Here is a 144179-nt window from a genome sequence, read left to right as displayed (position 1 = left end):
GGAAGATGATCGACGACAGTGAACTCAGGGTATCAGACTGTTGCAGATGTCACAGGGCTGGTGAGTGTTCTGTCACTGTCAGCTTACGGAGACGGTGCTGCACGTATGGAAGAAGTCTTCGGATTCGAAACTCAATTACAGCGCGCTGTTTCTCACTCACAGACACAGTTAAATTATACAGCACCATGTTACACTCAACTAATTGGAGCCCTCTAGTTGCAGAGGGCTACAGATATGTGGAAATGAAGAATAAAGATGTAGAATGTAAATAACCTTTTGTTTTATTTAAAAGTGCTTTAAGAGTTTTAAAATAAAAATATCGGAGGCACTGCTTTCAGTACGCCCTCATAACTGACGAGGGCCGAAGTAGAGAAGGTATAACCTGGCTTTAACAAGAAACGCATTTTTAGAAAGATAAAGTTGTTACAACTAATGTAACTCAAGGTGGTAGGAATTATTTTCCGAAAGTATTCGTGTGAACTGTAGCCTTTAACAGTGTGAAACGTGGACAATAATCACTGCAGACAAGCAGAGAATAGAAATTGGTTTAATATGGTGCTACAGAAGTATGCCGATGATCGTATGAGTACTTGGAATAACTAAGAAGGAGATGGTGTTCGAATCAGAAAGAAAAGAATTTTGTAGCAGAATTACCCATAAGAATGGCTGGGTTGGTAAAATACATGCTGATTCGTCAAGGAATCATCATTTTAGTTTTTAATTAACCTTACGTTTTCAGACCGTCGTTAACATCCGCTGTCAAGCGGAAATATCAGCTTTCTATGGATGAAGGTTGTCAGTACAAACCGAATGGACACTATATTCACAACACGTGAGTGTTCGGTGTGTTCTAAGTGTTAGTATTTCCAAAGCCAATAAAAAAGTTACTGTATGTTACGACTGCCGTAGGCATGAGAGTACTTGGTCCTCGATTTGGCGTGTAGTACGCACATTTGGTCTCTCTGCTGTACGACCCCAATGATCCGTTCGTAGCTTCTGATGTACATCAGTTTCATTTATTCTGACATTTATGAAATTACTTCTTTAAAGATAGCTGCCAACTGGCTTGAAATATTTTGCGAGTTCCTATTTGTAGGTCAGTTCCTTGAGGGGAAACACAGGTCAGAGCACTGTTGCAAAGGCAACGATAAAAGGATGCCAAATTTAAAAGAACGCAAATCCCCATTATTGGTGAAGCTTTACAGAAACTCGAAATTTAGCACGATATTGAATTCAAATGCCTTTAATATCTTCCACAACTTAACTCTGTCTCGCAATCTGTCAGAATACAAAAGAAATTCTGGTCGTATGTAAAGTACACGTGCATCAAGGTGTAGTCACCCTTTCAATGCGTGATATCAACGGTAATGTTACTGGTAACAGTGTCGCTAAAGTAGAGTTACAACATACAGTTTTCCGAAATTCCTACACCAAAGAAGACGAAGTACATATAGTAATGTTCGAATTAAGAAGAGGTGCCAACATGAGTAACTTAGACGTAGATACCTTCGGTGTAGCTAAGGAGCTTATATTACTTAATAAAGACAAGGCCTCCGGCCCAGATTGTGTACTAGTTAGGTTCCTTTCAGAGTATGCTGATACAATAGCTCCATACTTGGCAGGATCGACGAAAGATCCGTACGTAACTGCTGGATAGCTGTCCAGGTCACACCAATAATCAAGAAAGGAAACAGGAGTAATCCGCTGAATTACAGACCAGTATCAATAACGTCGATTCGCAGTAAGATTTTGGAACATACATTGGGTTCTAACATTATGAATTACATCGAGGAACACGATTTCTTGACAAATAGCCAACAAAGATTCAGAAAACTTCGTTGTTGTGACACACAACTAGCACTTTATCCTCAGGAAGTAATGAGCGCTGTCGACGGATGATCTCAAACTGACTTCATATTTTTAGATTTCTAGAAGGCTTTCGACACCGATCCTAACAACTGACTCGTAATAAAATTGTATGCCTAAGAATCATCACCCCATTCGCGCGACTCGATTGGTGACTTCCTGTCTGAAGGGTCACAGTTCTTAGCGACTGGCGGAAAGTCATCGGTGAACCAAAAGTAATACATGTCTTTCGGAAAGGAAATGTTTACAGATGATGCTGTCGTTTACCGTCTTGTAAAGTCATCAGAAGATCAAAACCCATTGAAAAACGATCTGTGTGGTGCTAAAAATTTCAATCGACTCTAAATAATGAAAAGTGTGCAGTCATCCACATGAGTACTGAAAGGAATCCGCTAAATTACGGATACAGTAAAAATCACATAAGGCCGTGATTAAAACAAAGGAGTTTTATTGAGGAAGGATCTTCTCATGAAATTTCTATGAACTTTATTCTGCGAATGCGAAAATATTTTGTTGCCGCACACCTACACAGGGAGAAACGATCATTGTAATAAAATAAGAAAACTCAGAGCTCGCACGGAAAATTGAAGTGTTCGATTTTGTCGCGCACTCTTCCAGAATGGAACGGTAGGGAAACAGCTTGAAGGTGGTATGATGAAGCCTCTGCCAGGCACTTAACTGTGAATTGTAGAGTAAGCGTATAGATGTTGGCATGTATTATTGACGATATGAAGGACAATTTACCTCGTGTATCTAATTATTTACAATGTACCTCGTGTATCTAATTATTTAGTGCGCAATTTATGCAGGAAACGGCTATAAAAATGTGTTTCCGAATATTTTTCGATAAAGGCACTGGTGTAACATAGTTTAATGACGTGGGACTGCCTTTTATAATATCACCATATGTACCTCGTCAGAAGCTGTGAATGGTGGAATTATTATTGAATTTCTCACAGTATTTTACCGAAACGTTCTCTAATTGATTCATGCGTCAGTATACCTCAGTGTGCACATGGTAGTTACCAGTTATCAGAAGACAAGGCACAAGAAATTATGACAAGCAGACGAGTGTGAGGGCGAACATGGCCTGAATTGTGTGACAAACCTTGAAACCCATGGCAGGGCAACGGCGAGCGCGCGACCACAGCGCCCCGCCACCGAACGTGCTTGCCGGCCGCAGATCTGGCCCTGGGCTTGCGCCTGGGTTCACAGTTATCGGGCCACCTGTGCCTCTTCCAAACTTCTGCCATTTTATGAGTTTTAATCGAAACGCTGCTAATGTACTAAGAACCTGACCCATCACGGAAATTGCTGCCTATACGCAGTAACTTCAGAATCTTTATCAGAATCTGTATAACTTGATGAAGAGATCCAGTAACTATATTGTTCTTGTGAAGTGTACACAGATGAACTAACAACACTAAACGCAATATATGTAGTAAAACTATCGCCTTTATTGTGCTCTGTTCACTGACCAAGCTAAATATTTACTCCTTTTTGTTGTGTCGATTCCCTAAGGTCTCGACACAATGAGTGGCTAGGTGCACGCGAAACTAACGCAGACGGGCGTAAATTCTGAAACAGGAGACTGGATGAAAACTATAAAGAAAAGAAGAGAGATTTTAATATACTTAACTTTAATGTAGTCTTGTTCTTGTTGAAATACATCTCTTGCATAGTAGTAAGCAATTAGCAATGATACACATGGCGCCTTGCTAGGTAGTAGCGATGGACTAGCTGAAGGCTATTTAATCTGTCTCTCGGCAAATGAGAGGAATACTTGGTAGGTCTAGTCGCAAGCTATGTCGTCCGTACAACTGGGGCGAGGTGAAGTCCGTGTCTTGTGACCTGCCCTGTGGTGGCGCTACGTTTGCGAATACACAGTGGCGACACGCGGGTCCGACATGTACTACAGGACCGCGGCCGATTTAAGTTACCACCTAGCAAGTGTGGTGTCTAGCGGTGACACCACACTTTTTCCTACCGTTTATCCCTTCCATTTGGTCGGATGTTTTCGAGGTTTATTTTATTTAACTTCCTGGCAGGTTGCTCTTCCTCCACTGTCATCACTTAAACTAAGGCAGGGGAGACTTGTCTGCCATCTGTTTGTGAAGTGGGTAAGCTTAGTTCCGTGTTTTTATAATATTTTATCTGTTTATTTCCTGTATTTTCTGACGAGAAGAACACGGCACGTGTCATAATCTGATTTGTCAGAAACTTCGCTCAGTGAGAGATAAGTCAAAATAAGCGAACACGTGTCTCGGCTTATCAATAGATACTAGTCAGTTTCTGAGAAAACGACCGTCAAAGTTTTTGACGTAATTTACACACGTCTTAGTGCAAGCTGAGCTCAGTCCGCCTACTGGCAAACACGAATGTGTGTGTGTGTGTGTGCGTGAATGTTTGTGTGCGAAAAAGAGAGCGAGAGAGAGAGAGAGAGAGAGAGAGAGAGAGAGAGAGAGAGAGAGAGTGAGAGAGGAGAGAGAGGGAGGGGGGGGGGGAATGATTAGGACTGTCACAATCCTCAATTAGCTTCCACTTGATTATTAGATGGCGTAGAAGTTACTTGTTGACTTCGTTCTCGGATATGTTTCCTATTTTGATATACGTGGGTCTTCGCTAATACATATTACCTTGGCAGGTAGGTCTTTTGAAAAATTATTTGTTAAACTGAAGTAAATAATGATTAACAACGTCCAACAACTTTGGAAGCAATAGGTATCGGTTTGAATTTAACTGAATACCTTGGTAAGGACCACACCAGGTCAGTGGAAAAGGAATTCTGAGGACAAGTAGCTGCAGCTCTTCATCCCACGTTACCCCTTCTCTGCGAGGTTTGAGGCATGGGTTTGGATCAGATGGTAATGTGGAATTTCATGTGAAGGAAACCGCCCAGTATCACATGGTGAACGCCTCACAAATTTGTCGCAATGCTCATCTTGCCCCAACACCGTAATTTCTGTCCGTCTGGGAAGCATCACAGTTTCGTATGGACTCTCTGTGATTTCATCCAGTATAGGCCAAAATAGCGCACCAACAAATTGCCGGTTTTCTTGAATACCCCAGTGTGCAAAATCAGCGTTTAATGAAACACAAAGAAGATACATTCCAGATAAAATTCCAGAATTACCGTCATTACACGGGGTACATGACGACTTCCTATTCAGAAGTATTATCGGTTGGATAACATACGTCGTTCAAATAACAAAAAAGAAAAGACATTCCAGAGGTACTGAGAATCGTGCGTCATTAATAGCCTCAACCAGGGATTTTAATTTACTACAGAATTTTAATCTGAAAAAATAGTAGAGTTTGTAAGAACGTTTCTAGCCTCACAAATAATTTATAATTTACAAGAAGATATTAGTTGTCATAAATATTTTACCTGTCAGCAAAAAATAGGCTTCTATTGAATAGTTCTGGCAATAACTGTAGCCCATATACATTAAACCAACCTGGTAAGTGTCACAGACTACTGATGAAATCTCGTATTAACACAGCACGAAGATCATAGACATGTTATGTAGGTGATCAATAATTACGGATTCGAAGACCAATCTTAAGTATCACCATACTGGCATTAACACTGTGTAGTCGAACATTGACAGGTCTGGAAAGACGATGTTTCTACCAGCCATAGCTGCAGGAGCATAAGAAAGCTAGTCTCACAGTCTTGGGTCTACAGGAAGTAACGGAACAGACGTACTGATTTTCAATCATTCCAGAGTAACTTTGAATTCCACCATTAGTTCGGCTGCCAGTATAGCTGTTGTGTGTAACTGATTTCCACGTTAAAACTGTTAGTATACGGCACAAGGTTTTATAAACCATTCTAGGTCCTAATTGTCTTTTTTAAGCAGAGTATCGAGGTATCACATCTTACCATTACCGAATAATCCATTGAAGCTACAGGCTTCCACACCATGTACACATCCAGCTAAAAGTGTAATACTTATGTATTTGAATTTTGGGAGTCATAACCAGAAAAGGCCTCACGATCGATAACACCCAAATAGCATTACGCGCTCCCAGTAGAGAAGTTCCAGAATGGCATTGAGGACACGGATATGGAAACTCTGATAGGTATTGGTCTGTGTCTGCTCTACAAACAGTGTCTCCTACACGTATCAGAGAGGCAAAATTTATTCTGTATCACAACGAACCAGATGCTCTAGACATGTTTAGTTGTTCTTTACATTCTCAGATTTACTCTCCCTAGAATTTTACGTACTGATTTGCTTATGAGGAATGGACAGTCATCTGCATGTGCAGCGTGGAATACCACCAACATACAGAGAATAAATCTACTGTCAGTACCCCGTTTCGTATTAGATGTAACCCTTTATCAGTACAATGTGGTACGGGTGGACGTGCTTCCACCCAGTTATATTTACATTAGTTTTCTGGGTGGTGGTGTGTTGATCCCACGTCAGTCTATCTTACAGGGGAACCTCCCCATCGCACCCCCCTCAGATTTAGTTATAAGTTGGCACAGTGGATAGGCCTTGAAAAACTGAACACAGATCAATCGAGAAAACAGGAAGAAGTTGTGTGGAACTATGAAAAAATAAGCAAAATATACAAACTGAGTAGTCCAAGCGCAAGACAGGCAACAACAAGGAAAGATCAAGCTCAGGAGTGCCGTGGTCCCGTGGTTGGCGTGAGCAGCTGCGGAACGAGAGGTCCTTGGTTCAAGCCTTCCCTCGGGTGAAAAGTTTAACTTTTCATTTTCAGTTTATGTGACAAACGCTTATGTTTTCATAACTTTTTTGGGGGTGATTATCACATCCACAAGAAAACCTAAATCGGGTAAGGTAGAAGAATCTTTTTACCCATTCGCCAAGTGTACAAGTTAGGTGGGTCGACAACATATTCCTGTCATGTGACGCACATACCGTCACCAGTGTCGTATAGAATATATCAGACGTGTTTTCCTGTGGAGGAATCGGTTGACCTATGACCTTGCGATCAAGCCGGCCGGTGTGGCCGTGCGGTTACAGGCGCTTCAGTCTGGAACCGCGTGACCGCTACGGTCGCAGGTTCGAATCCTGCCTCGGGCATGGATGTGTGTGATGTCCTTAGGTTAGTTAGGTTTAATTAGTTCTAAGTTCTAGGCGACTAATGACCTCAGAAGTTAAGTCGCATAGTGCTCAGGGCCATTTGAACCAACCTTGCGATCAAATGTTTTCGGTTCCCATTGGACAGGCACGTCCTTTCGTCTACTAATCGCACGGTTTTGGGGTGCGGTCGCAAAACACAGACACTAAACTTATTACAGTGAACAGAGACGTCAATGAACGAACGGACAGATCATAACTTTGCGAAAATAAAGAAAGTAAACTTTTCACCCGAGGGAAGACTTGAACCAAGGATTACTCATTCCGCAGCTGCTCACGCTAACCACGAGACCACAGCGCTCCTGAGCTCAGACTATCCTTGATGTTGCCTATCTTGCACATGGACTACTCAGTTTGTATAATTTGCTTATTTTTTCATAGTTCCACACAACATCTTCCTGTTTTCTCGATTGATCTGTGTTTAGTTTTTCAAGTCCTATCCACTGTGCCAACTTATAACTAAATCTGAGGGGGTTGCGATGGGGAGGTTCCCTTGTTAGTAAATTTGTTTGTCTATCACTTTGTCATTATTGTGAAGGTTAACTCTTAGAATGCATGTTCCTATGTTAAATAATTAAAATTACAAGGATACAGTTCTATAACCGATTATTCGGCCCGATTGTAAGGAATACGTGTGACTCTTTACACATCACACACATGTACTCTGACTCCCCCGAATGTTGTGATTAAATCTCACATCGGTCTGTCTTAATATTTGTCACATGTCTCTCGCTCTCTGATGTGTCTTCTTTGTATGCGTATGGTGAGCATAGAGTGACGATTACCGATGACAGAAAACAACATCTGGGTAGAGATGGACGCACTTTCGGTCATATAGGGTCGCTACGTTTTCAACCACGTAATATTCGTCTGCCGGCCGCGGTGGCCGAGTGGTTCTAGGCGCTGCAGTCCGGAACCATTCGACTGCTACGGTCGCAGGTTCGAATCCTGATTAGGGCATGGATGTGTGTGATGTCCTTACATTAGTTAGGTTTATGTAGTTCTACGTTCTAGGGGACTGATGACCTCAGATGTTAAGTCCCAGAGCCATTTCAACCATTTTTGAATATTCGTCTGCTTGACACGCTACCTTCTTTACATATCGATACCACTACCAGTTAGGTCTCTCCTTTGAATGACTAAAATTACTCTTACTAGATTTTCACCGCATATTCTTAATATACCAGCCAAAATCTCCCGGAAGGTGACACTTTGGACGGTTTTAGGAACCACAAATAACAACCATGTCTGCCAGTCTTGATTCAACAGCATGTTCCAGGCCCCCAGCTGTAGCGTGTGTGATTAACGGACAATTATCCCACCCCTTCCGCATTGAGAGAGTGGAAATATACATTTCTATAGCGTACTAATTTATTTACGAAGAATATCCAGCAGAGGTCGGAAAAATAAATCTGGTTTATAAGTAATAACTTTTCAAATATTTTTACAACCTGTGTAATATGACAGGACGTGTTTGCAGGATGGCAGACAGAGCTGTCGTCGACCTTGTTCATTTCAGCAGCAAAGGACAAACCTACCACACAACATAGCGATGAGATACGGAGTGTTGGGTGGCGCGCGATTATGACGTCCCTGATGATTCAGTTACGACAGCAACCGTTGAGTTACCACACAGATCTTCTGTTGTGGTCGATATGAACACCAGCATTCTCGGATTCAAGAAAATATCTAATTTTCTCCTGTAAAAAACATGTTTTATAATTTTAATAAGAGCTATGTTCTTTCCCGTCTATATTCTAGGCGAGAGTGTTTGGGGATTTTCATTCTGCTTCGTATCTCCAGCATAACTCTATTGATGAAACGCTCCACATCTTCTTGGGTGGTCGTTGGCAGTTCTTCTACTTCACATACTTCGCTTCGATTTCTTCCATTTCCAGTTTATTTTTCGTACACACAACACATTAACTGCACTTAATGGGAAATGCAATACGTTTACTCATTTTCTTGTGACTTGCGAGATAATTTTGTGGGTATCAGTCCTAAGTGAGCAACATCGTTATCTGACGGTATTGTGGAGAACAATGTCCTGGACTGAGAGAAATATATTACTCCTGCTTCAACATAGCACTTCTGTGTAATACTTATGTCATCTTTGTTGGAGTCAGTGTTAAGAATCTCCACGTAGTTTACAGATAGATAATTAAAACTTCGTGCAGACAGAGCACAATTTATAAGCTTTTCTCAGTCTTGAGAGACTGGCAAACTTACTTGCACACCAGTCGATATTCGTGTATTCTGATTATCCCATCCAGCCAACAAGATACAGGTTTCTCAAATCGCTTAAGAAAAATGCCGGGAGGGTTCCTTTACGAAAAGAACACACGGTCGACTTCCTTCGCCCAACCCGAGCTTGTGCGCCGTCTCTAATGACTTCGTCGCCTATGGGATGACGAACTCTAAACTTGGTTCTTTCTTTTGACGCAGCTGGATGGGTGGCACGTCGTGGCAGCGGCCCAGCGCCCCATCAGATCGTCTTGTCCCGGCAACGCTCTTGTCGTCGGCTTCCCCGTCGCGGATGAAACATGAAGCCAAAGTCATATCCTGACTTGCCTTATCAGCTTTTTGCATCCCATGCTAAAACGGCGTTGGAAAAGATGCTCCAGGGAAGCGAGTATCAGAGCATAGCCTAAGCAACGCCATAGCCCGAGGATTGCTTCGTTTTTCCGTACGATTTGCTAGTCTTTCCAGCACGCTTTTCGATGAAAAGTCTCGTATCTGTAGAGGTGAGCAAGTGTGCCCTTGCTTCAGCTTACACTGACTGATGCGTCGGAGCAGGATCCAAGTGTCTTTCCGGTGTTTCTTGTGCTTTTCCTAAATCGCTTCAGATAAATGCTGAGATAGTTTCTTCGAAACGGATACGACCCGCATCCTTTCCTATGTTTATGCAATTTGGTTCCGCTTTTAACAGCCTAGTCGTTGATGGGACATTACAAAGCACCGTCTATCTTCTTTTTCAAAAGTACTTCAACTTATAAACAAAATTTGGTATAAATTTCTTGTCTCGTCACCATGTTACCCTTCAACGTCGAATCGCCAGACACATGGATCATTGTTACTATTAACACTGAAACAAATTCATCGCTCTTATGTTTCCTTTTTGATTTTAAGGATCAGTGAAGAAAATTGGTTAACCCTTTGTTGCTTCGTAATGTACATAGTAAATAATGAGTTGTGTATGTCAATGTTCAGTCTTCTTGGATTTGAAAGGTTACGTTATAATTTGAGCGGTCAAAGCATCAGTAGCGTCTGCAAAACCGAACTCTATGCCGCATATTTTACTTACTCGTAAGTGTGAGGAAATATAATGGTATCTCAAACACTTGTGCGCACATATCACCGCCAAATGTCTAATACATCTAACTATAAAGATTGTATAGTTATGCGATGTCAACGCATAGAATACTATCGAATCGAAACACATGTAGCAAGAGCTTGTGAAAAGAGGATTAAAATAATATTGGGGAACTGAAAGACTATTAGTCAACAGGTGTAAAAGAATTTTGTGGCTGAGATATGTAGTACACTCTGGTTACATCGATGCAATGAATGCTTGTTTAATGATGGATTCCATACACCATTATCGAAAATAGGCGAATCATGCGCAATAGTGGATAATTTTACTTCCTTTACGCCATATCATCATCTACAGCGTTGTGAGACGAAGGAATTCCTCTCTGTCTCTGTCTCTGACGTATTGTACCTCATGCACGTGCGTCCCACATCTCTACCTCTTCCTAGACATCAAACTTCATATTCTGAAGAGATCATGACAAGCCTTTTAGGTACAAAGTAGAACCATTTCATTATACCTCCTTATCCTCAATTCTTAGCAATGTATTTCGTAATATCAGTCTCTAGACAGATCATACATTCTGCATCGTTCTTTTACAGCTGCACGTCAGTCTGAAACATACGCTGTGTATGCCACATAACAAAGTCACAGCCACGCTGCTTTAAGCCCGTTAATGAAACAGACATAAGGAACCTTTCTGCCTCCTCCAACATCCAACTCAAGCACGCGATTGTGGAGTTCTAAATCTCCCAGGGTTTTCTACACCGTGGAAGTACCGACAAGAAAAACACAATCATAGGGACAGCACTTTACATGTAAGGTCTGTCTTGCATCGATCTCTAGAATCTAAAGCGAGAAACTTACCATGTTGTGAACTAAACTCCTGGAAATTGAAATAAGAACACCGTGAATTCATTGTCCCAGGAAGGGGAAACTTTATTGACACATTCCTGGGGTCAGATACATCACATGATCACACTGACAGAACCACAGGCACATAGACACAGGCAACAGAGCATGCACAATGTCGCCACTAGTACAGTGTATATCCACCTTTCGCAGCAATGCAGGCTGCTATTCTCCCATGGAGACGATCGTAGAGATGCTGTATGTAGTCCTGTGGAACGGCTTGCCATGCCATTTCCACCTGGCGGCTCAGTTGGACCAGCGTTCGTGCTGGACGTGCAGACCGCGTGAGACGACGCTTCATCCAGTCCCAAACATGCTCAATGGGGGACAGATCCGGAGATCTTGCTGGCCAGGGTAGTTGACTTACACCTTCTAGAGCACGTTGGGTGGCACAGGATACATGCGGACGTGCATTGTCCTGTTGGAACAGCAAGTTCCCTTGCCGGTCTAGGAATGGTAGAACGATGGGTTCGATGACGGTTTGGATGTACCGTGCACTATTCAGTGTCCCCTCGACGATCACCAGTGGTGTACGGCCAGTGTAGGAGATCGCTCCCCACACCATGATGCCGGGTGTTGGCCCTGTGTGCCTCGGTCGTATGCAGTCCTGATTGTGGCGCTCACCTGCACGGCGCCAAACACGGATACGACCATCATTGGCACCAAGGCAGAAGCGACTCTCATCGCTGAAGACGACACGTCTCCATTCGTCCCTCCATTCACGCCTGTCGCGACACCACTGGAGGCGGGCTGCACGATGTTGGGGCGTGAGCGGAAGACGGCCTAACGGTGTGCGGGACCGTAGCCCAGCTTCATGGAGACGGTTGCGAATGGTCCTCGCCGATACTCCAGGAGCAACAGTGTCCCTAATTTGCTGGGAAGTGGCGGTGCGGTCCCCTACGGCACTGCGTAGGATCCTACGGTCTTGGCGTGCATCCGTGCGTCGCTGCGGTCCGGTCCCAGGTCGACGGGCACGTGCACCTTCCGCCGACCACTGGCGACAACATCGATGTACTGTGGAGACCTCACGCCCCACGTGTTGAGCAATTCGGCGGTACGTCCACCAGGCCTTCCGCATGCCCACTATACGCCCTCGCTTAAAGTCCGTCAACTGCACATACGGTTCACGTCCACGCTGTCGCGGCATGCTACCAGTGTTAAAGACTGCGATGGAGCTCCGTATGCCACGGCAAACTTGCTGACACTGACGGCGGCGGTGCACAAATGCTGCGCAGCTAGCGCCATTCGACGGCCAACACCGCGGTTCCTGGTGTGTCCGCTGTGCCGTGCGTGTGATCATTGCTTGTACAGCCCTCTCGCAGTGTCCGGAGCAAGTATGGTGGGTCTGACACACTGGTGTCAATGTGTTCTTTTTTCCATTTCCAGGAGTGTATACGCTTTACTGTTATTGCCGGCCGTGGTGGTCTAGCGGTTCTAGGCGCGCAGTCCGGAACCGCGCGACTGCTACAGTCGCAGGCTCGAATCCTGCCTCGGGCATGGATGTGTGTGATGTTGTTAGGTTAGTTAGGTTTAAGTAGTTCTAAGTTCCAGGGGACTGATGACCACAGATGTTAAGTCCCATAGTGCTCAGAACCATTTGAACCATTTTACCGTTATTATAGCCTCACGGATACCAAAACAAGCTGTACTCATGTGTTCTTACGGATCATATTGAGTCTGAATGACTAAGGTGCTTGAATTTCTCGTTACTTTATATTACGTTATCAAATGATGTAGATGAAGGAACTGAGTAAGAAAAAGTAATACCATTCACGACCAAATATGTAAACCTTCTTCGCATCTCAAGGATCTGGGACAGGGAACAAATATCGAGAACATAAATTCCCTTTTAATGTAATGTTAATTTTTCGAAGCTTCTGGTACTTCTAGAGCAGAGACTTAAAATCTGAAATTTTATGCTGCCGTACAAATGTGAGGCTGTGTATGAAGCTTCCACTGTTTGGTTCGTTCTGAGGCTAGGATGATGACAGTGATAGCCACAGACGTCAAAACCATTGTTGGAGAAAATGAGTGAGAACAAATGAGCTCAGTAAGTTAAAAGAAACCGACTTCTGTGTATAATGTGGAGATTATAGCCGAGATTCGCCTTGGTACGTCAATGGAAGTACTATTTTTTTTCTTTTAACGTGCAACTGTCCCTAGTAAGTTTCCACAGTAAGATTGGGGCAGCCGTTAAAGCCGTTGTAAGCGGCACTGATGAAGGCACTGGAGTATTACCTACTATTATGTTCTCACTGTACAATGTGGAATGAAGAGCTGAGACCTTAACACATTTTTTCATGAATGTGGAAGGACAGAATTGTTCAGCATGTGCAATGCTTAATTTAGCTCGGTGTGGGATGCATGAAGATTATAAGATGATTTACTGCCAATAGCGAACCGTGAAATCAGCTGCCAGTCTTACGTAGCTCTTCTGCGACTATCATTGAAGGTTCACAGATTAATGATGACAAATAACAAAACCCTGTCATGCTGAAGGCTCAGTGTTGGACACCTGCCTGTAATTATTTAAATATACGCCCCAGGTACAGTGGCTTTATGATAAAAAAGGGCAATGTCGTCGTTTGTACACTGTTCACTAGAAGTACGTGTTGAACAGGGACTATGAGTACCCATCGCCATCTGAATTTAACTGCAGACTATTACCGGAATAACTTGTAGTACGTAAAGCCAGTATTATCACACGAAACGTGAATTTTTGACTTTAGTGCCTCGCTGTTTATCTCTCAGCCACACAGCAATCACTTCGGCGATGGAGGGGTCCAGCAGGGGGCACTGGGGCACATTATACTGCTGTGAAACAGTTCTGCAAATGGCCGAGAGTAACACGTCCCCTGCATCGTCGTGCGACAGTAACGCCACGCTCGCGTCTTTGTGAAGCGGCAATTACGTACCATAGTAAAAGAAATGGAACACTGTTCACGTTACGCCAGTGTAGTTACACAAGTAAAGTATTACACTTACAAATTGCAGCACTCGTAGCAACAGAAAACTATTTATTTACTAAGACAGTTTTAAATTCAACTTAATGTTTCTGCGTCTCTAATTATCACTCTCAATGTTGCAGAAATAGATGAAAAAAAATGGCTCTGAGGACTATGGGACTTAACTTCTAAGGTCATCAGTCCCCTAGAACTTAGAACTACTTAAACCTAACTAACCTAAGGACATCACACACATCCATGCCCGAGGCAGGATTCGAACCTGCGACCGTAGTGGTCGCGCGGTTCCAGACTGTAGCGCCTTTAACCGCTTGGCCACCACGGCCGGCAATAGATGAAAATTTACTTTAAAAATAATCACAGAGTGCTGTAAACATTAATTTAATCACGGTGTTGAAACTAACAAGCGTACTGCTAGTCGCATGTTTACAAAATTCGCTAATCGGTCCCACAATCTATTTCGATTCTCACTTCCAACTACTCTTGGAGATACTGTATCCTGCGTAGTTGCCTCAGGTGCAGCAAAGTAGTACGTAATGTTACCAGGCCAAAATATTCGTGGGTTTCAATAGTTCTATCACTAATGCAAACACACCCTCCACAGTCGCGCCAAGGATCACTTTTACAATCGATTTGTACCTTTTACGATCTACCGTTATCCATATGATCTTCTCGTACTTACACTACAACCTGGAGTCTGCAGACGACAAGCCCTCACACCAGCGTTCAGGGACGTGTAGCAGTATTAGGATACAGTGTTCCCTGGCAAAACAATACACGATATGGTAGCTGCGGAATATAGTTGTTGATGTAGGTGTAGACGCAGATGTACTGTCACGCTCGATAGGACCCGAACGACCTGCATTGCTTTCCGCCTGATTTATATGCAGTATAATGTAATTGTCTTGCAGGTCCTCCGCACTCCTTTCGGTACAGTCGCTGGCCTATAAGAAATGGTTACTATAAAAGACCACTAGAGATAACTGCTTTGCCTATCTATCAGTCCAAACGCAAATTAATACCACGGCAATGTAGAAATGAGAAAACATGTTAATAGGGATGACACAGACTTATAACTGCTTTGCCTATCTATCAGTCCAAACGCAAATTAATACCACGGCAATGTAGAAATGAGAAAACATGTTAATAGGGATGACACAGACTTTAAAACTTGTGAACTATTACAATAAAAGACATTTCAAAAAGCAAGTTTCAGCTTCAAATTAAATGACGAAAATTTTGTACTGGAATAAGACCCAGGACTCCAATACATCAACTATTCTCCCTGTTAACTAACCACGAAAGATCGAAAATATGGCTTTAAACAAAAGTAAAAGAGCGAGAGCTTGTTTGAACTTCAAATGACGTGCCATAAAGTTTTGTGTATAGGATTAAAACCCAGAACCTAATCGGATTGTTAACTAAGCACAGTCAGGTTTTAGGTATCTTAATTTTGCACCAGCAACGAGATAATTGAAACTACAATAGCGAGACGAAAAACTTATCGCGGTTCGAAACCAGAATCCATCCTCTTGTTTTCTAGACACGAACAGAGATTAAATATCAAGTTATTTAATTAATAACTAAATGTTTATGTGTCTGAACTGGAAATAATATGACGGAAAGGTCTGTGCTGACTGGGAGTCCAACCCCATAAATACAGTGGTTGTTGGATGCCCACTAAGTCTTTTTCACCAGCAGTAGGCGTAGCATGTTTGAACCTGAAATGATATGACGAGAGGTTGCATGTCTAACTGGGAGTCGAAATCAGCACCAATCATTCCAATGATTACGCACGGAGAGAGATTAAAAATCATAATTATTTTTCGCCTGCAGTTTGGTGTGTGCATGTGCCACAACTTGATATGACAAGATGAAAACTTTTGTGCCCAACCAGGATTCGAACTCAGACACACAGCCTTCGTGAAGACCTTGAGGAGTTTGGAATGTTAGAGAAACTATGGAACGATGGAACGATGGACCAGACAGGTCAAACCCAGCGAAAGTAGAGATCAGAGTACAGCACCAATAATTTCAAAGTCTCAGGTTAAAATAAGGGATAAGCGACTTGTTACCTTACATGGTAATCGGCTCATTAACAAAACAACATTTATCATGTAAAAAAGCTTACCGGTGACATAATTTCAACTTGCCGCTGCTTCCGCCTCCGTCATGGCACAATCTACACTGACTCTCGTATAGGGAAGGACATTACGTTTCATATGAATTTCGACATGCCCTGAGACGCTCTGGACAGCGGTGAGATACCAACCTGACTGTCACCCTTCATACGACCCGCCAACCAGGCATTTTGATATGTCATTTATTGTAATAAATTTAAGTTTGTAAGCGATAAGTGCTGTGTCATATGTAATAACGTGTATTATGATAATTGCATTACAGGGATATTAAGTTGCATCTGGACTGATATTGATACAGAGCTGATAGTTTTGTGGTCTTTGAAGTAACTATTCTGTGTACTTAAACAACTGCACCGAAAAGGGAGCAGATGGTAGTTACGTTATGTGTGTTGCATACAAATCAGGCGGAACACAATGCAGTTCGTATGGACACTTCTGAGCATCATAATATATCTCTATATTGAAACTTCCTGGCAGATTAAAACTGTGTGCCGGACCGAGACTCGAACAGAGCCGAGTGGAGGGTCTGAATCAGAGGCTGAGACGGTTCTGCGACCATGTGGGCTGCAGATTCCTCAACTTGCGCCATAGGGTGGTGGGGTTTCGGGTTCCGCTGGATAGGTCAGGAGTCCACTACACGCAACAAGCGGCTACACGGGTAGCAGGGGTTGTGTGGCGTGGGCTGGGCGGTTTTTTAGGTTAGATGGCCTTGGGCAAGTACAGAAAGGGCAACAGCCTCAACGGGTGCGGGGCAAAGTCAGGACATGCGAGGACCAAGCAGCAATCGGTATTGTAATTGTCAACTGTCGAAGCTGCGTTGGTAAAGTACCGGAACTTCAAGCGCTGATAGAAAGCACCGAAGCTGAAATCGTTATAGGTACAGAAAGCTGGCTGAAGCCAGAGATAAATTCTGCCGAAATTTTTACAAAGGTACAGACGGTGTTTAGAAAGGATAGATAGCATGCAACCGGTGGTGGAGTGTTCGTCGCTGTTAGTAGTAGTTTATCCTGTAGTGAAGTAGAAGTGGATAGTTCCTGTGAATTATTATGGGTGGAGGTTACACTCAACAACCGAGCTAGGTTAATAATTGGCTCCTTTTACCGACCTCCCGACTCAGCAGCATTAGTGGCAGAACAACTGAGAGAAAATTTGGAATACATTTCACATAAATTTTCTCAGCATGTTATAGTCTTAGGTGGAGATTTCAATTTACCAGATATAGACTGGGACACTCAGGAGTTTAGGACGGGTGGTAGGGACAGAGCATCGAGTGACATTATACTGAGTGCACTATCCGACTCGTGGAGATAACATCTTGGACCTGCTGATAACAAACAGACCCGAACTTTTCGACTCTGTATGTGCAGAACAGGGAATCAGTGATCATAAGGCCGTTGCAGCATCCCTGAATATGGAAGTTCATAGGAATACAAAAAAAGGGAGGAAGGTTTATCTGTTTAGAAAGAGTAATAGAAGGTAGATTTCAGACTACCTAATTGATCAAAGCGAAAATTTCTGTTCCGACACTGACAATGTTGAGTGTTTGTGGAAAAAGTTCAAGGCAATTGTAAAATGCGTTTTAGACAGGTACGTGCCGAGTAAAACTGTGAGGGACGGGAAAAACCCACCGTGGTACAACAACAAAGTTAGGAAACTACTGCGAAAGCAAAGAGAGCTTCACTCCAAGTTTAAACGCAGCCAAAACCTCTCAGACAAACAGAAGCTAAACGATGTCAAAGCGTAAGGAGGGCTATGCGTGAAGCGTTCAGTGAATTCGAAAGTAAAATTCTATGTACCGACTTGACAGAAAATCCTAGGAAGTTCTGGTCTTACGTTAAATCAGTAAGTGGCTCGAAACAGCATATCCAGACACTCCGGGATGATGATGGCATTGAAACAGAGGATGACACGCGTAAAGCTGAAATACTAAACACCTTTTTCCAAAGCTGTTTCACAGAGGAAGACCGCACTGCAGTTCCTCCTCTAACTCCTCGCACAAACGAAAAAATGGCTGACATCGAAATAAGTGTCCAAGGAATAGAAAAGCAACTGGAATCACTCAACAGAGGAAAGTCCACTGGACCTGACGGGATACCAATTCGATTCTACACAGAGTACGCGAAAGAACTTGCCCCCCTTCTAACAGCCGTGTACCGCAAGTCTCTAGAGGAACGGAGGGTTCCAAATGATTGGAAAAGAGCACAGGTAGTCCCAGTCTTCAAGAAGGGTCGTCGAGCAGATGCGCAAAACTATAGACCTATATTTCTGACGTCGATCTGTTGTAGAATTTTAGAACATGTTTTTTGCTCGAGTATCATGTCGTTTTTGGAAACCCAGAATCTACTCAGTAGGAATCAACATGGATTCCGGAAACAGCGATCGTGTGAGACCCAACTCGCTTTATTTGTTCATGAGACCCAGAAAATATTAGATACAGGCTCCAAGGTAGATGCTATTTTTCTTGACTTCCGGAAGGCGTTCGATACAGTTCCGCACTGTCACCTGATAAACAAAGTAAGAGCCTACGGAATATCAGACCAGCTGTGTGGCTGGATTGAAGAGTTTTTAGCAAACAGAACACAGCATGTTGTTATCAATGGAGAGACGTCTACAGACGTTAAAGTAACCTCTGGCGTGCCACAGGGGAGTGTTATGGGACCATTGCTTTTCACAATATATATAAATGACCTAGTAGATAGTGTCGGAAGTTCCATGCGGCTTTTCGCGGATGATGCTGTAGTATACAGAGAAGTTGCAGCATTAGAAAATTGTAGCGAAATGCAGGAAGATCTGCAGCGGATAGGCACTTGGTGCAGGGAGTGGCAACTGTCCCTTAACATAGAGAAGTGTAATGTATTGCGAATACATAGAAAGAAGGATCCTTTATTGTATGATTATATGATAGCGGAACAAACACTGGTAGCAGTTACTTCTGTGAAATATCTGGGAGTATGCGTGCGGAACGATTTGAAGTCGAATGATCATATAAAATTAATTGTTGGTAAGGCGGGTACCAGGTTGAGATTCATTGGGAGAGTGCTTAGAAAATGTAGTCCATTAACAAAGGAGGTGGCTTAAAAAACACTCGTTCGACCTATACTTGAGTATTGCTCATCAATGTGGGATCCGTACCAGATCGGGTTGACGGAGGAGATAGAGAAGATCCAAAGAAGAGCGGCGCGTTTCGTCACAGGGTTATTTGGTAAGCTTGATAGCGTTACGGAGATGTTTAATAAACTCAAGTGGGAGACTCTGCAAGAGAGGCGCTCTGCATCGCGGTGTAGATTGCTCGCCAGGTTTCGAGAGGGTGCGTTTCTGGATGAAGTATCGAATATATTGCTTCCCCCTACTTATACCTCCAGAGGAGATCACGAATGTAAAATTAGAGAGATTAGAGCGCGCACGGAGGCTTTCAGACAGTCGTTCTTCCCGCGAACCATACGCGACTGGAACAGGAAAGGGAGGTAATGACAGTGGCACGTAAAGTGCCCTCCACCACACACCGTTGGGTGGCTTGCGGAGTATAAATGTAGATGTAGATGTAGAACTCAGGACCTTTGCCTTTCGCGGGCAAGTGCTCTACCAACTGAGCTACCCAAGCACGACTCACGCCCCGTCCTCACAGATTTACTTCCGCCAGTACTCCTTCCGATGTGAGCAGACAGTACTTTTTATTAAGGACTGATAAATGGCACAAACGTAGGGAGCGTAAGAAGAAAATGAATCAAAACTGAGCACTCACAGAAAGAGCCCTATCATAGTTCAGTTATAAGGTTATAGTTAGCGGTTTACCTGTTTAGAAGTACGAGCATGGAATTGATTAAAAGTAACAAAAAAATGACAGAAATATCCTTGCAAAGGCACTGTCAGATTGTGAGAAAACGAATGCTTATCCTTCAAACAAACTGTAATTGATTACCTATAGTATCATTGCATTGGAACTGATTCCTTATCCAAAGTGCCTTACATCCGTCAGATGTCATCTCTGCAAGCTCTCTGCCCGTGTAGGATAGTATCATCATAACGCCAGAAACAACGCAACGAGAGTCATTTTACGCTATTAGTCATAACTCTGAGGTGGCCCACGAAGACGAGAGAATGAACATTCTGTATTCCACAACTACAAAAATGTATGTGTCGTGAAATATACTTGGCGATATCTATTGCAGTCTTCTTACAAAGAACGAAAAGGACATTATAAATGTGCAATATCTATTAAAAATAGAAATGAAGAAGTGTTACCGGTCTAACTTTCATGCAAAATGAATCTGGAGTACAGAGAGCTCGAACGCATACTGAGAGATTTATAAATGAAATTGCACAGATAGATGAAATGAAGAGTAAGTTGACACGCTTTTGCATGTTTACGATATGTGTATCCCTTGCGAGAGGGCGAGATTAAAATCGGAACAAAAAGACGTTAGCATAAATCGATCTACGCAGGCACAACAAAACGAGTGTAGAGCTGCACGTGATCCAATGCGAGAGCCTTTCAATGAATTTAATGGCAATATCTTTTCACAGAACATAAAAGAAACCCTCTGGAAATTTCGGGTCCTACTTCAAAGCAATCAATGGAGGGAGAAAATCCGCCCCATCAATTGTGACGGATAATGGTGCCGAGATCGAGAGTAAAACTACGGTCGCAGCGAACCCAACTCCGACAGTAGAAATGTGGTCGGCTCCGCGAACACAAAGAAACATTACGCCATTCCAGAACGCAACTATTTCTGGCACCGTAACGCGGACCAGTTAGTGTTGTGCACCTTTGGTAGTAGCTAGCATTACAGCCGCGGCGTGACTATATCGATGCTGAGCAAAACATAAAAATGAAAAGTGCTTCGGATCTACCGTTGTGTTTATTACTCACACTTGGTTTCTACAACTATTCTTCTACGTCCTAAGCTTGGACTGGAAGCCGATTGTTTGAATCACGCTGGTACCTTAGGCTTACACTTCACTATAAATCGTAGACAGATTCTGTAGGCTACGCACATTCCAGTGACAGCACGGTTCGTTCAATAATTATCATTAGGTTAGTAACCGAAGAAAAGATTTGATACTTTTTATTGATAATGCATGTTTTTTTGTAGTTTAACTCTTTTAAGGATAAAATAAACATAATAGCAGGATAAAAATGTTATTAAGTCATTAAGGAACGCTGTCTATCGGAGACGTATCATAAAAGCGAGTCCGTGGTCATGTTTGGCACTTTACGCATAAATGTCCAATCAAGAGAGATATTTATGAATAAAGGGTACATTGTGACTGTATTTTCCAGATTTTTCATGTTGTTAAGTCTGTTTCTGGACTGCAATGAAACTTGCTGATTAATGTATTTTGTGGTTAGGAAGTTCTGTCAAGAGGAGATGCATGGTACACACCAAATATAGCCAAGTGGTCCTTGTTTAATTTTGCGTGAGCGGAATTTTAGGTTTTTTTTTTTCACTTCGTTAGATGCAAGGGGCTGTTGTCAGGAAAGCACTACTAATGAGTGTTCATCTCCAGACCATATTTTGATACATGTATGTTTTACAATAGTGCAATAACAATAGACGTTTTGTTGTTATTTGTGAACCCGACCAACTTTGTTGATCTCTTACAATCAGAAACGTTACTAGTTAACAGAATTCCAGATTGGTTATATAAAAACCATAGACTACACAAAGTACTGTAAATGGCAGCATTATAACCGGAGAATGCAGCGAACACTAGAGTTTCATTTTTTTTTTTTTTTTTTGTCTGATTACAAGTAATTTCATACAGTTGCTGGCTTCGGTGATTAATCCACAGCCTCAGATATGAACTCTATTCCAATATTCGTTTTTTAAGGTTTGAACTCTAAAACAGATTTATTGATGGCGATTAATCACCGCAACAGGTATCTGCACTTATTTTATTTTATTTTTGCTATTCAGTCGGAAAAAGAAAGAAAAGTTCACCGGAGACCTCATCGGATATAGTCATCGAGCAAATAAATCTCTCGATTGGCCTTATTCGTCATTTTTTAAATTGATTAAGTTCATTCAAGACGGTATACATGCATCTTGTACGTAATGGACGGGAGCAAGCATTGTTCTGTTGCTTCACGCGCGGGCAGGTTCGATTTCCCGTAATCCAGGTGGAATTTCACGGTTTTATTCATACACAACGTAATAATTCCGTGCCTCGAAAGCTGATTTACGTCGAATAAAGCCTGAGCTTTGTCAGAGCGATGTGAACCACGTTGCCACGTTTGGTCACGTTCGCCGTTACGTTGATCATCACCGTGTCAGCAACACAGTCCACGCATTATAAAGAAAATACGCATAGGGTAGTGTAGCTCCGAAACGCGTAATCTTGTTTTCTCTTTCAAACTGTGTTAGTATCACAAGAAGTGCACGCTGCGCATACATTGGACCATTAATTGTAGCTGTTAGTACATCTACACTGCTGCAATCACAAGAATGTTTAAGTAGTAAGAATATTGGTGCAAATTTTGTTGTATAGATTTTAATACGTAATCTGGGTTCAGTATGAAGATGAAGGCGAAAATACTGTACGGACTGATAATTAGGCTTTATCTGGTCCTGTAAATCTCAGTGAGCACTACCAGCGGAGTGAATGACACACCGGAGCGAGCTGGTGCGGAGCCGCAATGGAACAATGATTCGGGATCGGAGCTTTATTCTCCTCACGAAGAGACTGGCATGCAAAGTTTTCCTCTATGCTCTAGTCAGGAGGCTGGAGCTTTTGATGCCGTGGCAACACCCAACGTTACCGTGGCAGACGTACGCTCTGGAACCATCACATTAGGTTATTCGTCATCATGTAGTCCGTAAATTGGTCGTGGACTACATATTCCAAGGCTTTGGATTGGACAGCACGCGCAAATGTGTTGGTAGTCAGAGGATGCCTTAGCGGTATCTTTCTTGGGAAATGGTTTGAAAAGTCCCCTTTATTCAAGGCCGCGACCTTTTTCCAAGGCCTCTGAGCGACTTGTTAAATTGACTGTTCTCATGGGTAATAGCTCGATCATTTGCACCACGATTCCATCATGTCCACAAATGCTGATCCCACACGAGTGTTGGGAATTTTGACAGTACTGTCATTAACATACTTCACACAGAATCTTCCATATATACCGCCACTTGTGAACTTTCATCAAGCTTTGCTGTTGTTTTCATTTCAATGCCGGTTGTCGGTAAAGCGAAATACTGCTTCAGCTCTTATACAGGAACGTTTAGATCAGATGCCATATGCGATTCATGAGTCATTGTAGTTCCTCTGTTAGCCACGGTGCAGATATTCTTTTTGTCTTTCTATGCTATGGTAAACAGATCTGTCATATCACTGAGTAAGTCTGTACGTAAATCCAGGCAATTTACTGTTTATGTACCGAGAGGTATCGAGATTGCTTCCAAAGCTTTCTACATGCACGCCTACATCTACAAGACCACTCTGCAATTCACACTGAAGTTAATGATAGAGGGTTCATCAAACCACTTCCACGCTATTTCTCTATTGTTCCACTCCCGAACAGCACGCGCGAAAAGCAGACACACAAATCTTTCCGTGCCAGATCTGATTCCTCTTATTTTATTACGATGATCAATTCTCCCTATTTAGAGTGTCACAAAAAAAAAATATTTTCGTATTGGGAGGAGAAAGTTGGAGTTCGATATTTCTTGACAACATCTCGACGCAACGAAAAATGCCCTTGTTTCAGTGACTGCCACCCAAAGTAGCATAGCATATGCATCACACTTCTTCGCTGTTTCGCGGTAATACGAAACGAGCTGCCCTTCTTTGAACTTTTTCGATATCCCCCGTCTATCCTAACAGCTAAGGATCCCATACCGGAAAGCAGTATTCTGGCAGAGGACGGACAAGCGTAGTTTACGCAGTCTCTATAGTAGAAATGTTGCATCTTCTAAGTTAGCTTTCTATAAAACATGTCTTTGGGTCGTCTTCTTCTCAAAATTATCTATGTGATCGTTCTAGTTTAAGTTGTTTGTAATTGTAATGCCTAGGAATTGAGTTGAACTGGCAGCATTTAGATTTGTGTGATTTATCGTGTACCCGAAATTTAACAGATTCCATTTAATACTCGTATGGATGACATCAAACTTTTCATTATTTAGGGTCGATTGACACTTTTCGCATTATACATACATCTTCTCTAAACCGTTTTGGAATTGGTTTCGATCTTATGATGACTTTATTAGAAGGTTAATGACAGTGTAACCTATTAACAATCTGAAATGGATCCCCGGGTTGTCTCCTAAATCATTTACGAGTATATAGATTAGGAACAGCATGGAGCCTATAATATTTCCTTCGGAAACGCCTCGTCTTGCACTTAGGTAGATAGCCCAGACACATTGGTGCCTTCAAAGACTCCGTAGATACTTTCTCATGGATCGTCATGAAAATTGTCCCATGGTTGTTGTAGACGTCTGATCAGCACAAATTGCTAAGTTTGATGATTTTGTTCCAAGTACGGGGCGACCAGAAAACGACTGGAAAGCTTTAAGAGTTTTGCAGCGTGCACTGATGTGAAAAAGGTCATGGTATAACGAGACGATATTCTAAGATCCGCAGTTTCAAGAGTGTGCCGAGAATACCAAATTACAGGCATTACCTCTCACCATGGACAGAACCGTGGCCAGCGGCCTTCACTTAATGATCGAGAGTAGCGGCGTTTGCGTAGAGTTTTCAGTGCTAACAGACATTCCTGCGTGAAATAACCGCAGAAAGTAACATGGGACATACGACGAAAGTATCCGTTAGGATATTGCGGCGAAATGTGGAGTTATAGGGCTACGGCAGCTGACGACCGACGCGAGTGCCTTTGCTAACAGCACGACATGGCCTGCAGTGCCTCTCCTGTGCTCGTGGCCATATCGATTGGATCCTAGACGATTGGAAAACCGGGACCTGGTCACCTGAGTCCCGATTTCAGTTGGTAGGAGCTGATCGTAGAGTTCGAATATGGCGCAAACCACACGATACCGTGGACCCAACTTGTCAAAAAGGCACTGTGTAAGCTAGTGGTGGCTCCATAATGTTGTAAACTGTGTTTACATGGAACTGACTGGGTCCTCTGGCCCATCTGAACCGATGATTGACTGGAAATGGCTATGTTCAGCTACTTGGAGACCATTTGCAGCCATTCTTGGACCTCATGTTCCCAAACAACGATGTAATTTTTATGGACGACAATGCGCCATGCCACTTGGCCACAGTTATTCGCGATTCGCTTGAAGAACGTTTTGGACTATTCGAGCGAATGATTTGGCCACCCACATCGCCCGATATGGGACTTAATCGAGCAACATTTCCGTAGTTACGGACAGCTACAGAGGCAGCATAGCTCAATGTTTCTGCAGATGACTTGCTACGAATTGTGAAGTCCATGCCACGTCCAGTTGCTGCACTGCACCGAATAAAAGGAGGCCCGACACGATATTGAGAGGTATACCATGACTTTATCCATCGCAGTGTAGGTTGTGCTGACAAGTAATTTTTAAGAAAAAAATCGATACGTTGCGCCGTTTCCGAATTAGCTGATCAGGCTGTTGCGAGGGCAAATTCAAGCAGGCCGCCACACTGTCGCCAAACGTGTTCTTCGTTTGGTTTTCTACAATCGAAAAAGTGAGCGATTCAAAAATTTGACTTGGGACGGTAGTAGGGATCAAACCCCAGCCAAAGGCTGGACATTCTCGTGCGCTATCATCTCCGCCGTGAGAGCAACTGCCACTAATTTTATCTGTTAGGCCACTTGAATTTTCAATGCTAATTAATTCTGATGTGGAGGAATGCATCGAATTTTTTTCTTAACATATATTTCTCAGCACAACCTACCCTTCAACATCCTTACAAGCTTTTCAGACTGTTTCTGAACAGCCTGTATATCTATGCCACTAAGAGAGTTTACCGTGTGATGAACAGGCGCACGCCGAAAGTGTGTCACACTTAAAGTGAAACAAAAGCATACCCCTGAAGGAAGGTCAAAAGGACTGTTACAGGGAAAAATTTATGATAGTGTCATCGGCAATAATTACATCGGCTTCTTCGTATGCCGACTGGAATGGAATTGAAAGTACAGCTCCGAAGTAGAGCATCCCATATGACTTCCGAAGTTTCTAGAGGACACAAATTAAACACTATGGACTTGATCCCAGCAAAAGCAAACTGATTTCGCTCCCCAGAGCGGTACCGACTAAGTCGGAGCATACGTATTAACGTTTTCCGTAGCACATTCCTCGTCTTACTAAGTTATAACCGTCTAAATTTACTGAATTTTTGTGAATATCTGATTTTAGCCTGGTTCTCTGCATATGGGGAATATTTCCGTAAAAATAGCTAGAATAATTATAAAACTAGAAGTGAAATTTTTGTTTCATTCAGCAGCTAAAGCATTTTTGAGGATTACGAAGAATGATCTGCTATTACGAAAGATGGTAGTCTATAACATTCCGTGCGAATGGTGTAAATGTTATACGGCACCAACCACAAACCGGCCGCGGTGGTCTCGCGGTTCTAGGCACGCAGTCCGGAACCGCGCGACTGCTACGGTCGCAGGCTCGAATCCTGCCTCGGGCATGGATGTGTTAGATGTCCTTAGGTTAGTTAGGTTCAACTAGTTCTAAGTTCTGGGGGACTGATAGTGCTCAGACTCATTTGAACCAACCACAAGCATGGTACATGAGTGATACAGTGTCCGATACTCATCGGTCTTCTTATGCCGAATAAACCTGCGGCGGTTGTATTTGATACTGTCACGTAGAAGAAGGTCTAGTTAGATGAATGACGAACACTAACTTCACTTAACGAAGGTTTATTCAACACTTGCACATACAAGAGCGCGGAGCGAACTGTCTCCGGCTAAACACATACGGTATATATAGTTACAGAACATTCCAGTACAATGTTTCTTGACATATGTGGATACTTCTAGAATGTACTCGAACCGAATATAGAAATTAAAATTCCACATTTGAGGAGAGTTTTGAACTCACGACCCTCCAAGCAACAGTCTAGTACCATAACCACAACACCACGTTAACTGTGCTACTGAGTTTTTTCTGCGACAATATTTCCACTGGCGATTTGACGAATTTAGATGATGTGCATATAATGGACACGGGCTAATGTTCCTGAGATTTCGACGTCAACGAAGCTGTGGAATACGTTCGGCAGACAACGTAATTAGCCCATAAAAGGGCTTCTCTTTGCACTCATTTCAGTCAAAAATAACAACTCGAAAACAGAACTCCAGCCGTGCTACACTGGGCTACCGACAGCATCATTAACCAGAATTAATGTCTCATGTTTCAGTACATAGTTCCACGGTACTGTCATTTTCATTGCTGTCTTTAGTGCGAGGATTGACTTTGTGGTGATCTTCATGCTAGTCTATGCTGAGTAAGCCTATTCATCTCTGCATAACTACTGTAACCTGTATACAGTAGAATCTGCTAACTGAGGTCAAGCGTCGGTTATCTTTTACAATTTTGATCCCAACGCTTCTCTCCATTACCAAATTAACTATCATGCGTTGCCTCAGTTACTGTTGTATCATCATGTTCCTTGTTTTAATGAAGTTGCGCAATAGGTTTCTTTCTCCCTGATTCAGTTCGCTACTTCCTCAATACTTATCCAGTATCGCCACCTTATCCTCAACATTCTTCTTGCACATTATAAAAATTTCTTAACTTGTGATTGTTATTAATAATTAACTCTCTTACAATAATTGATATATGATCCAAAACATTGCATATGCGCTGCGTAATAATTTCGATTAATACTATCGACCAAATACAAAGACGGGAAACAGCCACGATTCGTTGCAATTTAGAGACAATATGGATGTGGTATGAAACTGCTAATACGAATATTTACAATTGAATGTGATGCTAACGGATATCCTATCCATGATCGTCGTTGCTACTGTTAGGTCATTTTGTACAATGGCATCTGTCGCTATCATCTTGACTTTAACGGACTGAACGTGAAGCTTGTTCCGTCGTCGTAGGTCAGCCTTATTTGTGTCATCTATTATTGGCTCTACTTATACTTATCTTCCCATGTGTTACACATTTCACGGCTTGTAGACGTAATCGATATTATGATATTTATTCCACGTGGTCTTGACATTTACCTAGAAATTTACCTGTTATAACGTTTACTGATTCAAGACTAAACTCTTTCCGAATATCTCCATCTTCTGTTTAATTCAGTATTTAACGTTCTATTACAGCTCTAAGGAAACTCAATTTATATGAGTGAATCTTAATTATATGGGTATGGGTCGAGATCTCAATGTCGTACAGTAGTGCATAAAATTCAATTTCATTCTTCGCCTTATTTATTACAGTTCTGTTAGACCACCAAACATAAACTGTAATTTTGCAAGCTTTTTTTGTGCTTCATAATTTTCTAGATCAAAAGAATCCTGACCACCCTAAGTAATACGGAACTGACCGCTTGATGTCACGAGACACGGATTCGCTAGTATATGTAGGCGGGGAGTATTGTATTGTCAAGTGCGAATCAGTAACAGCAGAATGGGTCGGCCAGGGGAGCTCAGCGACTTCGAATGTGAACTACTAACTGCGTGTCACCTAAGTAGCAGATCCATAAGGGCTGCTGGCCGACTCGACTGTTGGTGACATGACTGTAAAGTGGAAACACGAAGGATCAACCAGAGCAAAACCGCGACCACGCAGACCTCATGTACTGTGGGCAGACACCGTCAAGCATTTCAGAGGGTGGTTGTAAAAAATCATTAGTGAGTTGCAAACTGCAACGAGCAGTTCAGCTAGTACAGTGACTGTGTGCAATAAATTAAGAAGAATGGACTAAGATGGTCGATTAGCTCCGCATAACCCACACATTTCTGTAGCCAGTGCTTCAGGCAGTGTGAAGAGCGAAGATACTTGATAATGGATGACTGAAAACAAATGATTTCGAGAGATTAATCTGTTGTAGTCTGATTAAAATTACTTAATAGTTGACACTTCACACTTTGGAGCTAATTCCTCCAATCGGAACGCTAACAGTCACGCACAAATAGTTCGCCGTTGCCAAACTGCCACAACAGTTCGTCAGTTCACTTCGAGTTCATTGCCGGGCATTCTTTCTTTTGTGTTTTTATCCAGAACCATAGATCTGGCACTTATATTTCAAATGGTTCAAATGGCTCTGAGCACTATGGGACTCAACATCTGTGGTCGTAAGTCCCCTAGAACTTAGAACTACTTAAACCTAACTAACCTAAGGACATCACACACATCCATGCCCGAGGCAGGATTCGAACCTGCGACCGTAGCGGTCGCGCGGTTCCGGAGTGAGCGCCTAGAACCGCTAGACCACCGCGGCCGGCACTTATATTTCGTACTTCTTCATGCATGATAGCCACATCACAAACAACACACACATATAACGATGCTAATCAAATACACGCGTTTCATAAACAGCACTAAGCAAAAAGTACTGGATAATTCCACATGAAGCGCGGTTCAGTGTCACATTTGGAGTATGTAGAGACCGACTTGCGTTAGATAAGCTTCGTACGATATTACATGAAACCGAGTTTTTGAAAGCTGAAATTTATCATTGAGACTTGATAATCACAAGCAGTTATAAAATAAGATGACTTATTGTTGTACTTTAGCGCAATGGGTAGCATCTTTACTTTCCATGTGGAAGGTTGTAGGTTCAAATTTCGTCTAATGTCGTTTTTATTTCTAAATCTAATCAAAAGACTTTTATTATCATTTTTATTCAATATGTGCCACGTCTTTTCATCTCCGTACTGACATGTTATTTACTCTTCTTTTTCTCCTATCATTATTTTTCATTTTTTTGTTTAGAACCTGCCTGTGTCGTCTATAATCTCCAAACAAATGCCAACGAGAACTGCTCATCGGTTGTTAATATAGCAGCTCGTGTAGTCAGAGAGAGGATAGTATCAGGTAACCAATGATAGTGACAAATTACAGTTTGCTTTTAGTGCTGAAATTGAATTTTTTGTCTTGAGTTAGCTTTAACAGCTGTGAACAAAGCGATCGTGATTTTGGTTCAGCTGCAGATTGTTGACCGGCACTTTCTTAGATATACTGCACGTTTCGAGGTTGTGGTTAGGTTAGGATACGAGTTTAAATCCAGGGCTACTAGACGCGTCATCTGCCGCAGGTTAGTCATTGGTCACTTAAAATGAGTTGTCGACAGACAATCTCGCATTTGCGACGTATCTCGCGGCGGCCGATTCTAACATAGCTCCGTGTTACATATTAACAGCATTTGTGAAGTGAGTTACCGCGTGTTTATGTGTTACCTGTAATAAGCGGTAACCGGCGACCGATGTGGCAACACCGTAGTGGCAGACGTCAACTATCAAGTAATTTTAAACCGAATATAGTTTGGACTTGGCGAACGCCGTGAGGACTGTACCTGCAGTCGTGTGTAGCGTTACCAGTGAATTACGGAGGAGGTGGTGTCATAGTATAGGGGTGTCCAGATCTTCATCTACATGACTACTCTGCAGTTTACAACCAAGTGCCTGGCACAGGGTTCAACGAACCACCTTCAACCTACTTCTCTACCGTTCCACTCTTGGACGGCGTGTGGGAGAAACGAATACTTAAATCTTTCCTTGCAAGCTTTGATTTCTCTTATTTTATTACACTGATCATATCTACCTATGTCGCTGAGAGCCAACAAAATATTTTCACATTCGGGGGAGAAATCGGGTGATTTAAATTTCATGAGAAGTTCCTGCCACAAACAAAACCGCTTTTCTTTTAATTATTGCCACCCCAATTCGAGTATGAAATCCGTGGTATTGTCTGCCATATTTTGCGATAATACGCAATGAACGCACACCGCTCAGCAATAATCTAGAAGAGGACGGACAATCTGACATCCTCTGTCAATAGAGTGTGAGAGTAAAGTATTTGTTGTGTTGCACAAGAACTAAATTTTCGGAATACGTGTGGGCTGTTTGTCAAGAAATCATTTCTTCGAGGTAATTCGCAATGTACTGAGACAGTATTTGTTCCAAAATCCTAGTACAAATCTAAATTAGTGATACGGGCCTGTAATTCAGCAGATTATTCCTATTTCTTTTCTTGAATATTAGTGTGACCTATGAAACTTTCCAGTCTTTATGTACGGATCTTTCGTCGAGCGAACGGTTGTATATAATTTCTAGGGTTGGAGCTATTGTCTCACCATAATCTGAGAGGAATCTAAGTGGTATAGAGTCTCGACCAGAAGCCTTGCGATTATTAAGTGACATAATCTGTTTCGCTACACAGATGATATATATACTTATAAGTTACTCATATTGGCAGCTGTTTTTGATCGGAATTCTGGTATACATTGTAAGAAAAAAAGGCAAAAGAGATTCACCTCGAAGAAATTATCCGAATTGGACGAAAATCGGTTGATATGAAGCACGTGTGCAGACAAACAAATGATTACGAATTCAGAAAAGTTGGAGGATTTACTCAATGACTTAAAAAATTTTCAAATGTGTGTGAATTCCTAAGGGACCAAACTGCTGAGGTTATCGGTCCATAGACTTACACACTACTTAAACTAGCTTATGGTAAGAACAACACACACACCCATGCCTGAGAGAGGACTCGACCTTGCGGCGGGAGGGGCCACGCAATCCGTGACATTGCGCCTCTAACCGCGCGGCCACTCCGCGAGACTCAAGCCCTTCAATCTTACCCTTGTACAAGCAATTATTCAGCTTGGCGTTTGTTGATGGAGTTGTTGGATGCCATTATGAGGGTGGTAAATATCTTGCTGAAATGTAAGCCCAGGATGGCTTTCTATGAAGGCCAACCAAACTTTCTGTGCAATACCGCGACCTACGCTCAGCTGTAAGGGTGCCGTGAATACAACCAAAGGGTCCTGGTAGAAAAGAAATGGCAGACCATCACTCCTGGTTGTCGGACATGGCGGGCGACAGTCAGGTTGGTATCCATACGGGGTGTCTCCAGACACGTATTCGCTCATCATGGGCGCTCAGTTCGAAGCAGGATTTTACACTGAAGATAATTTTCTCGTCAGTGAGATCCCAGACTGAAGACATGTAATAAGATTCCCTGGACTGCGGTACGATACAAGCCTGATTGTCGCCCGCCATACTGCCCGACGACCAGAGATGATGAATGTAATGTGGTGCTATTTCTGTTCATAGCACGATCCCTTTGGTCGTCATCTGCGGCACCATTAAGGCACAGCGGTTCGTCGACGATATTCTCCTTCCCGTTTTGTTGTCCTTCAAGGCAGGCAATCGTGGTATTACATTTCAGCAAGATAATGCTCGCATGCACACGGTGAGAGTATCTACAGCGAGAGTCTTCGTGCTTGCCAAATCCAAACTTGGCCGGCAAGGCCGCTAGATCTCTCATCTGTTGAGAACGTTTGGATCATTATGAGCAGGACCCTCCAACCAGGTCGGTATTTTGACGATCTGACGCTTCAGTTGGACAGAATTTATTGCGGTAACCAGCAGGAGCACGTCCCACATGCATGCATGTCCGAGGGAACTTGGAATCGTAATTTGGAATAACACAGGCAATGCAAAATCGTAGTTGTAAATATGATTGTCGGGCGAGACGTCGGATGTCGTTGTGAATAAGCCACAATACTTCGTCGGCGCAGCTGATCGACATCTTCAGGTGCAGCGAGCACACTGCCCAGGCTGTGTTTTTCTTCCCTTTATTGTTACTTTTTACCCGTGCCCCATATGGGCAGGGTTGGGCTGGTAGTGGCACAGTTCTCCGCTCTTCAGTTAATAGACTATATAGCATATCACAGAGAAAGGTACATACATAAAATACGGTGATAAAAGAACAAGTTTACACATGAGAGGGGGAAACAATTGGAGTCAAAATATACATAAAAAGTGGGTAGTTTGACGAGGCACCTTTACATAAAATCTACATATAACTAAAATTGCCGTCAACGAAGACGTAGCACATATACGCTGATGTCACTCTCGCACAATGAAAAACGGCGTTCACAGTATGGGACGACGACACCGAAAACACAACACACTTATGTAACGAACACAGTGAGCACTAAGTGGTGCTCGCTGTATATGTTAACTGGATTAAAATGAGAATGACCTGCCAGGGGAGGGGAAGTAAGAGAGGAGGGCGAGAGGAAAGAGACAAGCAAGGTCGGTGGAGGAGGGGAGGCAGAAAGGAGCAGAAGGGGTGGAGCTGGTAGCACACCAGGGGACAGGCGGAGAGAGTGGGGAGGGAGCAGCTCAAGCAGGAGCACAAGAACTGGGTAAGGAGAAGTGAGACGAACAGGGGCGTAGGAGGGAGGAAACAGCAGAGGGGAGGGGAAGGAGAAGGAGCACTAGGGAGGAGGTGAGGGGAAGATGATGGTCAGAGTTGGAAGGAAGGATAAATATCAGGGCCAAGCACATCATTTGGCATGGGGAGACGCTGGAAGTTTCTTTGGGAGAGGAGGTGGAAGGTGTGGAGATGGATACATTGGTAGAGGTGTGGCAGCAGGTGGGGAGTGGAGAGGAAAGGAGACGCCAGGGGGTGATGTGGATCGAGTTGGTGGTTGGTGTAGAGGATACAGATGTGTTCAAGGAAAAGGAGGAGATGTCGACGTCTTTGTACTGGGGTAGAAAGTGGAAATTAGCATCTCGACTAATATGGTTAACGCAGACACAGAATGCCCACTCAGCATGGCATGTGATCAATCGCTAGTCATTTTAAAATCACAGTGAGCACAAAGAAGAACTGTTTGATGTACAAAGGATGACGCTGCAGAGGTTACGTCTATATCTGGTTGACAATGGTGAGATTAGGCATACGCCAGTTCAGACACGTATTTCAGCAGGCGGCTCTCGACAGAGGGCTCTGGCGTGGGAGATGGCAGCGCACATTATGATTGACAGCCTCTCTCTCTCTCTCTCTCTCTCTCTCTCTCTCTCTCAGTGTGTGTGTGTGTGTGTGTGTGTGTTCATCGTCCAACACTCGGTACTGATCTGCACATCTGCGCTATTGGTCACCGAAATTTGGGGCGTTCACACCTACATAGTTTCTTCTCTGACTATCATAACTGGGAGGCTCTGGTCACAGACAGAGCAGTGTATTCGCCGCACCTGACAATGTCGGTCAGTTGTGCTACATCCTTGTTGCAGCAGGCCTAGTCAGACGCTATATCCACCCACATTCCTACCAAGACCATATATCCACGCTGTCCCACTCTTCCCCCACAAACTTTACTCCTCCTTTCAGAAACCTGTCACATGTACCTCTTCTTCCAGTGAACTCGTGATGGGGATACACTAACATGCCACTGACAAATACAGAGGCAGAAATTTATTATATACAAACAAAAGGAAAAACATCGGTGATGGCGCCAGACATGCACCACACTCAACACTACACTTCTCACAAACTCTTCCAAGTACTAGAAAGCAAGCAATCTATAGACTTACAACCAATAACTCAATAATCCCATTACTCGCTATCCACTCCTCCACAACAAGTATCTCTTACCTGATAACCTGAGCAAAGGTGACCACGTTGCATCCTACCTCTCAGACATCTTTTCCATCCCTGATGACCCTCATTTTGAATACTCTCCGTTCCCTGCCATTCACAAACATGCTGATACTGCTGTCCACCCTCTGGCTCACAGCTTCCAGGACTTGGGAGACATACCACACACAGAATTAAATACACCAATCACAGCACATGATATAAAACTTGTACTTCACAGAAAACGCAACAATTCCCTGGTCATGACCACATCACCTGTTGACACCTTAAGGAATGCCCCCTCTCCTTTCTCGCCACCCTTGTGACCTTGTATACCATTATCCACTCCACAAGTTGCGATCCTAAGCTCTGAAAAACCTCCAAAGTCCTACTTTACTTCAAATCGCTCAAATGCCCTACTGATCCCTCCTTGTATCACCTCATCTGCCTCACCTCAGTGTTCAGTAAGGTCACCAAGTGCATCCTCTCCCAACATGCACTAACACCTGAATCAACACCACTTCCTTCCAATTAAAGAGTTGGCTCCTGTCGCAGTTTCTCCTCTGATGACCTGCTCCTACACCTCACCCATCTTCTATCCCACCAAGTCAACTCCCATGAATCAGCTATTTTTGTGTCCCTCGACTTAGGGAAACCCTACGACCGCGTATAGCATTTTGGTCTCCTTTTCAGACTCTAGACATATGCCCTTCCTATTAATTATTTCCCCTTTAAGCCATCCTTCGCATCCAATGGACCATCTTTTGTCACTATCACCAATAACAACTCCCATACCTATCATCCCTCTGCAGGAGCACTCCAAAACTCTGTTCTCTCTCCTCTTCATTATCTCCTCTGCACTGCTGATATGCCGAAACCACCCCCACCGGTCCACTTAGTTCAGTACGCAGATGACACTGCTTTCCCCACCCTCTACACTACACTCCAGGAATCCAAACAGTCCCTCCAAACCCACTTCAATCGTCTTACCTCCTGGTCTAACCAATAGCTCCTCAAAATCAACCCCTCCAAAACCCAGGCGACCATTATAGGATGAACCACCTGCCCCTTCCAAATGGCTCTGAGCACTATGGGACTTAACTTCTGAGGTCATCAGTCCCCTAGAACTTAGAACTACTTAAACCTAACCAACCTAAGGACATCACACACATCCATGCCCGAGGCAGGATTCGAACCTGCGACCGTAGCGGTCGCGCGGTTCCAGACTGAAGCGCCTACAACCCCTGCCCCTTCCGCCTCCATGACTTTTATCTTACCATTTACGACCTTCCTATCTAGTTAACTACCACGTTAAGTATCTTGTATTAACTCTGGACTGGCAACTAACGCGGAAACGTCACCTACTGACTATCCAACAGAATACCCACAACAGAGTAAAACTACTGAATCTACTAACAGGTCGAACTCGGGGATTGCAGCTCTCCACTATCCTCTACACCTATAAAATCCTTACCTGGCCCACCCCATACTATGAAAATGTTGCATGGATCTCCACCCCACCAAAATTCTGTAAGTCCCTCCAGATCTACAAACCCAATGAACTCTGTCTCGCTTTCTGCATCCGTTTACCTTCACCTACCTGGATCCTGTACCATCTCATCAAACTCCCACCCCTCCACACCAACACAGAACACTTCCACATATCCTATACTGTTCGCAAACTAGATTCCAATCACTCCATTCTCTCCCCACTGATTACCAACCCTGGTATGTTGCCGTGCCACAAATATATCCCTCCATCTCTACACCTACATACTCTCCATATCCTATACCAACGCAACTTCTACCAAATTGTGCTCCCAGCCAATGTGATCTGCCTGGATATTTATCCCTCCTGGCAACTTTAACTCCTATCCCATTTCACATCAACGCTCCTCTCTCCCATTCCATCCACCCCGTCCCTTTCCTACTACAACCACTGCCCTACCCACATTACACACTACTCCTCACCTCTGTCTTTCCCACCGACTGTATTCCCCCCTATCCAACTCAACTCCTACCTTTCATGGCCCCATTTTTCCTACCTCCTACCTCACACACCCCTATCTTCCTGGCGCCACCCTTCAATCCTATGGAACTCACTCTCTCCTCTGGTAACTGTTCTAATGTGTGTGAAATCTTATGGGACTTAACTGATAAGGTCATCAGTCCCTAAGCTTACACACTACTTAACCTAAATTATCCTAAGGACAAACACACACACACACACCCATGCCCGAGGGAGGGACCGAACCTCCGCCGGGACCAGCCGCACAGTCCATGACTGCACCGCCATAGACCTAGTTCAGGTCGTTCGTATTTTAAGTGAATGTGCAGTGCTTCAGTGTTTTTATCAGAATTTTACTCTCCTGCGATGTGTTTTTAAAATGTACATGTTTTCACTTTTTTTAACAGTTGGTCTTTTATTTTTACTCTAAAATAGCAGACCCCTCAAAATTTATTTGTATATTCCCCTTATAACTTTTATGCGTGTCAGAAGAGCGGAGAATTGTACCGCCGACAGCCCACCACCCGCTCATATGGGTGAGTGACATGAAATTACAATAAAGAGATAAAAATCGGTCAGTTGCGTCGACGAAATATTTTGGAATTCTCGCGACATCCGACGTCTCGCTCGAGAACCAGATTTAGCACTCTCAAAATCAATGATAAGCCGAATAACTGCTTACTAAGGTTTTCAATTTGTAAAGCTCTTTCTCTTGAAAAAAATCATTTTTCTGAAATGAGTATCATTGGTTTATCTGTAAATGAACATCACATCTACCGCTTTCTGTCCCATTCGGTAATTCTTTTGTGGTGCGACGTTTTATTATTGTAGAGTGTATTTACTTCATTCGCTTTGCTGAAGGAAGTTTGGAAAACCGTGTTTAGTAATTCTGATTTAACGGCACTGTCATCAGAAACATTACCATTCCTACTCCGCAGTGAAGATGTTGATGGCGTCTTGGTCTGTAAAGTCTGTTTGGATTTTCTGCTAGTTTTCGAGGCAGAGTTTCGTCTTGGAAACCACTAAAACAATCTCGCATTGAAGTCTGCGCTAAGTTTCGGGTTTCGGTAAAACATCGCCAATCTGGGAGATTTTGGATTCCTTTAAATTTCCTATGCTTTTTCGTTTTTCCGCAACATTGTTATGACTTGATTTTTGAAACATGGGGGATCAGTACCATCTGTTATTAATTTATTTTGTTACATTTCTTTATATTGCCGTCGATACTATTTATTTGACGTCTAACCACATTTGGTCTACGCTTACATATCAGATTAGAGGAGTGTAGACTGTCTCTTAGGAAGGAGCGAAGGGAATTATTATCATCTTTTTTAAACAGAGATATTCTGTGTTTATTGTTGGTGGATTTGATGTTATGGTATTCAGCCTTCGTACAACGACCTTGTCGTCACTAAGCCTTGTATTCATATTGATGCTCAAATTCAAATGGTTGAAATGGTTCTGAGCACTATGAGACTTAACATCTGAGGTCTTCAGTCCCCTAGAACTTAGAACTACTTAAACCCAACTAACCTAAGGACATCACTCAAATCCATGCCCGAGGCAGGATTCGAACTTGCGACCGTAGCGGCCCCGCGGTTCCAGACTGAAGCACCTAGAATCGCTCGGCAACACCGGCCGGCTCTACTTGCTCAGGATTATTAGCTGCTAAGAAGTGAAGTATGTTTTCGCAATCATTTACACTTTGTAACACCATAGCTCTAAGCTCTACTGATTTATTTTGCTTTTGTTTCATTTAATGTTACATCATTGAGCTTCTGTAAAAGTGTTTGCTTGAATAGATAACACAGAATTGTATACTCCTTTCTTTGTACAAACTTTGATGTCATGGTTTGGTTCAATGCAAAGTAGTGTATCTTTCATTTAAACTCTTTGTCCCATTTGGAGGGAACAAAACTTACTGTATATAATTGTAATTTTGTGTGAATAATTTTTTGTAGAAATGTCTATATGTGCAAATGTTCTGTTTTGTTTAAAATGATTGTTTACTGTTATGTAAACTGCTGATCCTCACTTAGGGTTCTTAGTTTGTATGTAAAAGGTGTAGTGGTTCCCCTCGGGAACAGAACTGTGTAGCGCGCGCAAATTGTGGTTGGCCTAGGTGGAAATAATAGTCAGTCGGGGACGAGCTATCAAACTGTGCACTGCCATGTAAGAGATGTATATTGTGCTGGTTCCGAGAGAGGTTTTTTCTGCTACTTTCCAATGCCTCGGATGGATGGATAAATAGCTGGAACTATTCTGGAATTTGTATCTGTCGTCGCCACCAAGAACTGACAGAGTCCAGCAATTCTACCTGCAATTCCACCTACCAACATGCAGTTGCCACCACGTTGCGCAATCACTGTAACGTGATACTATAATGATGTACAGTGAAGGATCAGCTTAATGGATGTGCTAATGTGCTCAAATATAAGGTAATTTATATCTGAATTTATGTACCTACCTTGATTTTTCTCCTCATCATAACACCTCTCAGGTTCCTCTCCGTTTGAACTAAAGTGATTACCGAGTGTCCTTACTGAAAGTACATTAAAACCCAGTTTTCTAATTAATGCCTATTGAACATAGTAAAGAGAAAGTTAAAGTTAATGTGGCAAGAGAGTGAGTTAATGATGCTTGCTGAAAATAATTTTCCTAGTAAAACTGCTTATTAATGTGTTGTTGCCTACTTCAAAATTAAAAGTTCTTTAGATTGAGGCTTATAAAGTTTTGCTTAGTAAATGATCACATTGCTGTCTGTAGTAAATTCTAAAAGGTGAGTTAGTTTCTTGCAATTTTGCCAACATTGTGTTTCACTGTAGTAAAAGTGGAAAACTGCAGTTGTGAAACTTTATATACTCATGTTTGTTAAGTGTATGTCTCTCTTGTGTATAGGTAGTGCATATTAATAACATAACAGGATCCACAGTTTGTCTATTGTATTAATGCTGGGTAACAAGTAATGGGAAGACCACTGATTATAAAAACCATAATTTCTTTATTCAAATGATAATAAGAAGCAACCTGTGAGTGGATTCCAATTAACTTTCATTTTAAATAGTAAAGTATTTAACTGAGAGAGACTTCACATATGTACAATTTATGATCCTGCAGTGAATGTTAATAGTAATGATATAAATACCATTCGGTTTGAACAAGGCCTGAAAGTAATAGTGTGTTTTGGTATCTGTTATAATTTTGCAAATAGTTTGTGCTGCTCCAGTTGTTAGCTTCAATCTTAAAACATATGTATGTGTCAGAGTTCATTGCACTCGCGTGTGACAAAGTATAGGGTGTGTTTATCCATTAAAGTTACTAATAACTATTTTCTTGAACGAGAATGTTAATCATTCTCTTGCCTAGTTAGGCTGGCGACCGTTTTCCTTTATCAGTTAAACAGTGCAGTTAGGCAAAATTTTGTTTGTTACTGTTCAAATATTTACGTAATTCTGACTTTCATTTCCGATAAGCCACCTCCGTTAGGTACAACACGGTCAACATAATAAAATTCCTCTCAGAGGGTAACACTGCTCTGTTGCTTTATACCATAATTCCTTTAACAAGATAGTTTTATTTCACGACCTGCTTCCAACTTTAAGGTTATGGTATAGTAGTAGCGGACAGGAGTGTTATACGTGGCTTTTCCGTGACAGGACTATTTGTTCTGTTGGGGCATAATAAGTAATAAACCAAATTTGGTATTTGATTACGTAAGCTATGTAAATGCTGTTGGAGTGTTATAACTTCGAGTGGGCTCTTGAACTAATTGCTGAAAACAATTTTCGGAAAAAGAGTTCAGTACGATATCGGAGGACCTTTTATTCCAACTACCGTCTTTAAAGACGTATTTTCACCAAAATATCGAGGGTAGATTCAAGTCACCAAGAACTATAGTTTTATGAACGGGGTACCTGTTTGAAATGATTCTCAGGATTTCTGTGAACTTTTCAGCAACTGTATTTTATAAGTCGTGGGGTTAGTAAAAAAGAACCCATTATTTATTTTTTACGATTGTCTAGTATAACCTCTACCCATCGTAACTCACCGGAACTTCAATTTTACTACGGGGTAAACTACTTCACACGATAATAAACATTCCACCACCAATTTTATTAAAAATTTAAATGTCGTGTGACTAGGGCCTCCCTACGGCTGCAAGTCTTTCGATTTGACGTCAATTCGGCCACTTGCGCGTCGATCGGGATTAAATGATGAAGATGATGATGATTAGGACAACACAACGCCCAATCCTTGAGCGAAGATAATCTCCGACCCAGTCGAGAATCGAACCCGGGCCCTGAGTATTGACATTCTGTCGCGCTGGCCACTCAGCTACCGGGGGCGTACACCAGTTTTATTTAATCTACCCTTTCTCAACACGGTTAGGTACTTTGTAAGAATTTCACCTGAACTTACCTCCGGATTTCGCCAGCTTTTCGTACCTACAACGATTTGAGCTTCAGTGCTTTGTATTCATGCTTGGAGCTCCACTTCTTACTCAACGTAACTACGACTATTTACAAGTACAATATAGATATTTGCTAGGTCTACCCTCGTCCTGTGTATGTAGTGTATTCTTTTAGACTAACGCTCTTTCTGTAGTTTTCAGAGGTCCCCTAAACTAAAAAACCACCCAGTCCCCTCCATACAGCCCCCGCTACCTGTGTAGCCCCAGAGCTATTAAGCGGAACCCGGACACCCACCACCATAGACACAGTTCGAGGAATCTGCTGCCTACACTGTCGCAGAACCTCTGAATCTCTGATTCAGATCTACACTCGGCTCTCTATCGACGGTCAACAGTCAGTCTTGCCAGCGATTTTACAGATGGTGAGCTCCGCTTCATCTCACAAGCAAGTGTGGCAGTCCTTATCACTTCCGATACAGGCTAGAAACCAGAGAGAATCGCTTCCGATCGACAGCGACACACATAGTTTTTACCGACATGAGCTACCACCTGCAGTTCGCTGCACTCTGTGGTTTTCATGGTAACCGGAAACATTTGTTCCATATCTGGAATGACGCCTACCTGAATGCATACAAGGTGCACACGATTTCTCCTCACAGCTGCCCCCGCCCCTTGTAACATATAAAATAGTTACAGACATAAATTTTGCCACTGTTTTCTATATTGTTATTTCATTGTGCTTTACACTTAATATTTCTAAAATTTCATCCTGATGACTTAAATGTATATAAAATATTCAGTTACGTAGACATGACACAAGAATGTAAGACCACTGGAGTTACTTAAATTTATATTTCAGTTCATATGTGCAAGTAAATATTACCAGAATGCTCTAAGACTTGTGACAAAATATGGTCTTGTTTCCTTGTATTATATGTTATGTGCACTTATTATTTTCTAGACCTATCTTAGCTCCCTTCAGCGTGTACGAAGTGTGATGGTGTACGTGACATAACGCACGGAAAAAGTAGAGTGTTACCAACTGAGTGCTTTTACTTTTACGTTTACACTTTTGTTCACCCTTTAAATCAAAGGCCTCCACGAAATTGTAAGCTAAGTACTGAAGTAGAGTTTTGTTTTTGTCTTCTACCACTAGACAGTGCCACAGCTTACCCCAAAGTCGTAACACAACACACACATCGTATTAATCTTCATATATCCACATAATGTTGAGGTTTAAGCTTCCGAAATGTGTCCTGAATGTAAATAAATTGTGGCTGGTGACTGTAAAATTGTCGTTTCATTCGATGTCAATAACTCACTTTAAAGCCTAACCAAAAATATTCGTATTTAAGGAAAGTACTGTTGCCAAGCGGAGAAATATATATACTTTAGGTAAATGGTAAATTATGTATTATATAAAACTTCCTGGCAGATTAAAACTGTGTTTAAAGGTTTCAAAAGACATCTGGTTAGTATCCAGATTCAACCCCCATCTTTTTGCATCTCCCGTTAATGCACTTATCACAACATTAATTTTTTCCTGGTCAGACAAATATTCAGGAAAATTTCTTTCGCAATTCTTTACAAAGTCTAGGGGGTGCCATCCGTTATGCCTCTTTGCAGGGTCGAATTTTTCCTCCGCTGCAGAGTGAAAATCTCATTATGTATTATATAGTTTATTAACTTGTATTAAACTATACGAAATCACACCAAGTTCTTATTAAGTGGGTGCATACACAACTTAAACCTAAAAACAACGCACAGCAAATCCTAAAAACCCTTTTCTTTAAGTTATAATTAGTGACAACATAAAAATCAAAGAGTTAAAAATCTTATAGGCATTCGAATTATATTTACATCTAATGGAATAAAATTTTCGGGTAACTTCTCATTTACGCAAGTAATCTCTTCTAAACACATGTTTATGTCGTTGGAATTGTTCATCTCAGAATAAAATACAATATATGCGATGATGATATTTGTTGTCAGAAACACATTTACGTTTGAGAATAATAGAGATATTCACAAATACAAAATTGGAAGGAAGTGTATTCTGTTGTACAATCTAATGAACCTAAATTTCGCACTGGACGATGTGAAACATAGAATTAATTACTCTTTGACAATATATACACAGAAACAAGACGTCTCTCGGACAGCAATACTGATTCAAAATGCAGACTAAAGTTCCCTTAAATAGGCGCGTTGAAATCGTCACTTTTATAGTAAATAGGACACATGGAACGTGTAACGAACTAGCAACCTAACACACGCAATTTAAGACTACATCAGTATGAGGAGTGCATAATAGGAAGAACCACCGTGATTTAGAATCAGTTCTACTGTTATGCTACGAAAGGCATCTTAATCATAAATGGCGTAAAGAGTAATGAGAGAATTAAAATCACTACTCTCCATAACTACCGCAGTGGCACTGGGCCGGCCGCAGTGGCCATGCGGTTCTAGGCGCTACAGTCTGGAACCGCGCGACCGCTACGGTCGCAGGTTCGAATCCTGCCTCGGGCATGGATGTGTGTGATGTTCGTAGGTTAGTTAGGTTTAAGTAGTTCTACGTTCTAGGGGACTGATGACCAAAGAAGTTATGTCCCATAGTGCTCAGAGCCATTTGAACCATTTGAAGTGGCACTGGAACAGCAACAATAATAGAACTTTAGAACAGAGAAAACAGTCTTGTTTTCACAACATAGGTTTATTTAATCTTCACAGGTGGCGCGTTTCGCCTGTTCTAGACATCATGAGACAATCTGGGGACATTACTAACTGGTATTAATATAAATTGCTATTAAAGGCAATAATAAATGAATAAATTAAAATTAACAAAAGGAAGATATACACCGGTTGGACTATGGAGCACAGTGTCAGTTGTGTTTCGGGGATTGGTGAGGGGTATAAATTTCAAGTCACAAAATATTGATCTATAAGTGAGCTTACCGCTAAAAATTCTTGCTAATCGTGACCGAGGCGTCGAAAGTAATGAAGACTCCTGCGGAACTTGGAGGTAACTGCCAGACAGTCACCATCACAGCTTCATTACAACACAGATAAAAAAGAACTGCGAGGCAACAGCCATATAACCAATGTTCATGCTTTATTACATCACCTAGAAGCAACACGAAAAAAGGTAATGACAGTACGTAAAAGAAAGCTGCTAAAGCGTGCGTGGGGTATCTAACTTCGGCAAATAGGCAAAGTCAGTGTGCAGAAAAAACTCACGTGTACAAAATACACCCATACAACGACTAGGCTAATACGGCTTTGGAAAATGAATGAGCACTGAGAAGAATAAAGAAACAGCTAAAAATTTTAGTAAAAATGTGAAACAACGAAGCCATAAGCAATCCAAAACCAGAAAAATAAGTATAACGGCGACCACTTACCCATAAAGAAACCGCTCCATAAACACAGGGCATGTGTGAAGTCACTGTTATTGAGAAAAGGCTCACAACGTAACGAACTTGTGGCTAAGGCTTAAATAAGATAATCAATAAATAATATAGGGGGCAGCCATCTTTTAAGGATACGCATCACTATGTCAAAAATGCTTTATGTTTCGAGCAGACTTGTTAGTTTAATATTCGGAGATCTGAAAAAGATATGCTTAGAAATTTCAAAATCTTCTTAATAGAGGAAGTTGACGCGGTCACTGGCCTTCTGGGAATATAAATTTCCCATAATTGCTTTTGTTTTAACAGTTTCTTTTACAACTGGAGGACGGCCTCGGGATGGGCAGTTGCCTCTCCGGTTTCTTGGTCAATGCGTTTGTTAGTCACGTTGAATCTGAATATTTTAAACTAAAATCCCCCATTAGTGAAACATCGTCCAGAGCAGGAGATATGTGGATGATATTTTGAGTTTTACATTGAGGAGTTTAATCAGTTGCACACTAAGTTAATCTTCACTTATGAAGTAATGGACAAAGATGGAATCTTAAATTATCTTGACCTCACGGCTGAATGACGGTAAAATTTCCTTCGGTATTCCCAGAAAGCCCACTACTAGTGTTTCAACAGTAGACTCCTCCTCCAATCATCCGAGGAGTTATAAACACAGCTATTTTAGGGCTGCTATAACACGAATTTTTGAACTCCCTCTCTCTCACGGCGAATAAAGATTTAGCCAATCTGCTCTTTGAAGCACGTAAAAATGGTTACAGCCCTTCGTTGGTGATTATTTTATGTAATGAACGAAAAAACACTGTATTCTCTATTAATTCTTCGCTTACAGCCGCGGTGTGTGAAAACACACCGATGGCTATCCCATTCCTTGGATCGTTGTGATACAACTCGGCTACTCTATTTCGGCATACTTAAGTTTATGTTGTTTTTTAGAATGGTTCTCCAATGCAATACATGCTCCTCCATAGCGGTCAGGTGCCTACATAATTCGGTGAGAAGAAAGTTCCGCCGAATATGTCGGTCAAACAGGGCGATCTTTCGCTATAACTTTTAACGAGTATCCACTGACAAAGAAAAGGTCAGGCGAAAAAATTTTCTCCCTTTGCCCAGCATCACAAATCTTTTCTGGTCATCGGTCCTCATAGTTAGAAAACCTTAAATTCCTTCAGGTGGAAAACAGAGGCAGGAAACTGAATTCATTGGAAGAGTTTGAAATTTCTAAGCATTTCTCTTTCAAATGTCAGAATCTAATAAACGAACAGGTCTGTTCAAAACATGAAACATTTTTTTGTTATAATGATACGTGTTTGTAAATGATAGTTACCACCTATATCACGTACTGATTAATTTAATCCTTAGCCATCAGTTGGTTAAGGTTTAACGCCATCTTGCGAGCCTTTTCTCACAAAGAGTTTCAAACTTACGTGGCAGTCTAGCTGCCGGCGAGTACTCACAGTATTGTAAACATACCATGGCGCCGTTTCTTCATGGGTTAAGTTATCATCATTACAGTTAGTTTTCCGGTTTGGTGTTGCTTATGGTTTCGTTTTTCATATTTTTACTAAATTTTTTAGCTGTTTCTGTATTCTTATTAGTGTCTATTCATCTGCCAAAGCCGTATTAGCCTAGCCATCATTGCTTGTATTTTACACTCGTGAGTTTTTCCTGCACACTGAATATACCCATTTGCCTAAGTGAGATACACTTTGCAGGCTTTAGTAGCTTTCTTTTTCGTACTTTCATTACCATTTTTGTGTTGGTTCTAGGTGGTGTAATGAAGCATAGAAAGTGTTGCCTCGCAGTTCTTTTGGACCCTTAATCACGTTTGACGCCTCGGTCACGATTAGCAAGAACTTTTGTCGGTAAGCTCAGTTATGGTGCGATATCTTATGAGGTGAAATTTTAACCCCTCACTACTCCCTGAAATACAACTGTGGCCCTGTACTCCATACTACAACTGTTGTATGTCTTCCTTTCGTTATTTTTAAGAAGACTGTATTTCACTCAGTCCTTACGGTGGACACACTGGCGCAAATATGACACATTCAAATCCGAAAATATGCACGACATGATTGTGTACTTGCTATGTTGCTCATGTGTAAAAACATATCCTTTTTCCGGCAGCAATTTTCTTAGGCCTCAATAACAACGAAGCGTCTTAAGCCATGGTTTAAGACATACACTGAGGTTACAGTAGTCACGAGATAACACATATTATCGTGTCGAACTTCTTTTTCCCCGCCGTAGTGCAGCAACTTGACGTGCAGGGATTCGATAAGTCGTTGGAAGTCCCCTGCAGAAATACTGCCTCTGTAGCCGTCCATAATTGCGATAGTGTTGCCAGTGCGGGATTTTGTGCACGAGCTGACCTCTAGATTGCCAAATAAATGTTCAATGCGATTAATGTCGGGCGATGTAGGCGGTCAAACCATTCGCTCAAATTGTCCAGAATCTACTCCAAAACAATCGTGAACCACTGTGGCCCAGAGGCACGGAGCGCCGTCAATCATAAAAATTCCATCGTTGTTTCCGTGCATTAACGCCAGATTTCACGTCACTGTCTTAACGAATAAGTTCGTCGTACGTTCCACACAGATTTTTGTGGTTATTTTATGCAGGGTTGCTTGTCTGTTAGCACTGACAACTGTAGGCCGCTGCTCTCAGTCGTCAAGTGAAGACAGTCGGCCATTTAGTTATCCATGGTGAGAGGTGACGCCTGAAGTTTGATATTCTCCGCACACTCTTGACAATGCCGATTCCGGAATATCGAATTCCCTAACGATTTACGAAGCAGACTGTAACATACGTCTAGCTCCAACTACCGTTCCGCGTTCAAAGTCTGTCGATTCCCGTTGTGCGGCCATAATCACATCGGAAACCGTTTCACACGATTCAACTGAGTACAAATGACTGCTGGGCCAGTGCACTGCCTTTTTATACCTCGTGTACGCGATACTACTGCCATCTGTATATGTGCATATCGCTATGCCACGACTTTCGTCATCATAGTGTACATTCTACTTGTCATTAGGAAGGGTCGGAAAATTACAAACGTATGACAGACGTAAGATTGTTCTACAAATATGCATGCATCTTTATGCAGTTTGTTGTCGAGTGTGATGTCGTGTGTAAGAACCAACGTGATCTTTACAAGCATGTCCGTTGACGAAGTCTAGACATTTGTTGACACAGAAGCCCGACTATTTTGTCCTCTGTCGCTACTTAAATTACGTTTCTTGTGTGGATAAGATTAAATATCATTCGTCTTTGTAAATAAACGACTATAATTTTTTTTCGTATAATACATCATCCCTAACTATTTTGTCCCATATTCTTCTCGTGTACCCATTAACCCTTGTGTAAACACTAGCTGGAAGCAATTAAGTGTATGTCACAATTAGTACTTCACTGCACTTCATCTTGCTGCTAGGTTGTAGCCTGGCCACAACTGTAGTGACCTGCGTACGATGTCGAATTTCACTTAATTTTCCATCGTGCTCATTTCCGACATATATGTAGGTAAAAGTAATAAAGAATGTACGTTGTTGCGATTGTAACAATAGACCTCTCCGTAATGCACAACACTCTTTTAGCGTCAGCCACTGGAGTTCGTCAAAGATCTTTCTAGGGCTTCCTATTGGAACATTTCAAGAACCGAATTGCTATTCTTTGCATGTACTTTATAAATGTCTATCAATTTGACTTGAAATGTACCAGACTAGCATGCGCTCTTTCCAAAATTAGGTCATTCGGAATGATATTTCTAGGTTTCACGGCATTACTGTCCCCAGAGATTGATCACCAAACTGGAATTAGCCTTTCTGCACATTTATGCACAGTAGGATTAACGGGAGCAATACAGGGAATTCAACAAACAACTGAACTATTCGTCACGTGTTTTTCTCGTCAGTGGCAATGGTATCATCAATGTACTTAAAAATGCAAAACGTCCACCGTGAGAAGATACTAGAAAGGAATTTTGCATCACTTTAACGATTGTTCTCAAAATTAAGGGCGTGACCGCGCAGGAATCATCCTTTTCATAATACTAATGTCCGAAAGTTCATCACCAGCACCGTCTGAGAATGGAAAAAGTAACGAGGAAAATGACATCACTACGTCGCTATATCACAAACCACAAGTTAACTTATGAATGCAAATACAGTTGCAGATTTAGACCATTCCAAAATATAATTATATATGTGATGGTTGATAAACGTCAGTGTATCAGAACTTACCACGTTGGTTAAAGTTACAAAAACAGATGGCTGCAGCTCTCGTGAGTTAAGCTTGTCGTGCAGATAAATACGGGAGAGGTGAAATACGGGCCTGAGGCAGGAATTTGTATCCGCCTCTTGCCAAATCGTGCACTGTGCGTACGCGACGCGACTCGGCAGAAGTGAGGGAGACTGCCTCAGGCATCACCGCTAATTAGTGTATTCATCGACACAAGTGGCATCTAATTCAGGGAGTTTCCGCTTCGAGTTAAAGCGGAGGACTGCAGTGACAGGCGTGGAAGCCGCAGATAGGTCAAGGTCCCTGCAGTTTGGTGCGACATGCAGGCTGTCATTAAATGGACCGCTCGTGTAGACGTTCTTTGCCGAAGGGCTCATCTTCTCTGCTGGACATATATTTCGTGTAGCATACAGCCAACACATTTTGGAAACTACACAGCTGATAGCTGCCACAGATGCGCTAAAGCTAGGGACTCAACAAAGGTATCATTTCGAATATCAAACTAGGAAATGTGTTTTTCTATCGTCTACTCGTACTTAGGTGTCGTACGTGCACTTGAATTTTAGTACATTTTTATTAATGTCGAGAAATATCGGCTCAGTGCTGTCGTTGAAGCTAATCTAAACATCACTGGCAATTTGAATGCAGAGACTGACAGTTGGCGTTCTTTTATTGGGATACGTGCTGGCTGGGCGACCTGCTTCTCCCAGCCTACATCTACATCTACATACATACTCCGCTAGCCACCAGGCGATGTGAGGCAGACGTCTCAATCTGCGCGAAAGTCATATTTCCCGCCCTCTGTTCCATTCTCGGATCGCGCGAGGAAAAAAACGATTGTCTGAATGCCTCAATACGAGCTCCAATTTCCCTTATCTTTGAATGGTGATCGTTGCGTGATTTGAAATTGGTGGTAATAATATATGCTCTAAATTCTCGGCGAAGACTGGATTTCGGAATTTTGTGAGCAGCCCCTTCCGTTTAGCGTGTCTCTTATCTGCAAGTGTGTCCCACTTCAACCTTTCTATGAGATTTGTAACGCTCTCGCGATGGCTAAATGTACCAGTCACGAATCTTGCCGCTGTTCTTTGGACCTTCTCAATCTCTTGAATCAGACCCAATTGGTAAGGGTCCCATACAGACGAACAATACTCCAATACCGGACGAACTACCATATTGTAAGCAATTTCCTTTGTTGAAGGACTGCATCGCTTCAGGATTCTACCAATAAACCACAATCTAGAGTTCGCCTTGCCCGTTACTTACGTAATCTGATCGTTCCATTTGAGATCATTTCGAATAGTCACACCCAGATACTTGACGGATGTTACCGCTTCCAAATACTGCGCATTTATTTTGTACTCGTACATTAATGGGGATTTTCGTGTTGTTATATACAGTAGGTTACAGTTACTAATATTGAGAGATAACTGCCAGTCATTACACCACGCATTCATTTTCTGCAAATCCTCATTGATTCGTTCACAACTTTCGTGTGATACTACTTTCCTGTAGACTACAGCATCATCGTCAAACAGTCTCAGGCCGCTGTCAATACCATCAACCAGATCGTTTATCTAAATCGTAAAAACTAGTGGACCTATTACGCTGCCGTGGGGCACACCTGAAGTTACGCTTGTTTCTGTTGAAGTCACCCTATTCAGGACGACAGAGTGCTCTCTGTCTCTTAGAAAACTTTCTATCCAACTGCATACGTCATCGGATAGACCGTAAGCCCGCACTTTTCGGAGCAAGCGACAATGCGGAACTGAGTGGAAAGCCTTTCGAAAGTCGAGAGACATGGCATCAACCTGGTAACCGGTATCAAGAGCCTGTTGTATATCATGCACAAAGAGGGCCAGTTGTGTCTCGCATGACCGTTGTTTCCTAAAACAGTGCTGATTTTTTGCAGATGAGCTTCTCAGAGTCTAGGAAGGTCATTATGTCTGAACACAAAATATGTTCCGTGATTCTACAATGAATCGATGTCAGTGAAATTAGCCGGTAATTATGTGCATCCGATTTTCTACCCTTTTTATAGATTGCTACGACCTGGGTTTTCTTCCAGTCCCGTGGAAGTTTCCGCTGTTCCAGTGATCTCTGATACATGATGGATAAGAATGGTGCTATATTTGTAGCATAGTCAACATATAATCTTACGGGGATACCGTCTGGGCTAGATGCCTTGCTGGTATCTAAGGATCTTAACAGTTTTAGAATCCCAGATACACTATATCAGCCATCCTTGCGTTTTTTCGGTAATTGAAAGGGGGAATGGTGTTGCAATCTTTTACCGTAAACGAGTTTTTGAAAGCTAGGTTTAGAATTTCGGCCTTCTGTTTATCATCATCCGTTACATTACCCGTACTATCAGCAAGAAACGGTATTGATTTATTTGTTGTGTTCATGGATTTTAAGTCCGACCAAAATTTTTTGGGCTGCTTTTAGAATCTGCAGAGCAAATTATTGCTTTCAAAGTCGTTAAAAGAATCTCTCATTGACCTTTTGACAGCTGCTTTCATTTCGCATAATTTCTGTCAGCGGGGCTGTTACTACGTTTAAAACGACTATGCAAAATTCTCTGCTTTCTCAGCAACTTGCTAATATGTTTGTTGTACCAAGGTGGATTCTTTCCCTCCCCTATATTTTTGCTAGGGAGATAATTCTCTAGTAGGCGGTGGACAATACCATTAGATTCCGACCAAAGATGCTCAATATCTTTGAGTCCCGCGGTGAATGCTTGGTTGCTGACTATGAAGATATTCATTAATGATTCTTTTATTTGCTTTCCAAAACAAGAAAACTGTACGCTGTTTCTTTGGTCGCTAATACCTTCTTCTAGATTAGCTCCCTCAAAAAGATCAGGTCTGTTTGTCGCCAAGATATCTAATATGTTCCCATCTCGAGTTGGTTTTCTAACCAATTGCTCAAGGTTGTATGTTGAGAGCGCTCCTAGAATAACCTCACACGAGTCTTTGCTTCTGCTCCATGTGATAAATGTGTAATTTTCCCAGTCAATGGATGTCAATAGATATTTATTTCCTATGTACTCAAGACTTTCCCTGAAACGTTCTGCGACGTTTGTTGCGGATGCTGGTGGTCTATAAAAACATACTAATACAATGGTCAATCGTTGTCTGACTGACAGCTATATCCATACTATTTCACAGTCCGGCCCAGTATCGATCTCAACTGCGTTTAAACAGCTTTTAACTGCAATGAACACAGCACCTCCCATAGCATCAGTCCTATCCTTCCTAAACACTGTGCAATCCGAGTTCAAAATTTCATTGCTATTTATGTCTGGTTTCAACCAGCTGTAGGTACCTAATACAATATTGGCATTGCTACTATTTCGATAATTTACTAACATGAGCTTTAGCATATTTAGATCCTTTGGAATGACCTGTTTAGGTGAACTAACAATTTTTACATTTGGCACACCTACATCAGTGTCATGAACTGGTAATTTTTCAGGCCAACGGTTTGTTTGCCATGGAGAGGAACCTAATCTAAAAACCCCCATATGCACGCCACAAGTACTGTGCTACCCATGTAGCAGCTTCCTGTGTGTAGTGCACCTTTGATCTATCGAGGGCGTCCTACAACCTTCCACCCCATAGCGTAGGTCGAGGAATCTACATCCATTTTCGTCAGAGAGTCGACGTAGCTTCTGGTTCAGATTCTCCACTCGATTCCAAACGAGAGGACCCCGGTCCACCCTGGGCACGATGCTGCAGATCGTCAGCTTTGCTTCCACTCCTCGAGAGATGAGGTCGGCTTCGCCAATTTAGCCAGCCGTCGAAAGGACCCAAGGATTTCCTCGGAACCCCGAAGACAGGCAACGCTGGTGCCGTCATGTGCAACAATCTGCAGCTGGCTGCACCCCGCCCGCTCGATAGCCACCGGAAGAGTCTCTTCCACATCCCGGACAATGCCTCCCGGCAAGCACACCGAGTGAACGGTGGACTTCTTACCCACCCTAGCCGCTATGTTCCTGAGGGGCTCCATGACCGTCTAACATTGGAGCTTAACAACTCTGTATGATTCCTCTGACTGCCCCCAGTTTTTGAATGTTTTTGCAGTGAAGGCCAAAATCAAAACTGCTAACACACACTGATAGCAAATTTGTGCCTCAAATATACCGGCTGCTTGGTTTTGGGAATTTAGACTCTAATTTTAACTTCTTTTGCTGCCTATCCAGATGTTGTCTTATGCCTCTATTAATACACGAACCCATAAACTGCTGATATGACTTCATAGTGATTTTGTACTATTTTCTTTTCGATTTCATCATTGTACATTATTTTAGGATCATTGTAACTAATTTTTGAGTTCCTTTCCACACTTTCGTCATCAATTTCATTCATTCGTCGTGTAAGTTTGTCACCACTAGAGGTTAACAGTACAGAGTGAATGTGGTTTAAGTATATATTATCATGTATTCCCTCGTAGTTTACCCAAGATCTGCAAACGTTCTCTAAGGACTGAGGAAAACGTTTTGCTGATATGGAATCTCTCTGCCTGACTCTGGATTTATAGCTATATCGATGAAGCCTAATAGAAACTGTAAAATTGACATATATGTTTTTGTTGTGGCCTTTTGCGCAGTAAGTGCGAATTCGTAAAGGGGTTCATGGCACATGAAACATGGTCTTTTAGAAACTTTTATATTTTTCATATATCAAATTCCAAATTTCACAGATAACTTTCACAGAGTAATGTAGCATGCAAACTGCAGGTAATTTTGCAAGTTACAAGCTATGTTTAACATAATTTTCAGTTGCATTAGGGAGGGGCTGACTGAAAAACTGCAGCCATGCAAAGGCGCACGCATTCACAGGTTGACCGTACCTGCTGCCAACAACAAACCGGACACATCTGTTGTGTGGACAGATACAACGGGCAATCCACAGGAACTTCAGTAAGACGAGACAGAAGTGGAAGAGCCTTCCATTACGAAAAATAAGTAACAGAAAGATGTAGATAGAAACTACTGAAAGAAACAACTTAATCCTCATTCACTCATTGGTATAGACGTAGTTTGCAGACAAGTTATCACGATCGTAGTGCTTATAGAAATACTGGTAATGTTGATTGCACATGTCGATTTTATGTTGTGGAAACTATGACGTTATCATAGTTCTGAGAGTTTCTTGCTATTATAGCTCATAAATTAATCGAGTGGCACAAGTACTTCTCATATATTCTGATTTATGCTTTCCAAAGTTAAATTTGTCTGAATTCAATTTCTTGAATGTTGCGCTAAAGCAAAGTACTATTAACCAACATAAACAAATTATTATTAGTATAACAACAAAATAATCGATAAATTTATGGTAATCAAACAATTTATTTTTATTATTATTGTTATATTAACACCATAGTGCACTGTGGCAACAAATTATTATTATTATTATTATTATTATTATGGCAATAAAATATTTCTTATATTCACGTTAGTTAAATTATTTATTATCACTGTTATTATTTTTTAATATTGGTTTAGCCTACCAAGAACCATACGAAATAACTTTCGTATTGTTTGTTTTCTCCTTTCTCTCTTTCCCGTGATTTTTCATTCTTTGCCTTTGTTTTTCTCTTTTTTCTTCTGTCCATATTGCACCTGTCTTTATCTTTGTTTTTACCCGGAAGCCTTTGAAATCTTTTACTTTTGCTCTGAACCTTTCTCTTTCTCCTATTTCCTCCACCATTATTTTCATTTCCCTCAGGTCTGCTTTAACTTCTTTTATTCACGTAATTGATTTTTGGGATTTCTGTCCAAAGAAGTTAAAAATTCTTTTTTATCCTGTTTTCAACAAGTCATTTTAGGTGTCCATAGTATGCAACCCTTCTCTTCCTCACTGTGTCTGTTATTCGTTGTATTTCTTAATCAACTTCTTTATTACTTCGTAATTTCCATTTTCCATTCTCATATTTTAGTCCCAAGATTTTCCTGATTGTTTTCTTTCTTTCTTTTCTGTTTCACCTGATTGATCTGCTGTATTTAATGAAAGGAATTCTGATACATAAAGGCACTCTAGTGTAATGACATTATTGTACTACTGAAGTTTTGCGTTTATGGAACTAGATTTATTGTTATACAGGTTTTTTGTTTGTTGAAAAGCCGCCTCCATTTTCTTGCCCTTACTAGATTAGCTTCTTTGTCCAAGGCATTTGGTTGTATTATCACACCTAGGTATTTAAATTTTGTGGCCTTTTTTATTCTGCCATAATCAGTTTCCATATATTTCGGTTCCCAGTTCATATCTGTCATATACTCTGTGTTTCTCAAAAGGTATTATTATTATTATATTAAAACAATAGCTTCCGTGGGACATTAAAAATGAGAGTGACAGCAAGTTACATCTGGCGAGACGGGAAGACAGAGGCAGTTACGAACAGTGACACCCTTCCTCCCCCCACCCAGAAATGAAAACTGGACCTATGCATGAGTCCAAAGTCTTATTCTGTGGTTTTGGCAGCTATACTGACAAAAAAATTCTTCCAATTTCTTTGCGTAGCTCTTTTAACAGCACTATATTCCACAGACATTAGCTAACAGTTTCTTCAATTTATAGGATAAACACGCTGCCATAATGAAAAGTATGGTTCATAAGAACATATGCTAAATTTTCCGTCCTGCTGTGTAGGGCAAAAAAAATGGTTCAAATGGCTCTGAGCACTATGGGACTTAACTGCTGAGGTCATCAGTCCCCTAGAACTTAGAACTACTTAAACCTAACTAACCTAACGACACCACACACAACCATGCCGGGGGACAGGATTCGAACCGGCGACCGTGGCGTGTGTAGGACAGACAGGGCGGTCAGTCTGGACTAGGCCCAGAGAACACCACAAAAGCTAAAGATTAAATAAGCCAGATTCACACATTTTTTAACATTGCTTATAGCAGAAGCAAAATATGAAATAGAAGTAGAATAGCTGCGCATACTCGTACAAGTAAAGGAACCAAAACTGACTGTACTGGAAATGTTATAAATTAAAAAAAAAACAGATGTGTGTACTGCGCATTTACTACTGAACGAACAGACTGAATAACAGTTCTGGACCCTTGGGGTCACCATTCATAAATAGGTAATGAAACAAATACCCATTTACGTAAGTGACATAGTGATTGCTTTGTACATATCCCTATCTCAGTATATGTTAAGTAAGAGTAACTGTTACGGTAATGAATGTTATGAGAGTGTACAATACAGATGTAGCCGTTTCATAATTAAAATAGTGAACAGAGATAACTTTTACAGTTGTTTAGGAGCACTGATTGAATGAGTAGACATATGTTCTTCTCTGCTTTGGTGCCACGTTTGCAGTGAGTTGTGTACTGGAAAATAGGCCTACAATCCGCAATTTAGGTCTTACGAATGTAAAATTTTGTAAAACAAAGGAAAAAAGTATGTCGTTTAGTTTATACAATTACACTAATCTGGTAACAAGAAACCTACGTGTATCTAGACTATCGTCGGTAACAGTAACTACTACACAGGTCTCATAGTCAATATAATATTATTAATTAATTATTGTTTATTAGACTTTAAAATCAATGGTGTAGTTGTCAGATAGTTATTATCTATTACTGAAAACCTCGATGAAAAATAAATTACAACCATACCGTGTAGGCCCACACATTTTCACCTAGCAGAAATAACTTTGTTCGGCTGGGTTACCAAATTGAAATTGACTAACAGACAAGGTCTTCGCAACCGTTCCTTTCAAAACCTGTGTTACATTCGTCTAGAGAGAACACTACGCTTATTGGTTCGGAAAACGGGAGGGAACTGTCGAGTTAAAATCAGTGACGTGTTTGGACAGCTGAATGTTTAAGACGACCCTGTGCTTGGAAGGCAGGATGAAAGCACGGTCCTGGTGTAAGTTCTCATGTATCACTTTACTAGCGCATCTATAAAATCCATAGTTGCTGGAGGTCAGTGAATTAATAAAATGCGACTTCTAGGCATGCTCTCAGTAATTTTTTCAGACAGAGTGATTAGCAGCTGTTGTCGGCCTCGCAGGCGGCGCGAGTCGATATGTCGGCCAAGCAGAGAGGGCCGACCGCCATGCATTATTAGTTCGGCAGCTTGTCGTCTTGCTGTCTCGCCGCTGCGCCACCCGACCTCCAATTTACTTTTCAGATCCCGTGCAGCAACGAGCGAAACCTTTAAACAGATCGAAAAAACCAACATACGCGCTCATCTCCTATCGAGATGAAAATAAACACTGCAGGGAAAGGCAGATGTGGTGCTAAGATATGTCACTTCCACTTCGTGATATGTGCTCGCCAAATGGGGCCTGAGCTTCCTGATCGCCAAAATTATCACTACCATCTACCATTTCGAAAGTCTCTGCAGAGTCTCGGGAAAGAAGCGCTTGAAGCGTTATTGAAGGAAGTCTGTAAGTCGGATGAAACGTTAAACATTTTTGTACGAGCAGACAATGAGCTGGCATTAGTTCTGACATTCTCTCTTCTTCCTCTCATCGTCATCATCTCAATATTAGCGACACTACAGTTTGCTGGCACTTATCACACTCATATAAACGAAAGAGCTACTCCAAAGACACGACAGGAAATGTGCCCAATGGTTGAAAGTAAGGCAATGAAAGTCTTATGCAGATAAATTATGGTCTTTAAATTTATCACACTAGTGCTGTAGATTCAACCAAGTTATTTCAGAATGTAGAAAGAAGTCTTCTAACTTCATTGCTACTAATGGAACATATCATCCTTAAAGTCTAAACACTAGGAGCAACACTATGAGGTTAGAATCAGAAACGGAGAACAGTCTCTTCATAAACCGTCATCTTGGTAAAAGGCCATTGGTACGTTTCCGTAGAAGTGCTTAGACCATGCACCAGGGGCACAAACACGAACTATCTGTAAAGGGAACTACAAGATTACGCTTGTTATTGATGTTTTGGCTTAAGAGGTCGTAAAGTTGCTGTCAAAAGATGGAACGACTTCACTCAGAAAGGAAAAGTCCCAGCCACATATACAACTGTCTGGAGAGATATTTTCTCCTGTCTTCAGCTCCACCTCCTTAGATGGGTGCATGTAATTTTTCCCGGTGTGTATTACTTGTGAAAAGCTCTCAACTTTTCTGGCGAAGGTGACGAGTGTGACACGCATGGAAATGCATCTCTACCCTGCCGTCAAGCTTACATACTGCGCAGTGTGCAGTTTATGACGTGGAACGTGTAATTTCTACAATAGTTACAAACATTTTCTAAAAAGGCGTATTCGCCTTGTTTGTGGGTTTTACATATCGGAGTACTTCGTAGTTACCTTGAAATTCATCGGTGATTTAGGCAGACCGGGATCTGTGTACAAACTGCCATTTCTATTTCAGTAAGGCCAAACAGAGACGTTTTGGAAAGTTCAGCAACATTATTTCGCTAAGTACATAAATTACTTCCCTGTGTCTTGAGTTATTATTCTCTACAATGATTAATAGGAAGACTTCAGCAGTCTCAAATGCCCTGCGAGATGATCACATTCAATTTGTGAGTGGAGCTGTGAATATCTTGAACATTAAACGTAATTCTGACATTAAAGCACTGCTTTCGATATGGAATTTACGTAGCTGTGAAAGGCGGCAATCAGTCCACCTCTCATGTAATTTTGTGGTTTTGCAGTTTCATTGTTTGAACCCGTCGGTAAAGCATCTCTTCTCCCCACTTTTTTTACGTGCCAGGGAGAAATATCACGCTGGCAACCGAAATTTAGTGTGTTTTATTCTCATTTTTACGACATATAGTATTCAGCACACCATGTACCTGTAACCGCCTATCCTAAATATGGATGATCATTGAACTGAATGAATGTGGTACTAATTACAAACTCATGCTGCTAGGTAACTCAGGTGGAAATTCTTGGTTTAACTTTGGAGTTGAAACCTGGGACACGCAGTTGAATGTAATCTTCGAAGTCACCTGGTGGCACTCGTCAATCGCGACACCTATCTACCAATGCGTTTTAAACGTGCGGCGGCGTGATTGGTCCTTCCGGACCCATGAGCTAAAGACACTATGTTCGAATTTAGGACGTTGAACTCTGTGCAAAATTTTGAGGTGAAGGAACCAGACGTTGTCTCCCCTGCTTTCTGACTGGAATAGACGTCTGCTACCACTGGCAGATTCGTCTTTGTGACTGGTCAGTTTGCCCTTTACAAGTTTGTTAGAGCTCTGTACGCAGAGGCGTGTCAGGTTAGACTTTATGCAAAGTTAGTCGCCAATACGTGGTCAAATAAGTATGAAGTGTTGCTTTTGTGTACACATCAGTGGAGATTAACGATGGGAATTAGTGGTGTCTTGAGTTATTATTCTCTACAATGATTGAATTAATTCGTTAGGGGAAGTGCCGGATTCTCGCGTATGATGTTTGCACAGCAATTTTACTTAGATACAGATGCAACAGAACTTAATCAGCCACGATTCACTTCCTGCATCTTGTGCCCAGATAACTTTCATGATTCTTTTCGGTACCAATCACAAGTCAACTTTTACTGAAAAGTGGTGAATTTTGCTTCGAATGTTCTGTGAGTTTTAATCTTTTGTGTGTGAGTAACTGTGTGTCCATGTTGCGTTTCTTAGTCAACACAGTCCTAGATGAATAATGATAGCTATTACGTTATTACAGTCTGCTTGTAAGAAAACATAGTGTTAGTATTTTATACGTGTTCTATATAAATGCAGTTCAGGAGTACGCTCCACGTTTGTGAATAAATTTTCTTCGTGCAGATATTTAGTTCGTTACGATTCATCACAATGCACTTATCAGCACTTGTGATCACTAACCTCACGTTCCCTGTTACCGTCAGATATTGAGTAAACTGTAAACCCTGTTCAGTCGACCCGATGTTCAGAGGATAGATTTACGATGCGGGTTTTTTTCTTGGGACGGAAACTAGGGCTAATACTCAATTAATATCTACGGAAATCAGACGATTTGCACTTAGGGGCAGGCAGAAAATGTTAAGCACTGCCTCTCTTTAATATGAGACATTGACGCTATGACTAGTCCGTGCTACAGGACGAAGGTTCGACCTACCAAAGTTTTAACAGCCGATTTTTTAGATAGGCAATAAATACTGGGTGGCTTTTAATTGGAAGCCCTTACATATTACATTTAACCTTTTCGTCCTTTGGGAGCAGTCACTATAGAATTTACTTCCCAGCAACCGCAGTCTAAGAAAACGCGCAAGACAGAAGCGGAAATTTCCACTCGTTTACGCTTGTTTCATCTACTCCGCTGTTCCACTGTGTCTTCTACACGAAGGCGTCGCTAATATTCTTTAGCGAGCCGTACGGTGTCTTTTGTTTTCTGTTTCTGCTGTGGTGGCCGGTCGCCCAAAACGTACTGCGGGACCACGACGTCAGCATTTAAGCGAGTCGTCTTACCGGGCGTAAGCAAAATAACTCACGCGTTTTTAGCGACGAATTTGTCCGGCCCGATGTGTGGCGGCGCTCGACCGGAAGAGCGGAGGCCGCGCCGCGCGCTGTTAAATGAAGCGCCCAAGATTTAGAGGCGGCGCCGGCGGCCGCACCCTCACCACCCACACATACCACTGTACCCATCATCGTTTGAGTCTCCCCAATTTCTCTTTTTCTTGTTTTTTTTCCTGCAGTTCATCGGACTGTCGACCGTTCGGAATTAAAAGAAAAAAATATTTAACGTGCGTGTAATTACAATTCTTATACGGAATTTCCTTTACAGAATGAAGCTACCGCTGTTAGGTGAGATTTATCGATATTTAGAGCAATTTTCATGGTTTACGAAAGCAGCTGAGGAAACAATCCTACTTATTTTAGAATAAATCTAAATGGGCAGACCGGCTACAGCCTCTAGTCACTTACCGCAGGAATAAAGTTCATTTTGTCATACGAGGGACGTTCCTGTGAATCTCGCTACTACTGCAAGTGTCCTCTACGCTGAAAAGCGGTAGGAAATCAGATATGTTCTGTCGTTCCAGTGCCATCCCCCCCCCCCCCACCCCCCACTCCCCGTTCTACATAGATCGCACGATAAACAGCCGCACATGAACATACACGCAACATATTTCAGATAATATTCAGCTCGTAATATTCCACAATACCTTGTATTGAGCGTAACTTCCCCACTTTTCTAACAAATTACATTTACACAGACGTGGTGCGGTTTGTCTGCTTCCTAATTTATTTGTGCGTTTGATTTAGCGCCAAAGTTCAACAGCATAATCTGAAGATTCCATAACATCTTAACCTAGGCTTGATTTTTAAGAAGCAGGAGTTTTTATCCTTACAGGATGGATGGTAACATGATACACGTGTTTAGTCAGATTCTCAAAAAATGGTTCAAATGGCTCTCAGCACTATGGGACTTAACATCTGAGGTCATCAGTCCCCTAGAACTCAGAATTACTTAAACCTAACTAACCTAAGGACATCACACACATCCATGCCCGAGGCAGGATTCGAACCTGCGATCGTAGTGGTCGCGCGGTTCCAGACTGTATCGCCTAGAAGCGCTCGGCCACTCTGGCCGGCTTAGTCACATTCTTTCACCGTATAATAATATAAGAGTGCAGATTAGTAGTACGGGTTGCAGATGCGTGACCGAAAAATATTGACGTAAGAATGCAGATTAATTACACTGGTTGTAGATATGTGACCTAAAATTTTCCCTTACAGTTTCGAATAAATTAGACGCCATAGACTTGTTCACAAAAACTCACCACCGAGATAAATTGAAATATATCATTGCAGTCACTGAACATGTGTTCTTTGCATTTACATACTTAATCCAAAATCGAGTCTTTCCCAGAGTTGATGTCAAGCTACGGACACATGTAGGATTTCGACACTAACGGCTGTCAAATGATTCACAAGGCGAGGAAACTCTTCGCTTTCATCTGTAGCATGCCGACACCCATGCATCACATCTTCCCCAGTTAAATAAAAATTTAACAACTAGTCCACTTTCTGTCCATTAAACAGAACGCGATAACAATACAAAAATTCGTAGATACATCTTGAAAATCTATATTTCAAACTACGAAGCATTACAGCAACATAGCAAATTTAGTTTGCGCCGAAAAAAATAGATCGTTTTCTTTGAAAAACGCTATGCACCGAAAGCAGCGGCTATGATAGCACAGAACAAGTGTAAATTGTATGTTTTGTTTTTATTATATTATCTTGAGGTTTGGCGGAATTCCAAGTCTCTCAGACAAAACCCGAATTCTAATAATCGATCGTATATCAATGTTGAGAATATTGAAATATTACTTCTTAACTCTTGAAGCGCACGAGGGAGTATCTCAGAAAAGAGCTTTCTCTAAGAAAGCAGTCATCATTACACAATACTGGTTGCTCAGATGTGACTGATATCCGAAAAATAATATACAAAATCTTAAGACAATACATTGAACGTTTTTCGGAAAGATATTGTGTTGATGTATAAGTTCGTAGGGGTTATCTATAACTTTTTAATAAACATAGCAGATTTGAGTCATCAATACTATTGTTATCCTTCACTATTTACAACAGCCTGATAACTCTGTGGTCGGTTTTCGATTCAGCGACTGTAGAAGTAACGCAGTTTTGAGGCGAAACACTTGTCGAGCCATGTTCGGAGCGCATTCTCATCCGGAAAGGAAGTTCCTTGAAGGTTGTTCCATGGAGAGCGGGAAAGGTAAAAATCTGACAGCGCAAGATGAGGTGAACAAGGTGGGTGCGGAATGACATCCCAAACCAACTCCTCTGTAGGTTTTTTTATCAGTGAAGCAGTATCGGGAGTTACCGTGGACTAGCACCACTTCACAGAGTCTTCCTGGTCGTTGTTCTTGGACTGCGTCTGCAAGACGTCTCAGCTGTTGACAATGAATGTCACCAGTGGTGCTTACACCTCGAGGAAGCAATTCGTAGTACACCATACTGTCGCTGTTATAACAGATGCTTAACATTATTTTTTTGTGCAAGCGCACAGTTCTTTGTATGTGGAGTTGATGCTTTGTTTGCGCTCAGCCATTCTTTTCTTTCCCTTATATTAGCATAAAGACACCATTTCTCGTCACCAGTAACGATAGCGGCTAGAAATGATCGGTTTTGTTTACGGGTCAATTGATGACGAGCGAGCACAGATGGACATGAGCATGCGCTACCAATACACCCGACTTTTCAACCATCCCCATTGCAAGCAAATGTCACACGATGGTGGAATGATCACAGTTCATCATATATGCGTTTAAACGATATTCATTAAGTCCTGATGGTTTTCCTGAGGATGGAAAGTCACTAATGTCAAAACGATCCTCCTTAAAACGAGAACAGTCTAAGGTGCTGCAGTCATGGACTGTGCGGCTGGTCCCGGCGGAGGTTCGAGTCCTCCCTCGGGCATGGGTGTGTGTGTTTGTCCTTAGGATAATTTAGATTAAGTAGTGTGTAAGCTTAGGGACTGATGACCCTAGAAGTTAAGTCCCATAAGGTTTCACACACATTTAAACATTTTTTTTAAAACGAGAAAACCATTCTCTTGTCGTGCTCTGTCCAGTGGCATTATCCTCATTCACGGCGCCGATGTTTCTGGTAGCCTCGGCTGCTGTCATCCCTCTACTGAACTCAAACAGAAGAATATGTCAGAAATATTCCTGTTTATCCATTTGGCACTCCATTTTCTACCAGCCACGGTTCCACTCACTAGCTCGAAATGACAAAATGAGAATACGTAAACTCAAATATCAACAGTGAACTACAAATAAAAACTGACAATCGATGAACAGTTGCACGGCAGCCGGAGTATCAAAATGCAAAACGAAAACGATACCAACTTATGCATCAGTCTAACAGGTTACACTCAACAGGGTGTGTAATGTGTAAAAAAACAAGCAGAAACAACAGTCCTATAGAAGTCCGAAATGAATCCAATTATGAATTAATATGGAGTGAAAACTGTCAGTGATGGACTTAAACTGATGGCAGGATATGTCTGTTGGCCTCCAGATTCAGATACAGAGGTTGTGTAGTCATTCAAAACTTGATTTGAATAGAAGGGAAATACACCATCATGTATTAGCACTAACTGAGTACCCTGCAATGCTAGAGTATGGATTTATTCCAACTGTATTACCTTATTTCCTCATTATCCCTCCCTCCCTCTGTCCATCCCTTCCTCCTCTCTCTGTTCATCTTCTTTTCCCCCTTCTCTCCGTCCACTTTCTCCACCTCCTCCCCAATTCTCTGCCCACCTCGTTCTGCCCTCTCCATCTGCTACTCCCCCCTCTCTGACCATCTACTCTCCCGGTACTACCTGTACATCTGCTCCCTCCACTGTGGCCATCTGCTCCTTCCTCTTTGCCCATCTCCTTCCCTCTCTAAATCCATTTCCTTTACCCGCTCTCTCTCCTCCTCACAACCCTCTATCTTCTCCTTCTCCCTCCTCTCTCAGTCCATCTCTTCCTTCCCCCTCTCTGTCCATATTCTCCTCTTCCCTCTCTTTGTCCATTCAAACCACATTCTCTCTCTGTTCGTATCCTCCTCATCCATATCTGTGTTCATGTCCTCCTTCCCCCTGTCTGTCCGTCCATCTTTTCCTGTCCTGCTCTCTATACACGTCATCGGTCCCTCCGCAATAGGAGGTTTCTGGCTCTTACTACCACAGTATTTCTTTCCAGGTAGTAAGTAAAATGTGTGACAAGTTTGGCTGAAATCGATCCAGGGGTTTAGGAGAAATTTTTTATCCACCGCTTTGCCCACATACGCACATGTCATATTCATTTCACCTATATTTAACATATTTCACTCATATTTGTACACATATTTCGCCTGTATTCGTAGCGAATTTCGCCGTACAGCGTTATTTTCACGCAGGTCAATGATTATGACGTCATATCTCTTCAACTATGTGTCGTACTATGATACAATTTTATAGGTACCTTCAGTGGTATATGTAAATACTGTCTGCAAAGTTTGTTGCGAACACAGTTAGTAGTAAAGAAGTAATAAACTAATACGTCACGCCTCATGCTGCAGTTTCACTGCACGAACAACGAAAACGTAAGTATGAAGCGGTAAGTGAGACGTGGTTACATTAAGTGACTCATATCTCCATATCCAGTTTTAACGTTGAGTGTGGTGGTAGAGGATGGGTATGGAGGAACAGCCCATTTAATTTAACAGGGATACTATACAAAATTTAACGTCTAGGGCTAACTCATGCAGTATTTCAATACGAAGGATCCTACATTCTCTCACATACTGGAATCGTTGACTTAATTTATGGGGTACAGGGTGCCACGTAATGATATGACTAAAGACCATTTGCTTACTATCATCAATTCCAGTATTAATCCAGGTTTAATAATGGTGGACTTTAATGCACATCATACCGCTTGGGATCCAGCCGAAAACATGTATTTGGGAGATTAATCGCAGAGATCACTTACGAAGCAAGCTCAATAATACTTAACGACTGATGACCTCAGATGTTAAGTCTCATAGTGCTTAGAGCCACTTGAACCAAACTGGTACACCTGCCTAATATTGTGTAGGGCCCCCGCGAGCACACAGAAATGGCGCAACACGCCATGGTATGTTTGAAGTAGTGCTGGAGGGAACAGACACCATGAATGCTCCAGGGCTGCCATAAATCAGTAACAGTACGAGGGGGTGGCGTAAGGCATCCCGGATATGCTCAATAATGTTCATGTCTGTGGAGTCTGGTGGGCAGCGGAAGTGTTTAAACTCAGAAGAGTGTTTCTGTAGCCATTCTGGACATGTGGGGTGTCGCATTGTACTGCTGGAACTGCCGAAGTCCGTCGGAATGCACGGTGTTCATGAATGTATGCAGGTGATGAGACAGGATGCTTACATACGTGTCACCTGTCAGAGTCGTATCTAGACGTATCAGGGGTCCCATATGACTCCAGCTGCACACGCCCCACAGCAGTAAAGAGCCTCCACCACTTCATCGCTACCTCGGAAATGATGTGTCCCATCGCTCGTGCGCTGACTATAACACAACGTTCAAACTCACTTAAATCTTGATAACGTGCCATTGTAGCAGCTGTAATCGATCTAACAACTGCGTCAGACACTTATTGTCTTATATAGGCGTTGCCGACCGCAGCGCCTTATTCTGCCTGTTCACATATCTCTGTATTTGAATACGCATACCTATACCACTTTCTTTGGCGCTTCATTGTATATTATATGAAAGTCGACTGTCAGGATAGAAGGATAAAAAACCTGGAAAACAAGAAATAATTGGTGTAACAGCTACTAGCCGTTAGTACGTGTGCAACTTAAGCTAACTTCTATTAGTATTATATACCTGACGTGTTCGAATATGGCTGAAATAATGTGTATCCGTATCGTTTTGAGATGCATTCATTGGAAGAGTTAGTTTACTAAATCATTCGGATGTTCCAAACTTTGAGATTTCCCCATTAAAAAGCACTCAGTCGGATTCAAATTTGGGTAATCATCGGCCTATGAAATGGCTCTGTAGCTTCCACACCAGCTACCACAATATATATGGTATGAAATGACTGAAGGGGAAGAAGAATTAGTGGTTAACGTCTCGTCGATAATGAGGTCATCACAGACGGAGCAGACGCTCGGATTGGGGAATAACAGTAACGATACCATGAGTGTCCTTTTGATAGAAACAATACCGACATTTTCCATTAGCCACTACATTGAAGCTAAGGAAAATACAGATCTGGATCTAACTACCTCGTCGTCAGTAGAAAGTTAAACCACAATCTTCCTTCCTTATTCCGGTTTCAGAAACTTATGGTCATGTCAGTTGTTGGGAGTTTCATATATTAATCTATAAAATACTGGGCGGAAATACAAATTGTAAAGAATGAATGGATGCAAAAGTGTGAAGTTGGTATTACAGGGGGAAGACTAGTTCTAAACGTTAAAGACAAATGGTAGTATACGATAACTAACAGTCTGTGCGTAACAGCAGGCCAGAAAATAAACATAGATTCAGAAGGTTAACTTTATTAAGAGATGTCGATTTTTCATTATCCTTTTAACTTATTTTAAAGAAGTATTTTGTCTTACGCTGAGACAAAGCGGTTGCTCTGGAGGAATGCAGTGAGCACTGCCAACCATTACAGTCAACTTCATCCTGAAACTTTACCTAAAATCGATCATTATAAAGACTTATGAACATGTTAAGGAATAGCTTTACTGAGAAGCGATAACCATCAGCCGCTTCTTCTTCTTCTTCTCTTTCTTCTTAATTTCCGCCCAATAATAGGAATTAAGATTGTTGTGATTGCAAGTGTCACTTGATCGCTGTTTCAGTCCGCGTACGCGTACATCTCTTTCCCCACTACGTAGATATTGTGCCATTATTTTAGCCAGTATTCTTCCATCGCATGCATAAGTTGTGCTGAGATATGGTTTACCACTGTTATCGGGTTTCATTCTTCTCTTATGCAGTCTTTTAATAGTCCTTGGGAATTAACTATGCTGTATCACTTACGTTCTTCTCACTTTCGCAAAAGTTTCACGCCGCAAAACCATACAGCAATGTTAGAGCTGTCATAGTTTTATAAAAATTGCTGTACGTTCCTTTCGATATTTCTCCTTCAATGTTTTGCGTTTCAATGTCTTTACACTTGTTCAGGGGATGGTTTGAAATCTGTGTGCTTTTCCATCAGTGTTCCCTAATTCTTACAGTTTACAACATATTCCAAATATTTTAAGTGTGAGATAGTTGTAAGTCGCTTATCCTGTATGGTAAATTTTTTTTGTTCTGAATGTTAGTCTCTAAAAGACACTGTTTAGCAATTTTTCGGTGATTTAAATCGAAACAAGACACATTCTTATAACGTAGGATAGACCTGCGCTGTTGCTCCGCGAGCGCCAAAAATATTGGTTGCATCGAGACCAGGATCTGCGACATTCCTTCCGCTTTAAAGCGACACCCCGTGACAGCTGGATGACGCGACGCTATTTCCGCGCCCGTTTGCCACATCTCAAGCCAGCACCCCAGACAGCCCTCAGAGATGCATCGACACTCTCCACGTAACACGCTCCCTTAGCTCGGCTTGAAAAACGCGTTACCTTGGTAACGTAGAGAGCGCCTGTCAGTTTCTTTGTAGATACGCCCCCTTCCTGCTGAACTTACGTTGTGCCTTCCACGTGCAGTGTCTATCCATTTTCTTATGTTAGGGATAAAATTACAGAATTTGATTATAAATCTCACGAAAATGAAACAAGACTTCTGGCATATTCTTATGAAATCGAAGATATTTTATTTCTTAATGGAAAGAGATCCAGGATAAAATCAACATAGGAGATACAGAAAGGAATACATTTTATAGAGCAGCAGAGACAAACAAAAGATATAAGAACAGGGAAACTATGGACATCTTAAGGAGACGTGAAATTAAGATTATTATATATTTTCTGAACTTAGTGCAGACAAGAAATCTGTTTGTATCGGTTAACTTGCATTTCGATGGATGGCGTCACGAGGAGGCACCCGAGGCCCAAATCGGCTCGCTGGATTAACGACCATTGCCTGGCTGTGACCTTTCGCCTGTTTTCCGCATTTTCGTAAACTTGTGTCAGTCTGGCTCCGCTTTGAAGCACATGCCACCATGAATTCAAAGACGAATACACAATCAATAAACTGGGTAGCTGACGTTCGTAGATGAGAAAGTTTTTTGGCGCAGAATGAAAATATAAATAGCTTACAAATCGTAGTCAGGTTATTTCCCATTGCTAGCTGACCCTATTACGATCTGTACGAAGACAAGTAGTGCAGTTGTTTCCCTTTGAGCCAAAATAAAGGGGAGTGGTACTTGAAATTACATCTTGATATCTGTAGTGAGTACTCGATTACCAAACGTCCCCCGAGTTTTGCGGTTGTAAGAAACCGTTTAGCTTTACAAGAAGTTTAAATAAAAAACTAATGGTTTTAGAGTTAATATGTGTGATGAAATACTAGAAATTGGTAATTCTGAGAAAAGAGTTTGTCTAGAAATCTGATAGTAAAAGGACTACACTCTAAAGCCCTGAAACGAAACAGAAGAATATTGTCATAGGCCACGCAAAAAGGAAAGGAAACAAGAAAAGTGTTTCACTACATATCACTTCTATGTTTATCATGAACATCATTTTGTGTGTTACATCACAACACTAAGCACTTGTACCTGGCTGTATCTTTCGGTGCTACATTTTACAAACACGATGGGTGTTCGAATCACAATTCCGCAAAATCTACTTATATTTAGCTTAAAGGAACCGCCAGTGACGTCGAGAATGCGCAGTTGGAAAATACAGGCTCCTTTCGTACTATTTCATTTGTCGCAAATAAATATACAAAATAATTAATTTGTGTACATTTAGCCGGCCGAAGTGGCCGTGCGGTTAAAGGCGCTGCAGTCTGGAACCGCGAGACCGCTACGGTCGCAGGTTCGAATCCTGCCTCGGGCATGGATGTTTGTGATGTCCTTAGGTTAGATAGGTTTAACTAGTTCTAAGTTCTAGGGGACTAATGACCTCAGCAGTTGAGTCCCATAGTGTTCAGAGCCATTTGCACATTTTGTACATTTAGGACAATTCAGCAAATGTAAGTTTCGTATTATACAGTGCCACTTCTGAAGTTAAAGTCTTTAAGCAACGCGCTAGTATTAACTCATAGATTATGTCTTAGATTCATCTTAAAACATGATGGTATCTGAAACTGAGTTTGTATATTTGAAAATATTGCCATTTTGCTTTGCATACAGTCATATAAATGGAAAGTAACCGATAAAGTAATGCTGTAAAATATCAAATACCGCACCATAATGGCTCGCTGAGTTGAGGTTGATTTGGAAATCATAGAGTAAATGATATTAAAGAGAGACTGCTGTTCGAATTAATGCACATTTTGATGCTTCAAGATGGTGACGGCGTATTGACGTGGTTTTGGCCTAACATCTATTCAATATGCTGGAAGCAATAAAAAGACTCAAAGTGCTTCACTCACATGTAAAGTAGAATGGTAACAGTTCAATGTGACTATAAAATTACATTAGTCTCATGAGTTCAACAACTTCGATGGAATTTACAATCCATATTGTAAGTAGGCTGTTTAGGTTTTTTTATTGATAACGCCACCTCAGTATGAAAATCACCGGCTGTGCCGTGTGCAGTCTGTGGCTGCTTTGCATTGTTGTAATACTCAACCATTGTAGTGTTAGGCAGCTGGCTGTGAACAGCGCGTAGCGCTGGGCAGTTGGAGGTGAGCCGCCAGCAGTGGTGGATGTGGGGAGAGAGATGGCGGAGTTTTGTAATTTGTCATGATATCAAGGTAAATACATTGTTTGTTCTCTATTAATATCTTTCATTTGCTAACTATCCCTATCAGTAGTTAGTGCCTTCCATAGTTTGAATCTTTTATTTAGCTGGCAGTAGTGGCGCTTGCTGTATTGCAGTAGTGGGAGTAACCAAGATTTTTGTGAGGTAAGTGATTTCTGAAAAGTACAGGTTAATGTTAGTCAGGGCCATTCTCTTGTAGAGAATTTTGAAAGTCAGATTGCGTTGCGCTATAAATATTGTATATCAGTCTAAGGACAGTCGTGTAAAATTGTTCAAAGGGGACGTTTCATAATATATGGGAATCAGTTACGTAAAGCAGTTGATAAGGGTGAGTTGATTTCTCCTGTCTCAGCTACCAATAAAAGAATTCGTCGGTGCTCTGAAAGTTAAGAACAGAATATGTTTTGTGAAGCAGTACTACAACTGTATAACGATACCAGTATGGACATTATGACATACCAGATGTCCACATCATTTCACACACTACATACATGCAATAGTTAATTGTCTATATTGTCCTTGTAGTATTACTTACGTTAAAAGTATAATGTCATTAGGCACAGTCAAAAGTACATAAACAACAAATACGGATTGTCCAACATGTAAGAAGCGAGCAATATGTTTCCGTTTGAGGCGTTGCTGCAGCGTGTATGCAACCCAGCGCGACACCGACGCGAATTTGTAAGTACCGATACGTAGGCAAGGGGTACGGAGGCCTTCGAACGGAAACTTTTGATCGTCCTTGATATTAGATTCTCCATTCTACATGTCATGGTATAAAGTTCGTAATTACTGGTGCCATTTGACACTCACGGAAACTCTTTAATGATCAACGAAAGTCAGCAGCCATTTATCTACCAAATATTGTAATAGATTGTTACCCGTACACCAGTACCAACCAACAATGAATTGTCAACTCAAAGACCTACGTCTGTATGTCTGTGTCATAGCAAAGACTAAAAACAATATCTAGGCCGACTTTAGCGTTTTTCTTAGCACAGGAAAGTACCTCAGGTAGTGTCCTTAGTACTAATAAAAATTATGTTTTAGTATATAATTATTAGATGGATTATTATAATTACAATTAATAGATGTAGCAAGCAATAGTCATGAGGATTTGATCGGGTGCCAAGTGTTGTGTATGTTGGAAATTTGTGATAAGATCTTATGGGACGAAACTACTGAGGTCATCGTTACCCCGCGCAGCCTGTGTATATTGGATGATACACCAGTGAGTATAATGTTCTGTCATATCTCAATAAATGCAAACATTGTAACATAGATGCGAGATTGTTTTTAGGTTTTGCTATAACATAGCCACATAGACGTTGAATGTCCTCTGAGTTGACAGCGGTATCGTTTCTGCGATCTTCAAACGGTTCAAATGGCTCTGAGCACTATGGGACTTAACATCTGTGGTCATCAGTCCCCTAGAACTTATAACTACTTAAACCTAACTAACCTAAGGACATCACACACACCCGTGCCCGAGGCAGGATTCGAACCTGCGACCGTAGCAGTCGCGCGGTTCCGGACTGCAGCGCCAGAACCGCTAGACCACCGCGGCCGGCTCTGCGATCTTCGGTAGGGGTTGCAGGTGATATTCGATAGTCAGTAAACAGAGTTATCTGAGTGTTAAGTGCCAACAGCAGTTACGAACGTTATATGATGACACTAATAATGGAGAGTCTTAAGTGTTTAAGAACGCATGTTTGCTGCTTGCCTAATGGTATAATACTTTTAAATTCAGTATAGACGGATAACCATTACACTTTTAAATTCAATATAGACGAATATCCATTACATGTATCTTAGTAGGTGAAATAATGATTTGTTCCACTTCTCTATAGAAACAAATAACGGGGGCATGTTTGTACAGAACATGTGTTTTTAAATTAAATAAATCATGCACCAGGGTAACTAATACGTCTTAATAATCCATTCTAATAATGTTCATATCACGCAAAAATGTGAGGAATTGCTCTCAAAAATGGTTCAAATGGCTCTGAGCACTATGGGACATAACTTCGGAGGTCATCAGTCCCCTAGAACTTAGAACTACTTAAACCTAACTAACCTAAAGACAACACACACATCCATGCCCTAGGCAGGATTCGAACCTGCGACCATAGCGGTCGCGCGGTTCCAGATTGTAGCGCCTAGAACCGCTCGGCCACTCCGGCCGGCAATTGTACTCAGAATATCAAGATTTTCACGGTTACACAAGAACTGGCTATCCGATAAAGATATTCAACATTTAAAGAAAAGGAAACTACAAATTGATATGGCATTAGGTTAACATTAAAATTCACTTCCATTCCCTAAATCAGGGAAAATCTGGAATTTTATAGAAAAATTGGAAATCGACCCACGTTTGCCGAGCAGATGTGCATTATATCAGACTCGTGAAACTTTCCGAAACCAAATTAGACGAAGCATGCTAGCAAAATATAGAAAAAAACATTACGAAGCTCAATTTAAACTTCCACCGTCCCTGCCACTGACGGGCCAGTCACACCCGACCGCCAATGGCGTCACTAGTATGTGGTATGTGGGGGCATGTAGTCAATACGCCACTGTCCCGCCCTTTGTTGAAGTAACAGACCTGAAGCCGCAGCTCTCCGGTTAAGTTGCTCCTCAGCTGGGGTTACGTGGCTGAGTGGACCACGTTCCAGTCCTCCCACGAAGGACAGTGCCGGGAACCGAACCCAAGCAGCCATCTATACAGACCTCTCGGCTACAATGGCAGAGCTCATTTTAAACTACTCCCTGAACACCATCACGACTTTCACATGAAGCAAGTAGAATGAAATCAATTAATGGCTCTCGTTTTCATGTAGTGTACCCTACGTTTCTAAAATTATTTGTTTCTCGAAAAAATATCAACTGCATTTTTCAGTAGTATTTTAATAGCTCTAGTGTTAATTATCTTGCTCATAAACGCTAAACTACACTAAAAAGACGTGAAGAGAATCAGTTTTCAGCTTTAAAAGACAGAAATTGGTAATTTTAAAATGAAATATGAAAACGAAAACGATATGGAGCTACAGATATTGTGCCTAACTTTAAACTTATAATCAGATACGGACCTGGACATGTTTTTATAATATAAAAAATAAAAACTTGGTGTTTCTATTCACCATCCAAAGACGGGTGAATAGAAATAGCAGTATCGATCTTATTATTTTTTCTATTTATTTCTCTTTGTGGCCACTATGGACATGTCAAAACCTCTTCTTGATCTGCGAGAATGTGAAACAAAATTAATCTGGCTCAAAAAAGTTTTATTCAATACAAAAACTAAATATATTGTATGCATTTTGTTTTTTTATTCCGCTCTCCGAAGAAAAATTGTTATATTTCACCTTACTATATTGTAACATTACAGTGGTGAACTAGGTTTGGCTCTGAGCACTATGGGACTCAACTGCTGTGGTCATCAGTCCCCTAGAACTTAGAACTACTTAAACCTAACTAACCTAAGGACATCACACACATCCATGCCCGAGGCAGGATTCGAACCTGCGACCGTAGCAGTCGCACGGTTCCGGACTGCGCGCCTAGAACCGCGAAACCACCGCGGCCGGCGTGAACTAGGTTTGTTTAATACAGTAAGTCACTGACATAATTTTAAAAATTACGTCTCTGAATCTACAGATCGTAACCCCAGAAGTAAAGAATGACTTTCGAACAACATCTCCTTGACTAAAAGTAAATCCTCATCTGTTAAAATAAACGTTTTTAATCCGACTTGTATTTCTTTCCAAAAAAAAAAAATGTACCCTTTGCTTTCTAAACAACAACTTTTTCAATCATACAGTCTAAATAACTGTTTACTTTTCCTTATACCTTTATCACAACATAATATCCTGAGTTAACAGGGCTACGTGGTTATTCATTTCTGTCAAAAGCTTGGTTTTCTTATGAAGACACACTCACCATTAGTTTGTCCATTGATCCAACAAATGTCTAAAAGACAACCCTATATTTCCAGTTAGCAGAAACACAAGTTAGATTTAAGTGTAGTTAAAAAAATGATCTTTTGATTAATGAAACAGATTTGCAAATTTGCATACCATGGACTTAAATTAAAACAACACAGTTTAGATTGGTTATATTGGTACTTAAAGTTCAAAGTAGTCAAAATGAACACCATATCCGATGTTTGTCATAGAGTGAACAGATGATGAACTGGCAGTGTCGCCGACTTGGAAATACATTAATTTCCCTGTTTGATTCGTTCACTATCAACCTAGACAAACAAATCGTGAATGATACACCCAGAGCTTTTTTGGAAGTTTCGTTTCTGTCCACCTCATTGCTTTTATCACCACATTTTACCGTTACTATGATTTTGAAATCTAAAACTAAACTCTGCCCAGTCAAACTGAAAATTACCGGAAAGAATTTGAAAGTGCTATCGAGGATATACATATAACCAAGGGAGGAAATTTTTTTTTTTACAAATTTTGGTATAAAAAGTATAGACATGTATAACTATGAGGTAACGGGATGGGTTGTGGCGCCCTGGAAATATTCCATGTTCGAGGAAGCAGTGGCCGCACGGTCCTCTTGGCCATCCGGGGCCCGGCAGCGAACACGTGGTGCCGAACGTTAGCCGGACGAGAGGGGTAGCGCCAGCGCGTGGCCCACCGCGTGGCTGAGAATTGCGCCGTGTCGAGGACGGTGCTTTGTGTCGATGAAGGAGATGTCTTTGCCAAGAGCGCGAAAGATGGCGGACTTCGTGAAACCTTAATGGCAGACATTTCACAGTTCGTATAGAAATTAGTAGTAGCCAGATGAATGATGATAGATCAAAAAGAAACATGCACATTACTACTATTTGCACGACGATTCTGATGGTGTAATCAGATTTCAATATCTTTATTAGTTTAAAGTTTAGTATCTGATTGTAAATTAGACAAGTAACACGCAGCAACCAATTTCCAAAATGTAAACGCTTCATCCGATTTCGTCGGTCGACGTGTCTTTAGAAAGCTGTAAGTGTAAACCTAAATTGGTATAAATTACAAAATGGTTCAAATGGCTCTGAGCACTATGGGACTCAACTGCTGAGGTCATTAGTCCCCTAGAACTTAGAACCAGTTAAACCGAACTAACCTAAGGACATCACAAACATCCATGCCCGAGGCAGGATTCGAACCTGCGACCGTAGCGGTCTTGCGGTTCCAGACTGTAGCGCCTTTAACCGCACGGCCACTTCGGCCGGCTATAAGTTACAGGCATGTAACTTGCATAGTAGATGAATTATAGGAGGTCAAAGTGGCCGAATACTATCGATCACCTCAGTCCGTAAGTACTCCACAGTTACATAAAAAAACGGTAACAGCACGCTTATAAATATACTTAATCATCTATGTCTTTGTTTATATCCGATATATACTATTCATGAAGAAATTGGTTAAATATTTACTCTGTTTTACAAAGCATAGAGACATTAGGCTACTGGTCTACCTTTTGTTCTATTCCTTTGATATATGTTTATTTAATTTGTTTATGTATCTAATAATGTGTGTTAGAGCGTGTTTATGGTTCAGCCATAGGAATATTTATTTAATTTCAAGGTATTTAAATGTAACTCCAGTATTTCGCATGTTTCATTATGTTTGTGAGCCGGCGTTGGCTTGATGACAGGGCAGGAGCGCTCTAGCCAATCACAGCGATCGTCTCCGGGGGAGGACACGAGGTAGTTCGGGAGAGTGCGATGCGAGGGACAGTCGCACAGGACACGGGAAGTGGAAGTAGCCACTGCCACTGGACCCCTAACAATCGTTGCAATCTACCGACCCCCACAACACCAGATAGATGAGGAAGACATAGCTACTCTAGGGCAAATTGAAGGCAAACTCATAATAGGGGGCGACTTCAATGCCAAACATCCTGATTGGAATTCTAGAGTAACCCCCAGAGCAGGCGCCAGATTGCAACAACTAGCGCGCAACCACCATTTCGAAACATGGGGTCCAGTCGAGCCCACACATTTTCCAAAAAATGGAGGCAGGCCCGACGTGTTAGACATAGCTCTCACTAGGAGGATTACGGGGTTTGTGACCGCGAGGACGATCAACAGAATGTCCTCCGACCACAACCCAGTGATCCTAGAAGTCGACGTGGGAGAATGGGTAGCACTCCCACGGTACCAGACGTCTTACAAACGTACAAACTGGGAGCGATACCGAGAAACTGTCGCCTCTGATATCGCTCGCGCTCCGCCACCTACTGCCGAAACAGTAGAACAAGCGCTACAAGACCTAACAGGTACCATTCTGCAGGCAGCAGAAGAGGCCACCCCCCCACAAAGGGATGGCCCGCCGCCGCAAATACAGCTCCCGGAACACTTGCTAGCTCAAATTCGACATAAGAACAGAGTGGCAAAAGAGTGGAAGATAACCAGAAACCAGGCCACAAGGAGGCTGCTCAATCGTCTACAGAGAGAATTGAAGGTAGCGCTCAATGAGCACAGAAACCAGCAATGGCAAAACCGCCTCACAACCCTCAAAGTAGACGATCACACACTTTGGCAAGCAACCAAACAATTCACAAAAAGACGCGCTAGAATGCCGCCACTGCACGGCGAGCGGGGTATGGCCTACAGCCATGCTGAAAAGGCCAACGCCCTCGCCGACACTTTCGAGAAGCAGTTTCAAGCGGCTGAACCCCAGGATGATGAGCATGAAAGAGTGGTCCGTCGTCAACTGGCTGTCTTCCTCAATGCTGAGGAGGACCCAGAAGACGAACCCACAATTTTTGCCCCTGAAGACGTGGCAAAAGTAATTAGGTCCCTCCCCTCCAAAAGGGCGCCAGGACATGACAAAGTCACCAACCAGTTGGTCAAAAACCTCCCACCCACGGCGATCGAACACCTCGCGAACGTCTTCAACGAGATTACTCGTACCCGCGAGTTCCCAGCTTGCTGGAAACACGCGGAATTGGTCGCAATACACAAACCAGGGAAAGACCCTCTATTCCCGCAGCACTACAGGCCGATTAGCCTCTTGCCAACTCTCAGCAAGATCTATGAGCGCCTCATGCTAAGACCCATACAAGAACATATTACCAGAGAGCAAATTCTGCCGGATTTCCAATTCGGATTCCGGCAGAACCACTCTGCCCCACAACAGATCATGAGAGTGGTTGAAGCGGCCACAGAGGGCTTCAACCACAGAGGCTACTGCGGGATAGTGCTACTAGACGTAGCCAAAGCCTTTGATTCAGTCTGGCATAGAGGGCTACTCTACAAGTTGTACACACAAGGGTTTCCCGGGAGTATAGTTCAGCTGATCAAGAGCTACCTCACCAATAGGACTTTCTCCGTCAAAGTAGAAACTGCCACCTCCACCAGAAGGCGTATTCGTGCTGGGGTGCCACAGGGATCGGTCCTGGGGCCCGTATTGTACAGTTTGTACACTGCGGACACTCCAACGGCCCCCCTGGTGCACACTGCACAGTACGCTGACGATACAGCCTTCTACACGAGAAACGCGAACAAGGACCTGGTCATTCGTAGGCTACAAAGGGCTTTAGATGACACAGAAACTTGGGCCCGTCGCTGGCGAATCACCATCAATTCTGGAAAGACGCAGGCAATGCTGATTACCCGTAGGCTCGGAAGGCGCGAACCTCCTCAACGCCCCCCCCCCCCCCCCACCTTCACCTAAACGGAACCCAACTCCCCTGGCGGAGAACCGCCAAGTATCTTGGCGTAACCTTGGACTCTCGTCTTACGTGGAAACCCCACATAGACGAGGTCCATAGGAAGGTCTGCGCCAGAATGTCCATCCTGTACCCAATCCTCAACTCATCCAGCTCCCTATCCTGCTCAGTAGGAGTGAACGTATACCAGGCCCTGATCCGGCCAGTCATGGAATACGCGTGTCCTGTCTGGGGATACGCGGCGAAGCAGCACCTGGACACTCTCCAGAGGCTGCAGAACCGCGCCCTCAGGAGGGCACTGCGTTTACCCCTTGGATTCCCTATTGACGATTTGCATGCCGCTGCGGAAATCCCACTCCTGAGAGAGCGTTTCCAAGACCTGGCAAGGGCCTTCTATGAAGGTACTTCCAGGTCGGGAAACGCCCTCATCCATTCCCTAGGTCGGTATGACATGTCCCGCGATAAACACAATCGCCCCATGACGATCTTTGACGACTAAGTCGAAGAGAAAAATCCCAATACCCATTCCCAAATCCTGCTCCTACCCCAAATACTACAAATATCTCGCCAAACCTCAGGCAAGTACCAGACACACACAGAACAAACATCACAATCTCACAGACATCCAAAAAGTACAGAAATAATCACACACACAAGCACACAGGGGAGTAAAAGCCGCAAGGCTACAAACTCCCCCTCACACTTCCCCAAAGAGGGGAAAGTAATAGATGTGAGCAGCACGGGAAGGCTGGGCGCGACGGACGCACAGTCGCGGAGAGACTTGTAGAGTGTGGAGCGGTTTGCGCGTGTTCGCGACAGATAGAAATACTTCGGAGTGCCGACTTGTGCACTTGTGAGATTTCCGTGGCTCCTACAGTGGAGGCGTAGTGTGCGTTTAGAAGTGAATATCTCGCGAGTTATGTTGTCGTTCATAATTAATTACGTGCAGTAGGAATCAATTGTTTCCCTGTTATTCAACTCATATTTTATTTAATTGCTGGACCATCGACACCAATAAGTGTTTGGCAGTAATATACCGCATTCTCAAAAGTACTTCTACTATTGTACTCATCATTTGAAGTCGTTAAGATAGAACCTGCAGATTTTATTTAATTGCAATCTTTCATTGATAAATGTCTGTATTACGTTCAAATTTCGTAATTGCCAAGTGATAGGAACCTTCGAACGTTCGATTCATGTGTCTATTCATATTGTATACTGTAGACTCAGCAGTATTTGGCTTATGATGCGGCAACTACGTATCCCAGCCCCTAGACAACGAAACCAGCCGTAACTTTTAATATTTCAACTGGGAGTCGGAGGGTACGTAGTTGAAGGCCAGCCTCACCATCATTTTTTATTTGAATGCCCGCAAACCTAGCTTTGAGACAATACCCGCCACGCAGTGTGAGGAGAGCGTCTCATGTTCATTTTCAGTGAAATGATCACAGGCTGACTGACTGTATATCTGCTGAACAATGTGTTCTCGAATCGGCAGCAGTGAAGCGTCATTCAGCTGTATAGGTGTCGAAGACTCCATTCAGCTACTTTTTTAAAGTGCTCAGCAAACGTGCGCGAGTGGCACCGTGAGTGTTGCTGAACTCGGGTGCTTTGCCGTTTCATTCGCGCACATGACAATGTAGCACACCGCCCCCCTTCCTCCCCCGTGATCACGATAGAGGAGAGCGGGAAACTGGAGGGCTCAAAAAGCATGAGCATCTTTTCTTGCTTCGGATCACGTTCTAATTTCTTCGAATGATTTTGAACAGTCCGTAGTGGTTTCACCCTATATACCAAAGAGAAAAAGCAAAATCTGCAGTAGCGCTATACTCCGGATCACGTTCTATGGGGTTGCAGCCCTACCGTTCCAAAGAGAAGAGTTGAATTCTCAGGGAGCTGGGGTTGCCAGCCGTCTCAAAGGATATTGAGAACGTCGTCCATTTGTACACTGCACTACAAACTGTCATTTTTGACAACAAAATATATGAAAATGAAGGCACAAAGGGAAGGGGAGGTTTCATTTACTCCTTTTGTGCCACCTCCTGAGGTCTCAAACTGTCGTTTTTGACCGCAAAATATATGAAAATGAAGGCGCAAAGGAACGGGGACGTTTCATTTAGTCCTTTTGTGTCACCTCCTGAGGCCTTTTCCTGTCGATTTAGAAGGGCGATGAGTTGAAAAACATTAGAAAACCGCGTGATTTCAAGTTCAGACAAAGAAGTTTGAGGGATCTCAGCTTCTGAGCCTAGATTGAGCAATCAAACCGCTAATGATCACAGGAGATGTTTCTCCTCTGAAAAACTGAAGACAAAATGAAACTGCAAATGCAGAGCAAAGGACCAAGCGGTGGAACACGTCGCATAGGACTGTCCGTAATATGCGTATGAAAATCGTTTGAAGGACCAGCAAGAACTGACTCCATGTGCAGTGATTTGGCTATCAAGCTTAAATATGAATCTTTAATTATTATATGGCTCAGCTGTATTTCATTGTTAATCTAGTTGTTAATACAGAATTTCCTTACGATGATTTTAGTATTTTAGTTAGAAAGATCACAAGAAAAGGATCGGGAGTGGCCATTCTAATGATAATGCGGAAATTTGGCTGTAGGTATGAAAGAGTCAAAGAAAGTGTTAAACGGGATAACAGAACGAGGATTAAACCACAATTACTCCCGAATATTAAGCAGTTGCTTATCTAATACGTCACATCGTCACTCCTAAAGGAAAACAATAATTTAGCTCAAATTTATGTCACATATATGTTAAATGATTTATCAAAAAATGTTTTCCGCTCAGGATAAACATAAAAAACAACCTGGAATACAGAAGATAAACATCCAGCTTTAGTGGTTATCGTGTGACCTGTCCAGTAAATCTGAACAAATAGTAATACAACTTTCATCTGACGTAGAGGGAACGTGGGTCAGAAATTGTAATTGCCGCTGTAAGCATCTCAGATATGTACACCGGAATAATGAATTATGTACGTAGCATTTTATTTTTATCGGCAGCAGCGTCATTACCGATAAAAACTAAAAGGATGATACTACTACCATTATGAAACACAAGGATTTATTTACACGTATTATGGACACTGTCTTTGTTTTTGTGGCCATTTGCGTGTTGTATCTTATGGTATGTTGTATCTTCTTTTTGTTCAGTTCATGGATCAGTATGAACTGTAAAAGAAAACCAAACCTCCGTCTTATAATATTTAAAGCAGGGTTTCTCAGGAAGACGCAGATGTAAATCTTGTAAGAGGTCAACGCAACCATCTGATGACGGGTTCACGCCCGAAACTAGTAACAGTATAATAAAATCACTCCAAGAAAACTATTGGCTGATTGCAGTATTTTCTACAGTGTAATTTACGAAAAGAGCAGCTACTTCTCCAACCAAAATGCATAAAATAACTATGGTGTCGAAGTTAATTCATCAGCAGACTTGTAGCACTAGATCAAAATAAGTGATATTTGGTAGTAAGAATCTCAGATGTACCAGTAGTAAGACGTGTGATATTTTTACCACCACATGTTTCTGGACTGCGTTATCCCATATCAAGGGCTATGAAAGAAGGAAAGAGATCAATACATCGCAAATTCTGCACATACTGACAACCATATAAAAGTATTTGTATCATCCTGAAGTGTAATATACCTCAAAATTTCTGTGCCACGAGGCACCGTCCAAAGTAAAAAATCAGCAGTAAACATGCATTGTTAAACACAAAACTCTTCCTAGAACATATCATGTTGGCGTGTTATGCCCAGTTATAAAGGCAGCCGCTTTCACATACCAAAGATTGTACATTCCTGCAACGCGTATGTCGCAGCCCACAACGGTACTACTGTCTATCATAAAATCTATCAACATTTTTGATAGGTCTTAGTAAAATCTAAATCCAATACTACATCTGTGTTGCAATGTGTGCATTCATATATAATGACTAAAAAAACCTAACGCTACTAATTCGAATAAGTTGGTGGCTGCTTCCCAAGGAAGACACAGCTAATGTGGGCCCAGAAATGCCAAATGCCCCTTGGAAACTTCTGGCTTATCACTTAGCTTGCTGACGCATTCCTTTCTTAAAGCTCAATAAATCTCCACGTCATGCTAATTTGACAACAACCAGCATTGATCCTCAGAGTGCAATACCCTCATGCTGTCTCCGATGTTATCCAACGAATGCTGTTCAAACTTGTGCCATTACTTTACTATTGTGCTCTTTAAACTTGACATTAAAGTTTCGTCCCGTTTGCCACATTTCTCACACCTGACACTTTATTTAATAAATTCCCGGTCTCCTCATCCAGTTCTCCCCCGTGCCAGTCTTATACTTCAGCCTCCGCTCCAGTTTGTTGTCTGTCCTGCATGCAGTTTTCACCCTTTTGTTGTTAAATTACCTCGCCAAATTACATGGGATAATTCACCAGTATGGCATGACTCTATATTTCCTCGAATTTTTCTCGTTTCGTTGGTTTATATGCCCTTCTTCTGCGCCCATCCTATCTATTAAACCCGTGACAAAACCATTTTCTACCGCTGTTTGCCTAAGTGTATTAATTTCTTCCTCCTTTTTCTCAGGGCTTAACAGGATGGAATTAGCCTGGTGCACAGTATTTCTGTAGACCGGTAATTTAGGTTTACTGTAGTTGCATGATATCGTAACAACAATAACTGCACTTGTAAACGTAGTTTCCTAAATACTGCTACCTCAGGTTTGTATTATTATTCTCAATCCTCTAAACAAGATGATTCAGAACTCCCTGTTGCTCATGTTCTACTGTAAATACTGCATCCTTATGCATCTTGTAAAAGTCACTCGCCTTCTGCTTACGTTTATCGCACGCGGAAACTTCCTGTGGCCAAAAGGGATGAGAGAAACATGTTCCCGAAAGAGAAAGAGAGAGAGAGAGAGAGAGAGAGAGAGAGAGAGAGAGAGACGTAAATGTAAATGCAAATAATGATGGCGATGTGACTAGTGAACTAATCCTTAGCACTCCTGTGCATAGGATCGGGCTTTTACCTATGTTGCTGTGATACATAGTAGTCACCGGAGAATCTATAACGCGCAGCTTCCATTTTATTCGTTTACCGGTGTGACTTAACGTGTTACGTTCCTCCTCCCGTCCGGCTCATTGTTTCTGTATAACACCACAGGACACAGCTTCATCTGTTCTTAACGGCACGCTTCGTTGATGGCCTGCTACCATTGCGCTTTGCGTAATTGTGTACTGGACGTCTTGATGCTTGTTAATGCGACTGAACACCATCTATAGGTGAGAAAAAATGTTTCATAAGCTGGAACTCCTCCCCACTAAATATTAAAATCGAACCCATCCCTTCTCCGACTGGTATTTTCCGTAAGTACTTTTCCCTCACTTCTGATATGGCTTAACTATAAGCCTCCGAACACAACAACGGTCGTATCTCAGGAAGTACAAACATTAAGAGGAAGCACTTAAAGGATAGTAACGGCCGTATTGTGCGTGGATAGAACGAAAAAGCGAGAGCTCTAGACGCCCCACAGACCAGGAAAAGTAGCGACCCTAAAGTTAGAATGTGAGGTGAGCGTCTGACGAATTGGTCGAGAGCGTTTCCCTGAAGACTGGCCACTGGCCGAACGGGAATAATTGATGACTTTATCATCGATCAGTGGCGGCATTTAGGTCAGTGAGTAGAGGCGCTGCCAGGGCCGCCGCCTGCACCCTTTCTTCTGTCCCAGCCGGGTACATGCCTCCAGATTTCTCATCCGTTTAAGTAATTCCGGCCCACCACAAAAAGTCGCCTTTCATGTAAGAGCAGACAAATTGCCGATCCTACAGTCTAAACCCATGAACTACTTTTCACGGATACTAAAGACTTTTCATGGTCGTTATCAGTGTCCCTTGATTCTGTTGTTAGACTTAGATTAATTATTACATATTTTGCCAACCAAGTCTTTTAATTAGATTTTCGTAAAGAGTTTATTTAAGGCTACAAGTAGGTCTAGATGTCATTAAATCGTTAAGTACAAAAATCGTAACTACTTCGAGAAAACTCATATGTGGTTCGCAGTGATAGGATTGTAATTCCACTGAAGAAACTGTTTTAATCGTGTTTCGGCCATATAACTTAATTTCCAACAGAAACAAAATATTTTGAATAATATTTCATGGTGTTAACGTCGGACTATCCCACCGATTTTTCAGAATGAACGACGCCTGCTATTTTTACTGGATTCATAATATTGATCTCTCATACGAGAGATATACCATTTCCTTAAGCTCTGTTTAAATACGTGAACAACTAAAGTCAAAGCAAAATCGAAAATCTTATGTAGGCAGACAAAGGTAGACAGCTGTCTCACTTTGAATGCTAACATTATTTTGACAGTTACAGCCGCTACTACAAACGTACATACCTAGACATAGGGAAGCAATTTTCAAAAACGAATGACACTATTGTAAATAGCTCTTTGTTGAAGCAGTCATCATAGGACTTCTGCTAGATTATCATTATTATTGTGATTCTTCAATTTCTCCAGGCGTATTTCATGAAGAAATAAATCTCGGGTCAACAGCCTGGTGTGAGTGTACAAAGGACACAATATTTCGACAATCGACCTTGTTGCCATCATCTGGTATGCTGATGTACTGACGATGGCAACAAGGTCGATTGCCGAAATATTGTTTCCCATGTACACTCACACCAGGCTGTTCACCCGAGATTTATTTCGTCATCATCATTATTATTAATATTTTATTACTTAAGAGTGCCGTTAACGGCAAAAGTATATAAGCTTTTAAAGGAAAATTTTTACCTTCCTCTTTAGATACAATAACATTAGACACAGATAAAATGTATACTGAACATTCAGATCACGTGCTCCATAACTTGATTACGTCAAACTTCATAAAATACATCTTGGTCTGGCAAGGAAATGAGGACATCTAGAGAACACAATTAATGATTATGCCATAGAGGTAACGTCGTCCACCGCCGCCGGCATGTCTGGAAACCGAGCACAGATCTTGTACAAAGGCTTATTAGTGTACGGATAAGCCCACTGTATAGAGCTTCTTGGAGATGTAGATTTGATACGGTGGAAGAAACTTCGACCCTTGTCCGCTTCATAGTTGAGTTTAATTCGTCTCTGAGGGATCTATCACGTCAGTTTCACTGCATAAACTGAAAACTTCAAGAGCTGATACACATTGTTTTCTCAAGATAAACAATAGCATCTAATGTAGGTAGAAAACTGTGAGGACCATAGATTACGATTGCCGTGAGAATCTTAGTACGGTATTATGACGAGTTTCTAGCACCACAATATTAACAGCGCTCTGAAACCAGACGTACCCTCCATGATCTGGAGGTGCCATGCATTCCCGTGATAACAAGAGTTTAGTTGGATAAATGTGAAATACGCTATGAGAACGGTTCTTATGAAATGCTGCTCGAGATGAACACAATTAGTGATCAGCGGCCTGAATTTCTCTTTTACCATCCGGCGGGGTTTTTTAACCGGGGAGAAAAGAGCGGTTGTTAACTGCGGAGTCAGTATCGCAGACAGAAAGAGGGATATGGCTCCGGAACTAGTTGTGTGATGGCGGGGCGGCGGGCTGAAATATTTTGCAACGCTGCTGGAAGTTAGAGACTGCCGTCTGGGCATTTCAAGCAGCGTTTCCTTTTATTCGTCGGCAGCGACAACATAGCATGCTTGTTTCCGCCTTAACTTCAATAATTCACGCGAAACAGGTTAATTCGTTATGTAGTCGGAAACTTGCACGGTGGACGCGCCCGCCACCCGTTGGCTCTCACCTCTTCGAGTGCTTTCCAGGGCACGTTTCTTTCAGGGGATACTGTAACACAATTGATATGAATTCTCAGCGACTCTAGCGGCGGCAAAACTACAGTTGAAATACTAGGTCGCAGACTGATGAACATGGATGTCAGCGGTATCAAGAAATAATCAATTATTCTTTAGAGTGGATTCCTTTATTCCTACATATAATTTCGTATTTAGGAAATTACTGCTTGTTATTGGGACTGAAATAGTTCACCCTTCACTGAAACGGTGATGAGTTGCATTTCTCATAAACTGTTAATATTTGCAGTCATTTCGTCTCAGTTGCAAATTCGCTGCTATTTATGTTGTCACCGGGAAAGAAGATACACGTCCTTCGCAACTTCTTTCATTTTCAGTTCTAGCCAGATAATTGTAAATTAATTGTCTTAGGCAGATCAAGTGATCTTTATGTCTCGTATATTTTGTCTACGTCCATTAGCTCTTCTGTGATAGCTACTGCACTCAAACGTCTTCGTATGAAAGTTTAGACTGAACTGCTTTTCAAAACACTGCTGCTTCACCACTTGTCGTTGCTTCTAACCCTAGCAGCAAAGTCAAGTGTAAGCAAAATCGTTTCGAAATTCAGTTTAGTGAAAATTACAGCACAAATTATTTTAAGTACATGCATAATCCAGCCATACGTAAAACACTATAGACATGAAAAAAATTAAGGCACCTAAGACAATTAAATGGAACAAGATTGGTTGACAAAAATAAATTATGTTTAAAAAATGAATAATAGTTTTTCTTGCCTATACGATTAACAACACTTACCATAAAATTCTTCCAGTTCACATTATGAGATTTGTGATTCAGCCTTGATGGAGAGACTTGTTATTCCCAAAACGTAAACTATCAAGTTGTACGCTTCACTTCTCACATTATTTTATTCAGTGCCCTTGCGAAGCGACATTACGTGGCAGAAATAGACACTTAGCCCTCAGATAACCCAAACTAATGCGCCAAATCAAATAATATTCCGAATTTGTTACTGTAGCAGCTGATTTGTAAAACAAATAATACTACATGGAATAATAAATTTCAATGGCCAGAACACATGAAAACAAAAAAACAATACCTTCATTGCAGCTGATTGCTGTCGTCAGCTATTGTTAGTCCATGTTTGTGCTTCATTCTGTTCAGACCCTTGCTTTGGTTATTTCCTTTATGTGTTACTAAGAACAGACAATATTAAAATGTTTCTAAAAGTTGACGTCAGAATATCCATAGAATGAAGCACACTATCAGAAGGGCCAATTAATCTCGTTTTTATACAACCAACCGGTTGATATGAATGTTTCACGTCAGGTTGGTTATCAGTGGAGCACGTAATCCTTGTCTAAGATCTCTGGCTCTATACAAAAACATGAACTAAAACACACAACACGTATTACATACGAGGTTCTTCTGTCAAATAATTGAGCACCCACGTTGGATGTTCTTTAAAAAAACAAATTCTTCGAGTGCATATCCATTAGCGCATTTATCTTAATGGAGCATGCAAACTCTTCAAGTTATCTGTGTCAACTTGTACTTCCATCGTGCTGCTAACCCTAGAAACAATAAAAATGAAAAAAAATTAGAGATAATCCATTCTAAGTTTAGTATAAATCGAAGTTCTTGACCTTTGGCCGTTATAACTACGATCTGCGCATTAGAAAAGCTGAGCAAAATAAACTCTTCGACCTTTTCGACGGTTTCCATTCATGTTACAGAGAGTAAGGCGAGGTTATGAACGATTCTTTTCACAATCACTGCATGTTAGGTTTTCCACGTCGTAAGACATCGCTATTCACTGTACATTAAAAATAAGTAAATGAACAATAAAAGAGTTTATCTTTTGAAAGTCTTTCAAGAATTGCTATTCACAGATTATTTTTGATAAAAGTAAACATACTTTTTCTATTGGTAAGAAGCATGAATGTACTAACGACCACTAGATCATTAGAGACGGTTAGCATCCTGAAACTCTGATCCTTAAGAAGCCTGTCATTACAGCGAAGTGTTGCGTCACCGAATCTAACACAATGCCCAACTACAATGTGTGTTTTATCCAGTTGCTGATGCTCGTCTGGACCAGATCCACATCTGTCAGATCGTAATGAAACTATAACTATTAACCGAAAATGGTGCTGAACATGCATTTTAATAATGCTTACAGGTCAGGAATAACAAACGTACGACGCACACTGTAATAAAGATGGCTTTCATTTCGCGTGGTCTGGCGCCGAATTTTAGACCGATAGTTCACGCGTTACACCGCGAATTCTGATTATGAAAAGTTCATTCATTGCTGAAACATAAATATACTCTTTTCATAAGATTTCGCGTGGGGAACTGGAGCACTGTGCAAGTCGGCGAAATGACTCTCTCGCGACCGCAACGGTGACGTGCCAGTCGTTAACTGGAACGCAGGGAGAAACTTTTTTCTTCGTCGGCCATACGGGCGTGAGCTCAACAGGCTTACCATCTGAAATGACGCACGCGTCTTCAGCTATAGCTGTGTCGAAAGTCAGCTGAAAAACATGAACTTCCGCTTACACACTCTACCTCAGAGCATACACCTGCATGACACACATTTAAAATTTTGATCTCAGATAGCTGCAAATCTTTCTTTTGTCCCGATGATTAGAATAGTGATAATTCAACCACAGCCGGAAGAAACTGCTATTTTTATCAGCTTCGTCATAAGTTCTAGCGATCGCTATTCAAGCAGGGCTTCTCGCGTTACAATGACTTCATCATCATATAAAACTAAATATATAAGCAACATCAGTTGCTCACCAGTTCAACGTGACGTCAAACGTGGCTGAAATTCCGCAACCTGAAGTAATTTGGTCAAATTCACTAGATGGCCTCCAGAAACGAATAAACGAAAATAAAACACCTGTGAGAAGCAGTCATTCTTTTTACGCTCAATTTGTATTTATTTAGGGCATCAGAGATTACGATGTTAAGGGGCTAATGTTGATTATATTCTACATCTACATCCACATCTACATCTACATAGACACTCCACAAGCCACCGTACGGTGCATGGCGGAGGGTACCCTGTACCACTACTAGTCAGTTCCTTTCCTGTTCCACTCGGAATAGAGTGAGGGAAAAAGACTGTCTAGGTGCCTCCGTAGGAGTCCTAATTTCTTGTATGTAACCTTCGTGGTACTCACGAGAAATGTTCGTTAGCGACAGTGTAATCATTCGGCATTCAGCTTCAAATGCCGGTTCTCTAAATTTTCTCAATAGTGTTCCTCTAAAAGAACGTCGTCTTCCCTCCAGAGAATCCCATTTGAGTTTCTGAAGCATCTCTGTGAGACTTATGTGTTGTTAGAACCTACCGGTAACAGATCTAGCAGCCCGTCTCTGAGTCTGTGAACTGCGTCGATTGTCTCCATCAGACTGGCCTGGTACTGATGCCAAACACTGCAGTAGTAGTCAAGAACAGGTCGCACCAGCAGCCTGTATGCGGTCGACTTTACAGATGAACCACACTTCACTAAAATTCTCCCAATAAACGGAAGTCGACCGTTCGCCTTCCCTACCATAGTCTTCACATGCTCGTTCCAGTTCATATCTCTTTGCAACGCTACGCCCAGATATTTAAACGATGTAGCTGTGTCAAGCAATGCAATACGAAAGCTGTATCCGAAGATTACACGTCTGATCTTCCACTCATTCGCATTGAGTTACATTCTTCCACATTTACAGCTACCTGCCATTCATCAGAACAACTGGAAGTTTTGTCTAAGTTATCTTGTATCTTCCTACAGCCACTCAACTTTGACGCTCTACCGTGTACTACAGTGTCATCAGCGAACAACCGCAGGTTGCTGCCAACCCCGTTCGCTAAATCATTTATGTATACAGGAAAGAAGAGTGGCCCTATCACGCCTCCCTGGGGCACTCCTGATGATATCCTTGTCTCTGATGGTGGAACAGTGGGTCATATGACGCATGTACAAGCGAATGTAAGGTACTGATCTGTGTGGTGTACTGAGTAATGACAAAGGGGTGTGAGAATATAGAAGGATTTCCGAAAACTGTACATGGTTTATACGTGACGATACGTTGGATTTTGTTAATTCTAAAACGGTGAATAAAGATATCAGTACAGGAAGCCATTCGTAAGGTATTCTGAAGGGTTGCCTACGTCAACTCAGAATGACTAGTTCAGAATGCCACAGCCAGTCTCACCCAGCCACTGCTCCTCTGACATTTGACTGATTCTGTTACTCAACACCTATACGACATCTTGTGGAACATGTGCCATATCGTCTTCGCTGTAAATATCTTGGTTCCTACGTCAGCTTGGTCATTTGCCCTAAATCTCACATAACCTGACATTCAAAACAATGAAACATTTATATTTTGCACTGTTTCCTTCACTGAGTTCATATTTCTTGTATTGCTTGTAATTCTCTAAGGTAATCAGATCAGACGAGATATTTATTATTATGGTGCGTTTCATTGTTTTCAGAGACTTTAAGATAACAATGTAGTTCTACACAAAATACATTGTACTCGTCAGGGAGCTAGGTCGAGAAAACGTGGCGGAGGAAAACAATTCAACATCCAAATAAATCCCCTTACTCTTGACCGACAATCGTAGAAGACAAGTAGACGACAGAAATTAAAGTCCTTTACACGTATCCAAAAACGCATTGTTGTATGCAGCCAGTTATCGAAAATTTGTTCCATCGATGGTCGAAGGTCACTATTGAGTGCAGGTGTGTTTTGCTTGCTGCACTATGAAGAATTGCCACCTGATGCGAAGTGGCCCGTTGTCAGAGGCCGCAAACAGGACTGGTCCTAAGAGACCCTGATTACCTCTGGAGCACAGCCGCGCATATTCTACACACAATGGTCTATGAGATCCATAACCCATGCACTCGTAGTCAAGCCGTGATACAATGGAGGCAATATGAAACTGGAGCAGATAGGCTCGGTCCGACTTCCATGACATATACTGTAAACAATCTGTTTTAAAATCCTCACTGGTTTTAGGAATAACGCATTCATACCCCAAAGAGAGAGCAACCAGGTAAACGTAAAACCACATTTTTCAGAAACAACACAAATTCCTGAAAATTTAGAGGAATGTCTCTGATCCTCATTTCAGAATGATTAAAAACAGAATGTGATTCGTTGGAAAGCCCACGTCAATATTTATGAGCTGAGAAATGAAAACCATTATCATTGCCCATTCCTCCAGCCTTCTGATAGCTGCAGGTGAGGCTACAGGAGCAACAAAAGATGCAGAAGTCATAAACGGAAAGAAGGAAAAAGACTAAATAAAATTGTCCAGGGGTATATAACGACAACGACAATAATTATCTTTAAATCAAACGAAATCACAATAGTACTTTCCATATATCTAAAAGAATCTGCTTCGTTAACGCCTAGCCATAACTAATTACTTAAAAATATAAACTATGAGACAGAGGCTGTTTATGTATAACAGCAACAGTTGTATCTATCAGGCACGCAAGCTCAGCTGGTGCAGTTGTGGAAGCGGACCTCATATTGGGATTCGTCGAACAGACTCGGAATTCTCGACATGCTCCACTAAGTGTGTTGTGGCAGTTTACAAATCATAGAGGTGGGATGCCCATCACCATCGGTTCTTTGGAATGGTACGCGCTCACGTCAGAAAACTGAGTTCTGCATCTGCGGTATTCATACACCAAACTCTATTTTGTTGGCCACTGTTAACTGCTGAGGCCACTGTGACGGGGTGTGTTGTGATACTGCAGCGCAGGTGTTGCTGAATCTGTTGTAGTTACTCCTGCCACCTTCATGACATTCGACATGTCAGTTTTCACTGCCATTTCTTCAAGAATTACACCAGTACACTGCTCACGCCTTAATAGCATTACATCTATATGTGGGTATAATAGTAGCATTTTTTTCTTTAGATCCATGGGCATATGTAGTAGATGAGTGACTTCGATTACATGGCACTGGGAAATTCTCAAGAGGAGCTTAAACGAGTAATTCCCGCAGCCGGCCACTCAGCCGTAACTCAGCCGCATTTACGTCTCCGCAACACATTTTACTACCCACTAAACAAAATTTGAAGCTGACCCAGGAGTTACGTTACGCTCTCGCCTAATATCTCATACTGGCCAACGGGGCCGTGCCCGGAAGAGTGTCGCTAGACGCTGAACGCCCTTAGACTACTTCATATTGAAGACTACAGTGTAGTTCCCACAGCCTTTAAGACACTTTGAAGCGAACTCAGAACTGTCTAAGTATCACATAAGGTGGCAAGAAACTATGACACATTTCTGGGTTACGGCACAGTATATTTCTGTTATCACACAACACGTTCTCTTTCGCTGTTACTGAGAAAGTCGAAGCAACAACGTTTCTGCGTCGTGGCTAAATGAGGTGCCATACACGTATCTCAACGATTTTACTACACCGTATACAGTATGGTGTGACACCATGAACACTAGATACTAATTTGTTCTGTGGAAAGGACCTATATTTGTACATCTCATAATGTGGCCTCCTGTCTGCAGGCTATGTGTACACTACGAACGCCGTAAGAAGTTCTTTACTCGTTCACTTCCCGCTAGTTTCAGTTTACCACATGAAAGTAGTTCATTCCCTGAAATGCACCACCAGTGATATACATTCTAAATCTTAGTGAACTGAACATTAAACTATGTAAATTACTGCTGTTAACTGAGCAGACCCACTGAGAAACGTGCAACTCGTTTCTGGGAACCCTCAATTCATTCCGCCATTTTGAACTATTAAACAACTCACACAGCCGAGGTGCAGCTTAATAACAATCTTCGAATGACTCGTAGTATGTCGCTTTAATCCCCCACTACCTGACCCCAGCCTCTGTCCTACCTCTTGCATCGCTCCGAACTCCCGGTTCAAAGAATCTCACGGAAATCACGCATAGAGTGATACAGTGCTGATACTGGAGCCATAAGATATTCAGCTGTCTAGTTCGCTTATGCTCATTATATTAAATCTCCAAACAACTTTTAATCAGTACCTATCATCTTTTAAATTTCGAACACGCGTAAGTAATTTGACGGCTTTTATTGGCAATACTGTGTACAACGCAAGTTTCGGCAAAGTTTCAGTAAAGCGGTGGACATATCTTTGCATGTTATCACAGTTGTGTCCAAGGTACAAACTACCAAATGTAAAGTGGGATTAACTACAGCTTACGAGGGCTATTCGGAAAGTAAGGAACGATAGGTCTCGAAATGGAAACCATATGAAAATCAAAACTGTTTGATTTGCAACGGTTAGCTACACCTTCCAGCTACTACTTTACACAGTCGCCGCTCAGACTTGGACATCTGTCGTAGTGTTGTACCAACTTTTCAATTCCTTCGTTACAGAGGATAGCCACCAGTGCTTTTCGACAATTTTCTACTCTGGACAGCAACTCGTTGTCTGTCTCAAAATATTGTCTTCATAGCCAGCGGTTCATCTGAGCAGAAATGAACCTCAGGGGTAGTCAATTACGGGCTGTATTGTAGGTCATCAAACACTTCCCATCGAAAACGCTGCAGGAGCATCTTCATTCCCTTGCAGAGTGCGGCCGAGAATGGTCGTGTAGAACGAACCGCATGACAGTTATGTTATGTGGATTGCATAGCTTCGGGCGAAACTTTCACCAGGCCCTCATACTTGGCGGGAGACGCTAATTTCTAGCCAACTTCACGTTCTCACGGTGAGCTCAGAAATGAAAAGAGAGACATGACGCGAACGATGGGCGTACTAGACACAGTGCCAACGCATCTCTGCAAAGCTTCATCAGATTTTCACTGTATTTTCCATTTCGCGACCGATCGTTTCCTACTTTCCGAATAACCCTCGTAGATGATTTATTCTGAAAACAAAGTGAAACATAACTCAGCGTAATCATTCGTGTCCAGGTCCGCAGTCAAAGTTCATCTTCCATAAACAATATCACAGTAACAGCATCACGACTGAGAGGAGAGCTGTTCCGCTCTCCAGGAGGCCCACCAGACGACTCCCCTTCCGTGCCACGACGACGCGACTTAATCACGTGGAGCTGCATCCTGATTGGTCTGCCGACTCCAGCGGTGTTACTGTTGTATCTCTTGTGGCGCCCCCAATGTGAGCACTTTGAAGTATGCCGCGCTGCTGCCACCGGAGCGTTGGCACACGGTGCTCGAGAAGCAGATGGCCGCGCCTCACTTGCGGCGACCGCGCTGTATGAACGCACGGCACAACAAGCACAGAAATGTCAGTTATAATTTAGATGTAGGTATTGACCCAGTGTCGGTAGCGAATGAATCTCCATTCGTCATGTCGGCTTTCTGCAACAGTGCATTAATAGCTGAAAGTAACTATTTTCTGATGAAAAATTAATTCAATGTGTACGAGAAAAATATTACACTTACTCGGTCTGACCGAAATAACCATTTTGCGTAAGTGTTATTGAATACTGTAGTGTATATGTGTGGGGATTTAAACTGATTCGACAAGTAGCAGTGTTTTGACAGTATTTATCGTCACCAGTCTACCACCACACCTGAAGATGACAACTAAGTTTGTTGTCAGACTTTTATGTTTCCACATCAAAATGATTCAGCTGTTGGATCAGCTCTCTTCACACATGGTTCTGAAGATTCCTGTGTAGTCGATGTTTTTGAACTGTTTAAATCATATTAGTATCAATAAGAACGGAAATCGTGCTTTCAGTGTGCCTTTTTACCGGTTTCAAATGAGTCCTTGGTTCAGCTGCTCCACGGAAGATCTTCGGTTCTTCTCTGGCAACATTATTATCTACCTACGCGGCTGCGGCAGTCTTACGTGAGAGCCTCTGGCAATACATTGCGACATTCAGCTGCACATCAACATAACAATTTGACAAATTACGATTTATATTTACTTGCATAAGTTTTGACAATTACTCAGTCTTGCCTCGTACATAATTTTTTCCAAGCGTTTATCCCGTGTTGCGCAGGCATGCTTTATACAGTACGAGGTAGACTTGCAGCCAGTTTAAGACAAATGCCTGTCTTGTAACAGATCTCATGTTTTTTTCCTTCAAAAACGGCGAGTTTTATTTCTGCATTTATCAGAAAAACTTTCATGTTGTATACGTACGTAACAAAATCGGGTTTCTTTCAACAGATTGAATCTCTATCAAAATAAACTGTTTCAGGCATCCAAACACAAGACATACTCATAACGTAACACTGAACAGAGCTTCTCTACAGACATACCACAGAGCGCCCTGCTGGCAGTAGAGAGAGATCGCTACAGCTTGTCACGAAGGTAACACATTACTAATAAACTGACTATAAGTGAGTTGAAGGCCACATCATACGCACTGACATATTTATCCTACAAAATGAGAGTGTCTGGAGTCTATAAAGACTTTTAACATCACTGTCTTCCATCAACAGTAACATTCAACAACGTAGTAAGCGCAGTGTACTTGTACACGCCCTTATAAGACTCATCTATTCTACTCATTGTTTTACTAACCCTTCGAGCTCCCTCTTCGAGCAGTCGTACACTGTGTTAAAACGGTTCTCCACTCATACGCCAGTTTAAGTTCTGTCGACTCATTAAAAACTAAGTCAATATTTCTGCACTTGCCTCGTGATATAGGGGTCCACAAACATGAAGAGTTCGCTACGGATCAAAAGGAGATTTAGGGATGCGTGACTCCCGTGTGCCATCAACCATACATACTCCGGTGATAAACAGAATGGCTCTTGTTTATTGTAATCGATAGCGTAACAGTAATGAATACAGGATGTAACAAAAATGTACGGCACAAGTTGCAGGACACATTCCTCACAGGTAAACGAGAAAATCATGTTATATGAACATCGTTCTGGAAACGGGAAACGCTTTGTTTCCATGCTACAACTCATTTTCTCCAAGTCATTAATCGTAGGAACACACAACGACAAGAACGCACCAGCATACCATGTGCAACTCTTTCTCCGTGGACGTTGATACATGCACCAACCCGCCGTCGTAGTGAATCTCGGATGCACTGATGTATCCCTGGATTATTGCGTATGGTTTGGCAGCCTCCCATAATACGGCCACGGAGATTCTAAACATCTAGCACTGGAGTCCCATACACAAGAGCTTTCTAATGCCCCACAAATAAAAGTCCAGTGGGGTTAGGTCCGGAGAGTGTGGAAGCCAAGCAACTGGTCCATCTCTACCTATTCTTCTGTCACAGAATCTGTTATCTAGAAGCCGACGGCCATTAACAGTAAATGACGATGTGCTCCACCGAGCATGTACATGTTTCGTTGCACAGCTAAAGCCATATCTGCTAACTGGTCAGGTAGAATATTCTCCGCTAAATTATGATAACTTTCACCGTTGACCCTAGGTGAAAGAAAGTGAGGGTCTATCAGACAGTCACCAACGATGCCGGCGCAAACACTGACAAAAAATCTTTGCGGCTGACTTGCTTCAGCAGTTGCACGAGTATTGACGTCTGCGCTTACATTCAGATTGCGAAAATTTGCAATCTGGGATCTCGTTGAAACGAAGCCTCATCTGTGAACAACACAGTTGCACTAAAATTAGGGTTGACACTTGGTTAAATAAACCATTCGCAGAAGAGTATCCGTGCAGGTGACACTAGGGTCGTTGTCAATTGCATGACGAACTGCTACCTCTCGCTGCGGTGCCCTCGTCCTTCTAGGCCTCGGACTGTCGCGAGTATCAGGCTTAAGAGCCCCATGTTCCCTTGGACGACGCTCAATGGCTTCAAACGTCTTCTTGTCGGGGCGCCTTCCTCCTACAGATATCTTGCGGTACACACTCTGAGCGAGAGCGCCATTGCCGTTACCTAATCCATACATCAAATGGGCATGTGTCATCTCTACATTTGTGTACCCTGTCATTGCAGTAGCCAAATCTGTGATTAACTCTAAGTAGTAAGCTGTGTGCTTGCAGCGTTCGTAGTGATCGCTGGAACGATTGATGTTACCTGTAAACAATCAATGACGTACGTCGCATGGTAATAGGGCCAAGTGGAACAAAACACTGCCGGTGTACAGCGTAACCAGACATCACCAAGAGTGCATGTTCCCCAGGAGTCGAACGTTTTCTACTTGTTTGTTTCCCATGATTAATGAGCTGGAGAAAATGAGTTGTAACATGGAGACAATGCGTTTCCAGACCCAGGCTCATATAACATAATTTCTTCGTCTACATGTGAGGTATTTGTCCCGCAATTTGTGATGCACATTTTTGATACACCCTGTATTACATAAGAAGCAACATATAGATATTCCTTTCGTACTTTTTACAAGGTGGTTAACAGTAACCATTCATTACATGCCTCTTGGTCATTAAACCACAAGATGAACTACAAAATGTTCAGGTATATTCTTAGCAATTTTTTACGGGCAATAAATGATTCGTAGAGAAAGAGAATTGAGTATGAGTTGTGTTTCTACCGTTTTGGTTAAAAATTCACTTACATATTGAATTGAAGTGGGCCAAGGTAATGAGAAGATTTGAAGGGATGTAAATTACAATTTGTTTCGATTCGCGCATTATTGTAGCATGTTATCAATAAGCTACGAAAACTAAAGTTTCCGTTACATAATAGCGATACTTACAAGGGAAACTCCCCATCGCAACCCCCTCAGATTTAGTGGTAAGACTGCCCATCAGAAACAGAACACAGATCAAACATGAAGACAACTGAACTGTGAAAAAAGAAGCAAAATAGAAACAGTGAATAGTCCAAGTTCAATACATGCAACATCAAGCGAACTAGAAGTGCCAAAGCGTCTTCGTTATATGATCATGTTGTTGGACTGCAGAACAGGAGATTAATGTTCAAATTTACTTCGTACCACAATTTTTTTCCCTGCAAAAGTATGGACTGTCCTTCAGATCACTAACGTGTCCGTTCACCGTATTCAAATTTGTATCTGTGTCGTGGTGTAACGTCCGTTGGTAACATTGAGGTGTACGGAAGGACCTATAACCAAAGCTAATTTCAAGATCTTATGTGTTTTCACCGGTACTCGACACTGGGATCCCGTGATTACAAGGCGATGAGCCTCCAGACGTGCGTACCTTCTAATTATTCTACACAAATACCACATGTTATGACTTTTGTGTTCTGTTTTTTGGAAGTTTTGACTCTTGAATTCCTTCGTTGTAACATAGTTCACATCCGTTTATTTGTTGTTTTCATTTATGTGAAAGGTGTACGCGGCATCTCGCCTTCTCTAACTATTTGTCACATTTACTTGGGACGATAATATATTATTACCACGCGACTCATATTCTACCACCAATGTATGATTCGACGGTTGCCAAGACTACAGAAAGATAACAGACAAGTCAATGACCGGACAAACAGTTCATAATTTTATCAAGAAAATGAACGACAAGTGAGATCGTAACACGGATCACGTACTCTGCAGTCCAACGCTGTGATCACATAACAGCAACCACGTGGCTCTACCACTTCGCTCCATGTTGCACATCTTGACCTTGGACAGTTCAGTGTTCCTATTTTGCTTCTTTTTTCACAGTTCAGCACACTTTCTTCCTGTTTTCATGCTTGATCTGTGTTCAGATTTTGACGGGCTATCTACTGGGCCATCTTACGATTAAATCTAAGGAGGGTGCGATGGGGAGTTTCCCTTTCTAGGAAATAAATCAAACTTTAGGGTAAAACACATTTAATAGAAAACAGATAATGTGGTGCTAAACTTGTCCATCAATGACGGATCAATTTGTTTTTATAACAGCGTGGAAAATGGATGAAGGATTACATTAGCTTGGTGCATAAGTTTCTTAGCGTTTTTCCATAAGTTTAACAAACATAACAGATACACTTAACAGAGACTTTGTTCACCAGTATTATACTCTTCTTCACTATTTACAACAATCTTCCAATTCTGGGGCAACGATTCGATTCTGCAATTGTAAGAATCATCGAGTTTTGTGGCGAAGAACTCTTCGAACCATGTTCGGAGCGCATTGCCATCTGGAAAGGAAGTTCCTTGAAGGTTGTTCGATAGAGAATGTAAAAGGTGAAAATCTGAGGGTGCATGATCAGGTGAATAAGGTGGGTGCGGAATTACTTCCCAATCAGTTTCGTGCATAGTGTTTTTGTCAGTGTAGCAGAACGCAGGCGGGCGTTATCGCGGAGGAGCATCACTTGACGCAGTCTTCCTGGTCGTTCTTCTCGTATTGCGCCCGCAAGACGTCTCAGTTATTGACAATAAATTTCAGCAGTGATGGGTACACCTCGGGGAAGCAAATCGTAGTATACCACACCGTCGCTATTCCACCAGATGTATAACATTATCTTTTGAGGATGCGCACAGGTCTATGTACGGGGAGTGTTCAGCCAATCTTTTCTTCTCCTTATGTTAGCATAAAGACTTCATTTCTGTCATCAGTAACTATACAGGATAGAACAGTCGGTGTTGTTCAGAAGTCAATTCGTGACTATCAAGCAGATATGCACGTATGACCACCCTCAGATTTTTCGTGATTTTGGCTTCGGGCAAGCGATACCGATACACTAGACTTCTGAAACTTCGCCATTGCTTCCAAATATTGCACAATGATGAAATAATCACAGTTCTCCACATTTGCCGGTTATCGAGTATAATGATGAGGGACACTGAGGATTAATGCGTTTAAATAATAATCAGTAGGCCCTGAAGGTGTTCCTGGAAGTGGAGAGTCGTTAATGTCAAAACGATCTTCCTTGAAACAAGAAAAGCATTTTCTTGTTGTGCTCTGTCCAGTGGCAAATGCTTTTGGCAGCCTCCGCTGCAGCCACTCCTCTATTGAAATCAAACACAAGAATAGTCGAAAATTTTCCGATTTTTCCACATGGCACTCCATTTTCTAGTGTCCACAGCTTCTTTCCCTATCTCCAAATGACATAATGGCAATATGTAAACTTAAATAGCAACAATGATGAAAATCGATAAATGAACCCATAGCAACCGGAACACCAGCATGTAAAATGAAAACGTTACAAATTTATGCCCTCAATCACAGCTTGAACATAAGCGAAAAGGCACTTTGATACATATAGGGCCTGGTAAACCTGCTTCATTTCATTACTCTTCACACTATTAGTACTGCTACAGTCAGCCTACGTGAAAACTTCAACTTATGTAACATACAAAATAACAGAAATAGCTTTGTAACTAGTTTACGTGTGGTTCCACAACTTCGGTTCATTGCAATTTCATATACTTTTCTGTCTCTTAAAATTGCAACACCCGGTAACGAAATACGATTGAATATGCGTATATAGTGTAGCAGGAATAACACGAAATTAAATAAGGAAGGTGAGGGTGGGGTCGGGTTGTTTGGGGGAAGAGACCAAACAGAGACGTCATCGGTCTCATCGGATTAGGGAAGGGCGAGGATGAAAGTCGGCCGTGCCCTATAAAATGAACCATCCCGGCATTTGCCTGGGGTAATTTAGGGAAATTACGGAAAACCTAAATCAGGATGGCCGGACGCGGGACTGAACCGTCGTCCTCCCGATTGCGAGTCCAGTGTGCTAACCACTGCGCCACCTCGCTCGGTGAAGGAAGGTGACTTCGGGCTACACAGAATACGAAATTTAGTCATTGCACCTCAAAATCGTTGGGCATTGGGTATAAATGAACTTGGATGCGAGGTGCTGGTACGTCACTCGGTGCTGTTTCAACACTGTGCCACGGTTCTTCAGTATTAGTGGCTGGCTATAGGTGGCGCGGCAGTCTCTTAGCAACCCATGAAGAGATATTGTGGATGTGCAAGAGATCTGGAGATGGTGCTAGCCAGGGCAACAGCCAAGCACCCCATGAATGGAGGTAGGTCAGGAGACTGCGCGAAACACGAGATATTGCATTATCTTGTTTGATAGGCACTTTCGGAGACCTCGTAGCCATCGGCCTTAACGTGTCAGAAACGTAACCGAGCTTGCAACGTTCGTTCTTTTCGGAACACACATACATGGATACGTCCATTATGCTACTATCCGCAGAAACGGGACTCATCTCAAATGACGACATGGTACCAATCCTGTATCCAGGATTGTCGCTGGGCACACCGCTGTCGGCACGTCTCACTCTCATATCACATCGAGGAAACCAGAACGATTCTCGGTGTGCTAACAGTGGTGCTCCAGACGTCATCGCAAGCTTGTATAGATACATTTCTCACTGCAAAAAAGCGAATTTCCTAACTCTGAGGATGATGATGTTTGGTTTGGGGGCGCTCAACTGCGCGGTCATCAGAGCCCGTACAAAGTCCCAAGCTTTACACAGTCCAATTTGTACACAATCCAATCCAGCCACTGTCACAGATGATGATGATGAAATGATAAGAACAACACAAACACCCAGGCCCCGGACAGAGAACATCCCCAACCCGGCCGGTAATCGAAACCGGGACCCCGTGATCCAGAGACAGCAACCTAGCCACTAGACCACGAGCTGCGGACTTGCAGGGTGTTGAGTATCGGACTCCTCAATTCATCGGTTTCATATTCGCATAACAGTGGTGGGATTCTGATCAGCACGTGCAGCAATGTCGAATAACATTAAACCACGGTCTCGATAGGTCATTATCCTGCTGCTGTCGAAATACAATACCTACAGGTAGAAGTTTCGTTCTCATACACGAGGCATAACATGATCTTCTCAGAAATAACCAACATTCAAATGCGATTTCTGAGCGATACGTTCGCTGCGTAGCCTTTCTTTATATAGAGAATTGTATTTGCAGTTGCTCCTAACAAGTTTCAGCTATTGCGATGAAATGCCGATTATTTGCATACCCAAGCGTGTGGTACACTTCATGCTAATTTAACGTTTGTAATATTCTGTCTTCGTAGTGTTGCAATTTTGATGTCCATCAGTGTGGTTATGTAATAAACCTGTTCGTTTCCATATACTGATAAACTATATTCAGCTACAATCCAGCTCCAAATGCCAGATCGGAAACGACTAATAGAATGGTGTAAGTCGGCCACTATGGAATTTACGTGTTTGATTTTATTATGAGAGTATAAACTATAAATGACTTTAAGTGATGTTCACTTATAAGGTTTTTTACGAGAAATACTTGCTGAAAACCTGGCGTGGTCCAAGCATGTATTTATTCCAATATTCTATTAGTTCATCTCCTCCTCACCTTCCTTCTGTCCACCTCCTCCATCCGCTTTGCTACACTACTTCTTCCGCCTCAAATTTAATCTCCTCCTTCCCCTCTCTTGGGCCATGTCCTCCTCCCCCTCTCATCGTCCAGCTCCTCATCCATTCTCACCTTATTCATCTCAGTTTTCCTCTGTCCATCTCATCGTATCCCCTCTTCCAGTCCATCTCCTCTTCTTCCTTTTCACTATCCATTTCCTCCTACCTTTCTCTCTGTTCATTTTGTTCTCCCGCTGACTCGGCCTATCTCTTCCTCTCCCTGTCTCCGTCCGTCTCCTGTTCTTTCCATTCTCTGACAACCTCATCCTCTTCCCTCTGTCTGTCCATTTCCTCCTCCTCTCTTCTCTCTCCACGTTATCATGTTCACCCCAGTAAGACGCTAATGGTTCTTAACCCCACGGTACTTACTTCCAGATCGTTACTAATATGTTTACCAAATTTGGTTGAAGTCGTTCCTGGGTTTAGGATCAGCTTTTCAGCCGTGGCTTTGCCCGTGTGCACACATGTAAATTGTATTCTACATATATGTAACATATTTCACACGTATTTCCAGAGATATTTCCCCTGCATCTCTAGCGAAGTTCGCCCTGAAGTATCATTTTCACGCATCTCTATGACATATCTCCTGAACTATGAATCGTACAATGATATACTTTTGGTATGTGTGAAGTTCGTTATAAGTTACTAAGTGTTCTCACTATCAAACACTGAATACTTGGTTGGTTAGTCTGGGGGAGGAGCCAAACAGCGAGGTCATCGGTCCCGTCGGATTAGGGAAGGATGAGGAAGGATATCGGCTGTGCCCTTTCAAAGGAACCATCCCGGCATTTGTCTGAAGAGATTTAGGGAAATCAAGGAAAATCTGAATCATGATGACCGAACGGGAGTTTGGACCGTCGTCCTCCCGAATGCGAGTCCAGTGTGCTAACCACTGTGCCACCTCACTCGGTAAATACTGAATTACCAAATTATGGGTATTCGTGCGTCGTGGACTACAACGATTTTTCACCCCCTATGCTACCCCTTTGGTAGGGAGGTGGCTATTACCCCACAGCGATCCTTTCCAGACAGTGAGCGATATACGTACCAAGTTGGTTGAAACCGGTTCAGTAGTTTAGGAGGAGATGTGGAACATACATACATATGTACACACAGTCATTTTTTAATATTTATTGATAAATCAGAGATTTTTGTTTCCTTACGTTATTGGTAACGACTTTTCACCAGTCTTCACCTCCGTTTTTCACGTGGAGCAGTCTCCATGCAATGCTATTGTTATAAGTAAGCAGGTAATTATAGTAACTGCACGAACATGAGCACTGGTGCAAGAGGGAGAAGAATGAGCAGGCGGTGTAAGCCTCACAGGAAGTGTTGACTTCTACGTCAGGTTAAAGAATTCTTACTAACGCTCCGACTTGCTCAGTCGGTCAAGGATGGGGAAACGGCCGTGGCCTATAAAAGGACGCATTCCGACCTTCGAGTAAAGTGATATGGGGAAACCATGAAGAACCTCAAAATGTGTGTCTGGATAAATCTGGAGACTACTTGCCCGGGATACGAGGCTGGTGGCTCTGAAGAGTGTCAGGCTGGGCCAGTGTCAGAGCGGCTGGCCTGCCCGCCATTCCCGCGGGACTCCAGCGGCCTGTAATGGAGCGGCTCCAGCTTAAGCTTTTAGCGTTAGGGGGAAGGTAATGCAGAAAGCTACCATCCGGCCTGCCTGTAAATTACGTTATCGTCGTGTTCGTGGAGCATAGCCAAGGTCGCAAGTCGCTTCGCTTCTTTATCGACTTGAGTTAAACCCAGATTAAATATATAATCAAGTAACAGGTTTATTGAAATGACGGAAGCGGACATCATGGCTGCAGCTCTAGATCCCGGTAAACGATGCGCTACTTGCAATATTACATGACTGTAACTCGAAACTCTGTTTCTATGAATTTCGAAGAGTCAAGTTGCTTGCAGTCAGTAACTGAGTTCGTTCATAGAAAGGCCCTGTCAAGGTTTGTCATATGGTGCAATTAATTTTATGCTCTCCTGATGTAGTGTCAAGTACTAGATATAATGAAAAAATGATTACCAACTCTCAGGAAAAGCAGTTGTAAAATTTGTCAACGGTGAGCGGAAGTCCGAAATGTACTTGTTCGCTGTCGTCCAGTGACGGATGGAAATCTCTATCCAGCTGCGATGGTGGCAGTTCGAGCAAAATTTTCAGCCATTATTCGAACAGAATCTCCAGTAATTGTCTACAAAGTTCGATTCTTTGTGGTTTGAAAATTACAGAACGCGAAATGTCTCCAGAGCTGAACACCACACAGAAGCCGGAAATCTACTTACATCTATGTTCTCCCGAAGAGTTTGATGCACATAAATTAGCATGCACTAAAAGCTCCTAAAATCATATAAGGATGTAAGAGATGATCAACGCTTTTCAAAGTGGCTCTGTTCAATGAATTCGTGAGAAGACCACTAAGGGGAGCTTACTGGTACAGTGTTATCCATAACAGTATTCATTACTTAAAAGGCTCGATCGGTTCATTAGTTACTCGAACTACCCATCTAATCTCTGTGGCACCATATTTGAAAAGATTCTATTCGCATGTTGTCTGTATTGCCTATCCTCCACGTTTCCATCTATGTAAAGCTACACTACAGACCAAATCTTTAAGAGAAATCGTTTGTTGATATGGCCCTTACCCCAAGGAGATATATAAGTACTCATTTTAGAAATCTGAATCTTCTTTTCCTTGCTGAAATGTAATACTTTGACGATGCACGTATGAAACATAAATAAATATTATGTTACAGCAAGTAAAAGGTGTTTGGATTTTTAAAACGAACACACTCAGTAACGATTTCCTCACTCTTGAATTTATATTAGATTTTAAAGTATTTCTCTGTTTAGAAACTCATTTTTCCTTATTTCCGGCATGCATTTTGTATCGTTTCTAGAGCGACCGTCATCAGTTAGTTGCCTGGCTACCCAAATGGTACAAATCTACTACTATTTTTCATGACTCAGTACCGTTACCGTCATCTGACTGAATTTGATTACACTCCACCACCATTGTTTTATTTTTGTTGATTTTCGTCTTATAACCTGTTTTCAAGGCACATTAAATCCCATTTCTCTGATCTTCCAAGTCCATCTACGTCTCATGTCGACACCGGCAAACCTCAAAGTTAGTCTCCATGAACTTTATTTCTCTTTCCAAATTTCTCTTTCGTTTCCTTTGCTGTTTGCTCAGTGTGTAGATAAATAATTTTTACCATAAGGTACAAAACCGTCTCAGCTGCTGCCTTCCTTTCACGTCCTTCGAATTTTAGAACTGCAGCCTAGTTTGTGTATAAATTGTAGATAATTTATCGTTCCATATATCTCAGCCCTGATCCCTATGGAATTTCAGTTAAATTTCTCTAAATATGAAACTGCTGTAAATGTACGTTCGCTTTTTTCAGTCTGTCTTCCACGATAAGTCACAGGATAATCATTATTTCGTGTGATCTCTGTTACACATTATTAAGGACAGTGCTCCACTGAATTCTTTCGAAATGTGACCTGCAAATCCTACTTGATAAGAAGTTCTAAAGGTGGGTCACCACTCTAGATTTTGTTTCAATGGCAACTTACATGTGTTTCTCTTGTAGATGCAACCTGCTTACGCGGGTCCTTTAAATAAATCCCAGTCTTCAGTTTGTCTTCTCTACTACTGATTTCACGTCTTCCTCACATTTCATATCGCTGCTTACAATTGCGTTCAACTATTTAAGCGATGTGACGAGCTCGAAAGCCTTTACACTTATCTTGTAATTCAGTATTATCTCAAGTTAGGAGAGCATTAAATGTTTGTGAAGCTTTCAACGTAATGCAGCAAAGACACCAGTTGTCCAACTTTTGCAGTGTTGGAACCCGCAGACGCAAGGAATCATGTCAGACAAACAATAGTTTTAGTACGTTTCAATGTACTATTAAGCTCAAAAATTGCGTTCAGCCTGATTTGTATGCCGTCCACATAACGTAACTTTCTTGCAAGACACTGCAAATGTGAGGAAACACATTATTAGAGATCAGAGAGCTCTCAACGCTTGTAAAATCAAATTTATTACAATAAGTGACTTTTCTGAAATGTTATCACTCTCATTAGTATCTTAAACTACTAACGCCCGTAACTCTACCACACAAATCATACTGTAATCCTTACATGAAAGTTAATTCTTTTTTGAATAAAGTATTTTGCAAGAGTATCTGTACGACACTTCGAAGTATTTTTTCTCTTTAAAAGGTTTTCCAGCCAGCTGTTAACCGTCGTTCACTTGGCAAGTGGTTTCACATTACCGGGTTGATGAACTAACCACTTAGAGAAACCGCGATTAACAGCGTCAAGCGGTCTATGCAAACCTCACTATTGCCAACTCTCTGCAGTCCTGATGACAGATGGATCTCTGTGAAGTTCGTAAGTCTTCCATAACCCTTCTTACCTAACATAAAATGACATTAAAAATCTAAATTATTTCTGAGCAAGTAGTTTTTTATATCTTTCAACTTTAAATAACATGACGAAGAGTTTTGGTCTAGATACAGAAGCAAACCAAACACCTATAGTGAGCGCTAAGTAAGCAAAGCTTTCGTGCCTGACCGAGACTTGACACACCACTGTTCGTCACTGCTGATTAGGCATAAAAAGACGTGAAATGCCCAACTTTTAGCCAGCATCACCTAGGAAATCTGAAGTCGTATTCTGCAATATTGTCCCACTTAACTAACCATGAAAAATGTTAAAAATATTTTCATTAAAAAAAAGCAAAAAAACACAAAAAAACAAAAAAAACTTTAGATGACGGGACGCAAATAACCGAACTGGATTGGTAACTAAGCACAAGCAAAGCTCAGATATCGAATGTTTTCAGCATTAGTAGGAAGTCTCAACATGAAATGATGAGAGGAATGAATAATTTTTGCATTCCCATGATTCGAACACGGCGTCTCTCGACGTTGTTTACTAGTGCAGGAATGTACATGAAGTATAGGTTTCTTTCGCCAGTAGCCAGATGTGCGCATGATTGAACTAGCATTACAATGACAGAGTGCTCTGTAGTGACAGGAAATCGAACCCCGTGAATACCGTCGTTGACTACGCACTATGATACGTTAATTGTAGAATTTTCACCAGTAGCTAGGGGTGGCATATTTGAACTTGACATGATGTGACGAAAAGTCCTCTGTCTGACTGGAAGTTGAAAACTGTCTCCTGAACTGTGAATCGAATCCAGACTTGAAGCATAAAACCCTTGCATCAGTTCATCAAATCACCGAACGCTGCTAGTGATTGGATAATGTATTTGCCGTACTCGAGATGTGCTACACTGGATGAGAATTATGCAATATCACACGATTCTTACTTTCAGATCTACTGGCTACTGAATGTAGCGAGAAATCTTATGATGGAAAAATTTTCTTAAGATTTCCATAAAGATTTTCGATGTGCCGGTTATCGGTCTGTCAGGGAAGAGGTAAAAATTTGGTCTACAGCATGACTGGAACGTAGACTGACACAGCGTTGTCCTTAGAACACGACGACATTTCCACAGACCCAGCGATCAGTCTTATCGTTCGGTGCTCCATTATTGTCCTAGTGCCCTAGAGAACTGAAACACTAAGAAGAAGAGCTTCTCGGCTTTTGGCAAGATCAATGTGTAGATAACGTTCTTTTTTTAAGGATACAGCTCAATAGGAAATAATCAATGTATGTACCATATTTTATTACATACTATTATAAACAGTCATATCGCCAACTATTTTACATTTCATATCAACACCCCTACCACGCACAAAAACACAAACATTACCATCATGACCAAGTTTACAAGACCTACGAGTTCTTACACACAATGGTTTATCAATAAAAAATTTTGTCGATGTTTCTCCAACGCCACGAACTTGAGACAGAGTGATCATAAACGTACGATAATAAAGAACATCACAGAGAGGTATCTGCTTCAATGACGTTGCAAGAGTTTTCATTGTAGAATCGATACGTATTAGAGCAACAGTCAAATGGCTCTGAGCACTATGGGGCTTAACATCTATGGTCATCAGTCCCCTAGAACTTAGAACTACTTAAACCTAACTAACCTAAGGACAGCACACAACACCCAGTCATCACGAGGCAGAGAAAATCCCTGACCCCGCCCGGAATCGAACCCGGAAACCCGGGCGTCGGAAGCGAGAACGCTACCGCACGACCACGAGCTGCGGACTAGATCAACAGTCAACCAACATTGACCAACATCATAGTCAGTAACATAAAATGTAAAATCAAAGTGACCTCCTCGGAACACAGTTTGACCTTTAAGAACAACAAACAGAAACCAATAATTTCCAATTAAAAAGACGACAGTAGTTGAAGTTTCTGCACGGAATTACCTCACCTTTTGGACTAAAAGCATACATTTTGTAGTTAAACATCACACCACAAGTAATAATCTATCAAAATATTTAACAGAAATGCCAAGAAAATACCAAGTGAATTTAGCAGGATGATTTCTTGACGCTCCGACAAGTAACTCGACGATTACAGGATTGAAAGATATATCCTATATTTGCCAAGTCTCAATCACACTCGCAGCAAGTGACATGCGTTTCCACATCGAATTTGTTACTGTAGTGGGCTAAGAAATCAGGGGTGAAGGATGTACTTCAAAGATGTAGCGGAAACAGTAGCCAAATTGACATATGTTCATCGGCCAACGGAAACACAATAGTTTAATACCAGGGGAAATTAGCTTGTCATAGCTGTCATTATTTTACTTTTGCTTCAGTATTTAGGTTATCAGATATTCATATGAGAATTTTCGAGGAGTAATTGTTAAGGTATAATGCTACGTTAAGTGTAAATAAGAAAATAACTCTGCATTCATTCTGGTGAAGTTCTTAAATTCAAAGAAATTTTTAAAAAGTGCCCTGGGGTGACGTTGACACATGACGACACACAGCAACATCTGGCGGTACGAATACGACGGTATACATCGGCAGACGGTGGTAGAATAAGTGGAGGCACTTCATATGGTGTTGATTTTTTATGTCAGTCTTCCATGATTCATTAACAGTGGACGTTGTCAACCAGATTATAACTGAAACGTAGTCTCTGTCTTATAAAGAACTGTTTAACAGTATATGAAAATTATAAACACGTTTGTACCATTCACACAACAGAAAATCATCACATATTAGTTAATCACAACACTACGCCCAATGCAGACGACTTTCTGATGCGAAGGAACTAAATCGTCCCCAGAAAGGTGAAGCGTGGGCCAACTGCTGTGGTTAAACAGCATGTAGGCCATAACCATATATCTCATACGCTCTACCTCTATTTTCGATTGCTCTTAACATATGATCCCACAAACAGTAACATAACATTAAGTCTTGTAGCCTTTCTGTACTCGAAATAAGCTTGACCTTCCATATGGATCTTAAATACCTGCCTTACGAAGCTGGTATACCTCCGAAAATAATAAGCATACCCTGTGTCCTTCTGGCCGCTAGGACCCTTTTCTGTACTCGACGAGGAGTAACCACTACTCTTCGACTCCACATGTTAAAAACGGCCTCTGAATTTGTCTATTATCTATGGAGTTTCGCCAAACGACGCCTTAGGTACAGTTTTATTGCCATCTGGTATCGCCCATGCTCCTTGTCCCTAAAAGCACTAGTCTACAAAGATGAAGTAACTCTCTCACCATAACTATTCGAATAGCTCTTTCGACATCTTGGGAAATACTCATATCAACCCGGGGACAAGTAACAAGTAGCAGCATCTGATCATTAATGGTTGTGTAGGAATGGAGGCATCCAGACGCCAGTTGCTCAACTCCTAACTTGTTAAATTCAGTAAAGCTCTCATAGCCCGTCCCATTGTTAAGAGAAATCACTTTTCAACTATGAATAATGAAATAGTCAGGAAGAATTCCTCCAACTCGTTCCTGTAGACTAGAAGACGAAATCTTACAATGTTAGTTGGCATTCCCAAAGCAGTCAACCACGACTACACACGCATAAATGGGAATCATGTTTGCATGGGTTCTTATGAACTGTCTTCAGTTTTATGTGTAACATGAGTAACTGTCAACCGATAACTCTGGGATCTGGACCCAAAGCTATAACTATTCCGTATTTCAATCTTTTCACACTTAGTTGCAGATGCATCAGAATCCCTGTGCCAAGACACATTGGATATTTTACATCATAACATCTGGAGGCAAATTAATGTGCTCAAGAGCCATTCTAAATGCGTTTTAAGCCCATACAATAATCTGCAGGCTTTTCTAATGGTTTTCTAATGGTTTCAACACGTCAAACACTTCCATTCAGACCAAGCAATTTTGTTTATCTATCACTGAAAAGCTTTCTTCGCAATAGCTCTTCATCAGAGCCTAAACAGAGATATATGTGCTGATAACATAACATTTATTTGCATCGAGGATCATAATTTATGAGAAATCCACAATGGGGACGGAGCAGGTGGGCGGGTGCATTGGGGTGCATGGCAGTGTTGTAGCCTGTTACTCTTGTTGACCGCCTCTACAATCAGGTGAAGGTCCGTTGGAGAAAATCGTAAATCGTCTACAAAAAAGTGTATACATACAGAATATTCCCGTGATTAACAAGCATAAGTATCAGCTGCAACCTACAATTTAGAAAGAATACCTGCGACTGCTGTGTGAGTACTGCACTTGTGGTTTCTTCTCGCTTTACTTCGTCACTTTGTAACTACGTAACTACAATTCACTTCTTGTTGAAAATTTCTTTGCCTTATGCATTTCAGGTGTTTCCCATCATCAGAACATCATATAAAAGGAATTAACAGATAGCATCACGTCACATGACTTCAATCTTCATGCTGGTGTCAATTAAGATTTAAATCACGGGACACAATGCTATGTTTTACGAGTAAAACTGTCTAGACTGATTAATGCATTTCCTGATTTATTACGTCGTTTTGGCTACTGCCATCACCAGATGAAAAATTGTGTACCCATATTAAGTTCTTTTTCTTTGCTTGGATGATGAGCTATGATAAAACGCACAAACAAATAAACTTTTAACAACAAGTAGGCTGTCATTACCAGCTAACAAATTAACCAGTGAAAAAAGACACGCTCAGTATTTACCACCTTAAACTGAAACCATTTGTTTGTGAGAAACAAGAGTGTTAATGCCTTTTATACACTGCTGAGCACGTCTGAGCTATAAACTGGGTGACAATGCCCACTATAGATGAACTGCGGAGTTAGACATCATGAATAATATAGATAGTCTCCATTTACTCCAGCACTGTCTGCTGTCGCATGGGTAGCCCAGATTTTGCTGTCGGTCGATGTGTGTAAATGCCACAATACAGAATTTTTTTTTATTTCATTTAATGTAAGGATCTGCTGTCATTGGGCCGTCATCAAAATGAATCTGAAGTTAGTTTATTATTTACATTTAACGTAGTTGCCTCTTCTAACAATTACTCCTCGATAATTGTCATATAAATAGTCTGATAACGTACACACTGAAACAACAGTAAAATACTGACATATGTCAAGAAAAGACGTCCCACTAATTTTTCCTATTCTTAACTTACGGAGTTTCGGTTAGCTTATACACGTTTACATATAGCTGTCGTATTTCAGGCATACACCAATCTGGCGGCTGTTTCAGATATGTCCTTGAAGAGCAAGCTTTACTCCTCGTATGTGAACCCGCTATAGCCAGCCGGTGTGGCCGTGCGGTTCTATGCGCTTCAGTCTGGAACCGCTTGACCGCTACGGTCGGAGGTTCGAATCCTGCCTCGGGCATGGATGTGTGTGATGTCCTTAGGTTAGTTAGGTTTAAGTAGTTCTAAGTTCTAGGGGACTGATGACCACAGATGTTACGTCCCATAGTGCTCCGAGCCATTTGAACCATTTGAACCCGTTTTAGAAACATATTGTCTGTGGAAATTTATATTTTGTTTTGTTTTTACTTTTTATGTTGATGGTACATGAAATTCAGAACTTAAATATCGATTTCCCAAAGCACTTCGGAGTAACTCTCAAAAATTCTCAAGAAATTCGACTTCGAAGTTTCCTGAGCATCTTTAACATCCCAAAGCTAGGTCATCTGTCAGAGGTGTGGTGTGACTCTGTAATAGAATGCTCGTCTGCGAAGTGGCTGACCTCGGTTCGATTCCAGGGCATAACATAATTTTAAAGCAAAATGCGTGTTCCATGAGCATTTCCATAAAGGGTAAAGTATATAAGAATGAAAAAACACGAATTTTTAATTTTTTTATAAATCAATCTTTATTAACTATCTTATATCAAAAACTGATAATTAAGAATTCATATTTTCAATGAAAACTGGATTTTTGTGTGCAACATTATTTAGAAATAAGAAGACAAGACATGCATTTTTCATAAAAATGATAGATATATGTGGGTTTGTATGCATTTGATGAATTTTATGTTTAAATGATGTAGATGTTCGAACTGACCGGAGCGAGGGTCGAATCATCGATTAGCAGTGACATGTGTTACTGATTTTTTTCGCCTTTATGTATTTTACGCTTCACGGAAATGCTCATAAAACATAAACCTTATTTTAAAACCTTATGTTGGGTGGGATCCGAACCGAGGGGCCCTAGGTGGCAGGAGAGCATTTTACCACATTGCTATAGTGCGTGGTGGAAATTTTCAACCATACTTTGGGGTATTAACGACGCTCGGAAAACTTTTGGGGTTTGTTTCGTACTGCTTTGGGAGATGGATATTTGAGTTTTGACCTACGCGTACTGTAAATATAAAAAATTACAAAACTCCGATTGCCTTGTGGTCTCCTTGTTAGACACCACTAGGAGATTGAGGGAGAAGTGAACACTGTAGTTGGTTGCTGGGTCGCTGAAAGTATCGCCGCGCTCTAAGGCCAAGAGTGTCTCATTGTAGTTTCTAATCCTGTTTGAGACCACGTTTTTACCTCTGTCATGACAGACTTACAACGGGCTACATCGAAAATCAGTTTGTTGGTAACGACAGTGTACAATGTTTGAAATTGTTGACGGAGACACACCCTCACCTCTGCTTGCACTGCTTCATCACTATCAAAGTGAAGCCCTCGAAGGTGTTCCTTAATTTCTGGAAACAGATGAAAATGGTATGAGGCCAAGACGGGACTGTATCGAGGATGACGGACTACAGTGAACACAAGGCGTCGAATTGTTGCAAATGTCGCAGGGCTCGTGTGGTTTCGGTTGTCTGCTCCGAGCACAGTGACACATATTGAGGTTGCATCACCGTTTCCTTCATTACGGGCAGGAACGACCAACCGTCGCACATTAGTGATGTCGGTACGTTCATCATCACACACAGGATTCGTTCTTCTGTGGATTTCAATTGCAGGTACGTTTTCTGCGCTTAGAAATTCGATTGCAGCACGTTGTTTCTCACACAACGACAACTTTACACACCGCCATGTTACACACCACAATTCGGAGCCCTCTAGCGGCAGAGTGTAGCAACTTGCGTCAGCGAAGCAGGCAATACACATGAGACTTAATGCCGCAATCGGTGTTGAGAACAGAGTAAAAAATCCTGAAGCATTACTTCTCAGTACGCTCTCGCACATTCACATGTGCCAGCGCATCCACCATATTTAGGTATGAACGCCACAAAATAGCGATTATATATCACCAGCATCCAATTGCGTCAATGTAAAGTTATTTTCATCCTCAGCATCTGGGAAACCCACGAATAAAGAATAATTCGGCAACGTGGCTAACTGAATACACCCTAAGATACTTACAAGGGATGCCACGACGTTGGAATCACGGATTTACTTCAAACATTGTACACCTTCAGTAGGGCATTAAAACAACATAATGTGCAAGTAGTAAGGTGCATTACACTGGCAATTTCGAGAAAATCGCAAGAGTAGTTTTAGGCGTCTATTACGTAACTGATGTATCTGTGCGTGGACGCAGAACGTTAGAGTTCATGGTGATCAAGAGGTTGCCGTTCTAGCTTCGTAAGAGGAACCTGTATGAAGCGATGGGTCGACTCCCGTTCAAATCTTTATTTTTGTACTACAAGTGTAAATTTTGTGATACTCAAAAAATTTCCAGCAACGCTACTCGTTCTTGCTGCATTGGCAACGTCTCACCACTACGCTGGTTAACTGCCAAATGGGGCCCTCTGTGTATGCAGCTCGAAGCGTCAAGGTGCAAAGTAGTTCCGGGTACCTTACCGGATTGTATGTGTAAGGGATTTCGCAAATCACGACATGAATACATTTTCAGGATTATTTACTTGTCGATGGTTATGAATATGTTTGTTCTAATAATTAAATTTTGGAAGGTAGGAGACGAGGTACTGGCAGAAGTAAAGCTGTGAGTACCGGGCGTGAGTCGTGCTTCGGTAGCTCAGTTGGTAGAGCACTTGCCCGCGAAAGGCAAAGGTCCCGAGTTCGAGTCTCGATCGGGCACACAGTTTTAATCTGCCAGGAAGTTTCATATCAGCGCACACTCCGCTGCAGAGTGAAAATCTCATTCTGGAAAGGAAGTATTATTTTCCAAGAACAAAACTTTTGAGTTCCCACAAGAACTTTATGTTCCGTACTTCTCTTGGAAGATACTTTAGTCCAGAGCATGTCTACCCTTATTACAAGGGAGGAGAAAAAGTCTTGCATATATTTATTTTTACGCATTTATGCAGTATCACTATCGCACGCGCTAACGATATCTGAGATTTATTTTTCTGAATGAGTGCAAACTTGTTTCACTTTGAGGAGATTCCAGATTGCAATGAGCATATATTTTATCTGCGTTGCCACGAGAGGACGAACACTCTTATTTCTTTATCACATGTACAAAACCAGTATATGGTTTGCTCAAGGTCTTGAAGGGCAAATATCAGATCTGGTTTACTTTTTCTTTTTGCAGTAGAGAGTAACATTTTATTTAGAAAGATTAAAGATTACTGTTTAGGACTCATGCCACAGTTTCAGAATCCCGACAATTAAAAGAAGAGTGCAGTAAGCACAGTGTATCACACAAAGAAGCTCGCAAGCGAAGGTATTAATTGGAGAGAGCAAGGAAAAAAGAAAAGAAAAAAGTAAAAAGACCAAAAAAGTGGTTGAACCGTCTGACTCGAAATCAGATTACCCTGGGAAAACACAAACATATAAACTGGATGTCTCCCCGAAGGGTGAGGGACATTTTTCTGGTGTTTCAGTATATATCTGCAAATTTCGTTTCTGCAACGTGTCGTTGCTCATAACGTCTTTCATGAGACGCCCAGCGTTGAGGAAAAGCGTTCGTTTCTTTACCGTTACAAACAAAATGATCTTTAAAGCAGAATCTTACGTGCCCCTTTGACACATCCGCCCAAAATTAGTCTAGTGGGATATTAGTCTTATCGGTATGTGTTAACAGAAACAGCAAAACACGAAGAATAACCAACCAGTAGTACAGCAGCGACAGTACTGCCCTGGCCCGCGCTGATTGCTACCGTCGTGCACCAGCACTGCTCAAACGCTACCGGAGTTCGTATTTTACCGTTCCTGTTAAAACATGTGGATAAAATGAGTACAGCTCCGTCTGTTTGATGTTCGTGTACCTTCACACTGGCTAATTGATAGAGTAGCGCAGTCAGATTTTCGTTATAGATACAACCTCTACCTACAGGTTGGTATTTTCGTGAATGGATTAAACGCAAAATATGTTTGAGTTAGATTAGATTATGTTATACAAAAAGAGAAACAGGTAATCTCAGTACCAAGACAGTAGTCGAATATGTGTTTGACATTCTGCAATATATTTTTATTTATTTCGATAATGCATAATCTTCACATTATGTGGAGAACACTCTTCATTACATGCTGTGTCACTGTGAATAATCGATAAGAACTTTTTCCGTCCGAAGAGCGTCTCTAATCTAACATAAAATATAAATCTGTAGGAAGATATATTAGGTAACCTTATTTAAACCACTTACGAAATAGCTCTGCTCCTTCGCAGCATGCTGAAGATATGTTTTTGTTATATTTTGAACCGTAGTAGGTTCTTAGATCCCTGGTATATGAGGAAGTAGTTGTTAATTCATTAGTAGTTAGAATTCGAATATCAGGAATCGGTAAATACTTTGGAGTGTGAGGCTTTATTTACTTTCCAATTTAATTCGAGAAAACCGCTTTCCAAACACGAAATAGCCTAAATGATGCTGTACGGAATTGCACGATTAGTAGGAGGATGGCGCAGTAACTACGTGACGTTTCTTATAAACGTTACTACTAGTTAAATAAGGAAGACTTCATCGCAGGTGCTGACAGCTGCACGGTATAATGGTCCTACTTCAGAAAACAGAATAGCGCGGTGAAGAAACAAAGAAACTGCTTGTCGCGAGCAGCAAATTGCCAGTGATATAGGGAGGCTACTAGGATCGGAGAGATGTCTGGGGCTGAACGGCACGTAGTTACCTAGGACGGGCGACCGTCAAGAGCGAAACCAGCGCGTGCGCGAGTAATTGGGGCCGGGCTGTGATTAGGTTACGGCTTCGCGTGTTCCCAGAGTCTTGACGGCCGGCGCGCCATCAATTTGCGGCCGAGCCCATGTGCGCGCGGCCCGGACACGCCGCAGCCACACACGTTTGCTTGCCAGCGGCCTCTGGCGGACTTCCCTTCGTCGCAGCGCACCTACCCGTCCGTCCCTTCCCTTCCCTTCCCTTCCCTAACACGGCCACTTCCGAAAGCCGCTGCCGGCAAGTAAACCCCCCCGCCCCTGCGTAGCGCTACGCAAAACGCTTTAAGCGGCAACTCCGTTAACCAAATCGTCGGAATTGAGATAGGAATACAAACGTCTTCTTTTAGGGAAATGATAAACAAGTCTTAGTTAATTTCATTGCTTCGACGGGTGATCGATTGTGCGCAGTTTCTTACGACTTCGAAAACGTTTTTCAGCTTTATGCGCTCTCGTGTCAGAAATAGGGAAGGAACTACTTAAGATCACGCAGTACCTTCCTTTATTCCCCATTATTTTGCGCAGGATATGTCAAGGGCTTTTATAGTTTTCGTGAAACTTTAGCTTATCATTTTTTATTCATTTGTGTGCCCGTCATTCCAAATAATCCTTTTGCTACCTGAAAGTTGAAGTAAAGAAAAATTTGAAACGAGATACAGGACGAGTCAGCCCAAACGTAATCAGCTTATGCTAAGTTCCATGCGACGCCATCAGGAACGGGAGACGTCATTTTGTTAACAATTAAAAATAAAATGCAAATTATCATTTCCTTAGGCCCATGGAAGGAATATTATTAAATTATTCTGGTGCGACATTTAAATAAGTATATTTACTGTCAGACACTGCTTAACAAAGAAGCGAAGTACACAGAAGGGGACGAAGAAGCGAAATGAAAATTCATGGGTTGAGAGGCAATGTCATGTTATTTGAGTGATTACAATCTGAAATTTGAAAAATATGAGCCGACTTATCAGTATGACGCTGCAGCCCTCTGGCCTGGATGAATGTTCTTATTGAGTTAGGAAGGGTATCACAAAGCCAATGTATTTTCTCCTGAGTCAATCTTGCCCCCAATTGTTGTGGTGGTCCGTGAAATCATGGATACTGGCACTGAGCCGGATTTGAGTTGGTGGTGCACACAATACGGCGTTCCTCCCTTGTGCCACTCAGACATGGTCGACCAGAACCATGATTATGAGTGCCAGCCGCTGTGGCCGAGCGGTTCTAGGCGCTTCAGTCCGGAACCACTCGGCTGCTACGGTCGCAAGTTCGAATCCTGCCTTGCGCATGGATGCGTGTGATGTCCTTAGGTTAGTTAGGTTTAAGTAGTTTTAAGTCTGGCGGTCTGATGACCTCAGATGTTGTCCCATAGTGCTTAGAGCCATTTGAGCCATGATTATGAGTATTCTTGCCTCCACGTTCTCATAAAGTCCAACATCAGGCCGCTGTCACATCTGAATCTCACAAAAATCTCGATATTGCACGATTCGATTAGCCTGCCCAATGAAAATCAGAAATGAGAGCCCACTCAAACTCTGCCAGGAGCTGATGACACTGTGTCACTCCAGTATGCGGCGTCACCGAGTCCATCACAGCGATGACTCAACATCTCTCAGAGTTCACAACCCTTATATACACTACGGGACATGGTAATGACACTAAATACGAACAGCACTAATGCACTCTAGTAGCCCTTCACGTGTCCCAGAGAAATGGAACCCTAATCATTTACATAGTCACTGATGTTGTGTGCGCGTACAACGTTACATCGACATCCGACTATGTCTTCTGAGTGCTTCACTTTGTCAGGCAGCGTACACTATGTGATCAAAAGTATCCGGACACCCCCAGAAACATACGTTTTTCATATTAGGTGCATTGTGCTGCCACCTACTGCCAGGTAATCCATATCAGCGACCTCAGTAATCATTAGAAATCGTGAGAGAGCAAAATTGGGCGCTCAGTGGAACTCACGGGCTTCGAACGTGGTCAGGTGATTGCGTGTCACTTGTGCCGTACGTATGTACGCGAGATTTCCACCCTCCTAAATATCCCTAGGTTCACTGCTTCCAATGTGATAGTGAAGTGGAAACGTAAAGGAACACGAACAGTACAAAAGCGATCAGGTCGACCTCGTCTGTTGACTGACAGAGACCGCCGACAGTTGAAGAGGGTCGTAATGTGTAATAGGCAGACATCTATCCAGACCATCACACAGGAATTCCAAACTGTATCAGGATCCACTACAAGTACTATGACAGTTAGACGGGCGGTGAGAAAACTTGGATTTCATGGTCGAACGGCTACTCATAATCCACACATCACGCCGGTAAATGCCAAACAACGCATCGCTTGGTGTAAGGAGCGTAAAAATTGGACAATTGAACGGTGGAAAAACATTGTGTGGAGTGACGAATCACGGTACACAATGTGGAGATCCGATGCCAGGGTGTGGGTATGGCGAATGCCCAGTGAACTTCATCTGCCAGCGTGTGTAGTGCCAACAGGCCGGCCGTGGTGGCCGAGAGGTTCTAGGTGCTACAGTCTGGAACCGTTCGACCGCTACAGTCGCAGGTTCGAGTCCTGCCTCGGGCATGGATGTGTGTGATGTCCTTAGATTAGTTAGGTTTAAGTAGTTATAAGTTCTAGGGGACTGATGACCTCAGCAGTTGAGTGCCATAGTGCACAGAGCCATTTGAACCATTTTTTGTGCCAACAGTAAAATTCTGAGGCGGTGGTGTTATGGTGTGGTCCTGTTTTTCATGGAGGGGACTTGCACCCCTTGTTGTTTTGCGTGGCACTATCACAGCACAGGCCTACATTGTTGTTCTAACCTCCTTCTTGATTCCCACTGTTGAAGAGTAATTCGGGGATGACGATTGTATCTTTCAACACGATCGAGCACTTGTTCATAATGCACGGCCTGTGGCGGAGTGGTTACACGACAATAACATCCTTGTAATGGACTGGCTTGCACAGAGTCCTGACCTGAATCCTATAGAATCCTATAGACCGACACCGATACTTCTCCCCATGCAGCACACCGTGAAGGAAGGGCTGCTGTTCCCCAAGAAACCTTCCAGCACCTTATTGAACACCTGATTCAACGTATGCCTGCGAGAGTGGAAGCTGACATCAAGGCTAAGGGTAGGCCAACACCATATTAAATTCCAGCAATACCGATGGAGGGCGCCACGAACTTGTAAGTCATTTTCAGCCAAGTGACTTGACACCTTTGATCACAAAGTGTATGTGTACCCCAGGTGTTCCACTTCTCTGTTAATTTATTGAATGGCGTCCCTGTGCAAGTGGATATCGATCACTTTTCTCACTTACATACTGCTGTGTGAATGTGAGAATGCATTGCTGTTTGTTTCTGATCTTAAGAATCGAGTCAAGTTCTCGCACGCCAGCATGCTGCGCATATTGTGCAGAAGTAGGGGCGAGAATTAGTCCCACTGGTTCAAAATGGCTCTGAGCTTTATGGGACTTAACATCTATGGTCATCAGTCCCCTAGAACTTAGAACTACTTAACCCTAACTAACCTAATGACATCACACAACACCCAGTCATCACGAGGCAGAGAAAATCCCTGACCTCGCCGGGAATCGAACCCGGGAACCCGGGCGCGGGAAGCGAGAGGTCCCACTGGTCTGGGCGCTTTTATTGAGTAGTATGTGCTCTGTCTCCGCCACAGGGCGCCATATTCCAGGCTGTCAAGGCGTGGCCTCGCACATTAGATTAGATTAGTACTTGTTCAATAGATCATGGATACGACACTTCGTAATGATGTGGAAGGTGTCAGGTTAATAAAAGGTGTATATACAAAGTATTACAATACACAAAATATAACATGTCACTTAATATTTTTAATTCTTTTTATGTGTTGGTTGGGGAAATTACCCACTTACTATATCCAAAAATTCATCTAATGAGTAGAAGGAGTTGCCATAAAGAAATTCTTTTAATTTCCTTTTAAATGCTATATGGCTATCTGTCAGACTTTTAATGCTATTAGGTAAGTGACCAAAGACTTCTGTGGCAGCATGATTTACCTCCTTCTGAGCCAAAGTTAGATTTAACCTTGAGTAGTGAAGATCATCCTTTCTCCTAGTGTTGTAGCCATGTACACTGCTATTACTTTTGAATTCGTTCGGATTGTTAATAACAAATTTCATAAGTGAATATGTATATTGTGAGGCTCATTAAGTAAGTATCTTCAGGATGATCTTGGATGAGCTCCAGCAATTATTCTGATTACACGCTCTTGTGCAATGAACACTCTTTTACTGAATGATGACTTACCCCAGAATATGGTGCCATACGAAAGTAGAGAATGAAAAGAGGCGTGGTAAGCTAATTTACTGAGATGTGTATCGCCAAAATTAGCAATGACCCTAATAGCATAGGTAGCTCAACTCAAACGTTTCAGCAGATCTTCAGTGTGTTTTTTCCAGGTCAACCCCTCATCAATGCATACACCTAGAAATTTTGAATGTTCTACCTTAGCTACCGATTTCTGATCGAAGTCTATATTTATTAATAGTGTCATTCCATTTACTGTGTGGAACTGTATGTACCGTGTTTTGTCAAAGTTTAATGAGAGCCCATTTGCAGAGAACCACTTAACTATTTTCTGAAAAACATCGTTTACAGTTTCATCAGTTCATTCTTGCCTGTTGAGTGTGATAGCTATACTTGTATTATCGGCAAAAAGTACCAGCTTTGCATCTTCGTGAATACTGAATGGCAAGTCATTAATATGTATTAAGAACACCAGAGGACCCAAGACCGAACCTTGATGCACCCCATTCTTGATTGTTCCTTAGTTTGAGAAATCACCAGTTTTTTGCATATTATGTGAACTGCGTATTTCAGCTTTCTGCTCTCTGCCAGTTAGGTATGATTTAAACCATTTGAGCGCTGTCCCGTTCTTACCACAGTACTTGAGCTTATCTAGAAGTATTCCATGATTGTGTAAATCATGGTACTGTCAGTCGTCTCCTAGATGTCGGATGTATCAGGTACTACTTTATGCTTCACTACAAGCCATTCATATTGGCCATTCATCCGCCTAGGGTTACGTCTGTAACCAAAGAGACGCTGAAACCCGGAACGATTTGATGCATCTGCGAAATACACCACATTCGCGCATTAATATTCCGAGCACAATATTTAAGCAGCCGTATGCCAACATTAGGCCACTTACACTTCCAGTTGTCACAGAACCCAAGTTCTCTTAACTTCCACCTAGTTGTCGGCAAGTTAGAGAGAGCTGCCGACCAGTTCCAGCCGTGGGGCAGTTAGCCCAAAGTGTCCAAGTAGCTTTGTTTCATAATTTTGCGTGAGTAACACGCCTTTTCACAAAGAAAAAGCTGAGTAAATTTTGTTGTACATTATCTTCTTCTTGCGTATCATGTGTTGCCGCATTATTCTGTTTTACATAAAGTGCGTTGGTTTTAGCTTGAGAAAACTAAATATCTCGAAAACGGCGCATCGTACTAGAAAGTGTTCTACGTGAAAAGCCAATATTAGTATAGGGGATATCACTATTTGCTGTAACTGGCCATCTCCTAACCACCCTTCCTGCGTGGGATGGGTCAACTTTGTATTTTCAAATGTGAACCCTCCATTTTACTGAACATTCATATTCTACGCCAAAAAGCATGTACGGTTTGCTCAAACCATTGTTTTCATTTCGTGGCAGATAGCGCTGTAATCGACAAATATCATATGTGATTGTTATTGTAATTAATATCCGTCGAATTTGATTCTAAGTTTTATTTACGATGGAAACGTAAGCCTTTGTCTTTTAATGATTCATATTTATGTTCGAAATTCACATTAGAGTTGTAAATTCGATTGTACTGTACAATGCAGTTAGCTGTCTCAATGTCTGGTTACAAACAACGTTTAGCATGATCCAGGAACAACGACGTGGATGTAATAGCTTTCTGTTTCCACCAGGAGTCCCTTGCCTCTCACCATTGGGGTGCTTGATTTCGGTGAGTCAGCTTGCCTCTCGCCAATGAGATGCTTGATGTCCGTGAGTATCAATAGCAGGTGCGCCGTCACTATCACTTAAAATACACTTTCCCTAATTACAATGGTTATGGTCAGTATTTCGCCGCTAACCGCGAAGCGGCCAGAGCGAGAGTACGGCGGTTAGATAGAAACACACACGGAAATCAGTCACTTTGATGGCGGGGTTCTAGGACGGCCACCGAAGTCAAACATTCCAGGGTTTGGAGACCTACCACAGTCGACCCCGTAGGGAACAGGACACTGCGTTACCATACAACTAGCTCATTTGCCATAAATTTCAATGTCTAGCCAAATTCAGGATGAAATTTTCGCTCAGCAGCGGAGTGGTATGAAACTTCTTGGCAGATTAAAACTGTGTGCAGGACCGAGACTCGAACTTGGGACCTCTGCCTTCCGCGGAAAGGTGCTCTACCATCTGAGCTATACACTGAAGCATCAAAGAAACTGGTGTAGCCATGCGTATTCAAATACAGAGATACGTAAGCAGGCAGAATACGGGTTCTGTGGTCGGCAAAGCCTACATAAGACCAAAAGGGTCTGGCGCAGCTGTTAGATCTGTTACTGCTGATACAATGACAGGTTATCAAGATTTAATTGAGTATGAACGTGGTGTTACAGTTGGCGCACGAGCGATGGAACTCAGCATCTCAGAGGCAGCGATGCAGTGGGGATTTTCCCGTACGGCTATTTTACAAGCGTACTGTGAATATTAGGTATCGTGTAAAACATCAAATCTCACATCACTGTAGTCGGAAAAAGATCCTGCAAGAATGGGAGCAAAGACGACTGAAGAGAATCGTTCAACGTGACATAAGTGCAAACCCTTCCGCAAATAGCTGCAGATTTCAATGCTGGGTCATCAACAAGTACAGCGTGCGAATCATTCAACGAAACATAATCGATATAGGCTTTCGGGTTCGAAAGCCCACTCATGTACCCTTGGTAACTGCACAATACAAAGCTTTACGCCTCGCCTGAAGCCGTTAACACTGATCTGGACTGTTGGTGACTGGAAACATGTTGACTGGTCACATGAGTCTCTTTTTCAAATTGTATCGAGCGCATGGAGGAGTACGGGTATGGAGAAAACCTCATGAATCCATGGACCCCGCACGTCAGCAGGGGACTGTGCAAGCTGGTGGAGCTCTGAAATTGTGTAGGGCGTGTGGAGTTGGAGTGATATGGGACCCCTGATACGTCTAGATGCGACTCTGACAGGTGACACGTACGTAAGCATCCTGTCTGATTACCTGCATCAATTCATGTCCTTTGTGCATTCCGACGGACTAAGGCACCCCACACGTCGAGCATTGCTACAGAATGGCTACAGGAAGACTCTTCTGTGTTTAAACACGTCCGATGGCCACCAAACTCCCCAGACATGAATATTATTGAGAATATCTGGGATGCCTTGCAACGTGCTGTTTAGAAGAGGTCTTCACCCCCTCGTACTCTTACGGATTTATCGACAGCCGTGCAGGATTCATGGTGTCGATTCCCTGCAGCACTGCTTCAGACATTAGACAAGTCCATACCATGTCGTGTTGCGGCACTTGCTGCACGCTCGCGGGTGCCCTACGCGATATTAGGTAAGTGTACCACTTTCTTTGGCCCTTCATTGAATAAGGGCTCATGAACAAATAGCCTTATGATCAGTAAATAAAGGTAATATTGCCCATCTATCTCACAAACAGAGGTCCAGCGACAAAGTCTGTAGCACTTCGCAGACACCACACACACAAAATAAAAACGAAAACAGTGGCCACACAGGAAGCTGAGTATCAACGTGGCCTAGAAACATTTAAGATGCTGTAGTCACCATGTTTGACATTCGACCCGAAACGAGTCAGGCAGAAGCAGCCGGCCGAGGTGCATGCATCGACATGGACGTAACCGATTTCGTGCATTTTGCGAGTTCCTAAGCAAGAGCGAATTATATAGTTTCATCTGTGTGATTTGGTTTAGTTCCTCGAATTTCTGCGTGTTAATTTAACATTATACAGACACAGTTCTCGCATTTACGTTTGTATCGGAAAGTAAACCGATTTTGTGACACGTTACAAGTTCCAAATCACGAGAGATTTATTTAGTCTCTCCTGAATCCTTTGGTCGTTTAGGTTTTGAATCTCTGTGTGTTAATCTAATTTATTACACACAGTTCTTGAGTTTTCATCAGTGTCTAAAGTAGAGTTCCGTAGAGCATGTCGTTAGTCTTTCCTTTGTCTATGTACTGTATTTTTTCACGGTCTTTGGTACGGATAGAGACTATGACTGTTTTGTACGGATGGCAGACGAGATGGTAAGGCTGTGATGGCTTCTGTTACATTGCTTGAGGCTTCAGTGGATGGCGTCCGCCGATCGGTTCGCAACGGTGGCCAGCTCAATTACCTGTCGCACTGAGTGGTTGAGTGGGAGATGGCCTTGGGGTGTGGTAGGTCGTGAAAGACTTCATAGGGGGAGCCGCGCGGGGTAGCCGTGAGGTCTGGGGCGACTTGACACGGTTCGCGTGGCTGCCCCCGTCGGAAGTTCGAGTCCTCCCTTTGGCAAGCGTGTGTGTGTTGTCCTTAGCATAAGTTAGTTTAAGTTAGATTAAGTAGTGTGTAACCCTAGGGACCGATTACCTCAGCAGTTTGGTTCCATAATACTTACCACAAATTTTCAATTTCTAAGGGGGCCACACGTAAGGTCTTCCTAGTTAGTCTGGCAAACAGGTCCCAGGTGCTGTCTGTGACTGACCCTGTCCCTCAGCCAGATGCAGTCGCTTCTCCTGATTCAGAGGGAACCTCTACGCCTGCAAGATCCGGCAGTCACAGAGGGTGGGATTATTTGTAGTTGGGAGTTCCAATGTTAGGCTCGTTATGAGAACCCTTAGGGACATGGTTGCCAAGGATGGGAAGAAAGCCAATGTACACTCCGTGTGCATACCAGGTGGAGTCATTCCAGACGTGGAACGGGTCCTTCCAGAGCACAGGGCGCAGCCAACAGCAGGTGGTGGCTCACATCGGTACCAATAATGTCTTTCGCTTTGGCACGGACGAGGTCTTCTCTGGTTTCGAGTTCCTCTCAAAAATGGTGAAGGCTGCCAGTCTTGCTTGCGAGATGAAAGTAGAGCTCAACATTTGCAGCATAGTCGACAGATCCGATTGGGGACGGGTGAAGGGTTTGAATCAAAGGCTCAGATGGTGCTGCAACCATATAGGCTGCAGATTTCTCGACTTGCGCCATGGGATGGTGGGGATTCGGTTCCCGCTAAATATGCCAGCAATCCATTACAATCAGGAGGCGGCTACACGCGTAGCAGGGGCTGTGTGGCGTGGACTGGGCGGTTTCTTTTAGGTTAGAAGTTCTAGGGGAAGTACAAAAACGGCTTCAGTCTCAAAGGAAGCAGTCGAAAAGAGGAAAAAGGTAGATACAGAAACCATCGGTATGACTGTATTGGGAAAATACCAGAGCTTCAAATGCTAGTCTGGAACCGCGCGACCGCTACGGTCGCAGGTTCGAATCCTGCGTCGGGCATGGATGTGGTGATGTCCTTAGGTTAGTTAGGTTTACGTAGTTCTAAGTTCTAGGGGACTGATGACCTCAGAAGTTAAGTCCCATAGTGCTCAGAGCCATTTGAACCATTTTTCAAATGGTAATAGAAAACACTGATGCTCAAAACGTTATAGTCACTAAAAGCAGGCTAAAGCTGAAGATAAATTCAGCCGAAATTTTTGCGAAATACCTAACGGTGTTCAGAAAGGATAGGCTAAACACAGTTGGCGGTGGCGTGTTTGTTGCTGTTACAAGTAATTTATCTCGCAAAACTGAAGTAGATAGTTCCTGTGAGTTAGTATGGGTAGAGGTTTATACCAAATAAATTAACTAACGACGGATCTGATACCCAGTGGTACACAAAACAGGTCAGAACATTGTTGCAGAAACAACGAAATAAGCATGGTAAATTTAAACGAACGTAAAATCCCTAAGATTAGCTACATTTTACAGAAGCTCGGAATTTAGCACTAACCTCAATGCGAGGTGCTTATAATATATTTCACAAAGAAATTTTGTCTCGAAAACTGGGAGAAAATCCATAGAGATTCTCGTCATATATAAACTATGTTAGTGGAAATACACAATCAATGTCTTCTCTGCGTGATAGCAATGGAAACACTGTCGGTGATAGTGCTGCTAAAGCAGAGTTACTAAACACAGTCTTCCGAAATTATTTCACCAAAGAAGGCAAAGTAAATATTCCAGAATTCGAATCAAAAACAACTGCAAACATGACAAGTAGATATCCTCGGAATAGCGAAGCAACTTAAATCACTTAATAAAAACATATCTTCCGGTCCAGGCTGAACAACAATTAGGTTTCTTTCAGAATATGCTGAAGCAATGGTTCCATACTTAACAATCATATACCACCTGTTTCTGGACGAAATAGCCGTACCCAAAGACTGGAAACATGCACGAGTCACACCAATATTCAAGAAAGGCAATCGGATAAATCCACTAAATTACAGGCTCATATTGTGTTCGAAAATTATGAATTACCTCCAAGAGAACAGTCTACTGACACACAGTCAATACGGATTTAGAAAACATCGTTCTCGTGAAACACAACTAGCTCTTTGGTTCAAATGGCTCTGAGCACTATGGGACTCAATTGCTGAGGTCATTAGTCCCCTATAACTTAGAACTAGTTAAACCTAACTAACCTAAGGACATCACAAACATCCATGCCCGAGGCAGGATTCGAACCTGCGACCGTACAACTAGCTCTTTACTCACACGAACTGTTGAGTGCCATTGAAAAAGGATTTCAAATTGATTCCGTATTTCTATATTTCCAGAAGGGTTTTGAAACTGTACCTCACAAGCGACTTGCAATCAAGTTGCGTGCTTATGGAATATGTCTCAGTTATGCGACTGGATTCGTGATTTGCCGCGCGGGATTAGCCGAGCTGTCTAAGGCGCTGCAGTCATGGACTGTGCGGCTGGTCCCGTCGGAGGTTCGAATCCTCCCTCGGGAATGGGTGTGTGTTTTTGTACTTAGGATAATTTAGGTTAAGTAGTGTGTAAGCTTAGGGACTGATGACCTTAGCAGTTAAGTCCCATAAGATTTCACACAAATTTTTTGATTCGTGATTTCCTGTCAGAGAGGTCATACATAGTTCATAGTAATTGCCGGAAAGCCATTGACTAAAACAAAAGTGATTTCTGGCGTTCCCCAAGGTAGTGTTCTATCCCCTCTGCTGTTCGTTACCTCTATAAACGATTTAGGAGAGAATCTCAGCAGCCCTCGTAGGTTGTTTGCAAAGGATGATGTCATTTATCGTATAGTTCAGTCATCAGATGATCAAAACAAATTGCAAAAGAATTTAGAAAAGATATCTGAATGGTGTGAAAATTGGCAGTTGACCCTAAATAATCAAACTGTGAGGCCATTCAGATGAGTTTACTCTATAAATCAATCAAATCTAAAGGCCATAAATTCAGCAAAACACCTAGGAATTACAATTACGAACAACTTAAATTGAAAAAAACACATAGAAAATGTTGTGGAATAGGAGAACCAAACACTCCTATTTATTGGCAGAAAACGTAGAAGATGCAACAGATATACTAAAGAGAATGCCTACATTACTCTTGTCCGTTCTCTTTGGAGTACTGCTGCGCGGTGCGGGATTGTTACCAGATAGGAACACGGAGTACATAGAGAAAGTTCAGAGAAGAGCAGCACGTCGGCGGAATCTTCTCACCAGGTTTCCACCACAAACTTTATAGTCCGAATGCGAAAATATTTTGTCGACGCCGACATACATAGGCAGAAACGATCATCATAATAAAATAAGGAAAATCAGAGCTCGCACGGAAAGATACAGGTGTTCGTTTATTCTGCGCCCTGTTAGAGATTGGAATAATAGAGAATTATTGTGAAGGTAGTTGGATGAATCCTCTGGCAGGCATGTAAGTGTGATTTGCAGAGTATCCATGTAGATGAAGTATGGCAGAGTTACGAGGAGCGTCGAATAATTAAGGAAACACACATTTTTCCTCTGGCAATTTCATTTGAAAAAATGAGTAATTTTTTGTGGGACATCGCGGAATATTCCCGCTTCAGTCCCTACAGTTTCATGAAGTTCCGGCAGGTGGCGGCCCTATACGCAGCGTTCAAAATGGAGTCTATGACGGAGGTGTGTTCCAAGCAGAGAACCGACACTGAATTTCTTTTGGCACGTAGCCAGAGCATCGCAGATCTTCATAGGCGCTTGCGTAATGTCTTCAGAGGCTTGGCAGTGAACAAGCACGGGGAGGTGTTGGTTGATGCGTTTGTCGCAACGAGGTCACGCAAACCTGTCCGATCGCCCGTGTGCTGGCCGGCCGCACACAGCTGACTCCTGCAATGTTGGAACGTGCGACCACTCTCATTCGAGGATACCGACGGATCACAATGGAACCCCTAGCTGCACAACTGGACTCCTCTGTCGATAGTGCCGACACACTCGTCCACGACTGGGTTACTCAAAGGTGCCCTCTGGGTTCCTCGCCACCTAACAGAGGACCATAAACAGGAACGAAGGATGATTTGTCCGAAACTGTGTGCCCGTTGCGAGGCTGATCGTGACATTGTCACATGCGATGGAAATGGGTTCATCATTTGAATCGGAATCAAAACGCTAGTCTATGGAATGGCTTACACTTCCTCTCCTCCGAAAAGTTTGCTCAATGCCGCACTCTCAGCCGGTCAAGTCATGGCGACGCTCTTCTGGGACTCTGAAAGGGTTATTCTGTTTGATTCCTCGTGTCCTCCCTCATGGTGCAACGATCAACTCTGACGTGTTGCGCTACTCTCAGGAAACTGAAGAAACGACATCAGCTTCTTTTCGCTACAAAAATGTGAACAAACGTATCTTTCTCCATGACAACGCAAGGCACCACAAAAGTCACCACACCATAGTGGAGCTCACAGACCTTCATTGGAATGTTCTTGCTCATCCATCCTACAGCCTGGATCTCGCACCGTCCGATTTTCATCTGTTTGGCCCAATGAAGGATGCACTCCAGGGAAGCAGTATTTGGATGATAGCGAGGTTATTGATGTAACGAGGCGTTGGCTCCCACGTCGACCAGTAGAGTGGTACGATGCAAGCAGACGGACCCTCTCAGTAAGGTGGTTCAAATGGTTCAAATGGCTCTGAGCACTATGGGACTTAACATCTGAGGTCATCAGTCCCCTAAACTTAGAACTACTTAAACCTAACTAACCTAAGGACATCACACACATCCATGCCCGAGGCAGGATTCGAACCTGCGACGGCAGCAGCAGCGCGGATCCGGACTGAAACGCCTAGAACCGCTCGACCACAGTGACGGCCCTGAATGTTGTGTTCACTGTAATGTATTCAAGTCGACTTCACTATCCTACCTTTTGCCAAGGTAACTATATTTTAATTCCGTTGTAATTCGCATTAATACTTAATGAATGTAACGGTTTCATGTCCTTGTGTGCCCGCATCTCGTGGTCGTGCGGTAGCGTTCTCGCTTCCCACGCCCGGGTTCCCGGGTTCGATTCCCGGCGGGGTCAGGGATTTTCTCTGCCTCGTGATGGCTGGGTGTTGTGTGCTGTCCTTAGGTTAGTTAGGTTTAAGTAGTTCTAAGTTCTAGGGGACTGATGACCATATATGTTAAGTCCCATAGTGCTCAGAGCCATTTGAACCATTTTGTCCTTGTGCACTTGTGCTTAACTTGAAGTCCACTGCAAATGGTAATATACAGGGTATTATAGTGACCATACAGCACCCATGCATCATATATGCTAGTGCCATCTGTGTTTAATAAATTAAATTCATTAAGTTAGCCATTGAACGACAACTGTACTTAATTTCATGTACTCCTATGACGGGAGGACGACGGTTCAATCCCGCGTCCGGCCATCCTGATTTAGGTTTTCCGTGATTTCCCTAAATCGCTCCAGGAAAATGCCGGGATGGTTCCTTTCAAAGGGCACGGCCGACTTCCTTCCCTAATCCGATGAGACCGATGACCTCGCTGTCTGGTCTCCTTCCCCAAACCAACCAACCAACCAACTCCTATGACGAGCTACCTGATTGTTGGTAAGGTCACCCGGTACAGATCTTTCTGGTGTCGACTGGGGTGACCGCACAATGGCAACAGTCGAGACAAAAAATTTTTGTAACAAAAGATCCGGTACCCATTATAGTGTATAAATCTGGAAAAAATCATCAGTGCCAGACCAAGACATGTACCATCACGCCAATGTCACGTTTAAAATAAATACTACTCATAGTGTCACAACGCGCCACAGGCAGAACTTATTGACTCTTCTCTTTTTCAGATTCAGCAACCATCCCAGACCTTTCCTGAACCAGGTAATACAGAATCCTAGCAATAATGTTTGTGAACTCTGTTCCCATGCAGTCCTGACGTTCGGAGGAGGACGGAAGTCATACCCAGAGACATGAAAACAGAAGCTGCGTTTACAACGTGGCGACGAGCGAGTGGACGACGGATAATGTGTTACCTTCGGATACGGCCGACGTAGATCACAACAGTAATACAGTGAGGCTGGTCTCGGAAAGCGTAGCAGCGCCTCGTCAGAAACTTTAAGTACAACGCTGGAAACCGATATAAGACGAATAGATTGTGAATTTTAAATTTAATTAAAGGAAGTTACGAGCTGTTTTTAACTGTGCTGGACTTAAGTGAGTCGGATAAACAATGACTAATGGTGGCCGCGCAGGATTAGCCGAGCGGTCTAAGGCGCTGCAGTCATGGACTGTGCGGCTGGTCCCGGCGGAGGTTCGAGTCCTCCCTCCGGCATGGGTGTGTGTGTGTGTGTGTTTGTCCTTAGGATAATTTAGTTTAAGTAGTGTGTAAGCTTAGGGACTGATGACCTTAGCAGTTAAGTCCCATAAGATTTCACACACATTTGAACAAATGACTAATGGTACAGAGGACAGTGACAAAGAATTAGTAGGAACAGAAATTAATTCCCGAATGAGATTTTCACTCTGCAGCGGAGTGTGCGCTGATATGAAACTTCCTGGCAGATTAAAACTGTGTGCCCGACCGAGACTCGAACTCGGGACCTTTGCCTTTCGCGGGCAAGTGTTCTACCATCTTTTTTTTTATAACATTTTTTTTTTGTATTATAGATTTATTTTTGTTTCATTACAAAGAAAGGTCCTACAACTGCCGTAGCCGAGCGTCCGTGTCGTCTTCTCGTCTGTTGGGAGGGGTTCCCCCCTATTCCGTCCGTAGAGGATCAATATGCTCCAGGATTCTTCTTCATTTTCAGCGTCTCATACCCGGAACGCCCCAGTGAGCAGGAGGATCCGCAAATAATGAACCTAAATAATTTGCGAAACGAGTTCTGTACTTCGGGTGGCGGCTGAAAGCTGCATGTGTCGTCATCAGTAGGGACCAAAAGTCGAGTGTGCCTTTGGGAGCATCGCAAAATATGTAGTAAACGGCCATGCCTTTTAGCCAGTTAACGGCGTGCGTTCTGGTTGATGGAAAGTATACGACGTCGGGGCGCAATACGTCATCAGGGGAGATAGACTACGGCAATCGCCGCAAGAGTAATGCCAGCATGCGCTGCGTCAGTAGCCAGCACTCGCTGGTCGCGGCACACGTCAGACGGTGTGCATCCGAGTCAGCGACTGAGCATGTCGGACACAAGGGGTCGTCCGTCAGATGTATGGAATGTAACCTCTGGCGAGTAGCGAACTTCCCATTCACAACCACGTACCACAATGAACGCACCGTCGTAGGTAGAAAAGGCGTGTGTACCGCTCGCCACACCGTGTTCCAGGCAACTTCAGGATGTCTGTGGGTGGCCGTATTTACAGGTTGCCGCTGCTGATAGAGGCGATAGTAGTCTTTTGTGCTGGGCTTCCGTGTCGTCGGAAGTTCTGACCGTAAGTAGCTGAAGTCAATAAAAAAGTCTCTGATGTGGGTGAGTGCCGGTGAAATGTGTCCTACAGAAACCGGGGGATGCAGAGAGTGTGGTGCTACTTCCGCTATCAGGGTGCCCGTCAGAGTGGCGTGGGCAGAGGTCCATGTGCGACGCATAGTGTTGAGATAAAGCGATCGCGCACGGTTATATACGTGAATTAAACCGATACCGCCCGCCCGCTGCGGCAGTGTCAGGGTGGCGTATCGGACTTTAAAAACCAGATCGGTGCTTACGAAATGTCCATATGCTGCTTGAAATCTGTCGGCCATCGTAGCTGTCAAGGGAAGGATATGCGCAAAATAGTTCAGTTTTGAGACAAGATAGGTGTTGACATAACGTGTTCTGAGGAGCATATCCAAGCGACGCAGTTTGTTGTCCTGCAGCAGAGCACGTGTCTGGTGTAGGAGCCGGCGGTACGTAGCCGCCGCCGTGCGGCGGACATTGCTATAGAATTGCACTCCTAAACACTTGAGTACGGGCACCTTGTCAAAGGGCACCGCCGTTGTGTGGGAAATCCCCCCTCCGACATCCATGTATTTTGTCTTCTTCACGTTGATGACGCTCCCAGCGACCGCCCCGTACTGGCGTAGCCACTGTAGCGCCATATGCATTTCATCCTCTGATCTGGCCAGGAACACCACGTCATCGGCGAATGCACCACAACAAAAGGTCACGTCCCGCAAGGAGATACCAGTTAATCGCTGCCGTAGACCATGTAAAGCTGGTTCAAGCGCTGCAGCAAATAATATGCCCGACAGGGGGCACCCTTGTCGCACTGACCGTCCAACAACAATGTGACCAGACTGATAACCGTTGACCATCATGCGGGAGCGCGCTCCGTGGACCAGTCGAAGGACCACCTGTGCAAACTCCGGAGAGAGGCCCATGTGTTGCAAAACTGCGCGTAAGAAGCCGTGATCGACGCGGTCGAATGCGTGGTCAAAATCTACGGCGACAAGGGCGCCTCGAATTTTGCAGGCCGCCGTCAAAGCAATTACGTCGCGGTATGCTCCTAACGCCGTATGAATGTTGCTGACACCACCTAAACATGTCTGATCGGTGTGGATGGCTTTCCCGATAGCGGTGTGGAGACGCGCGCGGAGGATACGGGCGAAGATCTTGTAGTCGTTGTTGAGGAGTGTGAGTGGGCGAAAATCCTGCCACCTACAACCACCATTCGGTTTCGGAACTGGGATCAAGATGCCTTCTGTGAATTCTGTGGGGACAGTGAAATCAGGGCGGATCAGGTCTTGAAACATTTGGAGCCACCTGTAACCCATAAGGTGGTAAAAAGTGCGGTAGAATTCCAGTGGTAAACCGTCCGGTCCAGGCGACTTGTTCGGTGCTCCACGTGCCAAGGCCGATGTCAGCTCGTCGGGTGTAATGGGCAACAGCAGACTATCATCGGGTGCCACGTCCCGAGGGGCGGGAAAATCGTGCAACAGCTCGTCATAATCACGTACATTTCGCGGATCTTCCATGTACAAGGTCCCATAGTGTCTGGCGAACGTGTGCGCGATGTCCGTTTGTGTCACTGCGCGCCCGCCGTCCTCCGTGTTTACCGCCGTAATGAGCTGACGTTCGCGGTGGCGCCTCTCGCGCACAATGTGATACACTGACGCTGTTTCGTTGGGGATACAGTCTTGCACTCGCGCACGGATGCGGACACCGTCTAGCTGCTCTGTCCTGATGCGAAGTAGACGAGCTTTGATGCGTTGTACGGACATCTGACGTTCGGGAGACGGCGGTTGCGTCGCCAGCTCACGTAACGCTGTATAGTAAAATTCCGATGTTGCCCTTTGCCAGTTCGATCTGTCACGCCCGTAGGCCATCAAGGTCTTTCGGAGGGCAGGTTTGACACATCCCAGCCACCACAGCAACGTGGAAGCATACATAGGCAGGCGCCTGACACATCGACGCCACGTGTCAGTGACTGCTCGCCGACACGCTTCCTCGCGAAGGAGGGAGACGTTCAGCGTCCACGGGCCCCTGCTGCGTCTTGTGAGTTGTCGGGGCAAGGTGACAGTGCGAGATGGTCCGTGAAGGCCGTCGGCCAGAGTTCTGCATCACGGGTTGCTGTGCGGAGGGCACGCGAGACGTATATCCGGTCCAGACGACTGGCAGAATGGTTGGTAAAGTGCGTATATCCACTCTGGGTCCCATGATGTAAGAGCCATGTGTCGTGGAGCGCGAGGTCACGTATCAATGCTTGTAGAGCCGGGCATGGGACGTAATGCGGTATCTGGTCCTCGGGCCGCAGAACACTGTTAAAATCGCCGCCCATTATGTAATGGTCCATATTTCCTTGCAAAAGTGGGGCCAACTCCTCCAAATAGAAGACATGCCTGTCACCACGGTGCGAATTACCGGAGGGAGCGTAGACGTTAATGAGGAGCACTGCGCCAAGTGTGAGTGCGATGCCTCGCCCGTTCGGCAAGTACGTCGCGTCCGTCGCGTCTATGCCATCTCGGAGAAGGATGGCCGTTCCTCCTGCGCCATCACCTACGGGTAGGCTGTACGTGGTGTAGCCATATAGATCTAAACACAGCTCGGGACGGACCTCCTGGAGAAGGGCACTGTCCAAGTCTGCCGCTCTGATCATGTCGTGTAACATGCGGGTCTTGACAGTGGAGTGGACACCATTTACGTTGACTGTTCCCACACGGTATGACTGAGACATATCAAGTGGCGGAGGCAGTGTGCCGGTGCAATCCCACAGTGATCTCACACACCATACACCACACAGCCATCCATCTGCATGCTGTGCATTACTGTGCCGTAGGTGTCCCTGACTGGCAGAGCCCTCCGGGCTCAATGTCAGCCATGGGCTCTGGTGGAGATATCGATGGTTGCTGTGCATCATCTGCCTCCATATCGTCTGCCCAATCACCAAGAGACGATTGTGATGTCAGTGGGGGCTGGACGCTTTCAGAGGAGCCCACATTTTGGGAGTCGACGCAGTGCGCCTCGTTTTCTGGGCCACCAGATTTAGGAGAGTGTTCCCTGTCTTCAGGCACCTTCTGGTGAATGATGCCACTGGAGTCCGTTGCAATTGTGGGCGAGTCAACGAAGTCGATGTCTTCCGCCGGCTTCACATTCCTGTCCTGTTCGTCAGCTGACAATCGCCTCTTCTTGTGTCGCTTGGGTGATTTTTGCTTTCGGGTCCGAGATTCGACATCCACTGGAGGGCGGGGCTCGACACAGTCTCGGTCGCTAGGAACCCCTGTGTCTGATCCCGACAGTGACGGTGGCTGGGTGCCCACGACGCTGCGGTGGGCGGAGGCTGTAGGAACCTCTGCACCGTTGGGCTGCGGCGTCGACGACGGCGCTGACTCTCCAACGGAGCTGGCAGCGGCTTGAGGAGGGAGCAGGTTTTGATCATCCATCACATCATGTCGTGCCGCCTCCACATATGTTAGCGGGAGAGAGGTCATAGTGGATCGTTGGGGAAGTTCATTGCGGGGCACCTGAACGAGGCGGCGCTGCAGACACTCAGTTCTAACATGGCCCTCCTGGCCGCAGCCCGAGCAGGTCCTCGGTTGTCCATCATATATAACAATTGCGCGGCAGCCAACAACGAAAACATACGATGGAACGTGCTTCTTAAGTTCTATGCGCACTTGTCGTACCCCGTTAAGGACAGGGTACGTTTCGAATGTGTTCCATTTCTCCTCTGTGTGGCTCAGAACTGTGCCGTATGGCCGCAGCGCATCAACGACTAGGTTGGCAGGAACTTCGAACGGTAGTTCAAAGATGCGCACGGTACGCACCCCCAGACCAGCATGGTCAACTCCTACCACGCTCACGTTACCGTCTGCGTGACAGAAGCGAAAGCCGTTTGCAGATCGTTGGAGTAGTCTGTCGCAGGCCGCTTCGTCAATCAGTTTGAGGTATACTGTGCTGGTTACAATAGACAGATGAATTCCTATCAGTTCTTGTGGTTCGATGTGCATGATGTCTCGTAGAAACCGTTCAATTTCATGGGCCTTCGGTCTCGTGTACGATGCGTTGAACGTTAGTTTGATTGTAGCTTTTCGATATGAGAACGCTATGTCGGGTCGGTACAGGTACTATACGGCAAGACAACGACGCGACCGCGTGCTAGCGGGTAAACAACAACACCTGCGGAGCACTGCCCGGCGCGCCGAGCCCGTCCGCACGGTAACACGGCTGAAAGCCGACTGCCGTCCCGACCGAGACTCGAACTCGGGACCTTTGCCTTTCGCGGGCAAGTGCTCTACCATCTGAGCTACCGAAGCACGACTCACGCCCGGTACTCACAGCTTTACTTCTGCCAGTATCTCGTCTCCTACCTTCCAAACACAGTTTTAATCTGCCAGGAAGTTTCATATCAGCGCACACTCCGCTGCAGAGTGAAAATCTCATTCTGGAAACATCCCCCAGGCTGTGGCTAAGCCATGTCTCCGCTATATCCTTTCTTTCAGGAGTGCTAGTTCTGCAAGGTTCGCAGGGGAGCTTCTGTAAAGTTTGGAAGGTAGGAGACGAGATACTAGCAGAAGTAAAGCTGTGAGACCGGGAGTGAGTCGTGCTTCCGTAGCTCAGATGGTAGAGCGTTTGCCCGCGGAAGGCAAAGGTCCCGAGTTCGAGTCTCGGTCAGGCACACAGTTCTAATCTTCCAGGAAGTTTCAGAAATTAATTATTCTGAACCAAGAAAAAACTATCGAAAATTTTGAAACCAGGGAAATTAGTGAATACGATAATGTGAATTTTGCCGCCACAGTGTCGGTTATGCAACCCAAAACCACAGGCGAAAACTTCCTAAGAGGGACCTAGATTCAAGCGTTATTTGAATTTCCTCAAAATTTAAATAACAAAATCGATACAGGAAATGAGGAGGAAACAATAGAAAACAAAAAACGAACTTATTGATTTAATTTCACAAAAGCATGATGCGTTCAAGGCTGACTTTGGGGATTAAGGCAATAATCTTGAGGGCGAAATCACCGCAGAAAAAACACTGTTCGAGGAAGAAATGGTTCAGGGACATAAATATGCAGCTGAAACTTCTGATTTGCTCAGACAGCACACTCAAGGAATTGCTGCTCTAAAGGAAAAGTGCACTTTTAACGCGTACGCTGTAACGAAAATGCATTGAGGTGTACAAGCTCACTGTACAGTTCTTGCAACCAAATTTTGTGATATTAGCGAAGTGGAACGCAATTTTGTCAACTAAACAGCAAAATTTAATCGGGAAACTTTTAAGAATGAGTTTAATACGGTATTCAATGAACAAAATACCGAACTTATTGTTATCAGACCTGGAACTATAATCAGAGCTTAAATCTGAGAAACTCTGCAAGTATTCAAACAAGTTCATTGAAGTGAATTTCATGAAACAATTCCTAAGTGCTTTCCATAAATTACATCTCGAAAGACAGCTAACTGAAATGTGTATGAGCTATTTAAATGACGGATTGCATGTGCGAGGCAGTAAAATGTCGGAAAAATTGGAATTGTTTGAAAAAATTTTAACACCTTTCTTAAAAAAATATTGGTCACAAAACGATCAATGGATTCTCAAAGCATCATTGTTCCCATCATCAAATTACACATGGAATAACAGAACTCACGAGAATATTTAAAAAGACACTGGGATAGAAACGAATATTTAGATGATCCAGTAAAATATCGTAATTTAATTTAAATTTTAGTCTAAAGGTTACCTTTTTTTGTGGTGGAAGGAAATTTGACTTCGTTTTGCACCACGAAATTGAAGAAGTATGTGTCATATAAGTGCACATGGCGAATGCTGTTCAAAAAAGGGGATAGTGCCACAGAGAGAATTATGTTAAAAGTAATCTCTATGCACGTTTTTCGCCCCGAAATCACTTTGATGGAAGGGACGATGGACTACGCAGGAACATGGATTAGAGACAGCCAAACGAAGACGGTAATCTAGAATGAAATTTTCACTCTACAGCGGAGAGTGCGCTGATATGAAACAGGCAAAGGTCCCGAGTTCGAGTCTCGGTCCAGCACACAGTTTTAATTTGCCAGGAAGACGGTAATGTTTACGAAGAGGATTATTGAAGGACTCAAGACAGATCGCTGGATCGAGAAATCAGCCCGAACTTTATAGTCAAATTAAATGAAGTTTCAGCTGGGACTTCGCCCGAAAACGTAGCTACAGTTAACAATTTAGCGCTTGCCAATAATAATATTCAGTATGATACAGATTGTGAGATGGCTGGATGCGAGAGTGGGTATTGACTGCTTAAGATGTGTCAACACCCATTACTGACATTAATGTTCGTAGTATTAATATTGATCGGCTTTTGGACAGCAATAGTCAAGTCTGCGTAATGTCGAATAAATTGTATCTACAGTTATGTGACATTCCATGTTTTGCTGTGAGTAGTGTACATATAATCAGTGCTGTGACAAACGGAAGCAAGCCGATTAAGTGTCGAATATTAATGAAGTTTTACACTGAAGGCAAAGAATACTTTAGTATCCGAGGTTGATTCGGATTCCCCGCCCAGCCCAAGTATCGACAGAGGGAACATGTCAGCAATACTTGGGCTCCATGCGACATCTACAGCTCGCGCCACGAGGGATGAAGCCGTTGGCGGCGAGTGTGTGAGGTGGCGTCACCCTCTGACGGTTCAATTGACACACCGCCGCCGGCGATTTCTCTCGCTAGTCACTGAGGACTTACATATGCGCACATTCGATAGCACAGCATTCTGACCTTGCTTGATTAACGTTTTGTCGTTTGGGCTATTCCCTGGATTGTGGTTTATGCTTAGACGACTCGCCTACGCTCTTGTCTTGGGTTGACTATTAACTCACCTCGCTATCTCCGCTGGCAGCCACCACCGGAACCGTCTGTCCCGTTCCATTGGTAATCATAAACTGCATTTCTACCTACGCAGGGTATGATAAAAAAATACGAGCGAAGTTACCTGCTAGATCAATCGTGGGTATAGTTTAGGGATAGACTGGATGACAGCGAATAAGTGAGAAGTGGATTTTGTTTCGTGTAAGCTATATATTCAGAGGGGTAATGAATAGGGCTAGGATTTTTATGAGCAAAAAATCACCATAATATCCATAATATGCAGGAAAAGATACGCTGTTACGTCCAAAAAATTACAAAGAGTATGTACAATAGCATAACAAGTACGACCTAAAAATATTACCATGAGATAAAATTTCTGGTCTAGAATATATTAGTAAGTCAGTTTATGATAATAACTATTTATTTGAGAATAGAAAGCACTTGAGAAACAATCTGAACAATTAAATGTGATGTGGTAGTATACTTTTTAGTAACATTATCAGATGATAGTTAACCTATTACTTGTTTTTTGTACATCCTGATTTCTACTTCAATTTATGAGCCCAGAGTTGCAACATGCAATGAACAACTTGTGTATTAAATGTAGCCAAAGGCTTTCAGTCAACCTAATGCTAAACGAAGTCAAATTGAACCATACGAGTACTAAAATGAACGATAAGAGAAACAACACTACGGGAACTAACGTATTCAACGAGAGCAGGCCGTTGTTCCGTTGCTCCTTGCCCAGACGAATGTCCGCTGATCCAGATATTTGAAAATGTGACGAAAGGTTGACTGCTCGGCGTGACAGTCACCAGTCTCATCGATAGAGAGTGAACGATGCGTTGGTAGGTTAGTATATAACGTTCCTGCTACTTCCAAGTTAATAGAGGCTGATAACTTGTTCGTGAGGTGGATGGGAGAACGAAACAGTCATAGCCTTCAAATGTTCAAATGTGTGTGAATTTCTAAGAGACCAAACTGCTGAGGTCATCGATCGCTAGACTTACACACTACTTATGCTAAGAACAACACACACACCCATGCCCGAGGGAGGACTCGAACCTCCGGCGGGAGGGGCCGCGCAATCAGTGACATGAAGCCTCTAACCGCGCGGCAGTCGTAGCCTTGTTGAAGCAATAAGTATCTCATTGACCTGAAGTGATTTGGAGAAATTGCGGGGTAGTCGGACAAGGATCAACAATCAACTCCTCCCTTATACAAGTAACGGGTCTCAAAAAATGTCACGTTGCTCATTTAAGAAATGTGGAAAGACTTGCATCACAGATTCCGAAAGCGAAATAATTTGGGTGAAAATATTGCTTTTATAAACTCTTCACCGCAGCAGTCGTAGTGGCTGAACATTTCAGAGGACACTTAGCAATTACCTAATCACGTTACAATGTTAGTGGAAGAATTCAACATACCAGATGTAGAATGGGAGAGTCAAGTGATTACGATAAACTGTTTGAACAGGAATTCGTGTAAAAGTGGTATAAATGCCTTCACATAAAATTACCCTGGGCAACTAATAAGAGAACTGACTCGTGAGGGTAACGTCAAAGACCTCTTTTTCACACAGAAACTCGACATTTCTGACGGAATTAACATAGAGTAAAGAATTAGTGAACATCTGACGGGTATATAATTCACTTACTACGGGTGTCAATAGGAAATATAAAGATAGGTAGGAAGATTTTCTGCTTAATAACTGCAACAAAACCGAATTCAGTTTATCTGAACTGTCAACATTAAATTCAATTGTGAGACTGAACGCGTCGAGTATAAACGAACGAAGCTAAGCTGAATAGTATTTTACTTTATGCCTTACAAAGGTATGTGCCGAACACAGTTTTAAGGGATGTGAAAGACTCGCCGTGGTACAGTAACATTGTTAGATTGCTGCTCTGAAAGCAAAGAAAACCTCACAGCAGATTGAAATGCAGCCAATGCCTTTTTGTCAAACTAAAGCTGAAAGAAGACAAAATGGACAATAGGAGAGCTAAACTGAAGGATACAAGAGCTAAATGTGAATCATTCAAATAATTCGGATCTCATAAAAAATCCTAAACAGTATTTGCCTCACGTTACGTCAGTAAATGGGTCGAAATAGTCATTCAGTCACCCACGTACCATTCAGGAAGATGACAGACAACAGGCCGAAATAACAAATTTCGTTTGCATTATTTTGATTCACAAGAGAAGCTCAAACTAAGGTTTATCCCGCCAATCGTTGCTCGAACATCAAAATGACAGATACTGAGGTAAGTGACTGCGGAATAGAAAATCAACTAAAATCACTCATGAGAGGAATAGTAACTAGATCTCATTACTACATAAAAATGTGAATGAACGTGCTCCATTTCTAGCAGCAGTCTACGATGGTGTGCTGGAAAGGAAGGCTTCCTAATTTCTTATATGATATTTCTTAGAGCTTATTAAATAAAACATGCGTTATTAAAATTCTACATATTCAGTCTTTATTTCTATATATTTATTTCTCAACATAGTAACCCTGAGACGAACATATTTCTCCCAACGAGGGACAAGTTTGGTGAAGCCATCACTGTAGAAAATTTGTCATTGTTCACAGAGTAACGACCTCACCTCTGCTTGCGTCCCTTCATCACTATCAAAGTGAAGCCCTCGAAAGTGTTCTTTAAGTTCTAAAAACAAATGAAAATCACATGGGGCCAAGTTTGGACAGTATGGAAGCTGATGGACGACAGTGAACCCAAGGCATCTGATTGTTGCAGATACGAGGTCTGTTCAAAAAATTCCGCAACTAAGTCCACAAAATTTTTCTACGCTTACCTTTAACTTATTGTGCATAGTCTCCTCCGAAATACTCTCCTCTACAATCGATACAGCCCTCCGAACGGTGTTTCCACACGGAAACAGTCATGATACACTTCTTGCTGCATCGAGGAAGCGCCGTCTGCGAATTTTCTTTAATCTCACCTATCGTTACAAATCTTCGTCCTTTCAATGGATTTTCAACTTTGGAAATAGAAAAAAGTTCTCAGGAGCCAGATCTGGAGAGTACGGAGTATGAGGCAGCTCAGTGATTTCGGTTTTTAATGCAACAATCACGCACCAACAGGGATGAATGTGTGGGTGCGTTATCGTGATGCAAGAGCCATGAATAGTCTCGCTACATTTCAGGCCGTTTCTTTCTCATATTTTCTCGCATGCGTCGCAGTACGTCCGGTAGGTATCATCGATTAACAGTTTGTCCCTGTGACACGAATTCCTGATGAAGTAACCCTTCAAATTAAAAAAAAAACTATTAGCATGGCTCTGACGTTTGCTGTGTGGCTGGTCCCGGCGGAGATTCGAGTCCTCCCTCGGGCATGGGTGTGTGTGTTTGTCCTTAGGATGATTTAGGTTAAGTAGTGTGTAGGCTTAGGGACTGGTGATCTTAGCAGTTAAGTCCCATAAGATATCACACACACTTGAACATTTTTTTCTGGAGAACTTTTCCCGACCCATTGTGAAGATTGAACCTTGTTCTCAACATCATAACCGTGACCCACGTCTCATCACCAATTATGATTCTCGCAAGGAGTATCTCGTTCTCATTTGCGCTTGGCGAAGGTATTTCTGGTCTTGACTCAGGAGTCGTGGGACGAACTTGGCGGCAACACCATGCATTCCAAGATGCTGTGACAGGATTTTATGACATGATCAAACTGAAATATTACATTATTCTGCAATCTCTCGGACAGTCAGTCTTCGATTGGCACGTATAATTTCGTTGACGTATCTGAAATGAACGTCTTCGGTAGACGTCGAAGGGCGTATCGAACGAGGGTCATCTTTAACTTTCGTTCGGCCACTTTTAAACAGCGTGAACCATTCGTAACACCAAGTACTAGTTAAGTAATTATCACCGTCGGCTTCCTGCATCATTTGGCGTGTCGCTTTAAAGATTTTCTTGAGTTTCACGCAAAATTTTATGCGGACTCGTTGCTCCTCTAACTCGAAATTCGCAAACTGAGGAACACTGAACAATAACTAACAGACATACAACAATGAAACTTCGGAGAGTTACACATTAAACACAGGCTTGTGCAGGGATGCCAACCGCATTTCGCTCTAACACACCATTGGTGCGAAATTTCCTAAGTTCCTGAAGTTTTTGACCATATCTCGTATTGCAGGCTCGTGTGCGGTCTGTCATTGTCATGCTGAAGGAGAAGGTACTTCGTGCGTGAGCGAACTCTTCGCATTCGAAACGCCATCACAGCAAGATGTTTCTAACGCACCGGCAAGTTTACTTTGCATACCGCCATTTTACACGCAAAAATTCGGGGCCCACTTAACGACGGAGTGTTTCAATTGTGTCAGTGAAACGGGAAAGTCGGTCGAGTGATATGCACGATACATAATACCTGAATCGATATTGAGAAGAGGGTAAAAACAAAATTCGGAGGCACTATTTTTCAGCACGCTCTCGTATCTTAGGTGGCTGAATGAACAAATCACGAATGGAAAAATGCCGAATTAGAAAAATACAATCTCACAAGAAGACTTATTAACAGTGGTTCTTTCCGCGCACAGTTCACGACTGAACAGAGGTACACGACGAGCCCTCCGCCACACACCGTAAGATTGTTAAGCGTAGAAGTAGTTGGCAGAATTTGGACAGGGCGTCTGAGTGAAAACAGCGACGTCGGCATTGTAGCTTCGGAACGACAGGAGGTGGCATTGTTGTGGCGCCGGTGTCGAGGTGGCGAGGAAGGTGCGCAGCGACGCGGACGCTACTTGAACACGTGGTCGATACGGCGCCCACAGCGACGCCGCGGTGCCGCGCTCAGCCGCGCCGCGCCGAACCGCGCGTACAACAAAATTCTCTGCGCCCGCAATTACTGCCTGCGTCGCGCCACGGGCGCACGCGACAGCGCCTTATTTTTA

Source organism: Schistocerca nitens, chromosome 3, assembly GCF_023898315.1.
Source record: "Schistocerca nitens isolate TAMUIC-IGC-003100 chromosome 3, iqSchNite1.1, whole genome shotgun sequence".
In the NCBI taxonomy this organism is placed as follows: Eukaryota; Metazoa; Arthropoda; class Insecta; order Orthoptera; family Acrididae; genus Schistocerca; species Schistocerca nitens.
This window is presented reverse-complemented; position numbering follows the sequence as displayed.